At 47.7% G+C, this 144,179-nt stretch overlaps 2 protein-coding genes across 2 annotated transcripts; one reads left to right on the top strand and one right to left on the bottom strand.

Moving 5' to 3' along the window:
* Positions 1-2,788: 2,788 nt before the first annotated feature.
* Positions 2,789-3,640, top strand: LOC119382768 (uncharacterized). Its single transcript, XM_037650616.1, has one exon. It carries the CDS (start codon positions 2,789-2,791, stop codon positions 3,638-3,640), a length of 852 nt encoding a protein of 283 aa, XP_037506544.1.
* Positions 3,641-25,918: 22,278 nt separating this feature from the next.
* LOC119378876 (T-box transcription factor TBX20) lies at positions 25,919-139,417 on the bottom strand. Its single transcript, XM_037647928.2, has 6 exons — positions 139,052-139,417; positions 91,003-91,387; positions 40,043-40,316; positions 33,134-33,298; positions 32,750-32,826; positions 25,919-30,342 (listed from the first exon to the last, which is right to left on the bottom strand). Exons 1-6 carry the CDS (start codon positions 139,227-139,229, stop codon positions 29,778-29,780), a joined length of 1,644 nt encoding a protein of 547 aa, XP_037503856.1. The 5' UTR covers positions 139,230-139,417; the 3' UTR covers positions 25,919-29,777.
* Positions 139,418-144,179: the final 4,762 nt, after the last annotated feature.

Raw genomic sequence — 144,179 nt, 5'->3', positions numbered from 1 at the left:
CTTTCTGCTGCCACGTAATACCTGCAAACTTCTTAATCTCATCTACCCACCTAATTTTCTGTCTCCCCCTCACGCGTTTGCCATCTCTTGGAATCCAGTTAGTTACTCTTAATGACCACCGGTTATCCTGCCGACGTGCTACGTGCCCGGCCCATATCCATTTCTTCTTCTTGATTTCAACTATGATGTCCTTAACCCCCGTTTGTTCCCTGACCCACTCTGCTCTCTTCCTGTCTCTTAAGGTTACACCTATCATTTTCCTTTCCATCGCTCGCTGCGTCGTCCTCAATTTAAGTTGAACCCTCTTTGTAAGTCTCCAGGTTTCTGCTCCGTAGGTAAGTACCGGTAAGATGCAGCTGTTATATACCTTCCCCTTGAGGGATAGTGGTAGATTACCATTCATGATTTGACAATGCTTGCCGAATGAGCCCCAACCCATCCTTATTCTTCTAGTTATTTCACTCTCATGGTTCGGCTCCGCGGTTACTACCTGTCCTAAGTAGACGTACTCCTTTACAACTTCCAGTGTCTCGCCACCTATCGCAAAGCGCTGTTCTCTGCCAAGATTGTTCCACATTACTTTAGTTTTATGCATATTAATTTTCAGACCTACTCTTCTACTTTCCGTGTCCAGTTCAGTAATCATGAGCTGTAATTCGACTCCCGCGTTACTCATCAATGCTATGTCATCAGGTAACAGGTGAGGATCAGGTAACATCAGACCTGTTGAAAGATGGTGGAGAGATTATGTTATAGAGAAACTGGCCACCCTGTATACGAAGTGCCTCTCGACGGGGAGGATACCAGAATCTTGGAAGAATGCCAACATCATCTTGATCCATAAGAAAGGAGACGTCAAGGACCTGAAAAATTACAGGCCCATAAGCTTACTGTCCGTTGTCTACAAGCTATTTACAAAAGTAATTGCTAACTGAATTAATACGACATTAGAGTTCAATCAACCAAGGGACCAGGCAGGATTTCGTACAGGATTCTCAACAATAGACCATATTCATACTATCAATCAGGTGATAGAGAAATGCGCGGAATACAACCAACCCCTATACATAGCCTTCATAGATTACGAGAAGGCATTTGATTCGGTGGAGACATCAGCAGTCATGCAGGCACTGCGGAATCAAGGCATCGACGAAGCCTATATAAACATAATGGAAGAAATCTACAGTGGATCCACAGCCACTATAGTCCTCCATAAAGAAAGCGACAGAATCCCAATAAAGAAGGGCGTACGGCAGGGAGACACGATCTCTCCAATGCTATTCACCGCGTGTTTACAGGAGGGTTTCAGGGCCCTAGATTGGGAAGAGTTAGGGATAAGAGTTAATGGAGAGTATCTCAGTAACCTGCGATTCGCTGATGACATTGCTATCTAACAAGTGAAGTTTAATGAAACAGAAATGAACACGACGAAATTCAACTCATGTGTGCGCAGAAAATTCAGGTGACGTCAAAGAAATGGTTGAGCTTGCGTACCTCGCAATATAGTAGACAAACAGACGGTTCAGATATACAATCATTACCCTTGTTTCTGATAAAGATCGCTTCAGCGAGCTCACGTGCCCTTCTATCTTTATGTGTCAGCATAATAAGAATGTTACTGAAAAACGGTTTGCATACACAAGATCTGCAATGGGCCGAAAGGTGTGACGTAAGCGTTCCCTGTAAACTATGAAGTGCGCGATCTGGTAGTAATAGAATCTTCCGCTACGTTGATGACTACCTTATTCTTTTCCGGAAAGATTGTGCACCTTTTCACCGCATAAATATCTTGAAGATATTTAAGCAAAAGGCGTTTGGGCGGAATTTCACTTGTGAATTAACGAATAACAATTGCTTGCAGTTCTTGGACCTCCGTTTGTTTTTGCAACGTGACCATGTTTGCTGGTCTTTCTCCCCGCGTTCCAAGAAATCACTGCTTGGTTACTATTCCGGTCATTCTAAGATTATTAAGAATGCCATTGCTATGAAGACTTTACTGTCCGCCCTCAAGAAGTCCTGCATACAAAAATGTAAGGATAGCTTTCAGCAGCAGGTTGATCGACTAAAAAACGCTGGGTTTCCTGCGCATGTACCTGTGTCAGCGTCTGAAAGGTTAATCAAGAAGTGTAAATCCCGCCCGGTTGAAACCGCTGAACCAGGCGATAAGTCCAGGAGATATGCTATCATGCCTTGCGTACACCGGCTGTCGCATCGGTTTAAGATAGCTAAAAGTTTTGACGTCGACGTTCTCTTTTCTTCGAACCAAAAAGTTGGAGAAGCTTGTGCTGCGATTGAAAAGAGGGCTAGAGGAACAGTGGGTGTAGGTTGCACGGTGAAACATCGCAATCCCGCCGTTTCCTGCTCCGTTGGTGTGGTCTGTAGGATCCCCCTCTCATGTAGAAAGGTGTATATAGTAGTGATGCAGAACTATCGATGGTACTATCGATACTATCGATAGCTGAATCACTATCGAACTATCGATGGTTCGGTGGCTGTACCGCTAGAGTGTCCACTAACCCGTTTCTATTCGCCATGCAGGTATTCACCGAGACTATCATCCTGATGCTTCTTGGTGGCCCGGACGGCATCGCTTCAAGACGCATGCCAATTCCGTCTACTTCATGGCATCACACAAGCGATAGTCCTGCTGCTATCGCAACGCATCTTGAAGCAACAATTATCAACGCTTCCACTGGGCAGTCTGTATCGGCATCGCCGCCCCTGGTCCTCGGTCCAGCCTGGCAGGCACCATCAGCATCGACAGCCTTCATCACGGTTGCTATTCGCCATGCAGGTTAGTTCACCCCACAGTTTATTCGCTAAAAGAACGAGTAACTACCTCTTAGTACAGCTGCCGAGCCCCCGGTGCTTGTTTTCCTTGGTTGATGAATGTGTTGCTGTTGTGCGTTTCCTGCTGCTGCTCTCGGGTGATATTGAACAAAATCCTGGACCTGACTCAGCAGCGGTACTGGCTGAACTGAAGAAACTATCTTCCGGACAATCTAAACTTCTCTCTGAAGTACAGGATCTAAAATGTCAGCTACTAGCGACCAATGCCACCCTGTCTGAACTCAGTAAGCGCCTCACAAACGTGGAAGCAAATTGCCAGCAAATTGAACCCTTGAGGCAGCAGCTCGGAACAGTGCAAACCGACACCGCTGAAACGGCTAGTCGAGTTTGCAATCTTGAAACCCGCCTTGATGAGGCGGAAAACCGCTCTCGACGTAATAATTTGATCTTTTATGGCATTAGTGATACTAACAAATCTGAATCATTTGCTCAATCTGAAGAATTGGTAATTCGGCTGTGCTCCGAGCAATTGAACTTTTCCTTGGAGCCAAAGGAAATTGAGCGAGCACATCGCCTTGGTCGATACTGTACTGGTCGTAACCGGCCTATTATTGTGAAGCTTTCATTTTTTAAAACCAAGGAAGCCATCTTGTCAAACGGCCGTAGGTTTAAAAACACGCCTTACAGTGTGGGCGAAGATTTTTCCAAGAAAGTGCAGAACGCGCGCAAACACCTTGTCGCTTTTGCGAAAAACAAGGCAGTTCCTTTTTCCCTTCACTACAAAACATTATTGATTGGATCAAAGCGCTATACTTTTGATGAGACGTCCCAATCCGTTAAAGAATCATAGCTAACGCGCGACCATCGCCAGCCGTCCCGACGTACTCTGCCTGCCCTTCAAAAGTCTTTTTCGATCTCTGTTATCTTTACCAATGTTAGAAGTTTCTTTCCCAAACGAGAGCAGGTAGCTGACATCGTATCTTCATCTGAAAGTGACTTCTTGCTTATTTTGACTGAAACGTGGCTCACTAATGAAATCGCTGACAGTGAAGTTATGAGTGAACTGCCGAACTTCGATGTTTTTCGCAAGGACAGGCGGGGTGCCCGAGGCGGTGGCGTTCTTATCGCCGTAAAAAAACAGCTGAAGTGTTCCGCTGTTCACGTGACCACGAACCTGGAAATTTTATGGCTTATCTGTCGAGCTAATCCACAGCTACTACTTATTGGTGTCTGCTATCGCCCCCCCCCCAACAGTAATGCTGACTTCCCCGGTGAGCTCAATAATATATTGGCTTCTTTAACAAAAAAATTCCCGAACGCGTGCATTTTGCTTTTTGGGGATTTCAACTACCCACATATAGACTGGACTGATTATTCTAGCCCAGGTACCATTAATGCAGGAGTTAAAGATTTCCTGGACGTTTGCCTTAATTTCAACCTCTCACAGATAGTGAAGGAGCCCACGCGTGTAACTCATGATACCGCAAACATACTTGACCTGATACTAACCACCGATCCAGACAGCATGTCCTCCATTAGCTATTTACGTGAAATAAGCGACCACAAAGTAATTCACACAGTTTTCTCTTTTTCGCCCGTGAAATATCTTACAGTTCGCAAAACAATCCGCCTGTACGACAAAGGCAATTATACCGCAATTAACAGTGAATTAGAAGCATTCTACCAATCATTCGAATCGGGGTTCGAAAATCGCTCTATAATTGAAAACTGGGGGCTCTTCCAAAACAAGTTGTCTAACCTTGTTGCGCAATATATACCGTCAATCGTACTCCGACCTAATCGCAACCGGCCATGGTTCACAAACACACTAAAAAAACTTGAGAACAAAAAGAAACGTCTGTTTCGCTCCGCCAAACTTCGACCAAGCCCCAACTCCTGGAATAAATATTATGAAGCTGAACGCACCTACTTGGCCGCTATTCGACAACAAAAACATTCATTTTTTCATTCAGACCTACCCCGCATGCTCACTAATAATCCCAAAAAATTCTGGCAGGTAATCAACCCTAAATCATCACCTGGTATCAAAATTTCTAAAGACTGTGAAATATTATCCGACATAGAGTGTGCCAATTTGTTTAATTCTGATTTCGTATCTGTTTTCACTACCGAACCACTCATGCCTCTCCCTGCATATCCTGTTCACGTGATGCCTCCAATGCCTGATATCAATTTTTCACCAGTCGGAATATCTACCCTCATTGACAAACATAAGTTATCCTCATCAGCCGGGGTTGACGAAATCACCTCGAAGCTATTAAAAAATACCAAGTGCATATCTGCCATGTATCTAACCCTGCTGTTCTCACAATCATTATCATCAGGCACCCTCCCAGACGAGTGGAAAAAGAGCAAGGTCGTTCCAGTCTACAAATCAGGTAACCGTGAATCACCATTAAACTATCGCCCCATATCCATCACTAGTATCCCTTGCAAGATCATGGAACATGTCATTTTTTCACACGTTATGAATTTTCTCGACAGCTGTAACTTCTTCCATCTGTCACAGCATGGTTTCCGTAAGAATCTATCATGTGACACGCAACTAGCCTCATTTCTGCATGATCTCCACTCAAACCTTGATCGTAACATTTTAACAGGTGTCATTTTCCTTGACTTTGCGAAGGCATTCGATAAAGTAGCTCATAAAAGATTAATATTAAAACTTTCTCACTTGAACATGCACCCTAACGTCCTAACATGGATAAAGGAGTTTCTTCATAACCGATCACAATCTGTCGTTATTAACAACACTGCTTCTAAATTTCTACCAGTAACATCGGGAGTCCCCCAGGGTTCAGTTTTAGGTCCTCTTATTTTTAATATACATAAACGATCTACCATTGCATGTATCATCTAACATTCGAATGTTTGCAGATGATTGCGTCCTATATCGATCTATCATTAACAATAACGACCACATCTCATTACAGAATGACCTGAATAACGTTAAGAAGTGGTGTGACGAGTGGCTCATGGCCTTAAATCCCCATAAATGTAAAAGCATGTCAATTTCCCGCAGCCGTAATAGGCATACCCTTCCTTTCACAATTGACAACACCCCCATTGACAATGTCGGCTCATTCAAATACTTAGGCATTACTATAACGCATGATCTCAACTGGTGCTCTCATGTGACTAACATCACATCATCTTCAAACAAAACCTTAGGATTTCTCAAACGTAACCTTCGCAGTGCTCCTCAACATGTAAATCTACTCGCATATAAAACATTGGTTCGACCTAAACTCGAATATGCATCACCCATTTGGAATCCTCACCAGAGCTACCTCAGCGAAGCCATAGAATCCGTGCAAAATCGTGCCGTAAGGTATATTCATTCATCATTCTCATACATCAGTGTTTCGTCATTAAAAGCAGATTCTGCTTTGGAATCACTAGCACATCGCCGTCGTATCGCAAGCATATCATTATATCATAAATTCTATTACAGTTCACTTCGCCAAGCACCTTACATTCTACCTCCGATGCGCATTTCACTGCGCACAGGCCATTCGTCAAACGTTGCTCGTCCAAGTGCACGTACTGTCGCTTGCTCGTCATCATTTTTCCATCGCACAGCCAAAGACTGGAACGGCCTTCCCCACCACATCGCTTCCATCGCCACCTCACCTGCCTTCATGGAAGAAATAAGATTTATTCGTGGACAAGTTCTATAATTTTTGTTTGTTAAACCACCCCTTATGTAACACCCCTCCGGGGTCTTTAAGGTAAATAAATGAAATGAAATGAAATGAAAAGATACCATCGTTAGCGCTATCGATAGTACGTACTATCGATAGTTTAAAATCAACAGCGCGAACTAATTGCAGCATAAACTTGGTTTCCCGCGCGCGTGGTACATGAGGTACAGGAGCAGGCTGAAGGGCAAGAAAGTTGACATGCTTGTGTTCTTCACTTGAGTGCTTTGCTGACACATGATCATAAAGTGAAACTGTTCAGCTGTAGCGGGAAGGAAGCCGTTACATGGGGTGGTAATGCGTGGCTTCAAGTTTATATTGGAATTTATGGTTTCAAAGCAAAAAAAAAAAGGATCAAGATCAAAATTTGATAATTGTAAGATCTAACTGGTTGCTTTTAAATATGAATTTATTGATGGACATATGCTGCCATTTTCACTGCGTAAATGATTTATTTCGCCAAAAATTTGCTCATAAATTAAGCGAAGCTGATAGTAGGCTATCGCGAATATTTTGGCAATTTGGCCAGCCAGCAATAGCATCGTTATTCGCACCACTACGGATAGTTTGTCACGTGGTTGTGATGGTGAAGAATGCTACAGCAAGATTGGGAAATACGAAGCGCTTTATTTGGTCGAACTTGTGCCTAGAAAATCAAAACTCAGAATACAAGTGATACACGCTGCGCACTGATAGCGGCGAGAACAGTCGCCGGCCGTCGAGTAATATGATAATCGGTAGAACGCTTAGTCTTTTATACACCAGTCATCAAACCTTCCAGCGTTATCGCTGGTTCTCGTGTAAGCTTTCGAATAAACTTGAATATTCGCATCCGGCACCTAATCTTAAAATGTCAAACAATCGCGAAGCTTCTCAAACATTGCTGCGCGCTCTGCGTCAAACGCTGCTAACAGTCTTTGTGGGTGAAACCCGAATACATCAAAACAAAGCAATAAACACGCGCGGCAGTAATCATCATCATCATCATCAGCCTGTCTACGCCCACTGCAGGGCAAAGGCCTCTCCCATGTTCCGCCAATCAACCCGGTCCTGTGCTTTCTGTTGCCACGTTATACCTACAAACTTCTTAATCTCATCTACCCACCTAATTTTCTGTCTTCCCCTCACGCGTTTGCCCTCTCTTGGAATCCAGTCAGTTACCCTTAATGACCACCGGTTATCCTGCCGACGTGCTACGTGGCCGGCCCACATCCATTTCTTCTTCTTAATTTCAACTATGATATCCTTAACCCCCGTTTGTTCCCTGACCCACTCTGCTCTCTTCCTGTCTCTTAAGGTTACACCTATCATTTTCCGGCAGTAATATCGCTAGTATATTACCGATGGTACTATCGATTTGACTATCGATAGTTTATCGATAGTAGTACTATCGATAGTTTGTTTACACTATCGATAGTTTCAAAGAAACTATCGATAGTCAATTTACCGATAGTTCTGCATCACTAGTATATAGGCCAGTCCGGCAAATGCATCAACGGAAGACTTCGCCAGCATAGTAATACTTTAAAGGGAATGCCGATGTCACACCCTTCGGCCCATTGCAGATCTTGTGTATGCAAACCGTTTTTCAGTAACACTGTTATTATGCTGAAACATAAAGACAAAAGGGCGCGTGAGCTCGCTGCAGCGTTCTTTATCAGAAACGAGTGTAATGATTGTATATCTGAACCGCCTGTTTGTCTACTAGAGTGCGAGGTACGCAAGCTCAACCATTTCTTTGATGTCACCTAAATTTTTTGAGCACGCATGTGTTGGTTTTCGTCGTGTTCATTTTTGTTTCATTAAACTTCGGTTGCTAGATAGCGCTCGTACTGTTAGAGCGTACTAGAACAGGGGAGTGCTCAGAACGAGCTTAGAAAAGTGAAGTCCAAACAGGGTCAATCCGCTTGCAGCGCTGCGATCGGTAGTCTACAATGTGTCGTCGTTTAAAGGGACCGACAACTGATTTTTCTCGACCCAGCTTTTTACGGCGCGACAGGAAGCTTACCCTTCGTAGCGTTTGTAGCTGCAGTGGTTTATCCTAAACGCACGTAGTTATTTTATAGGCAGTATTTTTCGATCTGAAAGGCTCCAAACACGCATGAAGGCTTGCTCCAGCAACGCTGAGAATTGATAGCAATGCCGCTAGCCCTTGTGAAAGCTGTCGTCGTTCTGCTTTCGCAGGAGTTACTGTAGCTATGCTTAACCACCTTTATTTTGAGCTTTCCAGCCATTTTTGAAAATAGCAAGCTGTTACAATGAGATGATGTGGCTTTATACAACTTCTCGGTATTTGTACAGCGTTGTGCGCGCCTGCGACCAAGGTTGCCTGCGCCTGTGTCATGGATGGCTTTTCGCGGCATGGGATCATTACGCCAAGCGAAGGCAGCGCCACTTTGTTGCACACAACTAACGCAGGCCTATATGTACATTTTTATGGAGTAATATCTTTTAATATAAAGAAATGAACAATATTTCAGTACTAACAGAAAAGTAATCGAACGCATACACCAATCAATGGTCACGTGACCGCCTTCATCGGACCGTGTATGATTTTGCCGCCAGAGGCGCCAAAGGTCATTTTTCGCGACTTTCAATGAAGAAATAAAAATATAAATCCGCCTCTCACGAGATAAACTGGGTTGGTTTGAGTCAATGCGACGGACAATCTTTCCATCAGTGCAGTCATCTCATTTCATGTTCTGGGCAGTTGTCGGTCCCTTTAAGAGTTACGCGCGGCTCCGCCAAAGTGGTGCAGGGGTAGAATGCCCGCTTCCCACTCATAAGACCCGCTTTCGAATCGCAGCTGTAGATGGTGGGTTTTTATACTTCGTATCACCTTTTATAGCTGTATTGGTTTTCCATTGTTCCTTAAAGCTAGCTTCAGTTGCTACGTGTTGGTTCAAAAGGTAGCGCAAAATGTGAAGTAAAATAGAAGAAATTTGACAGTGCGCGCAGTTATAAATATTTGCAGCGCCACGGCCCCGGATTGAACAAAAACGTATAGTATGGCCTCCGAGATTTTCGCGAATACGAGACTCGGAATGAGATTTCACATTTCAGCTACGTAGCAATACGAAGCTACAGAAGCTAGTTTTAAGAAACAAAGGAAAACCAACACAGGTATGAAATGTAAAACTAAGAATAAAAACCCACCATCTACAGCTGCGATTCGAACCCGGGCCTTTTGAGTGAGAAGCAGGCATTCTACCCCTGCACCACTTTGGTGGAGCCGCGCGCAACTCTTAAATGACGACACATTGCAGACTACCGACCGCAGCGCCGCAGGTGGATTGACCCTGTTTGGGCTTCACTTTATTTACATTGGTGCTGCGGCCGTTCCGAGCACTCCCCTGTTCTAGTACACTCTAGTTTAGGTCTTCGATCATTTCTTGCAATTCGTCGCAGTCACTGCCGAAGAGCACGATGTCATCTGTGAGCCGCATGTTGCTGAGACACTCCCCGTTAGTCTTTATTCCTATTTCTCCCCGACCCGTTTGTTTATATACGACTTCGAATCATGCAGTGCTTAGAAGTGCATCCATGCAGTTCCGTCGCAGGGGGCGATAGAACGGAAAATGATTGGCGTAGCATTAAGACATTGGAAAACGGCAGAATGGGTCAGAGAACAAGCCGAGGTAACTGATGTTCTAGTCGACATTAACCGAAAGAAACTGACTTGCTCCGACCACGTAGTGCGTATAGGAAAGACAACCGTTGGTCAGTTAGAGCAGCGGAATGGATACCAAGGGATGGGAAACGCGGCCGTAAACGGCAGGGTGATAACATTCGGAAGTTCGCAGGCATAAAATGGAATGAGCTCGTAATGATAGAGTTACCTGTACATCATTGGGAGAGGCCGACCTCTCGGCCTTCTCTGTTTCTATTAGGAGATGTATTCTACCATAACATAATCTGGTTATTATTATTATTATTATTATTATTATTATTATTATTATTATTATTATTATTATTATTATTATTATTATTATTATTAACTCAGTATTGTCTCAATTTCCCTGCTAGAAATGCTGCAATCTGTCTGTGAAAAACACCGCGTATAAGGACTCGGGGTTAATTTTTCCACCTGGTGTTCTTTAATGTGCATCCAAACCAAGGCACACAAGCATTTTTGCATATCAGCGCTACTGGAATATGGCCAATGGAGCCGGAAGCCGAGCCCGCGAGCGCCTGCTCAACAGACAACCGTATATATGTATAGTATATAGCCACCAGGCAACCTCAGGGGGCATAGGCGATTTTCAAGTGGTATAGTGTGCATCAAAATACTTACTATATTACTCCCCTCCCCCATTTTCTATTTTAGAAAGCTCTACTCAACCAGTGCTTGATTATATTTCAACCAAACTATCATTATTTCCCTCGTTGTAATTACACATTTATATACACTTTTTAAAAGGGATTTTCTTCATATCTTTACTAAAGGACCCCTATCTACCGTGCGCGAGATGAAAGGGTACAGTAGGGGAGTGCGAATAGTGTGAATTTTGGCACCGAATCGAATAGTGGTGACACCGAATCGAATATGAATACTAATCGAATACTTTTCAAATATTTTTCGATTAGTAAGACAACCATTTTCAAAACAGTCCTAGAGCTCAAGAAAGGCAAATCTAGAACCACCCGTTTGTAGCACGAAGCCACAAGGAAATCCATACGGATTGCTCAGAAAGGAAAGCTTCTTAGTTGCTGGCGGAAGGGTTCTTAACACTTCCGCCACCTTGCGGGATTCCGCAGAAGTATTTTCTAATAATAAGTCTTAGTACTTCACAACGTTTTATTTGAACCAAATATACACAAACTTTCATCAAGGAACATTACGGTTACTTTTAACTGACTAAAAAATACCGCAACTATGAAAACTGAGGTAAGCTAGTATACGGCAAGAACCAGGGCCTTCGAAATATTTTGTACCTTTAGGTTGATATACAGCGGTGACTACAGTAATCAAAGTGATACTTGGTCACCTGCTTTTAAAAAAAAATTGAAGCTTCACGACTAAGTACTTTTGAAGCGAACATCACGAATACAGCTAAAGATGTAATGAAACGGACATACCTGTTATCACAACATGGGCCTCGGCACCGAAACAATGCAAACAGTGTTGAAAGCTGAAGAGCAATTTACGCAAACACAAAATTTGCGTCTTTTATTCATGAAGCTGAATGCAGCCGTAGAGTAGATTATCTATTCTAGAGGAAGGCAGGAACTGATTAATGCGATGTAGCTTCAGCACCGTGAAAACTGAGCAAGAGTGGAGTTTTCAGAAAAATCTCCATCACCTGGTAATAAATATAGCGTCGGTAGTCCCCTGAAAGCTTGAGCTGCATGCACATTGGTGATTTAGTTATTAAAAGAACAAACATTACCTTTAGCTGTTCCAAAGTGTCGTTCTTTTGGGGTTCCCCCGTCGGTGCTGATTATTCGAAAGCTATTCCAAAGGTATTCGGCACTTCGAATATGTAATATTCGATTTGAGTACCGAATCGAATTGAATACTATTCGTTATTCTAAATTTTCGAATATTCGCACATAGGGTACAGAACTAAACAGAAAAGCATTATTAAACGATAAATAATTCCCAAGGCGTGGAGGAAGTGAAGGGAGAGGGGTGCTTTATTCGTGGGTCCCACTGGGCTTAGCCGACAGCCCGACCTGGCCGATCAGTGATCGCTGGTCGGCCAGGGCAGAACTGGGCAATCGTGCCTTCTCTTGAAGAAGTAAGCAAAAGGCCAGGATAGAGGTTAACCAAGGCACTATGGCAGTGGTTCTCAAATGGGGTTCCGCCTTGGGGGTTCCACGACGCCATCGCCTGCGAAAAAAAAAGTTTTTGGAGGTGAGTTTTGACCTATTCCTAGTTCCAGCTCCTGCTCCAGGAACTGCAGCAACATTCTGAACAAGATCGCCTCGGCTGCCCCAACGCCTCAATTCAAAACTAAGCCTGCTACATCAACCCCCCCCCCCCCCCTCGGTTCGTCACATCAAGGGGTCCGCCACCACTTCGACCAGTCCACAAGGGTTGCCCGACACATCGATGGCTGAGAACCACTGGACTGTGGTCTGGTTTATTACCCTACGCTGGGGATCTCAGAATGAAAAAAAGGAAAAATATACGGCAGTTACGCCGACTTGCGGTCACCGTATTACGCGGTCACATACGCGGACGCAGCAAGTCGGAGACGAGGCTTGGGCATAATGTTGGAGGTTTTATTTCGAGGGCGTTGAAATCAACAGCGCATCGGCAAACAAAAGTTTCACGAGTGAAACAAGCGGTTTCGCGCTTGAACAAAAATCCACGCCGCCACAGGCGGGGGTGATGACAATCCCGGGGACAGGAAATATTGCGGGACACAGGTGGAATCAGAAAACAAAAAAATAAAGGGAAAAGACAGCTGCGACTGCGTATATAGAAAACAGTCGCGCAAACTATACTCGCAAACGCGTGAGGCCAAGTCGAGGGGATGACTGATAACGCGGGTGTTATCACCGGAAACCAGTCGGCTTTAGAGAATAACGAAATGCACTCAGCAGAAGCGATTCCGAAGAGCTGAATCTCTCCTATCAACTGGGACGCCCTTTCTTTTTTCTCTTCACCTCACGCCATCCACAGAGGATAGCGCAGAAGAAGCTAGGAGGCGAGAAACCGAGGTCGCCTCCGCCGCCGTTTTTGAGCAGGACGTTTGCGTGCGCGCTGATAAGTTCCATATTTCATTGCGACACGAGCGCGAAAGCGCGTCGTCTCCCTTGCCCGCCGGGGGTGTCTTACCGGGGGCAGGTGGGGCCTCCCTTCCTTAACGCTCGAACGCGGATTCGTAATCCTCCTCGGTGCCTTCCGCACGGCAGCAGAGGCGCCGAATCTGGCGGTGCAACTCCCGCGGGAGCCATCACACACGCCCGCCCGGGTGTGCAGCAGGCGTCCATGAGTCGTCGTGTAATTCATGCGGCCGCAAAAGGAGCGTCACGAAGCACGCCAAGTTGGCCGCCGGTCACGAGTCGGCCGCCGACGCCTCGGCGCGCTACTGAAATGCGACGGGGGCCATCATGCTTTCGAATTCGATATATAGCCATCAAATTCGAATTCACGATCCGTATGCTGCTCGTGCCGCCGCTGGCTGTCCGGCTGCTGCGCCGGCACCTTCTTGCCGGTGGCGGTTTGCCACGCGCACTGCACACTTCCCGGAATCCTTTGTGTTGCCTTTTTCTTTTCATCTTTTTCTCTCTTTTTTTTTCTTTATCGAGTCAATGTAGCATCGACTTTGCTGCTCGTCGTTCATCGAAAGAGAGCCATCGTGAAACTGCCAGTGGTTTCAAAACACGATATATTTGACTATGTGTGTGTGTGTGTGTGTTTGTGTGTTTGTGTGTGTTCGTGTTTATTAGATAGATAGATAGATAGATAGATAGATAGATAGATAGATAGATAGATAGATAGATAGATAGATAGATAGATAGATAGATAGATAGATAGATAGATAGATAGATAGATAGATAGATAGATAGATAGATAGATAGATAGATAGATAGATAGATAGATAGATAGATAGATAGATAGATAGATAGATAGATAGATAGATAGATAGATAGATAGATAGATAGATAGATAGATAGATAGATAGATAGATAGATAGATAGATAGATAGATAGATAGATAGATAGATAGATAGATAGATAGATTTTCTTTAAAGAGCACTGCAGGCAGGTTTGCCTGGCGGTACACGCATAGCATACCACTCCAGATGAGTGTGATGAAGAACGAAGCGATATACACAGTGAGCGACAGATACAGCACATGTACACAAAATAAAGCATAGCGCTAAACAAACTAACGTATTTCAACGAGACCGGTGGATCTAAGAAAGTTCAAAAGGGCTTTCTTTGCATGAAATGCACAGGCAGTGTCTGTTCATGGTCCAAGATCACATCTTATAACTGAAGAGATGGGTGTCTTTTATGGGTCTCTAGTGACCCCTATGTACACTTATGCGTTGATGTGTGAATTACTCAACGTGACAAAAAAAAAAAAAGAAAAATATACGGAAGCTTCGTACTAGTGGTGCCAAGCCTGAAGGAAGTGCGGAGTTGGGCAGCCTTCTTTGTTTCCCTTCGGTTTTCTCTTTCTTTGCTCCGCTTTTTCTTTCTTTTTCTCTTTTCCAGCTTTTTCTGTCTTTTCTTTCTCTCTTTATTTCTATTTATGTCTATTTTTTTTCCTATTTTTTTTCGTTTCTTTATCTCTCTTCCTATTTCTCGCTTGTTTCCTCTTTTTTTCTATTTTTATACGTGGTTTTGCCTGCGTTACGCCAAGCGACGAAAGCATACGACAGCCCGGGCGCCTAATGTGCTCCGCACTTGATACCATCATCAAGGCGCTCGAAGAACAAGAGGAAGAAGGCTTCTCCTTGGCGTGAGCGCGCGCTAAATATGCTACAGATGGTTGGGCTATACGTGGTTTTGCCAGCGTTACGCCAAGCTACATGAAACGACGACAGCATACGACAGGCCGGGCCCCTAAAGTGCTCCGCACTTAAAAAAGTTACGGTTAAGCAATGCTACTGCGTCACTATGAATTGCTCGTCTTGTATATCCACTACAGGTGGACACCCCGTCCGCCCATTGTCAGTAGCTTCAAGCCTACTCCGCGCGTTATCAGAACTGTTGATGGGGCACGTATTGCATCCTGTAAATGACCCAAGTTCAATTCTGTACCAGCTGCATACAAATTGTCTTTCGAATTGCTGAAATGACAATGGTTCATGATGCCTGCGACAGTGCTCAACAGATATTTTTGCTCACAAATTTTCTTCCGTATATTGTTATTCCGTACGTTCGCGCAGTATTACGTGTTATATGAGGAGTAGCTCATAGTCCAGTTTGACAAGCCATCGCATTTGTTACTCTGTATACGACCGTCTCCGTCACAAGGCGTCGTCAAGGTGCGTTCGAAGACGATTGGCGAAGAAAGTTTTAAGAAAGTTTTCTACGAGAAATAATTGCTCATCAGCAATGACTGCATGAAACATGCAAAAATACCGATCTGCGCAAATTTGTGTTATTGCGCACTTATCATCTGTTTAGGTCCGCCATATCTTCAATTTACGACGATTTTCGAGAATGTCGATTACCATGCTTTTAGGGCACCTTATATTTCCCCCTGTCATCAAAATTAATACGTAACCAACGACTACAGTGTCTGTCATATCCAGTGTTTGCGCATCAAGTCGTTAACTAAACTATACGTTGTCTGCATGAATGCCATATAGAAGGTGTAAATAGGCAGAAGCCGTAAAACGCAATGCAGGACAAACGAACGCGCTTTCTCAATTATCAATAAACCCAACGTCTTCTTCGTCTCTTTGCTTAACCGCGCGGCTTCATTGTCATCGTCGGTGGCACAAACGCGTGGCGATGTAGTTGTGGCCATAATATGCACATGATACGTGGAGTGGAAGGAATTGGCGGCGATTCCCGCCACATATGGTCGAGGAGAACGACACCTCTATGGTTGTTCTTATTTCAAGGCAGCAAACTGTGCTAGCTTGGTTTCCGTCTGACTTTTCTACTGCTAATGCATGGTGCTACTTGTCCTTAGAATAAATTGTCGTCAAAGTCCCACCCCCTGACTTCCGTCTGCAGAGATCTGCAGTTTTAATTGCCGTCTTCGGTTTAATCATCCGTGCGCTTGTGCGAATTTCGCAATGCTATCTTGTCAACTTATTGGCAGACGCAATGATTGATTGTCAATCAAGCAGACAAACTTGAAGTACTTCACCTGGGTTGAAAGACCTATTTAGCCTGTTTGCTTATTGCGATGAGACAGAGAGAGAGAGAGAAAGGTGCGGAGGATTCATTTATTTATTTAATTAATTAATTACCTATTTATTTCGCGAAAGTATATCCCACTTCTTTAGATACCAGTTTTATTCCACGAAACATCATTCATCTGACTTCAGTTCAATTTTTATCAATAAGCAAGTAACTTATTTTATAACCATACAGACAAACTGCCATTTATTTAGCCTTTATTACCAATATAGGTATAGGAAAGAGGGAGAGAAACAAACGAAAGCAAACAAAGGTGACCACCCTGAACCACCAGAGCTTAGAGGGCAAACAATTAACACTAATGACTTTTTAACGGGTTGTTGCAATTACACCGTGATGCAGCACTCTAATATTTAGAGCATATAACCCAGCTTAAAACCGTCGCCTGCTTTTCCGCCGGTGTTAATTGACTCTATGATTAGTCAGACATAACGCGTAGGATGATTGCACACTTCTAACTTACAAAACAACTGATTATTGTAAAGGGCTTTCTTTATAACATTATTGCATGTGCAATAGAAGTGCAAGGAGCAGTATACTGTTGTGCGAAGTGCTTCGTTGTGCCTTTCTTGTTGCCATCATTCATGTTAGCCTCTCTCATACGTGCTTGAATTTCAGTTCTCGCAGTGTGGGCAACGGTTTCAGATAAAGCATCGAGTGGCTGCATCCACGATATCATCCTCAGGACTCATTTTTGCCGGCTCTATATGGTTCCCCACTCATCCCGTAATGGAGAATCATTAACTCCTCTGCGGCGACCACGTTTTCGCGGCTAAAATCCAGGCCCGTTTGAGACAGCTTCGCGGTTGCCCGCGTGTACAGCGGCGAGACAGATTACGCGACTTCTCGGTCGGGGAAACAGGCCGGGCGTCGCTGGGCGCAGACACGAGGAGAGGTGTAGCGCGACGCGTCCGCGGAGACGCTGAGCCACATCAGTCATCCGCTGCCTGATGGGCTCATCAACATGGGCCCTGCAGGCCAATGCTGGCTCCAGCGGAGCCCGTTAGGCCGGCGCGTTAGCGCTCGCACGCTAAGCGCCCCTTGGAGACAGCGCGCCGCCGCCCGCGCTGGCGGCGCTTACGCGGGCGAGCCTGTGCGCTGCTAAATGGCTCCTCGGATGCGACCAGACGCGCCTCCGTGGTGTCACGTCTCGCCGCTGCGCCTCTTCAAACACGGCGAAGAGCGCGGTGTTCCGGTAATGGCGCCGGTACATATCCGCTGGCGCCACAATCTTCGGACGCGCTCGGAAAAGTTCGGCGAAAAGCAGTTGCCCCTTGTATATGATATATAAAAGTTCCTCTCACGGCACGCCCGTCGCTTGGTAGTACGCTGTAGCCGTTAGGAAGCCTTTCCGTCTGTTTATGACGTAGCGCTATCGTGAGGTATACATAAGCTCTCCTTTCATACTGCGAAGCTACTTCTACCTAAGTATACAAATGCATGCCCAAAACGATAATGTGCAATAAATAGTATGCCCCAAAAGGCATCGTGTGAACGCCGCGAGTTTCCACGACACCACTTATACGTGATTAGGGAGGCTCAACGCGCATGAACTACCCAAGGAAACCATTGTCCCACAACCATCATCTTTCCCGATAGAAAGAGTCATAGTCGTGAAATCTTCTTACCCGCCTCCCATGCCCATTTTGGTCTACACCAAGCGAAGGAGGCGATCATGAGAGCACCCAGACGTAGGCGGCTGGATAGATAGATAGATAGATAGATAGATAGATAGATAGATAGATAGATAGATAGATAGATAGATAGATAGATAGATAGATAGATAGATAGATAGATAGATAGATAGATAGATAGATAGATAGATAGATAGATAGATAGATAGATAGATAGATAGATAGATAGATAGATAGATAGATAGATAGATAGATAGATAGATAGATAGATAGATAGATAGATAGATAGATAGATAGATAGATAGATAGATAGATAGATAGATAGATAAAGTTCCAGCGTTCAGCTGCAGCAACGTGAGTAATTCTTGCTCAGCGCCAATGCCATGGGTTGTTCGTTACCTTTCTGCACAAGGAGCGATGGCTATTAAACACCATATTGTTGTTAGCACAGTACCTAACAAGTCCCCTCGAAAGTATATAGGGCGCAGCTTTTGGTTTGAGAGAGAGAGAGAGAGAGAGGTCACTTAGACGAGCCATATACTCCCTGCATAATGTGACGCATGTTGAAAGTGAACGAAATAATGCAAACAAACCTTGGACAAAAAAAAAAAAACTAAGCGGCGATCAGGTCTTTGGCTGTGTTGTCGTCCCAGACATTTATTTTTTCCTCTCTCTCTTAGCCACGATAATTTTAAGGGCGGTTCTGAATTACACGCGGAGGTTGAAATCGAAGTCTTTCTGATCCTCGCTCGTTTGGTCAGAGTGCGTTTGTTTGTCGCAGTGATGAGCGAAAAGACATAGCTTTGAAAAGAACAGCGCCAAAGACGAGACAAGGTGAGTGGCAAACACAGATCCTCTTGTGTGTGTTTTCTAGTGGCCTGTCTAGTCTTTTGCATTCTCTTTTTCGAAGAAATTTCCTTGCCGACAGATAAGGCAGCAAACGGTAACTTGAAATCGCAAATACGTCTACAAAGCTCTACTAAACGGAGCAAATCATTCTTCCACTATGTGAGAACACCTCTAAGCAGCATTTCCCGATTTAACAGGCATAATAAGTTTAAAAAACAACTCGAAGCCATTCCACTCGGTGAATGTGGGTGACCAGCGGAGCTGACGGGCACAAAATCTCCTTTGGCAAGTGTCCAAGGGATGCGTAAGCGTAGTTTTATTGTAAACGCGGCCTGCCTTTGAACGCTGTTTTCGGGCGGCATCGGCATTGCGTTTTCTTTCTAGCGTTCGTCCGCAGCATGAGCCGCCTCTTAAAGGAGTACTGATGCGAATTTAAAAAAAATTTCGTATTGCTGCTCAAAATAGAAACACTGGAGTCGAGAACACTAAAAGTCGTATCGTGGTGCCTGAAGACGCATAAATGATATATATATATATATATATATATATATATATATATATATATATATATATATATATATATATATATCGGGGGCGGTTACGCAGTGACGAGTAAATACAGTCTGACGTCTGACGTAGATCTAAGCCTCGTGCGGACGGCGATTCGTGACGTACTAGCAGAAGTTCTGTCGTCTGCGGTCAGGTGTTCGTGATGCGCACAAGCAACCGCGAGTGAAGAGCGCACATGTCGTTCAGCGACTCCGACAGCGATTTTGGCCGCATACAGGACGCAGAGTTCGCAAACCCAACGAACTGTGTTGACCATGGACGATGGTGTTGACTCGTCGTGATAATGTCCATTGCGGTAGGGCTGGTTTGCAGATGCTGGGCGTCGAAACCTTTAGGATCAATCTAAATACTTTACACGTGTTTCCTAGCCCCGGTGCGTGGAGAGCGTTAACACTCCATGCCAAGGAACCAAAAAATGTCCGTTTTGCGATGCTTCAAAATCGTGTCAGTACTCCTTAAAGGTACACTAAAGAGCAACACGATTTTTCTCATATTAGTAAAGTACTCTTTCACGACACCAAAAACACCACACTTGCTGCGAGAAGACGCTTAGTAAGCGAGAAAACGCGCAAAAGCAAATTGTGGGTGGCGACGCCACCTTGAAGTTTCCGCACCATTCGCCGTGACGTCACCTGTTTTGACGGCGCCTGACTACGTAGTTCCTAATAGGTAAAAATGAAGTACACTGTCCTCTGAGGGGGCCATCGACTCAACATACCAAGTTTGGGGTAATTTTGTTGAGCCAATGGCGCCAAAATACGATAAATACACTTTGAAATCCGTGACGTCACGTGGGGAGATTTCGTCGCGAAATTTGATTTTCTCCTCTATTAATAAACCTATGATGGCGAAATTAACGACATTAGAGTTCTCAGAGCACAATTTATCCATCTAAACCAATTCATTGTTTCTCTTTAGTGTTCCTTTAAGAGCGGATGGCGAACCACCCGTTTGGCATCAATTTTCCGAAGGCCAGAATTCTTCTGATGCGTGCAATTCTCCATGTCGACTGCACATGTTGTTCTACAGAGGGCTTTTATTTCGCCGCTGGTACACCATTTAATGACAACGGGCAGCTACCGCGACAAGCGCGCCTGCCGCAGCGCCCAATGACGAGACGGCAACCGCTGTTGTTTTTGGCCTACACGTTCGGATATACACACGCAGCGATCTGCTGGAAACTACTACGCTGTAAATGTGGAGGGGAGGAATTATTCCAACATAATTCAAAAAGTTATAACCTAAAATTTTCATAACTCTCACAATTATACAGCAAAATATACAAAGGCCGGTAGAGCTATAGCAAGGTTAACTAACCCGCTGGGTAAGCAAGTAGTAACCTCTACTAACCCCGACACGCTAAGCAGTAAAGGCAATGTTTAATACCTCTCGTATATTTCTTAAGGAAACGTTAGCGAAACGTAGTAAACGTGTCAATGGGGCAGTAAATGCTTAAGTTAGTATACCTTTTTTCTGCCTTTTAACAGCGAAGCTGTTTAGCAAATCGTTGCTTGTGAGTCGATCGCAGAAAACTATCATCATCAAGAACGGGTACGTGCCACAGAATTTGGGCAGATCCCACTACTCACCGCTACAGCGTGGCCTGTAATAACCCTCGGGAAGAGTACAGAGAGAGAGAGAGAAAAACAAGAGTGACGGAAAGAAATATATAAAGAAAGAGAAAAATTCTTGCCTAAAAAATTCTTCGCGAGGCGGGATTCGAACCCGTATGCCCTCGATCCGAAGGCGAGCGTCCTAACCACTGGCTATCTAAGCACGCTAGCAAAACTTAGCACAGCCTTGTATAGTATAGTCTAGCAAGGGGGTGGGAAAGAGAAGTGAGCATGCGGAGGAGAGAAAGGAAGAGGCGAGAGAATGAAGCTTAGCACAGAAAGAATGAGAAAGAGAGAAATATAAAGAAATGCGAAAAAAAAAAAGGAGAGACAGAGAACATCAACGAAAGAGAGAGAAAGAAGTAGAGAGAGAGAAAAAGACAGAAAGAAAGAGGAAGCAAGCATCGCGTCGTCTAGCGACCAGATACCGCACCACCTGGCCAAGCCGGGCATGCGCATTAGCCAAGCCGCGCCCACCAACGGAGACATCGCGCGCAGCCTGGCTGCGTACTCCCGAGGAAGCCGCGCATCTCGAAGCTGTGTCGGTCGAGGGGGTATACGGGTGGCGACGAACCCGTGCTTCGCTGCTACTACTTAGTGCAAACTGCCCGAATTTTTTTTTTTTAAGAATGCACTGCCAGAAGGGACACCGGCTTCAATGATCAGCGCGAGCCACATGTTATCTATTGCGCTGATTTTGCTCTTAGTTTTGTCGCTGTGTCTTTATGTATCTAAATACCTGCGAATGAAATTTTGACATCATGCATGATGATACGGGGTCATATCCTTATAGAGCAATTCTCGCACTTATCTGGTGGGAGCTTATACTGTCCGAAACGGAACGAAAAGCCTGAAAACGAAATCACACTTCGGACACACATTCGGTGTGCCACATCGCCGTCACGAGTCTGCAATTTACGAGACCGAACATGATTTCCGATATTCCTTTCGCTCTACACCACCGCGTTACGCCAAGCGTCTGATAAGCATGCAGACGACCAGGAGAGCGCCGGCACCGCGTGGGGTTGTCGATGCATGCGGCCGCGATCGGGCGAAACGAAAACAAATGACATCTGCTGCGCTCTCGGAGCGTTCTCGCCATTACAAATGAGGCTCCCTGTATAAGCTCGACGAACACGGTGTCTTCGCGGTCTTTTTTTTTTTTTTTTTTGCGTGTTGCAGAAGGGGGCCGCCTGACGGCAGAGAGCATCGGCGGCGGGGTGAATAAAATGCTGCGACTGTCCTTCGTCCTGCCTCGGCTTATTTATCTGCCACCGCGTTTAGGAAGCCGGCAACGCTTTCCCAGCCCGGTCGGGGTCGCGCAGGCCACCGAGCGCGGGGCCCCGTGCCGGGGCTGCCCGGGGTCGGTGCCGCGCGTCCGCAAACGGATGGCGGAGGCTCGCAGGGACCGCCAGAAGCGTCGCGGGACCACCGGGCGCTCGGGCGACGGGGCCGATTACTTCTCGTTGAAAGGTGCCGGCCAACCTGACGGACCGGTGCGCGCGCGTTGCGGCTAGCGACCCCAGGAAGCGATGAAGACGCCGGCAGCCGTGCTGACCTTGAGCCGAAGCTGCTGACAGTAACGGATTGTGCTGTTACCAAGACGCCGGCTACCTGCTGCTCGGGCCTGAGCGCCGGGGCGCTCGCGGTGATAAATCGAAACTCCGACTGACCCCGACGGGGACGGCCCAAAAGTAGCGCTCTGGGCAGCGCCGGACCATTTCTCTCCGGTAGGAACGCGGCGGCGGCGGCGGTGGTCCACGGCGACAGGACAACGCCTCCTCCGGGCTCGCTCGACACGACGCCGGAGGGCTTCACGTCGCGAACTGAGGCTGCTCCCTCCGGCTTTTTTTGATTGCGCCGGCAGCGTGCTTTGTCGCTGCGCAATGCGACGGGATTGATGAGGGAAGAAAAACGAAAGTGAAGCGTTCTCGCTCAAGAGTATTCTAGCACTGTGAAGGCAGCCAGCCGTCATCATACCCGGCGACTTGCATGTTTGCCGCGTCGGCTCGTGCCTTCGCAGTAACAGCGGAGCGGAGAAATCTTGCGGTTGCTGAACTGAACTATGACTGGAACATTTCATTTCTTCAATAGTGATAGCTATAATAACCATCACAAACAAGTATTCGTGTATTATCATCGGACGCCTTGTCATTAAGAAAAAGAGAAGGAAACAGTGACACTTAAATAAAAAGCAACAACTACGAGCCTTTATGGTTAAGAACGAAAGTAATGCAAATGCGATAGCCCTACGGGAATGCATGCTTCCTGTGCTAAATGGCTGTATTAAAACAGATTTCACAACGTGTTTATGTGATATAAAGTGCGTTGACACATTATTGCTGAGTCTAGAATATGGCCATTCACTGGCGATCACATGCAAATGTTTCTTTCACTGATGTGCACGTAGAAGCGGGTCAGATTTATTATTCATAACTCGAACAATGGAGCTACACACACTAAGCCACTTACCTTCCCCGTGTAGCGCATAGCGTTCCAGTCTCTGTAACGCCATGGGACGCAGTCGGTAATCTTCCGCAGTTACACGTATACAGCCCCGCCTCACGTCGTCGAGTTGCACAGCATGTTTTTACTATTCCGCCACTTCGCTGCAAATGAAATGTTGCGGGTGTTGTTAAGCGCACCTTGCTCATCACCAAGAAGTCAGAAATCCGAATACCAATTAGAGATAAGGATTTCATGGTAGATCAACCGGTGTCAATACACAAGATAGCCACTTGCGATCTGTTTGCGACTAGAGGTGACAGCAAAGTAAAAGAGGCACTCCTGTGCAATCAGCCCGAGAGGCAAGCCTTGGGATATCCACGACAGGATCTACAATGCCAAGTCTATTGTAGTCAACGCCCTATACGTATATGGACACTTAATAAGAACAGAACGTATCAAATGCCAAGGCCCCTATATTCACGGTATGCTTACGTTGGGGCTGTTCGTATAAGAAAAGTTGCCGATCAATTGTCAATTATTGGACGTATTATTATCAAAGGCGGCTGATCAATGGCAAACAGCTCTTACGGAGCTGTTTTTAGTGTGCAATGAATTCAACTTGATATTATCAGCGCAAGGTCTTCGACGCACTTTGTCCCCTACATTCGAGCGCATGAACATTCTCAATCATGAACACTTTAGGGTAATAGGTGTGAATTTCACTATGCTGAAGTAATGTCCTTCACTATTTTCTTAAAAATAAATAGAGAAAAGGCAGACAGTTTAACGAAGTTGTCTTTTTTGCTACTCTGAAAGGATAAGGAATAAAAAAACTGACGAGAAGTTATGCACGCGTGCGCACGACAGCTTTGATAGCACCTTCAAAGGCAGTCGCACAGTCTGGGCGTGTTTGAGAGCCGCAAAGAAGCCCCATAGTAGAGCGCTCTGAGAGCATGACGTGCCATTATGTTCTGTGAGCGATACGTCGTACAATCGGCATACAGGGAACGCCATTCTTTGTCAAGGAACGTATTTATGGCAGAGGACGTGTTCGACACCCATGCCGCCACCAATGCCAATAAGAAACGTCGGCGTTTCTAAACGCGCCGCCCAATCCAAACCGAAATAACTTGTCTATACGTATAGCAACGATACAGATCTGCCAGGCGCCGCAGAATGCAGCGAACGTCAAATACTCCGATTATTGTGTTTCGTGTGTGAAGAACTATGCTTGAGGTGGAATATTCCCAGACGCTTGTTGAGCGTTAAAGGGAAGCTCTTTGTGAAAAAAAAAAATTACTTTGGAGCGTGTAAGGACAGTTTGGTTCCTACTAAAATTCGAAAAGCGATGTGAGAGTTCTCAAATTGAACGCAAGTAGGACTTTTTGGCAAAAAACACAGGCTGTGGCCGCAGGGCTTCTTGAGATTCTAAGCGGACGCGGTGACGTCATCCTCGGTATGCCGCGTTATCTGCAAGTGCAGCACTGCTGTAGCGTGGCTTCCTCGATTAGCTCCGGCAACGGCACGTCACGAGTTAGTCACGGAGGCCACGGTTGAAGATACGAGAGACGCTTGTGCAGGTTGCGCTCGTATCTTTGTCGTTATTCCAGATATCGTAATCCAGCTGCAGAACGTTTAGCTTCGCTATACTTACTTGAGCCTTCGTCACATAAACAGCGCTCTCGCAGTTCGCATCAGTGAGCGGCGGGAACTTTCCATCGGAGTGCAGCACGGCTCCGCCAAAGGAACAGAAGATGACGTATATCTTTCGGCGCACTCGTGGGGGCGGAGCAAGACAAACTTTTATTTCGCGTATTTTAAAGCTCCTACTGCAACAACCGCGGAAAAAATTACTACATCGTCGATAATAATGTCGGTCCTTGCTAACCACGAAGTTTTATCGGATTCTAAAACCTCTTCAGCTACCTTTTAAAGGGCCCCTAAACCACTCCGGGTTCAAAGACGACAGAGTGGTTCCTTTCTCGCCTTCACTACCCTTCCTACAGACGATATCTCCTCCTCGCCACTTATTTCTTCATAAAACATGTGGACAATGTCAGCACTAAGCGTTGAGCCTAACAGGATTTCGCGCTTTTCGGCTACACGCTCATATCTCCGCTTGCGCATGTCGAAAACGCACAAAACGAAGTGAAATCAGGTGGTCGCTCACGATAGCCATGCGAGACAAGGCAGAACGGGCGTGCGACTGCATGGCAAAGCAGGGCAGGAGACAACTCACAACTGATATCCCTTGTACGTGGACCAATCGAGAGCTTATTTCCTCATGACCTCGCGTGAACAGACTGCTGGCGTGACGAATTGTGCCGGAAAGACGGCAGACACCAGGAGAGAATAACGCGCTTGCTCTTTGTATTTTGAGAGATTGCTTAGGGCCCTTTAAGTGACGCGTTCCTTTTGGGAAAGCAGCAAGGAATGACAGAAGACCACGGTATGCAAGGCGGGACATCCACACTTGTTTTTATTCTTGGTTCTTACACCATAGAATTCACATCTTTCAATCAAAAGGCAAACAACAATTGCGATACTTATGTACAGCATGAATTAGAAGACATGTCATGAAGCGTGATTTGAATTGAGTCATCCTACAGGACAAATCGCACACGTTATACAAACCCCTGTTTTGCAGATATCTTGCTTGACTTCTATAGCGCACTGTGTTCCTCGTGAGGAAAGCGGGCTTGCACGGTTTTTAGGTCCGTTAGTTAACATTTTCTTTGCTTCTTCGTTATGCGTAGTCACGCCACTAGGCCTGTGGCTAAAATGAGTGCAAATGAAAACTATGGAAACGTGATTTTACGCGCCCATTATATAATCGTATCTATTTCAGAGACCGGCTCTGCGATGGTTTCTCTAACGCATTCATCCTACATAGGCCAGGATTACCACAACTTTCTCCTCGTAAAAAACTCTTGGTCACTGACACATGTATTAGTCATCACCTGGTCCACTGTCACAAGTGGCTGATAACCACGCTTATGCGAGCTTTTTCAGGCATTTTCATTTTATTTTTTATTACAGGCGCTCATTCAGTTCGCTGAGAAAAATTAATCTCGCAAAATCGGAGGCTTACTTTCGCCTTCCAGAGTTTGGTGCTTAATTTCAAGGGGAGAGAACGGCCTCATTTCAGTGAACATTGGCGTCGACGCTCATTATATGTACAAAAATTGCTCCAGTTTTCCTCCTCGTGATCACGTCAAAATTCAGTAATGAGACCTCTCATTAAAATTTTTCTTAAGCATACAGGAGCCATTTGGGCTGTGATTGTTGAATTAGTGCTGGCGGATGATAGATTGGGTGAGACAACTGCCAGCGGCCGCTCGACAAAAAAAAAAAAAAAGAAATGGGAAGATAAGTTTTCTTTATCAGCTTCCTTTCGCTATACAACCGCTACCACTTATGTTCCGCCATCGTGTCAACTCGACTTTCTGTCGCATCGAATCGGTTTTCACGATCACCATGCCGCTGTAATCGCGGCCGCGTTATGTATACCAGATGTTTGCCGACTGATGCGGATGCCCGATGATAATGCATATTTTGGCCTTGATTACTGTGGTGCTTGATACATAAATGCGACGGTGTCTGGAATTGCTTCCGTGTGATTGCTTCCTGATGCACGACTATTTGTTTATTATTTGTTACATACCTACAGCGCCAAATCGCGCCATTAGAGCGAAGACGTCAGATAAAAGCCTGACAAGACTGGCCTGGTAATGCGGATGCGGCGAAAGGAAGCACCATACATCGTGCTCGTTAAGCAAACCGACCGTGCAACGTGATGCCCTGTGGATCTGATGCTCCATGTGGATTCCTGTGGATCTGATGCCCTGTGGTGTGACACGGCACCTATATGCTGATGGACGCGCCGAAGCAGACAGTTGTCATGAGCGCTGACCCACCGGAACTGCGTTCGTACATTAACCTTCAATTAAAAGCGAACTAGGTTCACTCTTAAACCCAGCGTCATGTTCAAAAACAAAACGATTCCCCCAACTAACAAATGCATCCTGGCCGTCCATAAATCCGTCCTCAGATGCAGAAGCTCGAATACATTCAGCACCACGCGCCTTTTTTTTTTTTTTTCCTACCAACTAAATGGCTCCTGTTTTTCACACACCTTTATGCAAGACCATGTTCGTTTATTTACAAGCCTAAGCGCACGATGAAACGTATGCGCTAACAGAGAGCACGATGAATAAGTTTTCAAAGACAAGCAATTTCTCTCGTGCGTGCACACCGTACACATAGTCTACAATCGGCCATTGAACTCAGCCTACTGCTCAGAAAATGAGATCATCCTACAAAACAGGGGTCAATGAGACATGCTCTGCAAAAGCCAAATATCACGTTCGGTGGCCCCAGGCTCCCGAAAAGGGGGGCCCTCAGACACAGATAGGGCCACACATTTCTATAATGACACGATTCACTTGCCTACGCACACACGACAATTGCACAGTTTCGCACACTTCGTAGGCGGCGTGAAAGAACAAAAATGCTTTTGGTTCCACATTGTGCGCAGCGAAAAGCCCTTCTCGCGTTAGAAAACATTGTAGGCTTCCCCATAAATGACATCACTTGGACCGCCGTCGCATATCTTCGCTTCGTCACTCAAAAAAAAAATAATAATAATAAAAAGCGTTCGCGCACGGAGACATTCAGTCTTAAAAAAAAAATAGGGGCAAGTAAATAAGTTACAGAAATAAAAGTCTTCATTTATATATATAATATATATATTTCATTCCAAACAGCAGACATTTCTTATGTACACAGTTTTACATTTAAATACCAGTTATCTCCTCGACGAAAAGAACGGGGGGGGGGGGGGGCATTTCAGAGAAACGCCAGGTGCCTAAAGCTTAACGCGGCTGGTGGGTGTCAGGCAGAGTACGCAAGCATACACGCACAAATCACATCGAACAGATCAGCGCTGTGCGCTGTCCGGCCCAGCCACCGCCGGTCCGCTCTGTGGTGGCCGCATATAACCAGGTCGAAAGACAAGAGGCAGCAGCGCGCCGCAGACGTTATACGAGCTCATGGCTTGTCGCCGCCGCTGATAGCGCGCCGTCTCCGGGGGGCAACACACGAGGGCGCAACTCTCCTTCGGTTCGCTGTGCTTACGTGCGCAGCGTTCCGGATGAACCCCTTCCGTTTCTCACTGCGATACGCTTGGACAAGACAGATGCGACTCTCCGAGAGCTTTGTTCTTGCGCACGGTTTTTTTTTTGCGCTTATCACGAGCGAAGTTCGTTTCCCGCTTCCTCTCGAACTCGGTAGCCTTACTCGCTTTCGCTTAGTTGTTTCCCGAGGACCTAATGCCAACTCGCTTAATTAGACCCCGGCAGCAGCCGACCTTGCTTCCAAACGGCCTGCGAGGCCGAGCGTCGCGCTCGCCGGAGACATTTGGGGATATGAGCGGCCACGACGTGTTTGGTGAAACGCCCCGCGTTGGAGCACAAGAGCCGCGTCGTTGTCGGACTGTGACGAGCCGTGAAGGTACCTTCGCAGAAAGAACGCGTTTGATCGTGTATGTACAAGGGCGGGGAGGCGGAGGGCAGCCGAGACCGCCATATCATGTTTGACACTCGCCCAAACCGAGCGAGGGAACTATAGAAACTGAAAACTTTCTTTTTTTGTCTGTCCCACTTTTCGTAAGCATTACGTTTATACATTCCTCCCCTTGGCAGCTCATGTTGGCCAACTACAAAAGGTAAGAATTCTAGTCCGCGAAATAAAAGATTATACGGAATATAATTTGTTCTGCCTCGTGCCTCAAATAAATATAAATAAGACAATTTAAAAGGTATGAGTCATGAATTAATTGTTCTGTCTGCTCTAAGCACAGGAATATTGTTCTCTCAACTCTAAGCCGGCTGAGCGAAGAACGCTGCTGCTGCCTAAAGAACCCGTGTGCGCTAATTCCTGCTTCATTTGAAACAAAATGAAACAAGAAATGATGCCCTCCCAGACGCCTTTACATCAGACGCGCATTTCTTTTGTTCGGTGAACATTGCACAATTCCAAAGAGCACAAATACATTCGTGTCCGAGGACAGTCCACGTTTGTCGTCATAGTCCGAGAGGAAACTGCAGCGGGGGGCACACAAAGCGCGCACGTCGTTTGCCGTTGGTGCAGCGGTAGTCGGAGGTCGCCAGAGGTGGACACGGCGGCAGCGGAGCGCGTCGACGGTCTCCGGAACGACCGCAGCCCTTTCGTCTCTCGGGGCGCTGTCCGTGATCGGCGCACCCGTTCGCACAGTCTATAAATAATGGCCGCAGCCGATAAATAGGCCGTCGTTACGAGCGGAAGCCACCCGGTGGGGAAGTGGGCGCCGCGTCGCTGGCGTCTGGCGTAGTGGCCGGCGATCCCGCGGCCGACGGGCTGTCCTTCTTCGGGTACACGTAGGGCGCATAGCGGTACAGTCCGAGTGAGTGAAGCGTCTCAGTGTGCGACGCCGCGGGCCGCATCATGGGCGGGAACAGCGCGCCGCCCGCAGCCGCCGCCGCAGCGGCCGCGGCTGCTGCTCCGCCGCTCAGCACCGAGGCCAGGTGCGGCGGCAGAGCCGCGCCGGCGGCAGCCGCCGCCCACTGGGACCACAGCTGGGCCGGTATGCCCGCAGGCGGAGGTGCGCGCACGCCCAGGGCGTACAGCGATGGCTGCGCGTACAGTTCCATGCCGGGCGGCTTCCACAGGAGCGACGCTCGCGCCACGGCCGCGGCCGCCGACGGTGGCCCCAGGCCTCCCAGCAGCCCCTTCTCGTGCAGGTAGGCCGCCGTCTCGGGGTCGCCGCCGTTCTCCAGGAAGGTGCGCAGGGGCGTACGCGCGAACGGGTGATCCGTGATCAGCGACTCCATGGTCTCCCTGCGAGCGAAGTTGGCACCGTTATCCTGAGCCAGCTCACTCGAGCACTCTATGGAGCACGAGACTGGCACAACGAGTACCTTATGGACCACGCAGAACACTCGCCATGCAGCTTTTTTTTTAGACCGTAAAGCCAAGAATATTAAATTATCGTCTCCAGCACACTAAATTAACAAAAATGAATTCACGCGGGACTGCCTGACTGAGTGTATTCGCATGGATACTGAGCATGACGTGACTCGCAGAACCACGATATGGACCTACATGTTTGTGTTGGTGAATTACATAAATAACCATGTGCGCAGTCTGAAACAATTAAGCTATTTGCTCTGTCGTGAAAATGTACCTTGAGTAATGAAATGTTTGAGTAACGAAATTCCTCAGTGCCAGCCTCGAAGAAGACAAGACCGCTTGTCGAAACGTCGGCTCGAGCACCCATACCCCCTGTTTACGGATTTTTTCACCGCAAGCTTCCATCTTCTACTTCCTGCCGTTTTTTGAAATGTTTGTGGGGAGCACGAAGCAGAGAACATGAGCGCACACACGGCGTCCGTGGCTAGAACAGTCACCTAGAACTTTTCTATAGGCGCAGTACCTCAAAACGCGTCTCGCTCGATTAGCATGCTTCTTTTAAACGTGGATCTTGCGTGTATTCCAAATCAGTACGCTACCTTCATGGACAAAAATACCAGTTCCATCCGCGTTGCCATAAATACGACTCCCTGTTTTCCTTCACCGTTTCCTTTCAACCAATACTATGTTTGTCTGCCCATTTTATCAGAATTACTGTTCCTGATCATTCGTAGCCGTTTGTTTTCCTTCTTAATACGAAGCAAACGGTATGGCTGCAAACATATTGGCGTATTATTCTGCTTCGCAAACAGTCTTCAACCGTCCAAGAATGGTGTTTTTTGCATCATAAGTTGATTCTTTAGTGTGTACCTAAAGTGTGCATTTGGTTCCTTACTGAGTACCTAAACCTAGCTACTAGGGCTTTTTTGTGCATATCGTCCTCATCGATATGAGGTCGGGATCGAATCCTCGACCTCGAACTCAGCAGCGCGACCCTGAGGAGTGTTTCAGCACACAGAAACGCAAAAACACCGGTTTACGTGTTTGTTTAAGCAACGACACAACATCCGGGACGTCCTTAGACAGCACTATACATGAATACCGCCTGTATCTCACAAGTGGTATCGAAGCGACAGTATAGGCGAGTTCCCATCAACAAAACTGACAATGATGGAACCGGCAGGATCGATTGAAAAATCATCAACACGTGTTTCGACAAGCTGTCGACTAGGTGAGCGCCGAGCAGACCCGCGCCGTGCTCGCGCACCCGGTTCAACGAACGCGCTAGTTGACAAACGGCCAAACGTGCCACGCAGTCCGGGCGGCGAAAGTTTAGGCGCACGGTGCCTTTGGAATTCCTCAGGGGTGAGCGGCGGGAAAAGACGCACCGCCGGTATAGGGTCCCCCCGCGTTTTGCTGTCAGCGGTCGCCAGCGAACGCCGCTATCAAACGGACGGCTCCTCGGCCGCACGTCTATATACGGGGGAGGCGGCCTCGGCAAATGCCGCTTGTAATCTCAACAACTAGCGTTTATCGGACGGCGCATCTACACTACATCTCGGGGAACTTTTAAGTTGTATCCCTGTGTGGAAAGTGGCTCAGCCGTAGCCGCCCCTCTAAAAACACGAAACTGAGAGGAGGCGAGCCCCCGAAGGAGAGGCATATAAATTGGAACAGATGCGGCCTTTGCCCTCTCCCTTTTTATAGGATCACGTGCGTGTCCTTCGAAGGCACGTCAACGCGTAGTTGACGATTCCGCGGCCTGCCCAAGACCGAGGCGGAATACCGTGATTTATTTTACAGCGGCCTTCGAGCACGGCGACACGCAGCGCCCGCGCGCGCACGCGGCGCGGACGGCCGTAGGCAGCGCCCTCGTGCGAGCCACAGCGCAGGGCGAGCAGCGTACAACTGCGCGATCGCCCTCCGGGGGCGCGCTTCACGGCCCTGCGGCACGACCTATCTTTTTTTTTTTTTCCCCGGGCCCATGCGCATGCTTCTGCAGCAGCGCGTTTAGTCGACATTTCGTGCGCTTCACCGACCTGCGCAGCGGGTAGCCCAAAACAACAACGTTGCGGCCAAGGCTCGCAAGGTCTCGTTGGTCATTCCGCTCTCTGTATTTTTAGCTGTCGGCCTATCCGAAACACTGTACAAGCTTGGGACGCAACACGCCTTCGGTCACATCGATTGCACGGCGCTTCCTCTAACTACCCTTTGTATACGTTAGCGAGCACCTTTCAATGGACTCTGTAAGCGTTGAATTTAAGAAGTACACGCAAAGAAAGCAAGTTTTTACTCTCATTACTTTCAATGAAAAGAGTATAAGCGAGAACCTTACCTTTCAAGTTCTGTAAGCCGCGACGAATCTCTGAACCCTTTCGCAAAGGGGTTGCTGTCTATCTTTAATTTCGTTATCTGAAAAAGATAAAAGAAAAAAGTTTGTTTACCAATAGATACGAACAAATCATCTGGTGATGCATGTACAAAAGAGAGTGATGAGAGGTATAAACCATTTATACACCGTTTAAGGATTAATGCAGTCAGCCGCGTCATAATGTAACACATTAACTTCGTTTTACATTTGTCACTTCAGGTAGCCTGTTAGCGTAAATCTAAACTTTACGAGTTAATTGATCCTCTAACGAAACAAATAAATGAAGAGCGACTCTTCTGACAGCTCCACGTGCGGTCGTTGGGGAGAGGGTGCCAAGTGTAGACTCACCAGTTGATTTTGGTACGCCGTGACAGCTGTGAAGACCGTCTCGGGAAACACGTACGTTCGAAACTGTTCAGCTTCGAGATCGTTAACGGGAACATTCGGGGCGTTATGCCGTCGTTTGACCAGATGTATACGGGGTTGATACTTGTGCATGGAGTTCAGGACAATCTGGAAAGATATATATAAAAATAGCACGGTTAGCGCAGGTTATCCATAAGCCGACGCGGCCGCATTCGATGCGGGCAAAATGCAAAAAAAAAAAAAAAAGAAAGAAAAGAAAAAAAGAAAGAAAAACCGTTCGTGTACTTGTAGTTTAGGTGACAGAGAGAGAGCTTTTTATTAAAAGCAGAATGGTCAACCAGCGTGCATTCGCCTACTTGCATGGTGCAAGGAGAGGGGAGAAAAATGCCCGAGTGTGGGCAGAAAGGTAGGTTAAAAAAATAAGAATAAAATGCAGATCTTGTAATAGCTGTTCTAGGCAATGAATTGACAGTAATTAAAACTTGAACAGAATGTAATTAAAACAGTGCCAGATGTCTTTAACGTGCAAAAATAGAGGGCTCTGAGAAGGCAACTTGGCGTGGTGATTTCGGCTGATTTCAACAACCTTGTCCGATAGCAGCTGTAAGCTTTTGTTTTGCTGCTGCTCACTTCACTCGTAATTACTGTTTCTTTTTTTTTTTTTTAATTGGGGCACCGCAAAAGAGCCCGACAAAATTTCACCTTGCGCAAGACGATCTTGAATATCACTGTTATTTCATTGCACAATTTCTTGATGAAAAAAAGCACATGGGTCATACAGTCGCATCCTCTCCTCCCCCTTCCACCCCCCTTTCTTTTCTTTTCACTTGAAGAATTCAGGTCACCGTTAAACAGAGTAGAGGAATCCTATCTTTCTCGTACGTTTAAAAGCAATGTAGCATACTCACTCACTCACTCACTCACTCACTCACTCACTCACTCACTCACTCACTCACTCACTCACTCACTCACTCACTCACTCACTCACTCACTCAATTATAGTTAACAAAGTAGTAAATCAATTCAACGCGGCAGTTGTTTCGTCTCAACTTGTCAGCCTTCTGGCGCTAATAAAGAAACGTCATTACGATTCATGGAAACGTTTCCTTTCCTCTCGGCTTTACGTAACATTATAGGCGGTAATTAGTGTGTCCCGCTGCACCGTACCCCGTCTATGTACTTGCTAAATGCATTTGCCCTTATCATGTACATGTCCATTATACATATACGCGTTCTGACAGAAGGCTGACAACGGTGAAATGTCAGCAAAGACTGTAAGTATATTCCTTTTAACTCGTTTAAACAACTGTCCATTTCGCGCACACCGAACGTGTGCTTCGCTCAGACGTGAAAGGAAAAACGAAAGAAAAAGTAGTGAGAGGAGAACTTGGCGACACACATCCCGGCTATACAGAGTCACGCGTAACGCGGTAGGTAGGTGGCGGCCGAAGTCGGCGTATGACTCACACCCAGGCAACGTGCAGCGGACGCCCTTCACTCGTCAGCGTCTCTAGGGCTACCTGTCGTGCTTTCGCCTCGAGCGCAGCGCAACCTTAATATGCGTGCGTTGTCAGTATGGCAAAATATTAGCCGACCGACAGATTGCCACCCACAGAGACGGGTTTGCGATCTATATATGTCTAGCTAAGGGCTAAACGCGAAAGAAATATCCTATGTACCTCACTATACAGTACCATTTTAACAGCTGAGCTGTTTAATCCGACCATTAGTCGGTGCAGAGCGAACAGAAAACTATCATCATCATGAACCGGCACGCGCTCTCTTCGTCCTCTTCTTCATCTTCTGCTTCGCTCCCAAAACACGTGCGCCGTTTTGTCCGGCGTGGGACGCAATAACTCTGATGGGCGACAGAACGACTACAGAGGGAGAGAAAGAAAGCGATAGAAAGACAGAAATAGAGAGAAAGAGGGGATGAAAGACAGAAAAAGATGGAAAGATATACAAAGAAACAGACATTGAAAAGAGAGAGAAGAAAGAGATGGAAAGAAAGAGGAAGCGAGAAGTAGAGAGAGAGACGGAAGAAGAAAGGGAAAGAAAGATAGAAAGAGCGAGAAAGAGAAAGAAATAGATAGAGCGAAAAAGACAGAAATAAACAGAGCCAAAAAAATAGATAAATAGAAAGAGGAAGAAGAAAAAAGAGAAACAAGGCAGGCCGCCCAGCTACGCACTTCCTTCAGGCTTGGCACCACTAGAGCGAAGCTGCCTTAATTTTTTTACGAATGCTTGCAGACAGCAACTGTGCTATATCGCACCAACCGAGTCAGTCATCAAGGCGCACGCTTCTCACACAGAGACATGTTGACGATCTCAAATTCGAACATTTTGCCGGAGGCAAGTCCTTATACCGCTCCTAATAACGAGGGAGAAATATTTCGCGTGCGAATCGTAGGTTGGAGGACGAAGAGCTACTCCACCAGAGAAGCGGAAGTGTCAAGGTGACCGGCCGTCAGCGAGTCTATCTTTTTTTTTCTTTTTTTCGTGAGAAATGGAAGCCTGCAGAGGTGCTCACAGTGTCACGTACATACAGCGCAGACGTATACACCGCGTCCCCGATAACCAACTGGGCTCTTTAGAAACGTTAAACCTCACGATATTCAACATCTGTGAAAGAGCCTTGTCGACGTGCTGTTTGCGGTTTAGCTTTATCCGCATCATACACATAGTAGAGGAAGGCACGTGATCATGATAATCAAGGGAGTACCGGAGACGTGTTACCTTGGTGTATGTGCCACAGAAATTGGTCAAATGTACTACGGCGGAGAAATATGTGTTATGGGAGCGAAGCAGAAGAGGAAGCAGAACACGGCAATGAAGAAGAGAGCGCGGGCCGGTTCATGATCATGACAGTCTCCTATCTACGACACACGGCCAACCTCGAGCGTAACAGCCCTGCTGTTAAAAAATGGCAATTTCTGCACCTACATACCAGAAAAAAAAACAAAAAGAAAAAAAAGGAAAGAAAAGTTGTTTGTCACATGAAACCTCCTGAAAATGTTTTTAAAACCAAGAACCTTAAGCAAAGTTAAATTCAGCAATGTTCCTGTTCAAACATCTATACCTGCAGTAAGTGGGCGTTATCGCTTACTCGCTGTTTGAATTATTTTATGCCTCTCGTATTTGCGAAATAAATTGTACGGCTGAGTCTGAATTTCGGTGTTGGATACAGGAACAATACAGCGCATTTGTTATGCATAATGTATTCTGACAGAAGTACTGATCATTCTATTTCAATTATTTGCATTTGCAGTTTGTTCATAGGAACTAGACGATGGAGTTTTTGTGTTCAAGAAAATAACAGTTTAGCTCAATACGCAAAAATCATGCGTCAGACAGATGTGACGAAAAGAAGAAAAGCGTGCAAGATTATTATAGAAACATTTCGGCAGTTATAAAATTCTTTTACTGGACGTTGAATTCATTAAATGAATGAAAAAAAAAACACATGTCGAAGTGCGCTTCTCAATGTTTCTTTGATTGCGTATGATAACGTATATGCAGCCAACTTTTGATGTAAGGCTGTTGTTCCTATTCCTCTTCCCCAGCGTGCCAAAGAAACGCTTTTTTTTTGTCATTTCAAAGTGAGAGGCGTCAATCGACGATATTAATTTCAAACAAGTGTTGATCAAATTTCTATTTGATTACCATACCCGTAATTAACTTTTTTTTTTTGCTTTCTCTCACATGTTTCTTTGAATCGGTCAGTGCACTTTTATCGTACGCAATATATACGTTTCCATGTACGGCGGCGTTGTGAGTAAACAAGAAAATAATCGAGAATTTCAGACAGCGTTGCTATATTGCCCCACTGAGGCGACGACGTAAATGACCACATTCGATGCTGCAGAGCACACTCGGTCGCTAATGGAAACATTACAACGGCGCCACTGAATCCATTCGAAAGGCCGTTACACCTTAGGTAACACGTCGCATTAGTTGAGAGCACACGGTACACTGCCCACGTCGGATCCGTACAGCCGTAAGCAGTAGGAATGAAAAGGCTTCAGCGGCTGCAGCAAGTGGCGCTCTTTTCAGCACACAACGCCCTTGCCAAAATTACTTAGCGAGCAAGAAGGAATAATAGGAAATGCATGGCCAACGCGAGCAAGACGTCGGTGCGGTCTGCACGGTTATACAACCTGAGTCCACCGCATTCGGTGCAGCCACGCGTCGCGCCACGGCGGCTGGCATGTCGCGGGAGAAGAACATGCGAGCGGTGTCCGAGCGCGGCATTCCGCGCCTTGGGACCAGGGCGAGCCGCGGTCGACCCCCTTGTGGCACGCGCTCTGTTATGCTGGGTAATTGTTCTCCGAACAGGCTCCCCGCCGAGAGGGCCGGGTGTGCAGTCGACACGGTGCGCGTGTCCCATGACTCGCCAAGAACTGAGCCCAACGCGCGCGCACATCCATTTTCGTCAAAGTCGCCCCCTCGTGACAGCTTGTTGTTCGCCGGTGCGTCGTCTGTATCATCTTCGGATATGTCACAGCGAGGCGGACTCGGGAATATGCATGCTCCGTCACGGCCCCGTTCGTCCCCTCACCCTTGCCAGTTTTCTGGGGCTGTCAGAGAGTCGGCCAGGCGGCGTTTCAATGACCCTGGGATAATAGGTTTCGTGGCAGGCGCTTATAAATATGCAAACCGCGAATTACACAGCGCGGTCTGGTTCGGGCGAGACTTCCTCGCGTGACGCGAGTATTATGTACCGTTTCGCGCGCGCTCGCGCTCGCCCCCAGCTCGCTTCGCAAAACCCCAGGAGTGGACGCTCCGAGTGGAATTCCGCGCGAGCATTTCTGTCCAAAGTCATTACGTGCCGCGATCTGCTTAAGTGCGCCCGCTAATCTGCCCTGCCTAGCGCTCCCCTGTATACGGGCGCCATGCTGGTCCCAGCTACTCGGCCGCGCTGTTGTCGCAGACCGAGCAGGACCCATCAAAGTATACCGATCACCCCCGACTGTCGCTCGGACAACCGTCTCGTGCCCCGCGCACACCTCGCCGAAATTCTACGTCAACCGCGTGCACTTCGGACTGCTCTTCGAAGTGATCTACAGGCATGTGTTTAGGTTGTTTCAAGGCGCTGCACAGGTCATCGCATATACAGTCACAGTCTTGAGTACAGTACACATGTCAGTTGACAGTGTAGTGGAACTTGACCAGGGGTTCAGCTGCACGCTATACCAGTGTGCATGAAGTACTGTATTTATTTTTTTCCCCTTTCGCTCATATGATACTTTTCATTGTCCACCGTGTCTTTATCCATACTTTATCTAGTGTGTGTGTCGTTAAGTATATAAATTGTTTTCTTTTGCTTTAACAGTTCTAATCGATCATACAGCCTCAGACCATACAGACGTAAAATGTAGCAGTAGAGAGCAAATTTTACACCTCCTTGTCACCGCCCATTTAATCTTATCTATATTGAAAGATAACAGTGGTGCCTGTCGGTCGTTTAGGTTTCTTTCGTTTTTCTTTCTTTTTTTAATTAGTTCATGGTTCACTAGGCATAAGCTGAAGCCTCCAATGCTTCTCATCGTGACTAAATCATGTCTGCTCATTCGTATTTTGGACGGAAATTGTCTATATAAGTGAAGTAAGTTGTCGCAAAAAAAAAAAAGCTAATTTAACGCATTTAGATAACAAGCTCAGGTTATGCTGCCTGGACATTTTGTTGTCGATCTGTCTTGCAGTATCCCTTAAAAATTCGCCCATACACCTGACCACGCAGCGCCACACCGACTGGTAAGATTTCTCACTTTCATTTTCGCAAATATCTACAAAGGCTGCGCAGCTGCTTTAATTCTCCACCAGAAACTCGGAACAATACTGATCAAGAAAGAAGTCAGGCAGAGATACACATTCTCTCCAATGCTATTCAAAGCGTGCTTTGAAAAAACAAATATTCGAACTATTAGGCTGAGAAAGACTAGGCGTGTGAATCGACGGCGAATATTTCAGCTACCTATGGTTTACACATGACACTTTCAATGTCGCAGATGACCTCAACTAACAAAGTATAAGGGTAAGCTTGAAGATTAATATGGCAGAAGATAAAAGTAGTGTCCAGAAGTGTGACAATGAAAAAATCGCGGTTGGCAGTCGGCTTCTCGAATCTGAACAAGAGGATACGTTGGCCAAATATTGACAGGGGACCCGGAATCATGAGAAGGCAATTTACAAAAGTATAAAAATTAATTAGAGCACATATATGTTACAGGTATTACCAAATCGTGACCGGCAGCTTACCGCTATCCTTAAAAATAAAGGCACGCAATTATTTGCATTCTACCGGTACTGTACATATAGGGCGAAAACTTGGAGCTTAACAAAGCAATTTCAGAAGTTAACGGCCGCTCAGCGAACTCTGGCACGAAAAACTGTTATAGGAGCAACACTGAGAGGCACGAAGACAGCGGTGTAGATTCAAGAGCAGACTGGGGTATCCGATGCGTTTACTGACATTACGAGGAAAAAAGTGAGCTCAGCAGACGATGTATGCGTATAGGGTCTATTATGACATGGGACAAATTGGGTACAGAAGCAAAGGCAGAGAATAAGGTGTTGAGATTAAATTATGGAGTTTGCAGGCTTAATATGGAATCAGCTCGCACAAAACGAAAGTATTTGGAGATCTTTTGGAGGGGCCTTCGCCCTGCAGTGAACATAAATACGATGATGATGATGATTTAACCGATACATAAATCATTTAGAGGTAGCAGCATTAAAATGTAAAGAGGTCAATACACAGAACGCGACAGACGGCAAGGAGAGGACTGTATACAGTGGAAGCGTGCCCGATGCCCTTCATCACGCCTATACACGCGTGTATGACAGTATAGGCATTCACTGCAGCAGCGAAAGAGAGAAAAAGCCACTCACGTGTCCCTGCTTGTCCATCTCGTTGTTTGTGAGCTTGACCTTCTCGAAGGAGACGACCTGCTTCCGCAGCTGGTCCCCCGTGAAGGGACAGTCCGGATGCGCGTAGAGGCGCGCCGGCGACGGAGGGTCCGCCTTGCCGGCCACCAGCCACGAGGACCGGTGGTACGCGTACCGGTACCGCTTGTTGTCCACAGGAACGATGTCCAGGAGCACAATGTACCGAGCGTCGGGCTGCACCCCGGAGAAGGAAACTCGTACGGTAGGGAACATCCTCCTGCGGCATTAGATAAATTGCGCATACATTGTATATATAGAGGGTACTCGAAGGTGATCAACCTAGCTATAGTAACAAAGTTTCTGAATACGGGATCGGTGCTCGCCGCTTGTGTCTGAAGGCGAGCGGGTTCATGATTGTGTTGCGCCGAGTATTACACTGGATCTTTTTTTTTATATATAACTCGGCGCAACGAGATCGAGAACGTGCATCAACCTCTTTCATTCCTTTACCGAGCGGATACGCAACCTCTCGACTCCAGACTGAATGAGTAAACTGCGAGGAAATCGAACTATTGCGCGCGGTTTCCAATTGTTTCGAAAATTCGGGAAATCAGCATTACACTGCACGCGCTCCACCATAACGGACGTGATGGGGGACATGAATTAACGTGTTCACGTTGAATCAGTTAGCTCAGCTGTATCGCGATTGGCGCAGTGCGACGAAGTTCGCAGGATATATTCTGGTGAAAAGGCGCGGTTATTTAGTACTGAGTTTTGCGTACGTTTGAGACTGTTAGAAAGAAGCCGAAAAATCAGTAGGTTATAAGGTTTCGCGGTTGTTCAAGAAAATGGTTCCTTGCTGTCATGCTTGAATTTCGCATACGTGGTAAACAAGTCGAGGCACCCACCGCACGCTTTCCATCTGATATCTTATACCATCTCCATTTATTTTCTCTTTTTGTTTACTTTATTCACGAAGTAAACATATCATCATGGTCGACCCCGTATTAATTCGTATAATGTAGACGCATGCCGCCCATCCGAAGGGCTACGCGAATGCCCATGTGATACATCGTATCGATATGTTCACTAATCACTCGTCAGCCGGCTATTAAGCTTCAAAACGTTCGAGAAGCAGATATTTATTGTTGTTCTCCCACTTAATTGTCAAAGGCGCACCAAGAAACCAGAAACGAAAGAAATAAAAACAAAATCCTGATGGTCTATATACTTCGAAAACAGCGGCACACTCGTCCTAAAAAAGAGCGTGCGTCAATAGAGACGAGGTACATCGAACGCCACCGCGAGCAATTCACACGCCCACATTCACACACATTCACTTCACGCACGTTCGAACACGCACGTTCGCGAAGCTCAGGCATTGAAGTCTGGGCTTTGCGAGTGTGCGTGACTACTAGCCGCATTTGCGGCAGATTAATGGACGCCGCGTTAACCTCTAAAGACGTAGCTCTTTCTGGAGCGGAGGCGCGAAATTACAGGGATAATAAGGATACCACCATCCAGACCGCTCATGGCTACACACGCAACACGCTTCGCGGGAGCTGTTCGGGCCGCTGCGCATTAAGCGCCGAGTGGTGTCAAAGATAATAATGATAGACCTGTATATGCATACACAGCTACTCAAAATGCTGCCATACAGGAAGGCCAGGCTTGGTAAAGTACTCGCACACTATGTAGGTATACCAGAAAACGAAGGACCACACGTGAAACGTATACATACACAACAGGGGCGTAGCCAGGGGGGGGGGGGGGGTTGGGGGGGGGTTTCAACCCCCTCCCGAATTTTTTCAGTTTTTCTTGCGTATATATACACGCACACATACAAACGCACGCACGAAGATACATAGTGTGGTTGGACCCCCCCCCCCCCTCCCCGAAAAAAGTTTCTGGCTACGCCCCTGATACACAAATACCCACCCGGACCGAACGCGTACTTTTTTTATCGCACTTCGCCGTGGGCCGCTGCAGTGTTCTTGTTTCTACGTGCATAGCACCGCGCCCTTGAAATTATGTTGCATTCGTGTTCGGTGTTCCCGCTAATGCAGTCGAAAGCATGAGCCTAACTGCAACATGCGAATAAAAGGTTTTTTTTTTTCCTTTTTTTTTACGAATTTCATCAAACGACGAAATTCTCCACGCATAACTGAGACAGAATGAAGGTATGGAAGAAAGCGTCCAACGTATTTCATGTTATGGCTATAAATCCGCGTTAGAGAATAACGGAATAAAATGATCAAAACAAAAAGAAAAGAGAAAGGAAACCGACGCGGGTGCACGGTAGAAAGCGCTGAACGCCGGCGCGATCGGTCGCACAGTCCCGCCGCTACCATTAACAAGTATAACGGCGTCCTTGAAGCAAGCGGAGTCGTTACCATTATGGAAACCAAGAGCCTCTATTTAGATCGCTTGTTAAGAATGGTGAAGAGCGCGTCTGTATCGCTGTGCAGGGAAATGACAGCCGAAATATTGAGATGGTCTCATTGCAACCGAATGCCCAACCACATTCGGGCACAACGGCAGGCGGGAAAAGTGACGAAAGCAGTGAGCGCGACACTGTGGCTTTGTTTGTGACCGTCGAGGAGACCGAACCCTCGGTTCGAACCAGTGGGCGAACAAGCTGCCTTACAGAGCGCCCCGAAACGTGTGGCAAGCGCAATCGCGCGTGGTCCGGCGACGGAAAGAGAAGTGGACACAAAGCTTCCTCGCGTGCGTCCATCAGTGAAGGGAGGAGTGCCGCCCGCGCGCGTCTTCTCCTCGAAACGCGACCGAATTGAGACCAGCGTTATCGATCGCGCCGCCTCGAACATTTGAAGAGGGTCGTTACAAGAACGCACGCGCAGCGTGACGCAATCGGCAACGCTTCGAACGGAGGATCTGTCCGCGAGGAATGCTGTCTGCTCCCACGGGCAGCCCAGCGAACTGGTCCCGGGAATGCCCCCTCCTCTCCATCTCCGAGGCGGCGGCGGCCAACCTGGAGCTGTCGTGCGCGCGCCCTACACCTGAGAATGCGAGATGCCAGATAAACTGCTGACTCAGAGCGATGCTTATCGGCCGCTTGTGGTTCCGAAGGACCGCCGGTCGGCTTCGGGCGCGACGGCCACCTCCCCCGACATGGCGATGGTGACACCTGACAGCGCCCTGACAAGGGACTCGCTCGCACGACGAGGCCCCCGTGCTGACCTCCCCCAAACTCGAAGGGCGGCCGGGCGCGTCCGCTGGGGGTCTGTTCGCACCTCGCCGCAAACGTGCGCTTCTTCCCCTCGGCTGCTTTGCACGACTCTGCCAATTGCTGCTACACACAAGCGAGCAAGCGCTCTCGCTTCGGGCCGCGTCAAAGTTGTGTGTGCCGACGACGACTCTCTCGCAGTCTACACACATACAAGCACATGCACGCGTTTCTGCTTGCAAATGCGTGTGGCTTGGCTACCCAACTGTGTGCCAATCCAACGGTAAGAAAACGAAGTATACGTTCTTTAGTTGGGCCCATACGTGGCCAATATTGCGACACACCCTACGCTGGTATTTGAAGACGCAGCAATGCTTCGGCAGAAGCCGCTGTATGGAACACCGGATAGAAAAAAAAGAAAGAAAAAAGGGCGAGACGTATAGTATCGTTTTCTACAGCGCTCCCGCGCGTAGTACGCATTCTTTATCGTGGCTCTTGCCGCTCGCGTACTCAGGCGTATTTTATTTCCCGCGCGCGGTGAGCGTTAGCGTCGTGCGTGCGCTCTCCGGGGTGGTCTTCAGACAGCAGGGCCCGCCTGGCGGCTCCCTCTTTTAGAACTCGATCCCCAAGATCTGCAGAGAGTTTCCATTCTCTGTGTGTTTTCTTGCCATGGCTTCCCCATAATACACATGTATATTAACCGCCGCCTTCGCTCCTCTCCTGCAGGGAGATTTTTTTTAGCCTGCGCTGCGGAAAACGGCGCTCCGCCCTCCAGTGGGCGCGTCCGCCCCCGTCTTGCGTGGTGTTACGCTCAACGCAGCGCGGAGAAACCGCCACAAGGCCGTTCTGTGGTTGCGCTCCTTGTATTCGCACTCGCTCTCCATTAATGGCAGCGTATGAGTTACGCACACGAGGAATGTCGTATATATATTTGCGCATCTTGTACAAATTAGTCAGTGGCGTATCGCTGATCAACTATTGGCTTCTCGTGCGTGTCGCTGCCGTCTTGACAGACAACCCTCGAACCAAAACAAGGTTTGTACACAGCTTGAGCGCGTCTGTAAAAGGGCCACGAAAGAAAAGCCCTGTAGTTACACAGGTGAACACGTCATCCTATCTTTCGTCTTTTCTTTTTCCTTCAGGGGGGCGTGCATAGGTTCCACTATACGTGGCTGCATATCGCACCGAGAAATCAGCGAACAAAGTAAGAATTCGAATATCAATCGATTTGTGCGTATGCGTCACAGTGCGTGCACGTCGGAACCGGATTGTATATATACAGCCGCGTTTTGCTCCGCTTACGCTTACGCGTCTACTCACCGGACCTGTTCCTGTTCGCTGAATGAATAGCAGCGCTGAAATGACTCTTTATTGATCTGTTGTCCCATACACCATACACACAAATCGCCGACTGGAAGATAATTTCAACTTTATTATTACTATTCTCGCTTTCCCGCCAGCACAGAAGGGAGCAGGCGTTCCTCCTTCAGGGCAAGTCGAGGGTCCGACTGACGCGCGACCGCTCTCGGCTGTGTTATGAATCCGCTGAGAAAAGCGAGGCGCTCTCTCGCCGAGCAAAAGTGCACGCGAAACGGCCCAGAAGCGAGCTGCCGAGGGGAGGCGGCCCGTCCATCGGCTCACCGACATACAGGAACGGCTACACACAATGATCGGCCACGCAGCTTTAAGAGGGGAAAAAAAAATTGTGCCGCCAGGACTTTTCTCACGCCTTCGAGGCATCCAGGGGAGACCTGTTAGGAGATATGGTCGGGTTGTCATTGGCTTCGCGATGACAGAAAGAGATTGCGGCTTCCCGGGAGCCGCATTTACATTAATGAAGGGCGCTCGCGCGCGCGCGCGCTCGCGAAAGGCCACGATCGCTATCGACGACGCGGTTTCGACATGCGCATGTTCCCGACAAATGGGTGCGCATCCTGCGCAGACGTCGCCGCCAGGGGTCTCCTCCCACGTGGAGGCAGGTAAAATAAATAAAAAAACGCGCGTTCCACTTGGCGGCGTTGACGCGAACAGCGCGTCGAGCGCGGCAGCCTCTTGTTATCAGGATGGTTGCGTAAACAATACGCTCCTACTCGGCACCTCTGTATGGAGATGCGTGTTTCGGCTGATTCTGGCGAAGCCTTATACGAACTCTGTGCCAGCTCTTACGAAACGCACCGGTATACGACGATTATTTCCTTTTCCCAAGTGTGTATACCGGAGACGATACGAGAGAGACATGATATCCGCCTTTTTTTTTTTTCGTATACACTCCGTAAACGCTGCGCAATGGATCCACGTTCGTACGTAATAAGTAGCAAGAAAGGCCATTCAGTGTCGAAAGCGGCTCAGCGCCGCGCTTAGAAGTGTGCTCTCTCAAGATACGGTCTCCCATTGGTCATTAAGTATGCACAAATTCTACAGAAACAAACAAAGAAGATAGTTGAATTTCAGCAGCAAAAAAAAAGAAGCAATAATAATAATAATAATAATAATAATAATAATAATAAATAATAATAATAATAATAATAATAATAATAATAATAAAAATAAAAATTAAGAAAAGGCTTTCATTTTATTTTTGCGTTCAGATGTCTAGATGTTGTTGCCTTCATATGGAGCTCACTCTACTCCACTAGAACATATATAGAGGCTCCCTCGGTTCTTATAAGCGCCTGAAGAATCGTGCTGCATGTCTCCAGAAGTTTCCTCAAATATTCGCACCTGCCATATGCATGCTTACAGCTTACCAACGGATTCAGCTTTCAAAGAGATGAGATCAGCATGTGCAGCGATGTCGTCTACGGTATGCCACAAGGTAAATTTTTAAGTACGTTCGTACTCACACGATGAACTTTTGTGCGGAAGTGCGAGTTCGTTATTATTATTATTATTATTATTATTATTATTATTATTATTATTATTATTATTATTATTATTATTATTATTATTATTATTATTATTATTATTATTGGCGCAAAAACACAGAAATGAGGGGGAAAAAAGGAGAGGAAAGTCCACCGCAACTTTAAATCAATAGTACATTCAGTTTCATATTTTTTCTCTCAGTCCCAAATCAAAAGTCTTAGATATATATTTGCTTTTTTCACTTGCATGTAGATACTTCTAGAGTTGTAATCTATATAATGTATAATGTTGTAATCTATATAATGTCTTTTTATGCAGTGTATATGTCTTATATTTTTGTTTCTGGATGACAATCGCATTATCATGTTTATCTTTTCTACACAGTGTAATAATTTCGTTTTTCAATCTGTGGTTCGTATATGTATTAAAATCACAACTGCAATGTGTACGCCCTGTTGTGGGGCACTGCCCGTGAGGTGCCATATCGCCATGTTTACCACGGTGCTGCTACCGCTCCGACTTTTTACTTTATATTTATTTTCTGCTTTCTTTTTGTATGGGGCTGTGAACTAGTCAAGCTGTTTAACACAGCTTTTTTTCACAGTCCTTTCTTTCTGTACGACAGAATGGAAAATAAACTTTGACTTTGACTTTGACTTAACTCGTCACATCAAACGCAGAGTACGAGCGTATCAGACGAGAATCCTGCCCATTGGTTAACAGTAGTGAAGAATGGCTGCAATACTTGCATCTTATTTATTAGGCCGTCATATTTGTGCCGTCAAGCTAAGAAAAAAAAATTGGAATCTGAGGTTCTATAAGCCTCATATCCAGGACCTTTCGGAACCAGAAAGTCATTAAGTGCAGCTCGAATAAGAGGATTAAATGATTCAAGTGCACGTCAACAGAAGCAGCAGTCGCTTCTCTAGCGAGACAACGCGGATCACACGGTGCGCGAGCATCGTGAGTCGAGAGCGCGGTCAGGCCAATTACTGTCGGCTGGAATATGAGAAGCATCTCGCTAGCTGTCATCGCGCAAGTCGACAGGGACGAACTTGCACAAACAGTCGTTCGCCAAGTGTCGACTCGCAGCTGCACGCAAGAACCGTGCTTTCCCACAGTTACCCGGCACAAGTCCCTTCGTCTCGAACTTCACAAGCGCCGCGCATGACGCCCGACGCAACATATGGCGCGGGCGTTCAGGGCGCGCACGATGCGCGCCCGAGGTGCTGCTCCGCGGCCCGTGTCGCGAAGTCGTGTGCGCTTGCCGGGCAGCAGAGCCGCGAGGCCCCATTGTGCGTCCTCCGCCCAGGGGCGGTCCGTGATCGTCGGCCACCCGAGCGGCTCCGTGTCGTCGACGGATCAGTTTCGTTTCCGTTTGGCCCAGGCGGGTCGCTTTAGCCGCGGCTTCCCTTTGTGTTCGACGGCCCGCGCGCACGCTGTGGCCAGTTGACGCCGCAGTCCGGTATAAATCAGCGAGCCTTTCTTCCTTTCTCCCATTTTTTTTTTTACTTTTTTCACACCCACAAAAGCCACGAGCGCCGCTGCAGCCGACCGCCACCGAGATCGTATTACACGCAGGTTACCAGACAAACCGATGCTCTCTCTTTCTCAAGTCAACAGGAACATCACGGCGACTCGCAGCTTGCCATTTCTCATTTGCAAACGTTTATACTGTTCAACAGGGCGTGAATGCAATCGTCAACTGTTACCACGCGAGAGGGAAAGGGATTGCGTCCCGCCCCTCCTCCGCCCCATCCAGGACATTCCAGACCGCAACGGACGCCACAATAGCAGCTTAATGAACCGACACCGTTTTTGAGGCTAGAGTGCTGCCCTTCGGGGCGCGCTGGTTGACATTGTGGACGTTCACACCTCCCCGCAGCGCTTTGTTGGGTGCCTCCAAGTGGGGGTCCTTTGTCGCACACGCGGGACAAGCGGGCGGACTGATGAAGCACGCTCACCCCCTCCTCTCGAGGCATATGGCCCGGCCATTGTGGTCACGCTCTCCCTCTCGGAGCCCTGTGTGCCGACGCTGCTCGGGACGCTAGGGCGCGGAACCGGCTAATAACCGGCAACAACGACGCCGACTGCGCAGGAGACGCCTCGCGGGCCGACTACAAGGTGCCCCGCAGTCGATGCAGCGACAACGACGTATCGACGCAAGAAGACCACAAGGGCCGCGGAAGTCTCCCCTGGAGAAGGACTCCAATGTTGCCACTTGTTATTTCGCGCTCGCTCCGGCAGCTCAACGCTCTTTCCCGTTCGACCCTTATTTATTTACGCGTTCGAGGGATCTCTATCCACAGCCCTCCTCTCTCCCTTTCCTTTTCCCTCTCCCAGCCAGACTCTTCTTTGGCTAACATCCACGTGTTCTCTTTCTTCCATTCTTAAGCGCTGCCTAAAACAACGACAAGCAGATATATAGCGACGGTAGCATCAGCCATCTCCGGAGCAGCATCGGCGTTTCATGAGGGAAAAAAGCTGCTCTTGCTGATGTGAATTCCCTTCTTGCAGGCGCGGTGAAAAAAGAAAAACAGAGGAGGAGGAGGGAAGTACGCCTGCTTCCAATTTGTCGTCCGAACCGGAGCTCAACCGTCGGTCGTGATGGTCGAGCGAGGCGCAGCCAGCCGCTATTTACCGCCTTTCAGCGTGGTGAAACTGATTTAGCCCGGCGCCTACAGCGCCTATTTCTGTGCGCGCAGCCCTTGGGCTCCTCGCAACGACGGGCAATCCATCAAAGCGGCTCGTGCGTTGACAGAAACAGACACGCCACGACGAAAACGTCGACCCGCAGCGAAAATCACGCCTGCTGCTCGAGAACCGAACAAATACAAAAAAGGCTGGCTAATGAAAAAAAAAAAAAAAAAGAGGCGAGAGTCGCGAGTGTGTACAAAGAGGCGAATAGGAGGCGAGCATTACCATCGTAAGTTTTGTTTTCCTATTTTCACCTGACAGAGGAAATTTATTGTGTACGTTCGTGTGCGAACCCGTGCGCGTGCGAGTGTGTGGTAAAACGAAGGAACGAAGGAAGCCCGGAAGTACAGTTTGTTACTTCATGACTTTCAAGTTTACAACATCGTCAGTTTTTCAAAGCTTTGTTTTGTACTGTGCTTTCGGAGGGCTGACACATTTTTACATTTAATCACAGAAGCACAGCATAGTTCTTGCCGCGAGAGAAAACACACAATAAGTAATCGAATGTGTCAGCACACTTGTCACTGAATCATACACTTGTTTTGGCGTATAATATTGCGAGAAACAGCAACATTATATATAAAGCACAGTTGAAGAAGAAGACAGCAAACGTTCGAAACACAATGTTACTAACGTTTTAGCAGGCCTTTATCACAACTTGACAAAGGCAGACCCACCTGCCGGTACGTTAGTGAAGTTGCGGTTCGCATTCTGCAAGTTTGTCGCCTACTTCGTCAACTGCATATTCCACCGGATCCATGGAACTTCATCCTTGCCTATACATATACATACGAAAAGTACGAACTCATGAATTAATAAATTACGCAAACCATACGACGACAGAGCATGAGCGAAGTCCTTTCTTGCCTCGTTATTTATTTATTTATTTCGCAGCCTATTACACCTCAACAAGCAAGCTAAAGGTGCAGAGGCAGTGTTGCGGATCGATGATATAGGATCGAGACAAAAAAATTATGCCCCGCTGAGCGCGATTAATCTTGCTGTCTTTTTTAAAAAAAAGAAAAAAAAAAGCGACGACCTTCTGGCGGTCTCGCGTACAGCCAACCGAAATATATTGAGCCAATAAATACGAGCGTAACACGGGCGTTAAACGCTCGCGGGTGTGAATTAGACAGTGACGGTTCCCCGGAGCGTAATGAGCGTGGTTTATTTCCATTTTCTGCCGGGACCCTATCTGGGCATTTCCGCACCCCGTTCGCCGGACGCCGCGCACATACAGTAGCAGCAGCTGCCGGAGCCTTCGAAAAAACAGGTTACGTTCTGCAACTCTGCCGACCGTTGGGGCCACGCTAATGAGAGTGGCTGTACCACGCTTTGCTTATATCTTAGTGACTTAAAGAAGAAAAAAGACAGCAAGCAAGAAAAATATGCAATACGCAAAGGAAAACTGTTATTTCTCGCTCTCTTGCTCTTGTCGTTTTCTTTTTATTTCTACGCAACGCCAGAAAGTCAACTACACGGTCGACCAAGCACATGGGAAAAATTTTGATCACGTATGTAACTTAATAATGTGACGAAAGCAGTTTCGTGTCCTATTGCAATCTCTTCTATATTTACGTGACTCGTTGTCGAATCCGCGGCTCTTGAGCTCAGCGAGATAGCTTCGCACACGTGTGAGCCCTGTCGAATATAAGTTGCTGCGCATTAAGGCGGCAACGCTGCAGCCGCGAGGCCCGAATTATCGAAACTTGTAGTTCGTACAAGTACTTTTTCCATTGGCTGGCCGTCTTTCCTAACATGCTTTTTTACCACGACGAATGGCTTTTATTTTTCTCTTATGAACTATGAACTTCCTTGCCAATAAAAAGAAGTTGAGGGAGGGGGAGGGGGGGGGGGGCAATACGTATAGTGCTGGTTGCAGGTGCCGCACTCAATGCGGGGTGGGGGAGTGCGTTCATCGCGCGGCTTAAACACACAAGTCTATGACGGGCAGTATTTCCCGTTTCAATTATTAACTGCTTCACATTCAAGAAAAGGCTCATACTTTATGGCACCTTTTAGTGCTGATATAATAATCTGCGGGAGCTCGCAGGCATATTGTTTTTCTGTATTTCTTTCTTTTGGATTAGGAGTTCACTAAAAGCCACGCAGCATGTTTGTCGATATGTTAATACGCAGCCACACATACGTGAAGGCCAAGCATTCGCATTCAGCATCGCTGTATCGATTCAGTAAGAACGTAATAGTACTTAAATACGGTGTTCAAACCGTGTGATCCAACGTACATGGAAGCTATACGCAGTGGAGACACCATGTTGGAGGATATCGTAATAATTTTGAACACCTGAGGTTCCTTTAAAATGCGCCCAGAGCGCGGTATGTACAACGAGAATCTTCCATTCCGCATCCACCCCCACACCCTATCAACACAGCGCTTCTAATCACAGTTCTAGAACAATCAGTAGTATAGCAAATGTATCATTAAGCCCATTCACTGTCATCACGTCATTCGCTGTGGTTCACAGCATCTTGTTTCTTTTGCCGCCGCTACAGGAATGTTTCGGTACAAAGCGCGTATACTAATGTATACAGCTTCCTCCTTTTATTTTGGAAGTGATTGCAGGAAGCTTTTCCGCAAGCGCCGTCGCAAAAGCGTTCGGTCTGCTCAGTAGTCCATAATTACCGTCACTGAAAAACTAAAACCGAGCCGAAGATTCGCTCTTCCGCTCGCTTCCTGTGCTGTGGTCTCCACGTGGAGATCCCCCCACTCGCGTGATCCTTCATAACGAGTCCCGACGGCAGCGCCGCCCTCCCAATCGTGGTGCTCGCGTCAAGCACGGACGGATTCGATAATGCTCTCATGTTAAGAGCGGTGATCAATTGTATAATTGATCAATTGGGTAATAGACCCAACCAGGCAGACTTCTGCCGAATGTATACCTTTAATTTCGCCGTTGATGTTATTTAGACATTGAGCACCTCAGCGGCCGTGCGGACAGCCCGAACTATGAGCACTGCCGAGTGTATGAGACAGGAGAAATCCGTTTTGCGACTACTCCCTGTACGTTTCACAACGGAGGACGCTGGCTTCTACGATGGCAGACATCGGAATGCAAACACTAAGAGTGGTATTGTCCGCAATGACCGACCAGACAACACCAACAACTGCTAACAAGGGCAGTTGTAGATTTTTTTTTTCGAGAGTACTGGACTAGATGCCAAACTTTATAGAAGCCACTGTGTTAGGTGGTTATCGCATCACTTCTTCCTGTTCCCCATCATCATACACTCCACTCTTTTTTCCTCCTTTCCGTTCTTCCCTGTGCAGAGTAGCGGACCAGAGCGTACTAGCTCAGCCCGACCTCTATGCCTTCTTCTACTCTCTCTCTGAGCCACACGGTTCCTCCTATTTATTTTTTGCTCATTACCGAGAGACCACAGCAGGAGTTTCCACACGCAGTCATTCCCTCAATTGCTTGTCCTTCACGATGCTGTCTGTGTATATTTCGTGTGCTGTGCAAATGGATCTTTCCTTCTCGCTAGCCACGTTACGTAGATTACGCAAACAGGGCATGTAACTTAGCGTAACGTGCGCTGCATCAACGCGCACCATAACAAGCACTTAAACTTTCGGCGTGGAAGCGTCGCCGCCAAGTGGCAATAAAGAATGACCACAATCAATGCGCTATAAACTTTGTCAAGGTGTGTATATATATCTTTTTTTTTTTTTTTTACGGTGTACTACTCATAGTTGGCGAAAATGCAGGGGGAAGGGAAAAAAAGGTTTAAATGTGGCGGCACGCAGTTACATAATGCAGCTTCATGGCTGAAGACCGTTTCCTCATGGCAATGTTCCTGCTTGAGTAACACTACTGGCGTCTGAAAAAAAAAAAAAGCAAAGGAGGAGAAAAAGAACGCACGCAGATGTCCGCGAGGGCTTAGTCGCGGAGGCACAATGATAACGCCGCCTGCCAACTAGCCTGAGAAGTGGGTTTAACATATAAAGTGCACATGTGAACTTGTCCAACGCCACATCCTGCTCCGTAACAGCGCGCTGTTGGGACTCGAGATTATAAGGGGAGATTATCTCGAATACGGCGATGTATACGTTTCGCCGCCACCTGTTTGTGCGCGAAAAGGGACGTGTAAAACGCTCACACGGCAAGTCGTCCGCGGAGAGGAAACGGGGAACGCGCAGGGCATGGAAAAACGGGCTCCGTGGGCTCTCGTGCAAGAGCGCTGGCTGTTACAGCCGGCCGAAGGCTTGGTGGTCAGCGCCACCGCGCCGCGGCGGCCGGCAACAGGTGTGACGTGCGGCGCATACTGGCGGGGCCCGCGCTCTCTCTCGCCGCCCGACAAGCGTCAAGGAGGCGCCCCGGCGCATCAGCACACTCATCTCGTTGGGGCAAGCGACGGAGTCAAGCGACTCGTTCGCCCCCCGCCGCTCGCGCTGTCTCCCGAACAGCTGCGCGAGGCTGCGCTTTCACGGGGTCGTGTTGTTTTCGCTATCTGTAATTAGGTTCAACGGTGCAGCAGCGACGGCGCAAGAAGAAATCATCGTCACGCGGCCACCGGAGGACTGGTCGCCCTGTCAGTGCCATTGAATGATAGAAAGGGGGCCATCAGGGCTTCGTAGCGCGCGAATTTCCTTCGGAGTGTATATATAGATATTTGTATACGCCCGAACGAAGGCGTGAATACGTATCCACACCCCCGCCTCGACCCGCCCCGTTCGCGTGGCTGAGGTTAATGAAACGAATGATTTACCGCGCCGATAAATTTATTGCGACGCAGCCAGTTTAAAAGGAGACTCGTCCCCAGTGTGTGTGTATACAGGCGGCTACATTTTCTCGTTCTCGGTACAACGAGTGAAACTGCGCGATGAGAGTCGGGGCGCGTTCGCAGTTACGTAAAAAATATACATATAAATGAAGTAAAAGAAGCCTTTGATTTCTCGAGTGTCGTCGAAATTCCCAAGGCGTGTGCCGCTTCTGCAAGCACACAACTCAGCTCTATACAGTAGGGCCTGCGTCACCGCCTCGGTTATTTCGAATCACTATACGCGTTGTCTATGACGTAATCGTAAGAGAGAGAGAGGAGGGGGGAGAGAATGACAAAATATGCACATGCACACAAAAGCTTGCTTGCGCCACTGGTTTCGAAGACGTTGACGTTCCTGAAGCTGTGTACACGGTGACCTTTCACTTGACGACGCATGTGTGCACAAAGCGCCGGGTATTGACGACGTATAAGTAAAGCCTCCTAGAGCATTGGACGGTTGAGTCCTTGGCGCTTTGCCTCGACCGGCTACCATACAGAGCTATAGGAAGCACTGAATTGCGTTTCTCTATATAAACCACGTCGCGCTTAAGTTGGTTTCAAGGCGGAGCTTCCGCAGGCTCCGGCTGTAATACTTTACGAGAGCAGACACGTCATGCAAGTAACGGCTATATCGTCGGCTGAATGCGGCCGCTTAATGATGCGTGCAAAGGGTGTAGGCTGTCTATGCGCTCACTCGATCCTTCTTTGCGTTCGGTTGGTGACGCTAGCCGCTTTGCATAAGCACCATCGCGACACTTCCACTGGCAAAGGCTTTGCATCACGTGACACTTTGCATCAGTGTCACGTGATGCAAAGCCTTTTCATTGCGAAGCGTATGCGTACGAGTGCACTTATACAAAGGGGAGAGGGCATAGCTGCAGGCTGGTTCTTACAGTGCTATATACGCCACCCTGTCTGGGCAGCAGCGCAATTACCACCGAGAGCGCGTCGGTCGCATGATCGATTGATCTAACGCATATATATATATATATATATATATATACATATATATATATATATATATATATATATATATATATATATATATATATATATATATATATATATATATATATATATATCACTCCACTTTCAGAGGGACCACGCATTTTATTGCTGACTTTAAATATATTCTCAACTTCTCCCATCCTACGGCAAAATTAAATCCATAGATTCATATACAGATACAGATTCGCGTTTCGAGGAAGCCCTTTACAACGATTCCTGTCTCCGAGTACACTTCTCCAATGCACACGACGGAGAGCTTGCATATATACAGGAGCACAGCGCGATTAATGCCTCGGCAATCGCATTCATTGAGCGACCGCGTCTCGATAAACAGTTCCACGGGTAAATGACCTGGCCGGGGCCCGTCCCTGAATAAAAAGCACAGTACACTGCGATCTGTTACTTTTCACTTTATTCATCATAATGATTGCAACTGGATCGTACTTGTCAGACATCTTAGGTGAGTATAATGGCCCACCATGTACTACCCTATAGTTATTTTAAGTAAGAAGGTGTTTTCAGTAGTATTCAAACGCAAGAGCACAGATCCTGCTACAGTTTACGCATATCGTTTATGAGATAAATAGCAGAGCTGACGTTTCATCTCATTTTTCTTGTTTGGAACAGCGACGGCCCCTTGAGACGTAGTTCCGTACAGTGATGTATACGTTATCACATTTTATAAATGAGTGCACTCTTGGCCCTCTTGAAATGTATGTTCGCAATTCGGTGTTTGTGAGCGCATTGTTTCTTCATATGAATGGCTGCATAAGTGATAATAAACCTGTAAAAGTTAGGGCACGCGGCCATATGCGCTGCAAAGCGCACCGTGAATGTTCAGCTTCTGAAACATTTTTCGGGAAAGAACATGCGTCAACGAGTATGCTTTTCTTATCTTTTTTTTCATTGTGAGACCACGCTAGTATCTTGGGAAATATTTCTCGAAAATCGCACTTGTTATCGTTGAGCATGCACCGACTACCATATCAGTGCATTAAATTCTTTCTTCAAACTTGACTTTTGTCGAAGCGATCACACATTTTTTTTTTTTTTTGGGGGGGGGGGGGGAAGGAGGCGAACAATTCTTGCAGATCTTGCAGGGAATCTTGCAGATTCTTGGAATGAGCGCGAGAAATAATATAGGGCAGTATCGTTTAATGAGAGGGCATGTAGTCATTTAACCACCTAAGCGGATAGCCGAAGGAAGAGGTTTCCTGTATATTTCGCCGATATTCGAAAAGATAAGCTCAGCAAAGACGTTCGTTTGCGCCAGAAATACGCTATATACCGCAACCTGTATAAGCATGTGCAATGGAAACGCCACGATAACAATGCACTAAACGAAGCACACATGCACTCGTCAAGAGTCGTGCAGGGGCACAGTCGTTCGTACTGTGACTGTCTATTTTGCTTTACCTGACAATTGCATTTATTTCGCATTACTCTACGATGAGCACACACACACACACACACACATATATATATATATATATATATATATATATATATATATATATATATTCTGACGTTTTCAGGGTTATATTTGCTTATCTTTAAACTTACGCTTACGACCATGCCTCTATTCAGATAACACAACGCGCTGCACCGCGAACAGAGACATCAAACGTATACCTACGCAACTTCCACGGCCGCCAGACAGGTCGAGCAGTTTAATCTGATAGCTACTTGGTGTTGATCGCTTAACTACTGCCGCTTGTTTATAAAGCGTGCAAAATGCGCGGAGAAAGCGAGCTTGAAAAGCGATGTATACGAGAGGCGACCGTGCACCGCACGCACAGCGAACTCGAGACACGTCTTTGGAGGGGGGCGAAAACAAAGAAAACAAAGCGGCGTGTGATTGCCCCTTCTTTTCTGGCGCATCGCGATCGTATACACTGCGCTGCTGCGGAAGGTAGGCAGTGCGCCGATCGTGAGCGAGCGATGCAGAGGACCACGTACACAACACAACGCAATGGGTGCGCTTTATCGGCGGCAACGGGGAGAGAGCGGGCGTCGCACGCGCGCGGAACCCATCGTCCCTGATTGTGTCGAAAACGCAAGGACGCACGCCGACAAGCATCCCGCCGCCGCCGCCAGCGCTGCGTGTGTGCACGCGACATGACCACCGATCCGGGTTAGCAGTGACACAGATGACGGTCGACGCTATTAGAATTGCAAGAAAGACGCGAGCGCCGCGAGCTTTCCCAGATGTCAACTGGTCGGTAGCGGCGAGACAATGGCGATACGTTTGACGCAGCCTTGGCAGGACACGCCTGCGCGCGGTCTGTCCTACTTTTAATGTCCCCACCGGGCGGTGACTTTTTCCGCCACGACTGGCCGGCTAGGGGCCCTTTACGACGGCCGCGTTGACGTCACGCGCCTTTCTGACGCCCCGGCGAGGAGCTCCGAGCTCTGGAGAGCGCAGAAACTTGGCGACCAGCAGAGGTGGGGGAGAGCCGCGCCGATAACCACATGTAATTGGTGCGCCGCCAGCAGCGCTTTCTGAGCAGTCCGTGGGCTGACAGAATCTTCTTATAAGACTGGTAGTATGTACGAAACGGCGCGATCGTGGGATCGCTATCATCGCTTGCGTATGTATGTATACATATATACTTGCAGGAAGTGACACAGAAAACAGGAAGTCGTACAGAGGAGACAACAAACTTCGAGAGGGATAGAAGCGTTAGTGCGCAACGCGAGTACCGGCCGGGCAATGCCATTTTCGCTGTTACTGTGTGCTATTTGTGGACACGTTCTCATTACTTAACGGCTTGTCTCGTTCAGAATAAAGGCTAGCAAAAGAAACTGCGCCGACAAGCCTATTACTTTCCGCGCGCGGTATAAAGCTAGTCTAGATTTCCTATGCTGTTCACGGAGATCATTTCCTTGTTACTGACTGCAGCGCGATGTCGCCACGCTGCAGTTCGTACTGAGCGCCAACGCCGTTTGCATGGTACAGTGGTTTAGTGCAGAGGGACGTGCGTGGGAAATTGAATAACCTCGGTCTCTTTCTTCTTGTTGAGTATGTCTGTTAAGCACATGACAATACGCAGCACACTGCACATGTATCTGCTGCACTCGCTCGCGTAGAAGCCAAGTGGTGGAACGGCTGTACAAAAAAAAAAAGAATAAAAAAAAAGATATGTATGCCACTCGCTATAAGGCAGCATTGAGTGTGAAGTTCATTTTACGCCAACGCTGAAATGTGCGGTATGGTTAGCATGCCATTCTCAGTTTTTCACCTGCGTTCCAATTTCTATCCACAATAATAACAACAACAAAATAAATACAAGAAGGAAATAGCAAGTGTGAGACCAGATATGCATGCACGTATGCGCCTGCTGAGTGTATTGGCGGGCAGTTACACCGTGTTTTTACGACCGTGTTTTCGAGCATGTTAGGAGACCTCGCGCTATCGCGCTGTGTTTCGCGCCTGTAGAACACAAGCGATCGTTATGTTAGCGCCGAAGTTTCTTCTCCGCGGGCGAGGTGAGCCGATCAGCTGCTCGTCGCCCACGTATGTGGCGAAAAATACGAGCGGAATAAAAAAGGCGAAAGACGCGACTCGTGTATACAGAGGAGGCCAGCGTGTATAGATGGAGAGCCCTGCCAAATGACTTAATATGCGCCGCCGACACGCGCGAACGCTCAGGGAGCACGATGAGAACACCTGGCAGGAAACCAAGCGGACGCTTCGCGGTGGTGATAATTATTAATAACCACGATCATTCCCCCGCCTGCGATCCGCAGCGCGGATCCCCATTGGCATGTCCTGGTATACGCGTTGGGTCCCCTAATTAAAGCCCTAACCACTACGTAACACAGCGGAGCCGTTTTGCGCATGCGCTGTGAGAAGGAAAAAAAGGAGGAAATTATAAAGAGAGAAAGGGAGCTTTGTTCGCGCTGTTGAGGCTGTCGTTCCGCGCATTTTTTCTTGCACCTTTCTCTCTTTTTCGTGTGTGTGTGTCTCGGTGTTTATACAATGAACGCGGGTATATATTATTTACCTACAACGGCGTTCTCGCCCCCTGCAGCACCTGTCTCCTAATTCGGTGCCTTCGACAGCGCGGCGAGGATAACGAATCAACACGGCAGATGAATTGGCCACGTGGGTCCCATTCTAATCGGCCGCAGCTGTATAGAAAGCAACCGTTTTCGTGCTTGTTACACGGGTAGGTTATTTGCATTCCGGCTTGCGGATGATGGCAGGAGCGAAGGAAGCCCCAAGAAGAAACATCGAACTAACGTGAAAAACTGTCAGCAGAAATAGAAGTAATAAGGTCGTCCGACGAAAACGGGGCTTTATAAATGAGTTCCGGCAAATGCTTGGTCGCTGTACACCCTACGAATAGGAAATCTAAAAACATAATGCTATTTTTCGCAAACGGTTGCGGCTTCGATATCACGACCGTAGCGTTCAGAACATGACGGCGCTGTCTGTCCCCATTTTAAATGTGGACGATTAGCGCTGAAAAAGTCGCACAAGGGGAGCAACCTCCATCGTAAGTAAAATGACGGTGGAACAGGGGATGCATTTTTTTTATTGAAATGATGAAATAGGAGAGGTTGGTGCCATTATAGTGGCACCGGCTACTCCTTCTCGCTTAGAAGACAAAATATGTAGTAACAAAATTAATAAGGGCACAAAATGCAATACAGTAGAACACATAGGAAAATACGCACAACCGAACATCACATGGCAGTTCATATACGTCTAATAGGTTCATATGTACACAAGTGTTGTATGACAAGTTCAAATGGGAAAAGTCAGTTCACATGTATACATTCAAACTCAAATATTCTGTATTGCTTGACATACACAGGAAAACACACTGACACAAATGATGACACATAAAATCAAACGCACTATCTCAAACATAACACAATTCCTTCAGTATCACGTGAAAGTCGACATCGTGTGCAGTAGGTAAATATTTCCATAAAATATTAGATTCTTCAAGAAACTTCTTGAAGGCGACAAGCGCTCTTTTCTGTAAACTTGCCATTGGCCATGGACCTAGTATTTTCTGCAATGTGAAAGGCCTTCTATCTAAAAGTAGCAGACTTGCTCGTAATATTTTTCGCTGTGATTCATATTTGATGCATTGTTAAACTGTAAACATGTCAGACTGGCGGTGGTAAAAATTAACCCATTGTCATCCACCATACAGGGCGTCCTTCATAACCCACTGTGAGATTTCCAAAACGATAATAACAACAATTTAATTTAACCTATCGGTGCCCCATCAATAATATTGCTATATACGAGTGCTCTGTTGCCTTTTTCGTTGTTGTTGTCGATGAACGATATATAAAATGTTTACCCTTGTTATCATGTCTTCCTTCTCGCGCAGGACGCTCTTGTTATTGTAAATTTCATGTTATCGATTCGACAGGGGAACGGATTGCCCAATCAAATATTATAGCGAAGCTTAAAGAGACACACTGACACGCACGATGGCCAGCGAAAAAAAATTTCCCTGCTTCTCTGCTTAAAGCTTTCTCCTAAAACAGAAATCACTTTATTTATGTGTCCCTTTTCCAGTTCCGTTTTTTACGTATGCCGGCAATAAAACCTACACGCTAGTTGTATACTTTCGATCGGAACTCGATTTCGAGAGACGCGAGAGCTTTATGAAGACTTCTCCTTGGGAGTTCTTTAATTTTATTTGTTAGTTCGCAACAATGTTACGCTCCTCGGGCGGAGCGTTTTACGGCAATTCTTGCGAGTCTCGATCGGCCCGTAGCCAACGCCACCCTTCTCGCCCTTTGTTCGCCCCCTCCGCGCTTAACCTTATACCTGAACAAAACAAGGACAGTGGGGAGAGCAGATGAACACGAATGCTCGTCTTTTCCTCTTTCTTCGACCTCCTCCGCATCTACGGCAGTCGCGATAAGCATCGCCAACTAGTCGAGTGGTTTACGTTCTCAGCTTTACGGCCGCGATAAAATTAACGCACTGTTTCTCGGAGGTTCTTTTCGCGCAGGCACGGAGATTAGCGGCCGACCATTTGTTAACCTCGCTGCGAGTGACGATAGAGGAAAAGTTCTCATTATAATGTTGCACAGAGCGTCAGATTAGAACGGCCGAAGTCTTAAGAGCTGCAGAAAGATGTCGCTGGTTGCGAATGTGTTTGTGTGTGCTTTGGAAAATGCGCCGCAAACAGACGCATGCTAGCAAAGGGATTTTCGGAACGCATATAGCAGGGACACACTAACTGTGTATATAACGAGCGTTTTTAAAGTCTGGGTGATTTAGAACTTGTTCCCTGATCTCGAATGGTAAAAGCGGTTAATGTGCCATAATTATCTCAATACTGAGAAAAGGCAAGTAGGCCTAATAATTCCGTTTTATTGCGATAGCAATTATATGGACAGTATCGGCTGAATTTTGCCGTCGCCGTCGCCGCCGTCATGCACCGTATATATATATATATATATATCAAAGTCCCAAAGAAAAGTAATTCAGAAAAATGCTTCCGAAGCGCGGAATCGAACCAGCGATCTCTCGTTCCGCAGCGAGTGGCGCTATATAACCACTACGCCAGAAAGCGCAGATCCTTCAGGTAGCTAACGGCAAGCGTTATATACACCTTTACCGCTGACAGAACTCGGAGACGGCAGGCGCTTATAATAGTTTCTTCATTACCAGCGAGATGGCGCAAGGAGCGCGACGGGCGCATTTAAAAGTCGTCGGCGAGCTCGCTCGCTTCTTGTTATATTTGCGCAGGGAGAACCTTGCCCTTCCGCTGTCTGCTCCCGCGGTTTTCTCATGGTGAGGGGAAAAAAGGATGTTTCGAGCTTTCACCGTGATGTACGCGCTCATGTTACGGAGCGTACGAAAGTCACTCGAGCTCAAGGGACGCCGCTAAACGAACAAACAGAAGATGAGCGCGAACTATCAAGTGTCACAGCTCGACACTTGAAGCACGCTAGTTTCCTTCGCTGCTTCGGCCGCCTTTGCAACAGGAGCGCTGTTCAAACTGAGAGTATCCATTTGCGAGCCTCACTTCGTATAGCATTAGTTCCTTGCTATCGCATTCATTGCTTCGCCCTTGCGGCGAAACTGTGACTTTTTGCGGAAAACGTTCGCGAACGACGAAACAATAATGAGAAGCAGGACATTGCTGACTATACCAATACGAGTGTTTATTTTGCGTGAATATATTGCGTGCACAACGAGAAACGAGGTGTATTGCACGAGTCGCGAAAGCTGGCAGAGTTGGAACACGTTCATGATAAATCAGAGCAACAGCTACTCAAAGACGGCAAAAAATAATTGGAACACGATTTACTGACGGCAAGTTCTCCTGTACATATTTTTTTCATTCATTTCCTTAACTTTACTCCTCACATAAGAATTAACTTCGCTCCTTTTTAATACCACCCGAAACTTGGCATTGGGTGCGGGCACGCGCCATTACCAATGGATAAGGAAACAAAGCGAGCCCCGCCGTAGTGGGGTACTTCCGATTAATTTTGACCGTTCTTTAACATCCACCTATACCTACACAGGTGTTCAGCTAAGCTACATATGTGGCTAGCCTGTGTCTGAGTGTGTGCAAAAACACCTCACAGATATGCGCCACAGAAACTGGGCAAACCTCACTACTCACAAATGGTCCAATACAAATGAAGTTAACACACGGGCGGCAAACACCAATTAAGATGGAGCGCGAAACGCCAAGCGCATGCCGCGAGCCGGACACTTAAGACGCATGCCGCAAAACGGAGAGTGCAATAAAAAGACGCATGGCGCTCAGTTGGAAAACCTCTGTGTCGCGTTCTAAACAGCGTCGCTGGTCATCCACCTTCAGAGAGTGGAATGGTTCCTCAATTCCTTGCATTTGGCCCCAATCTAAATGCCTCCGCAGCGACCGGGAATCGAACCCGCGTGCTTGGGAGGTTTACTGCAAACACGTCGCCAATACTTACACCGCGCGGTTTGCGCCACAGTAGGAAAATGTGCAAAAAAATGTGACAAACGAACATCAACAACCCTATCAGCATGCAGTAGTCAAGAAGACTATACAGCAAAGAGGAGGAGGAGGAAGGAAATGAAGGAAAGGCAGGGAGGTTAACCAGACGCGCGTCCGGTTTGCTACCCTACGCTGGGGGGAAGGGATGAAGGGATTAAAAGAAAGAAAGAAGAGGGAAGAAGGCACTGTCAGGGTACATATGCACCTGTCCATTGAATGCCTACAAGCGGTCGTTTAAGCCGGTCGATTTTAAAAACAGCAGTAATGCTCGCGTCGCTTTGCTGGCCTGCGATGCGTAGGGCCACGATCCGAGGATCTTCTCTTCGGAAAACGGTCTGTCGTCTAACTTGTTCAGCGCATCGCGCAGAACGTTTCGTTCGTTCACAAAACGTCCACAGAAACACAGTAGATGTTCTATCGTTTCGTTGCTATTGCACGAGTCACATTTTGAGGTGTCTGCCATTCCTATGCGAAAAGAGTCATCATCATCATCATCATCATCAGCCTGTCTACGCCCACTGCAGGGCAAAGGCCTCTCCCATGTTCCGCCAATCAACCCGGTCCTGTGCTTTCTGTTGCCACGTTATACCTGCAAACTTCTTAATCTCATCTATCCACCTAATTTTCTGTCTTCCCCTCACGCGTTTGCCCTCTCTTGGAATCCAGTCAGTTACCCTTAATGACCACCGGTTATCCTGCCGACGTGCTACGTGGCCGGCCCATATCCATTTCTTCTTCTTAATTTCAACTATGATATCCTTAACCCCCGTTTGTTCCCTGACCCACTCTGATCTCTTCCTGTCTCTTAAGGTTACACCTATCATTTTCCTTTCCATCGCTCGCTGCGTCGTCCTCAATTTAAGTTGAACCCTCTTTGTAAGTCTCCAGGTTTCTGCTCCGTAGGTAAGTACCGGTAAGATGCAGCTGTTATATACCTTCCTCTTGAGAGATAGTGGTAGACTACCATTCATGATTTGATAATGCTTGCCGAATGAGCCCCAACCGATCCTTATTCTTCTAGTTATTTCACTCTCATGGTTCGGCTCCGCGGTTACTAGCTGTCCTAAGTAGACGTACTCCTTTACAACTTCCAGCGTCTCGCCACCTATCGCGAAAAGAGTACGCCTTCGTGAAAGCTACTCCTAACCACAGGCGGCACAGTAAAGTTGCATCACGGCGGGAGAGGTGCGATGGAACTTAGAGCTTCCTCGATGGGTCTAGTTCATGCAGGCGACGGTTCCAGACACTGGGGTCACTCAACCAAGTTTGCTTCATGGAGTCAGCGAATGAGCGTAGACCCTTTGCAGCGTCTGTCCTCGACAAGGGTATTGGGGTTGTCTGGGCATCCTCGTGAGCGGACCGAGCAGCATCATCAGCGAGGTTGTTACCCACAATACCACAATGTCCCGGCAGCCATTGGAACACAACGTCATGTCCCTTCGATAAAGCTTGGTGAAGAGCTTCTCTCATTTCGTTCACTAACTGCTCGTGCACCCTTCGTCGTAATGCTGATTGCAGACTCTGAAGGGATGCCTTAGAGTCGCAAAAGACAGCCCACTTTTGAGGCTGGGCTTCCGCGATATAAAGGATAGCAGCACGTAAGGCGGCAAGCTCCGCTGCTGTTGATGTCGTCCCGTGTGACACCCTGAACTTGACAGTCACTTGGCAGGCCGGAATAACAACAGCACCTGTGGAGCTGTCGGCTAAGACTGATCCATCGGTATAAATGTGTGTCCTTTGGCCATACTCCTCGTTGAGTAGTGACAATGTCGCCTGTCGTAGAGCCACTGTCGAATGACGGCTCTTCTTCGTTATTCCCGGAATTGTGAGGCGTACCTGTGGTTGTTGTAGGCACCACGGAGGCCACAGTGGTCTTGCTGCTGGAGTAAAGCCCGACGGAAGGCATTCTCTATGAGTCGACACAATCTTTGAAAAACTTGAAGAGAAGACTAATTTCCATAGTTCACATAATGCGCTTCCTCTGCGGGAAAACTTGGGGCACATCGATACGTTCCATGATGCAGCTTTACAGAGCACTGTTTCTGGGATTTTTACGTTACAGCTTGCCGATGCTGGCCAATACATGCAAGACGAACATCCGCACCCTCCAAAGTTTGCAAGGCCAGGCACTACGCACGTGCTTAGGATTACCACGCTGCACCTCCACGCACGGGACAATTACGATCGCAAGATAGCATCCGATTCCAACATACGTCACTACTGACAATTTAAGAGCTCACATTAGACATCTCTGCCGAGTTCCCGGTCACCATATTGCTGCGTTGCCACTTCAGATACAGCAAAAACGTGTGAATAAAATCCGGCTCAAAAAGTTAATTCAATCTTACGTTAAAGGTATGCAGGGATGACGCGCATTTATGCGTGTATTTATAGATATGAAACGTGTAAGTTATTTCGCGGGCACGTTGACCTGAGTGCATCATTACAATAACAGGTAGTACGCAACGACAGGTGCGCCACTTAGCTAGCCGAATACGAAGCTTGATGTGCCCTCCAACGAAGCGTCCGGTCGGGCCAACATATATTTGACCTCGAGAAAGTGCAACCTTATAGACAATGCCTTATACACAGGGCGTAATCCTGGACTTACGCGTGATCGAACAAGCAGCCTCCTGAAACGCAGCCGCGCACCTCCGCCATTCTCCGTATACACGCACATACGTTTTCAAGTTGGTTTTTTGAAAATAACATAAAGGTCACGTACCTTCAGCCAATCGTATTGACACGGTGCGAAATAGTATATGTATAGATACGGAACGACTACAAATTTGCATCTTTTACGTCTTTGGGGGACTTCCTCCGGGGCACTTCCTTCCAGTAATCTTGAACTTTGTTCCAGGAAACGCAGTGAGGTACATATATATAGAAAAAAACTGCAGATACGTGCAAGACCAGCAGCCCACAAACGCTCCATCTGTGCTTTCAAACTCGATTGACTAGGGCACAGATGACCAAATCAGAACTCGGGGATGACAGTATCAAGCCGCTCTTTGCAATCTTGGAATGTACGGAAGGGGTCTGTCAAAGTGGGCTTTGAAGATATGGTTGCGTATACCTCCAAAAAAACATGCTTCTCACGAAAAATAATCGCCAGCATAGAGGAACGCACGAGAAACCAAGGCCCTATAAGGTCTGACTAAATGTCACAGTAACTCCAGCCCAAGAAAATGTTTCTTAGCACTGGAGGCACTATACGTATACATATATATACATAGACCCAATACAGACACCGGAATTCACAAAATATAGATCCCCCCCCCCCTCTCCCCCCTTTATCTTCCCAAGCAACAAACGCAAAGCAAAAGCTCACAGGGCCCCCGACTCGAAGGCAAAGGCCATCTTCTTCTTTTAACACGAAAGTGTTTTATGCCGGGGTCCACCAAGATTTCAGTGGCGTATTTCCGTCACGGAAATGACGTGAAAAAAAATGCACACGATCAGATGGCAAAGAGAAAACGATCCGTCACCGGGAGTCGAATCTACGACCTCTCGGTCCGCGACAACAGATGCCAGGAGCTCTATCCATGCGTCACGGTCACACAGGCTGAATGCTTTACAAATGCGCCTTTTATATCTCACTCTTTTACCTCGCGGTGCTCTTGGTCGTCGGGGTGGCGTCGGCGTCTGGGAGCGGTAAAATGAAGTAATGCATCATGATCGTGGCCTCCGCGATTAACTCCTGCAACGCGTCGTTGCTACGCGTCTGTCCCATTCGGCGCGTTTCCAATATGAGAAGTGCAATTTTGTGAACGACTTAACACACCGCGATGTGGCGACCTTATACCCTGGGCCTCGCTCATAGCAACCATCCATATTAAAAATAGCTCTGCGACGCGCGCCTGCCTTGGCCATGCCTCGCCTGGCTGTAACACCGCGTTCCCCGCTTACGCTCGCCGCGAGCAAAATCGCGGCCAGGCTAGAAGGGAGACACGACGCGCGTTGCGTTGTCCAGCCGTGGTGTTCTGTCACCGCCGCCGTGGCACTATTTACTCTTTAACATGCCGCGGCATGGCGACCTTAGTCGACTCTCTTCTGGCTGTCACACCGCTTTCTCTGATTACGCTCTCACCATTAACTACTTCAGCTACCACAAAGGTTTGTCAAATCGTTGATCACGGACGTTGATCACGGACGTTGATCGTCGAGATGGAGACGTGCCACCAAGCGTCCACTTGGGTGCATCCACGTGAAACGGTGCTATAGCTGCCAAACACCAATAGACATTGAGCAAGCCCTCTTAAATCAATGTACACAGTAAACATTCAACTACTTCTGTAAGGACACGTTTTACTTTCGTGTTATACCGATTCCTCAAACCATGTTTTTTTCTTCTAAGTCGATGTATTGAACCTCCCGCGCCCCTTCCGAAAGCATAACTTTCTTCAACTAACGTGTTTTTACAATGCCTCCAGGACCGGAGGCATTGTATGCTTTCTGCACCTCACCTTGTTTTGCACTGCCTCCGGGATCGGCCCACGTTTGATCAAGCAGTGATGTCATGTGATGACGTCACCATGTGACGTCACGCTATGCGACGTCACAGTGACGTCATGGTGATGTCACAAATTTTGGCGATCTGTGGCGTCATCATGTGATGATGATTTTTGCATCACTCGTGTTGACGCCACCGATGTGGGACGCCGGTCAATGTTCGCGTTTGATGAGGCATCTAAGGCTTTCGCCTTAATACAAAAAAAAAAACGCTCCGGAAATTATTCCACAGCAATGCCACAAGCATTCCTGAATTGGCCTTCTTCATAGTCACCGGTTGTCGTTACTCCAACGCACTTCATGGAACGGTCGTGAGGAATAGAATACAAGATATCGTGAACTTCTACGGAAAGGCTCTGCACGTAGATCCCGCGGGTTTGAAACCCTTAAAAAACGAGTCGAGGTGCTCGGTGTAAATTGCCCCCCCCCCCCCAGAGAAAAAAAAGGAAAGGGGGGAGGGGGGGTTCGAAATGGCTAGAGTTCTTTAGATGATTTTGCAAATAACTGAGTTTTTAATCGAATCTCTACACATTCAATGTCAACTTTTTGAAACAAAAGTCTTGAATATATAGCAAGTAAGTGAGAAGATGAGAAGGCATAGCACTGCTTCGTTCTCTTCTTACCTGCGCTATTCAATACATAGCGCTTACGATGAATTGCGAGCAAGGCCAAAGTAGTCTACTATATGCAACTTTCTGAGTATATATATGCTTAATCCACACTAGTTTGTTGGAGCGGTCTTCACTATATATAGGTGTAAGTTATATTTTCGAGCATAGGCAGCGCTCCGGTTCGTTTCTTCTTTCTCGTCTTTATGCTTGCGCTGATTGATCAAGATAGCAGGTGCTCAAAGTTTCCAAAGCTCGCACGTGCGCATCCTATATATACCGTATAACGCATGCAGTAACACGTTCAATCGCCAAGTCACGGAGATAGCTGATCTGCTTGTCCATCGAGGCAACTGAAGGGGGAGCTATTACAACACTTGAACGCCCTTTGCAATACACGGGGAACGCCTCGCAGATTACACGAGGGCGCGAGTCGCGGTGTACCTGGAGCCTGGTGATAAACGCCCGCACCCGCATTTGAGTGTTTTACTGTTGTGACACACGTGCGGTTTGTAGAAGTATTGATTGAGTGCCTGCTTTTTTGTCTATATATATATATATATATATATATACATATCTCTCTCTCTCTCTCTCTCTCTCTCTCTCTCTCTATATATATATATATATATATATATATATATATATATATATATATATATATATATATATATATATATATATATTCACGCGATAGTTCGCACGACAATAAATGCACCTGTTGGCAACCAGCGCTGTCCATGAACAGTTTAATGTGCATTATAATTTACACAGGATTTAGGACCAGATTATACATGGCGTACCTTAAAGTTCAACTTTGGCAGTAGCAGAACTGATTGTGCCGTTTAGCGTATGTACATTTGAACACATACTTTGCACTTCGTATGCCATGCAATTACGCCCAAGATGCTCCTAAACGCTGATGCCTCATTCTCACCTTTCTTTTGAGCTCATTCTCAGAGGAGTGTCTTTAAAAGCGCTGTTTAAATACATGATCCACTTAGTAATTATTGATGCTATAGCTGGCGAGCAGACTTGCAGTATATGTGTACACGTTGCTATGTATATATAGTGCACAGGGTATGATGCAATTAATTTCGATTATGCGTTTACGAAGCGCTGTCATCCCGAGGCCCAAGCGAACTTCCTATTGCTTTTGCATCGACGGGCTTCAAAGGCGCATTCAGCAATACGATCAGTGCATATACCAGGGCAGGCTGTCAGAGATTGCGTTACACTGCTGACTAAAGCGCGGCACACACTTCCAATGTCGATTACACGGCAATCTTGCACAGGGAACACGACCAAATAGTGACAGCGAGAAAGCAGAGGCGACGCATACATGCGCAAGTTTCCATATGCTGGTAACCATGGTTTGCGAGGTCTGTACCGGGCTATACCGGCAGAGAGGTCTGACGCTCGAACCCCGCAGCACATGGACACAGCAAAGAGAGCCGCCTATACGTTGGCGCTGGTTTAAACACAAACATTATTCGCTGTAACGCCTCGCCTCTGTCTACGCATCGCATCTTGCATTACTTTGAGTCCTTCCATAGAGATCGCATATGCTTCGTATATTGTTCATATTATCTCACACCTCATCATCAGCAGCAAGCCCTGCATATAACAAGCATGACGTCATCTGATGCCATTACGCTATTTCTCTCTCTCTCTATCTTTCTCAGTGGCGTGCGCTTGCTGAATCCCGCTGCCGTATTTTCAAGCCCCCATGATGACCGCATACGACGATCGCCTATCGCTAATGGCTGACCGTACTGAAACCTGGAACGGCCGCTTTGTAACTTTACGATAACTTCTTGTGTAGATAGTACCTGTTGTGTAACAATAAAACGTAGTCAAGTACCTTTCTTTCCTTTTTATGCACCGCTTTCCACAGCGGCCACTTTCATGTACACGTGCCCCTTTTGCTGTATACACTCCTATGTGACGAAGCCATGGCAAACTGTGCCGCATATAAAGGCGTGTAATGCGAAAACAAGTCTAGTTGCGTTGCCTGTCGGGATAAGCTTCGTCTGGACAGAAGAAGCCCAAACGATGTCTCGCATCCCGAAACTCTCGTTCGGAACCCTGAAGCGTGCGTGCGTCCGTAATAAGAAGAGCTCGTCCGGTTTTTATCTCCTGTACCTGTGTCTCTCACGCACTGGTTCCTGTACTGCCGCTCTGCACGTGACTAGTTACACGTTGTTTCTCCCTGACAGATTCCTCCATGTTTTGCGAGCGTTAAGAGAGCAACGAGGGGAGCCCGCTCAGATTCGCAACGTGCCCCTTCACGGAATGCCTTTTTTTTTTTTTTTTTGTAGCGTAGACACATTTCAGCGCTACCATCAACTTCCCTCAATTCCATAAAACTCTCGGCGGGTCTGACGTTTTCCCATTGAACGTGAGGTCCTGCATTGCATTGTGCAGCCGGGAAGGTCCACAAAGAGAGATAAAAAAAGAAAGAAAGAAAGCTGAAGGAAAACACCCTCGCGCACTACGATATTGTTGGCCGTTGAAAACCGCAAGCGGATTAGTGTAATCCGACACTCTCCACAATAGAGGCACTTATGTTCAGGGCACTGATTTGGAGCCTTAAAATCAATCAATCAATCAATCAATCAATCAATCAATCAATCAATCAATCAATCAATCAATCAATCAATCAATCAATCAATCAATCAATCACTTTCCTGGGATTGGCGTGTGCACGAATGAGTCGCTCTTCAAGATAAATAAATAAATAGAAACTGTTCAGTCCACCACTTTTTCCCACGCAGACTTTCGTGTGACAGCCATTGTTGTATTTACCGTAGCAGATGCCATCAACCTTTTCAAAAAGCCTCTACAGTGCACACATATGTATGGTTTCAACGTGCCTCCGACGCAAGGACCAAAAGATGCACTAGGAAGGGAGGGGGTTATATATATATATATATATATATATATATATATATATATATATATATATATATATATATATATATATATATATATATATATATATATATATATATAATGCCACTTTTATGGGTTTTTAATTTATTGTCCTGCAGGCAGTAACACGACCGAGCTAGGGGAATGCTGCTTTTAAATAGAGACGTTCTTGCGTTCACACGTATACAAAGCCATTCAGAGAGCGAAAGTAAAGCCTCTTGCCGGGAATAAAAAAATTATCTCACACAATGTACACGTCAGCACCAGAAAAATAAAGAAATGCAGGCTGAAAATATGTAGCCACTTTTGGCAGCAGTATTTCATTAAACGAAAGCGGGAAGAAAAAGAAAGAGCACGAAAGTCTCGCTGTCGAACGCAGCTCTGAGGGATTAATATTTTCGAGCTGATATTAAGTTTGTATTGATGCGGTGTCAAAGCTCGGCCTTGTCCTTTTCTCGTTGGGCGGGAGAAGGAAGGACTTTTAAGTTTTATAGCGAAGTAAAAATATTCCGGCCATAAAATCTTCATCAAAGTAGTTCCCCGCCTGAGTCCTCAGCGCCCTCCATCATGTCGCCCATCCTCGGTAAACAAATGCGAAGAATAAAAAAAAAACAAGGAAAACAAGAAAACTACTGCCGAGAATCCATGCGGCGATCAGACCGGTTTTGTGGTCGCTGCGGCGAAGACACATAAAATACTGCCGAACGAATGTTCCCGGGGAATCGTTGTAGTAGTGTCTTTGTTGGCTCGCTAGAGGTTCACGCGGTGGCCATAAAACAGACTGCCACCGATGCGATATGGCGCATCGCGAACAACGCTGGGGCCCCCTCGGCATATTAGATGAATTCCTGCCGCAGATAGCGCTTATCTTCGAATGTATCATCAGCGCTGATTGCATCTGGAGTTGAAGATCGCGTCACTGTTCTACCATGTTGTAAAGTCGAACCCCCGAACAGCTCTGAGAGCAGGCGGTGACACAAAGAAGTGCCGACATAAATAAGCTGCGTCTAAAAGGAAACGAAACGTAAACGTCTCATCCGAAGAATATCGAGCGTTCGCTCCGCGCCTGTATACGGGGCTGCTTGCATACCGGACCACAAGGCAGACACTTTAAAACGCGTATCTTACTGATCGAAATAAACAAAAAACAAATGGCAAGCTCCGTGCGTTCCGACGTTTAGTACGAAGTGTCAGTAAACACGTGAGGATAAAGGCAGATTATTTTGGACTTAACGTGGCCGCGTTGAAGTCACGTGGTGCCAAAATGACGAAGGAAAGAAAGCTTTTTAATAGATGGAAAACAACATTTAAAAAAAAAAAGCTTCGAAAACGACATATTCAAAAACTATGATACAAACACGTTAACTACCACACCTACGAGTGCGTTTGCCTTTCAAACATGACAATTTTCTCCAAGTGTGCCGATAATGCGCTGCAGAGTGTGACCTCATGAAGTTGGGTGGCGTGAATTTTCTCGACTGACAAGACTAATAGCGGCGGCAAAGTTTACGAAACCTACTTAATGAACGTCGGTAATAGCTCGCAACGGCGGACATCCAAATCGCAAAGCGCCGGAGTATATAGTCGTGTGCTCGGTATTCATTGATATGCCTCCCTGCTTACAACACGCTGATCGTCTGTAAGGCTTTCGGCTCAATTACGACCGGGGCGTATAGAAAAGCCATCCCATCTGAGCAAATAGCTTCACGCGATGAATACTATGCGTTGACGAGATGTATACTCTTTGACTTCAACGGCCCGGAGCTGCTCCACGCGAAGGTGATCAAATGCACGCGTGTTCCGAACACACTTGTTCGCGTATATGGCAGCTGCACTCGAGAAAAGTAATGTATACAGCGTGATCCTACCGCAAGGATTGCCAGTGTTGAATCGGGGCTGTCATCCGGTCGCGCTGTGCCTTTGATGCCGACGTATATGAGCATGTAGGCATCGTGTTTGTTCGGCGGAAAGTATGCACGCGGAAATGATATCGGCCGGGCTTGAGCTCGTTGGAGACGCGGTTTAATCCGGGCTCCCGTCAGCGCAAGGCCGCGGCGGCGAGTCCTGGCAACACTCGCGGCACCACCACCGCCATCGCCCTGACCGTCACTTGTTTATCGCGGAACGCTCGTATAATTATGATTAACTCTGCGGCGCAAGCTGCAGCAAAGAAAACGCCCCTGACAAATTACCGCAGCAGAGGAGGCCTCAGTTCGCTCTTGTTGCTTGGCGGTGGCGATCACCATTAGTTTCTTGGTCTTAATCGCGCAGCACGTGGCGCCAGGATGCGAGGGCGGAGGGATGAGCAGCCGCGTGGTTGCAGCAGCAAATCAAGCAGTCGCATCGCTTCCTCTCGGGCCGTACACACAACAGGAGTCGCGGGAGACGGTAACCGCTGCCGCATTACTTATTCATCGGCCGAGGCGACTTGTTTTCTTCGCACTCGTCCCTCGCATGCCCCCGGCACCGGCAATTAGCATAAGAGGGGGGCCTGAATTCGGCAACGCCGCCTGGACCGGGTCGGAAAACCAGCCGCGCCGCTGCGCGCGCCAAAACGGGGCCCGCCACTTTGTTTTTGCCTCCCCCGAGTTTATCTTTTGCCGGCGCGGCATTAAAAGCTAATCGCGAGCTCTAATGCTGGCGCACAACACGCGCCATGCTGTCTCTCTGTTTGGTCTGCACCGAGAAGAGCCGCGCCTGGCGGCAGCAGCAATAGCAGTAAGGCGCCAAGCGTTCTTCATTCTTGCCACGCGCGCTTCTGAGAGGGCGTGAAATAAGCGCTCCGACGTCGCTAACGCGCACGGAGGCGCCCCCTTGGTCGCGGGAGCACGCATTCGTGCTAAGGCGGGACGTGGCGAAGCGCATGCCTCGGGCATGGCCTACCTCCGACTAACGTCACCTTAAATTATATGCGCGCACGGAAGTGCCACTACCACATTTTTAGCTCGACAGACGCAGAGGCCCCATTTGCGTTCTGGCTCTATTCTTCCTTATTTCTTATGTAGATATTTCAGCATTTCGGTTGAACTCACGCATTTGGGAGGAGCTGTGTCGCTAAGGTGCCCGTATAATGGAGCTGAATACTGCATTTTCAACGAGCAAAACAATAGAAATCGGACACAAGAGTAATGAGAACCCAGAGGTTAGCATCTGGACGCAAATTATATAAGTCGTCGTCCATGAAGCCGACTGCTGAACAGACCCTAAGAGTACGTTTCTGGTGTTTGTTCTGGTTCTTTTTGTCATATATTACATTCAAATAGAGTTAGCACGTAGCAAGATCGACGTACAGTCGTGAGCAATGGAGCACCAAATTTGCGCTTGATCAACTAGTATACTTAATGTACCCAAATGAATGTGTCGTATTGAATTGCACGAGATATCTTTCCGCTTGAGCATTTAGTGTTATTGAGATTGTCGCGCTTGTCAAGTGCGTTTAGCCGCTATGACCCTTTAAGAGGTAATATCAGTGTTCCCTCACATATATTGCTGACGACTGTACGTACGAGAGCATTTATCAACGCCGATTTCTCCCAATGCGTCACTGTGTCAACGTAAAATGTGAAACGTGATGCATACGTATGTACATACGCTTGACGTTTCACATGTCAAATGAGGAACTTGTAAAAGAGAGACAGCTGAAAGTTGACAAGAACAGCACGACGCTGCAAATGTTGAAGAAGCATTTCACGGTCAATTGCTTTGTGAATCGAGAAAACTAATTCGTAGGCTGCTTATAGGAATGAGACATTGAAAATTATTGAGTTGGAATTAGTTATAGCTCCGTTCTCTCAGTAACTTGCGTTCTTTAGCAGCAGATGCGGCTTTCGTGCAGCATAACTGTTCGGAACAGTCACCACTTGCATATGGCTAGCTTCCTGCTAGTAGGCGCCAATAAGTGTGGTTTTTCTCTTGCATTGGAGCCGAAATGAAACATTAAAAACTCTTGAAGGTGAAACTTTCAAATAGCATAACAAGGATTATTCGATTCGCGGCTGAAATTTCTATATTTGCACACGCATATAGTATAACTTGAAAAGAAGAAACATGTGTCCCGCCACTGCAAAGCAACACTGGTGGCGTGTACTTCACTGCGCTGAATGTCACTGCGCTGAATGTAATTACTGGTTGAACAGCAACAGAAAAAATAATTTCATACAATTATATCTATTGTATTAGTTATTCTTTTTCTTTTCAATTAAAAAAATAAAATGAATATATTGTCTTCAAGAAAATAACGTAAAGTAATTATACAGCAAAGGACATCCACTTTTGGATCATTTGCGCCTGTTTGAACGCTCCACGTACGCGCAGTGCCCAAGTAGTTGGGAATGGGGTGCCTTGTGATAAGCGCTATAGTTTTCCATCCGTAAGGCGAATGTCGGAAATATCGCTCTTTCAGTGAGGTTTTCGCATGACCGATCAAGTCAAATAAAGTATTTGATGCTCTTTTAAACATTTCGCTTCGAATAATCGTGCTGGGATGATGGCCGCACAAGCCCGTGGTGCAAACACCTCTCGAATGGTCACTGGGGGGGGAGGGGGGGTCGTCAATTGATGTTTTCGAAGAAGCAACGTATACAACAACAACAACACGCGAGTGCCGCTATAGCTATCACTTTATGGGTAACGGTTCTCTCTCTCTGCACTGCTTCGCGAAGGTTCTCGATATCACAGGTGTGTCAGAGGATAGACAGCTTCCTGCAACGACTCGCACAAGTTGTCTACGCAAGATGATCCTTCTTAGCCACATATGCGGTTACTATACTCTCACGGTTCCTCTCTAACTTTCCTTCCCCTTCCCCCCCTTCCCCAGTACAGGGTAGCCTACCGCGCTCAGCCCTGGTTAACCTCCCCGCCTTTCTTTTATTCTTATTCTCTCTCTCTCTCTCTCACTGTTCCGGCTAATGAACAAGGGAGCGCAATCGAGAACGTTGCAAACACTACATGTAAGCGAACTGGAATTTCGCGGTGTAAAATATATTCTGATGCAAAACTTCTCACATAAAGGCAGCACCGATGGTAATAGCGACTGGACTGAATGTCAGGGCGCCAGCGCGGTTTTTCGTTCAACGCAAGGATCCAAAGTTTGGCAAAGATCGGTCACATGGCATTATACTGGGAACAAATAGTTTTAAATATGGCGAATTTCTGAATGTGTGCGTAGATGGCGGCAGCACGTGTGTCGCTAATACCCAATCGCAGCAGTCAGCCGAGCTCTCTACCACTGCGCCGTCCTAATCGCAGCAGGTAGCGCGCGAAATGGCTGTTGGAAAAACGACATATCGGTTAAAGATGATGAAGAAGGGCGGAAAAAGCGTCGAAGGAAACTTACTCAAGCACTCATTACACAAAGACGTCTTTGCTACAAGCTTAAGCGCAGCTGATAAAGGGTCTTCGCCCGATCGAACACCAGCAGCACAGCGAGAGCCATTGTGTCTTGGAGAGCAGACGAGTTCTGCAAGAGCCCCTCGCCTTTCCTGCTCTGTGTTCTCAACCACTTCACGAAACCACGACGCGATAACCTCTTGAAGCGTCCGAGTTGCTTTCGACTGGCGAGCCGTTAGAAAGAAGGATGAGTCTTTTCGAAGGCGTCGGCGTGTTCTCAGAAAGGGCGCCCTAAAAGGCGACAGGTCCTGGACGAAGCCGGTAGCGCCGCCTCGAGCAGAGGTGGGGTGCCTTCGACGAGAGGCCGCAGCCGGAAGCCGTTAAAGGGCCTCGTATAAAGAAAGCGGCCCGCGCGCCGATCTAATCACGCGGTCTCCGGCGTGACCAGCGCGCGACGCGCGCATCCGTCCGGATCAGCGGCGGCGGCAGCGGGCGGACGTGATTCGGGGAGACGTCTTGTAGCCGCCGCCAGCGGGCTCCTCGAGCGGTCATAAACGACTCGGTGCATTAGGGAGCCGTTAATCGGCGGCCACGACCGGGGCCCGTAGCCGGACTCGCTCCGTTTACGCGGCCCGCCGTCTTGAACCAACGCAGGCCTACTGCGCGCGGGCAGCCGCCGCCGATACACAGTGAAACACATCACACGTCCCCCGGGCGCAACGAAACAAAAAGCCGTCGATCTGTTAAGTTTTAGGCGCCAGCGCTTCGGAACCGCTTGAAAGGATCATTTATTTCGAAGGCCTCCGAAGCCGCACGGCCGCCATGCGCCGCTGCGTGCAGAAAAGCATAAACAGAGGCCACGGCTGCCTTTTCTTTTCCCGAGATTGCATTGTTAATCTCTCTATATAACATTTCCCGCTCGGTCGTCCCTTTGTGGTGGCGGCGGCACCCACCCGCGCGTTGCAGGCGGCAGCGAAATTTTTGCACGCGCGTTCGCGACTGAAAAATACGTACTAGCGCTTCGCATCGTATATACTTTGGCAAGTGTGGCACAAAAGACACAAAACATGGCGCGTAGCGATCCCTTTATGTTGCCAGGAGTGAATTTGAGGAGCTGCACATAGATAAACAAAGCTTGCTACGCAGGGGCAGGCGCCGCTTTGAAAAATGACGCCGCGGGGATGCCTTTCCCTTCGCCTCCCGCGCCGCAGCAAAATGCAGCGCTTCTTGCTGCTTCGCAAACACGAGGGAATGTCGGGACGCGCCGCACGCTGCCTCCTAGTGCGGACTGGCAAACAAGACCCGCCCTGTAATCAGATTCCACTGCCAGACCATCACTCGCGTCCAACTACCTGTGTTTGCTCGTTATGGTCTCCCTTCTTTTTCGTGCGCATACACACGTCGCTAATTTGTAAAGATGCGCGCAGCCAAGCATCAGGTTGGAACTGAAGTTTGCGAGCCTGTGCGCAGTCATGGCGCGTTCACTAATGCACTCGTTAACCTGCACGAACCCACTGTCGCGCTTTCAGCCGCATGGTCTCGATGAAGCCTTAAAGTTGCACATTAGACTTCGCCGCTTATCTACCCACAGCCATGCTTGCCAACTGAATTAGTATGGCCAAGTTCTGTACTGTGCCCCACTTTACTTGCGCCGTGACGTCAGACAAATTCATTATTAAATGACAGTGCAAGGTGGCTCCGCGCTCTTCTCTGCTAACTATACATGGTATACAGGTTTGCAACCAGCTCGTTATCCAATAAGGCCGTGCGACGCGAATAGTACACCTTCATAAGTGATGTGTTGCATGTAAGTTAGTGTTAACGTATATAAATAAGCATGGTTAACGTATATAAGCACCTGTTCCACAAAGAAAATAAAGATCTCGCTGGAAGAGAATCGTCAGCCACGCGGCTTGGTATAACTTCAATTTCGGCACCATATATAGTGCGGGTTGGTCTGCTGCCAAAACAATGGTTCTGGCGGTGGCTATACACGTATTCGTATGCGTGAGCGCCAGAGCGAGATAGCGAGGAAGATGGAGACTGAGAGAGCGTGCTTAAGGGCTGTGTCAGCAATCAAGGATACCTTTGTCGCGGATCGTAACAAACAATCGCTTACCGAACGTTTGCAAAGTGAAAGCGGAGCAGCTCAAAAGGTGCTATTTTTACAGTGATATCTGCTATGGATTATTCGATGTCAGCTGATGCCAGTCGTAGGAATCCCAGAATGCTTCGCGAGAATATTATAAAGAAAGCAACTTACTTAATAAGCACTGATGGACTAGTTGGGGAGGCATGATACTGATAAAGCAGCGCATAAAAGACACATTGTCGCACACATAAAGAAGAGGCAAACCAGCGCTCGTGTTTGCGTCTTATGTGCGTGTGTGAATGTGTCTTTTGTGCGCTGCTTCATCGATAAAGAGAGGAAGCCGCAATGCCCAACGATGGTTCTAACTCCGGACGCATATATATATATATATATATATATATAGATTGCCAGTCGAAGATACGTCTCAGCCACTCCGCCAATGTTGCAGCAAAGAATACTGCGCCTGGAGAATACGATGTCTGGCCACCTCCTGAACGTTCGCTAAAATGATTGGCTGACGCCACGCTCTACACCTAGACTAGCCCCTATAGGTGAAAAAATATAATCCAAGCCATGTGGAGGAAAAAGCAAAAATCGGGTCAAGAACGAAGAACTCTTGTCTACCCACTTCACCACCTGGCGGCGCCACCTCAACAGTACTAGGACGAGTCGGACTATCGAGTCGTCGTCGAACAAAGTTTTATTCTGCCATAAAAAAAAAAAAAGAAATTCTTTGCGCGTACACGCTAATGTTTGCTCCAACCGATGACGCACGAAGCTGTGCAAGATGGCCTGCTGTCACATCACTTCACGCTTCGCTGTCTTTCTTTCTTTCTTTCTTTCTTTCTTTCTTTCTTCTTTCTTTCTTTCTTTCTTTCTTTCTTTCTTTCTTTCTTTCTTTCTTTCCTTATTTATTTATTTATTCTCAATTTTAGAATTTCTGTGTTTTGTGTGCTAGACCAAACACGTGGCAGTGTGACGTTCATATGCTCAGGTATACAGCGGACTGCTGCTTGTGATGAGAGATTCAAGGTAAATCAATTGTTTTCTTTTAAAAAAGCGTATGTTTCGTTATCAAATTATGGCTATCAGTAATGTGGTGAAGAGTTAACAGAGACACCTTTAAGGCTTTCGTGAGAACAAAAAATCACGACTGCGGCTGAAACTTCCGCAAAGCCTCTTTCAATTTGACGTGCCCGGCAACGACAGCGGAACCGCGCGTAGCGGTGCTTATTTACAATTTACAACAGGCCGCGTCACGTTGCGTACCATAATAGATGACACCGCGTTTGAGCGACACCGCTTATATTACATATCCTAACAAGAATCCATTCGTCAACAATTTGCTTGAGCAATAGCGCAAAATGTGGAAGGAGAATTTGGTATGGAGTAAAGAAGTGCGAACTGCGCCACCGGTCGACATGGCGCGAAAGTGCACGCTCGCCGCGTGTAGACGGCCGCAGCGCGGCGCCAGCGTCCCCGCGCAAGCACCGTGCACGCCAGTAAAGCGCAGGCGCAGCTTCCTCTCAATTCCGGGGTCAATTAAAAGCTTTACGCTTCGCGCTGCCTGTCTTGGTCTTGAGAGAGTGTGCGTTTTAACACCTGCGGAGGTGCATGCAGGAAGCCAGTAAATATTTCAAAAAGCTCCAGCCCAACCACCATAATTGGCCATAGCGAGAGGGTCGTAAAGTAAATGCGCCTCTCTTGTGAGCTCAAACAATAGACGCCAGGCGGTTAGGCGCGCTCACGCTTTAGTGTTATTATACTTTTTATGGCTCTTTGAAGAGCACGAGATTAAAACAAGCAGCGCGCTCGGGGCGCGTATAACGCGCTCGCGTTGCCGAGGGGAGACGGAGTCCGACGCCAGTCCCACGCCGAGGTGCAAATTGAAATAAGGAGTGAACGAAGAACCGTGGCCATAATGCGTTGAGTATTCAACTAGTAAAGAAGTATTGGGATGCGTACACGGCGCAGAAGTATTTGGACGGCGATACAGTGGGTGTCGCGATAAAGCAGAAAGACGCGTTTGTTACGGTGACCTACAGGGAACGTATGCGGCGCGAGATGCTTGTGTGATAGCCTATACAAAAGCGGTCAGACAATGAGCCACCATCATTCGCAAGGCTCATTCTGCACCTCGCCCAACCATTTGTCGTGTTGCCGATTGTTAAAGGGGCATCGCGCAATCGACATGTTTCCTCCAATGTGCGCGCACGAACTATCCCCACTGCCGCGCACCCTTTCGGGCCTCGCGCGCATCCGAGAGCGGTGGCGAGTGTTTGGCGCTCATTCGGCTGCGTGTATTACGCCTGTTCGCACCCTGGGGGCTTCATCGCAACGTGTGTTCAAGATGGCGCCCTCGCTATCGCCTACGTCACGGATTGCTGCTGGCGGCGGTGCCGCGTGCACGCGGCGGCAAACCTTTTTTTTTTCTGTCTGCCGCAAAAAAACACCTGTGTTCGCGTCCGTGTATCTTCACACTGCGGTGGCCCCGATCACTTTGGGCACCTGCAAAATCCTCCCGACGGCGAAAGCTGTTGCGCCTGGCTTAGCGCGAACCGCCAATCGCGATTGCTGCCACCATATCGGGCGCCCAGCACTGAACGTTCTCCAAGCGCTGTAAGCGTGCGGTACATTTGGCTTCGGTGCATGTTTAGTGTCTGTTATCGTCTGTTATATATATATATATATATATATATATATATATATATATATATATATATATATATATATATATATATATATATATATACGGTGGTCTAGTGGTTATGGCGCTCGACTGGGGACCCGAAGGTCGCGGGATCGAATCCCGCCTCCGGCGGCTGCATTGAAAATGTTCGAGGCCCGTGTACTCAGATTATGGTGCGCGTTAAAGAACCCCAGGTGGTCGAAATTTCCGGAGCCCTCCACTACAGCGTCCCTCATAATCATATCGTGGTTTTGGGACGTTAAACCCCCAGATATTATTATTATATATAGAGATATCTTCAAGGCCGCTGCTTTCCGGAAGCGTCGAACTCAGCGAGCATCAACAGCGAGAGCAGAACGCCTTATGCAGAACGGGTCTCCTCGGGCCTAAAAAGGCATATTTATAGGTGCTATATCTTCACCAGCTGATATCTGTTGGCGTCATTGCACCAGCTTCAATATCAACATAAAACAGGTGGTGTGGCTTTGATCGTCCCCGTGGCACCCGGCATGGTGACTCGGCGAGTGTTCCGCTGGTTGAACTCGAGGTAGCTGGTTCGATACATGACTTTTATTCGGTGCACCAACAAGAGCAGTCGGATACAACTTTATAATTCCGCGGCATTTCCTCCTTAAAGGTGCATGTACACAAGCATGCACCAATGGGCACGCAATACAGACTGACGTCATGAGGCGTACGGCCGGTGACCGTCTTCGGAGAACATTGCCGAGTGCATGAGCGGGACTATTTCTTTAGTCGCGGAGGCGATCGGCTGCCGCGCTTCGGTCGTCTGGGCGGGGCCTCTCCGGACTTTTGAAGTTGTATCCGACTATAGAGAGATAAAGACATATGGAGCCAGATTTCAGCGCAAACAGACGAACACTACCTTCCGTGCACTCCCAGAGTTTGTGACTTGAGATAGGAGGGATGGCTGCGATGAAAGGGGGGATATACAGAAAAGAAACGAAAAACAGACGAGGAGAACGGGGGCTCAACCACAAGTATATGCGACAGTCTGCATACTGCAAGGATGCGTCTTAAAGGAATTCAGAAGGTCGAAATCATGGGTGCTAAATACGGTATTATTAACGTTAACGTCGATCACTCAGTAGGAACAAGGTCTGCACCTACAGCAAAGCGCGGAATGTCGTTTGAATATGTGCAAAATGTGCGCATCAACCGCTCATCACACATGAGACACAATGGAATATGAAATTGAAATCTGTATACAGTTTTCTTACTATGGACATTTCTAGGAGAAGAAAAATTATATGCTTTCGTTTTCGCTACGCTGAAATGCGCATGCTCGACGGGACGCTACGATGTAGGGAACGCTGCTGTTCTCGTTGTTCATCGCTGTCTTTCGTAAACGATACTCACAAGTGTTAGTTTCAGGTCTGCTGCAATAGCGTCTAAAACGAATATTCCTGAATCGAGCATTGTCGTGTTTCCTACGGAATTAGCGTCACAAGAATTCGAAGAAATAAAGACAATTTTTCTTAATGTTTCACGTTTTAATAGTTGTTTAATTTATACACAGCTAGCATTTAGACATCGCGATATTTTCTTCTCTGTTCCAATGTAATAATTATTAAAGCATAAAATTTAAGAAATACCCTCACAGATATTTGTGCTGCTATATGCATGACTGGTCGACTCTCAGAAAGCAGCCCTTTCCTATACCGTGCTAAAACAAAAGCCTTCTCGCATTCAATTGACGCGATCGAGAATATAAACAAAAAGAAAAAGCATCTCAGCTCGCCCAATAAATCATAAAAAATGGCATGTATGTAAACCGTAACCGCGCTCTCATTTAATTACCCGAATCCGTTCGTGCGTGACCGTTTTGCCAAATAATTGCTCGTATATGCCAAATGGAACTGCCAATACGCGTCCGCGCTTTGTCTGGATGGACGTATAAGCGTTACCTTCGCGTGAGTGCCAGTGTTTGCGCATGTGCGTACTCAACAACCGGTGAACTACCATTTGGAGTGGGCAGGCCTCGCACGTGGCCATTATCAACGGACTCGCATTTCCTGTTTTAGAAGTCGTAAACCTTTTTTCGTGCCGTGCAAACGTTTGCTCAAGGAACGAGAACAATCATATATATGAGGCGAATCGTGACTCCACCACAAACGCACCGTACGCAGGGCTCATTTGTTCTCTGAAGACAAGCTGCATGCGCAATAACCCTGCATTTAAATGAAGAAAGAACAGTCCCTTCATTATGCTCCTGTGGCCAAACCACCGCTGAGGCGTAGCTGTGCGTCATATACTGGAGCCGATCCCTCCTCTTTCGTTACCTCTTTTAACACGTGCACACGGAAGCACCCGTAATTAACGCACGCACCCATGACCACCGTAGCTTAACTACAAGTCGAATTGGATAAAAACCAGCGGGAAACACGAACCACAGAGAAGTGATACGACGGGACAGGCTGGAACAGGCTGTTTCCCACTGGTTTTTATCCAATTCGACATGTACCAACCAGCCCAGTACATCGCCTTGAAGCTTAACTACAGAACCAAGTGAAATCGAATCGTCGGTTTTTTTATCCCAAACCAACGCAATGAAGATGTGAGGTGCCATATAGTGTGGGGTCTCCGGATTAATTTAGGCCATGTGGGCAGGCCCGTAGCCAGGAATTTTTTTCGGGGTGTGTGTGTGTGTGTGTGTGGGGGGGGGGGGGGGGCACTTGCTGAAAGCTCTGGCTATTTGAAAAAAAAAAACGCCTATTTTCATTATTTATTTTCGGTAACACACCATATATCATAAAAATTTCGGGGGGGGGGGGGGGGGGGGGGGGCTGGCTACGGGCCTGCATGTGGGGCTCTTTAACGTGCCCCTACATAACGAACCTTGTTCATTTCGTCCCGATCGCAATGGCGAGGGAATCGAACCCGCGACCGCATGCTCAGCAAGCGAACGCCATAGTCAATGAGAGGCATCTGTAAAACTGGTAATGCCGTTCTGTCATTTCTGACATAAGGTTCAACGGGCGTGATGTATACACGGGAAATACGCGCAAGCGCTCGAACACGCAGGAGTTATTTGCTGCGGTTGTTCCTATCACTTTTCTCTCTATTTTCCTACTATTCTTTTATTCCCTCCTTATCCCCACCCCTACAAGGCACTGCGCCGTGTCGCCTATAGGCAGACAGAAATTAGGTGCCTTTTTCCTTTCCTGAATAACCACTGAAGAAGAAGAAGAATGCCCGAACTCATGTACTTGTACAACGCAGTGCCTCAAGATGAGCGCGACGCGCTGTGATCTTGTTCTCTGCGTTTTGAGACCTATTCTGCTCCCGTCGGAACATTCCCCCTCACTCGCGCAGCCCTGCATTCTCGGCAACCAACCGGCCCGCTGCGGTCAGTAGTTCCACGCACACTGCCCAGCGTGGACAAACATCGTCGCACGGTTTCAGGGTTCCGCGTCGCTGCCACGCATATGCAGCTGCCGCCGCACGCTGTGTCCAGTGCCACGTTGTCCCTGGTCTCCCTCGGCCTGTCAGCCACTGTGCGCGCCGCGCGGTTTGAGGAATTGGTATGCGGTAGCGCCACCGCTGCGCCCAACCGAGCCAGTCGACACCGCTGCGGTCTCCTCTCCGACAACCACGGGCACCAAGCAAACGCACAAAACACATCGGCCTACTCCTGCGAGCCGCATAATCTCTAATGCGAGAAACACGGCGCATGTGCCTACAACAATTCAGTCTTGCGCCCACAGAGCAGCAACATACGCAAAAACAACGCCACGTAAAGAATCACAGACGCGGCCAAGAAAAAAAAAAGCGCATAAATCATTTTCATGTCCCCCCTTGCTTTCTAAGGCTTCCTTCCGTCCTCCTTCGAAGGTTGGTTTTCTTTTTTTCGTTATTACTTCAGCGCCGCGGGCAGGCCCGGTGCAGGGGCTGCCCTTCGCCGCGGGGCGGCGCTCAAGCGACCCCGGGCGGCATTGCCGAGAGTCATATATTAGAATCATTGTCCCCGGCAGACAGACTTTCGATTGATATCGCGGTTTTTCATGATTTAGGCCTCGTGACCGCATCGCGCTGCGTGTTTCCTGATCGCGCTTGTTTCTCGGCGCTCGCCTCTTCTATAGCTTGCGGGTTCTTTAGAATCCCCACCTCTCTATGTGCCGCCTTACCTTTTTTTTATTCCTTTCCCGCCGTTCCTCTCTGACTGCTAAATTCCCGGCCTGCATTTAGCAGCTGGGCGGACTTGATTCCAACCAGGAGTGGCCGTCTTCGCACTGGATCTATAACTTAGACTGGGCACTATGTAGCTTGTCTGAAGCTCTGAGGAGGCAAAGCACGAACCCATCGGCTGCTCCCGCCATACGCGAGGGGCACGATCATTCGTATACCGATTTGTCTTCGCGCGGACAAAAAAAAAATCGTTATGCGCATGCGCTTTGATGAGCGAACCGCTCATTCCTGGCTTGCGGTTATAATGGGCACCGTTCTTCAAAAATAGGCGCAATACTGGATTTTCACCTTTTTCTGTCACGCATTCAACCTCCACACGTCCCCATACATTTACTTGCCTTAGATGAATTGTCGTAATAAAAAAATGTTGCGAAAGCTATATATTGGAATTTTGAATACGCGCCAAGCACGTGAAGCTCAAAGTTGAACGCAGACAGCAAGAATCAATTGCTAGGCTGGATTTTTAACACGCAGATAATCCTGAAAGGCTTTGTGTCAGGCAACTTGCACTTGGCGAACACCACCAGTTTGGCACGAAACGGCTCGATTTTATTACTGAATTAAACGTTTCTTTTATTACGCACATACCGGCCGCCAACGTTGCCTGTCTATGATCTATATAACAGTAACGCGTGGCAAACAAAATAAGGGTATTTGAAAAGTGACCTGCTCCCAACTTAAGGAAGCAACGACTATAGGTAAAACTTTTTTTTTTTAAATTAATCATGCACCTAAGGCCCAAGGAACTTAAGAGGTGTCTGGTATGTCGGAGGCTGATACGTGCAGAACGTACAAAAAAGGAAAAAGATCGACTCGATTGTCAACGGAAGGACGTCCTGCCTAATCTCATCATAAATCGAATAATGTGCGCAAAATAAATCTTCCTTTAATCGCCCGAAGGTTTAAATGTATTAAAAAAAATGGCTGTCTATCTGCATATAGTGAATCATAAAATAAACTGAAATTGCGAAAACCAGCATCGTCCTTTCTGCAGAGAAATTAGTCATTGAGGTTAGAAACGTAGGACTCGGGCAGACGCAATAGCTACAGAAACAACCACAGCAAGATAACACTAAAGTTTAGTTTCAGGGTATCGCAAGAGATGGCGCTTGTTAGACGCTACAGGTAGCAATAGGTGCCTCAGCGGCGTGCCAGAGTACGCGCTCTGCCCGTGTAACGAGTGGCAGCACTTCCTGCTGTCGTAAATGAGCAGAAGCGCAGCTGTTTCCTTTCACAGCACATTAATTCCAACGTGGGTTTGTCTCTCGCTGCTTTAAAAAAAATAGACAAGTGCAGTGCAAAAGGCGACATAAAAGCCGCTGTAGCGCGAAAGGAACCATTTGCACCTCCACGAACTGCAACTGGAGGCAGTAAAGAGTCTCGGGTCGTTTTCCGCTGGTCGAACACGAGCGCGCAAGACGCGTTATCCGGGTGCATACCGTCCACGTGGCGTGGCACCGGCGCCACAGCGAGCTCATCTTTGAGACATCACCGCAGGCTGCGGGGGAGGCGGTCGTTTTCTCACTATATTCTCAGACCACGAAAAAAAAAAAATCGTCATTGGCTAACAGCGTGCGTGGGCTTAGAGGCTGCTTTCGAATGCCGAGACGATACTTTGAAGCTGCGCAAAGTATACCGCGACCCTGATACCGTACACACCTGACTGAGTACGCTGTTGTATCAATTTGTCATGCTCCTGTCACGGGCACAGAATGCAATCAGTTTAGCGCTCACGCACTGGTCGTGTTTGTACATGCCATAGTTAGGAGAAAGTGGATCCCAAGGCTTCTTTTCCATACTAACTTCGTGTGCGACAGTGGCTGCCACAGCTCGACGTAAAGATGAAGCTATATGCCAACTAAGTGAATTTCAAGCTCTGCTTACTCTGCTAACCGGACTGTTAACCTGATTAACCTGTCTTCCTTTCTCCTCTTGTTTTCTCTCTATCCCTTTTGATTACAAGGGAGCGTAAAAAAAAATAGCCGGGTAAAAAAAATGGTGCACGGCCATGTTCCCATCTGTGTTGAAATCGCACATGTACAACAGTGCTCAGGAATTGAAATGCTATAGTCGGCCTGCGTGACGGCTAGTGCTTTTTTGAGCCATCGGTGAATGCTGGGTTATCGCCAGGGGGTCGTATGCTGTCACAACGCGGGTGCAAGGCTTTTTCTTTCATTAGATGCCGTAATGAGTTACGTGGGTGTCCACAGCGTTCAACGGTGGCGCAAGAAAGCATCAGGCGCCGTGCGGGCGGACTGTCGAGCTTTAGAATGCTGAACACTGTGCATGTCAGTGGTCATATTCAGTCATCCGCAATAGTTCACCTCGTCTCGTGTTTTGGCAAGAAGCCAGAGCGCGTCGTGACTCCTCACTGGCTTTCTGCGCAGAATAACATCGCATGAAAAAAATGGCGAAAAATAAGTTAATTAGTGTTTTACCGCTACTACATTTAGCAGATGGTGTCTAATTCTTTTCGGTATATTGCGTTATTCTTTAGGTTGAATCATAAAGTCTTATAGTTGTACATATAATTTCGTACTGATTCCTGCCGTATGTACTGTTACGTTGTACATTTGCGAAATTCACAATGCGTTTCATTGTTTTGAGCATTCCGTACGCTTGTCAAGGCTAAGCTGCTTCCTCGCCACACTGTCATGTGGGGGTTTGATCAGGCCGCTGCGTGCGGCTTTTACCCTTACGTCCGCTCTCTTTCTGCATTCTGTGAAGAGATAAATAGATATTTCAGTTAATTTCATTGTCGTCGGGCAGCAGCTGAAGCGCCACCATGCAGGTGGCTGCGAACGCTTCACCGAAGTGGTCGGTATAAACAGCATTTGTTTCCTTTTTACTCATTGACGCTGTTACACTTGCACCCAGCAACAAATTTTCATTTATCGTTACTCTCTGGCTTCAATTTTTTTTTCCGACTGGGCAGAACTACAGTGACGAGAGTTGGTATATATATATTTTTTTTTTGCGATTAAATGAAGGCAAAGTAACTCGTAGCCCCTCTCCCCACTTAGCGGTGTTTCTGCCGGGCCATATTTTTGCCGGGAAGCGGCTCCCGCACAAGACTTTTCCTGAATCCACGCAGGTTCCCGAAAGTTATAAGCGCCAAGCGTAAGGTAGACTGTAGAAAAACCTTTAAAAAACCCGCACTGCCGGGCGCAAACTCTCGCGTCTCTATGCGATTTCCAGAGAGGACGATGGCACACCAGTTAATCTGGCTGCGGCCATCACGGTCGTCTGCAGGGCCGCACACAGCGCAGTCCCTTCGCCCAACGACGCCACTAATTACATCCATTACAAGCCAGGCCAGTCGAGGGCACTCCCTAATTAGTCGCGTGAAGCCGAAGTGCGTCCCAAAACACGGCTACAGCAGCGAGGGATTTTCCCGTTCCCTGCGCTCCCGTCCGAAAACCGCTCACTCAGGGCCACTCTTGGCAAACACGCGCGAGCAGTGCGCGCGATGCGAGGCGTTGGCTGGACCTGGCTTTCATTGCGTCGTTGCTTGGGCCGGCTCTCGCGAGCTGGACGCGTGAACGCGTTATGTTGGCGGCGAACGTCGCCATGAGTTGGGACCTGAAGGAGAGGGGAATGCCTTCCCCGAGTGATTCTGTAATTAATGGCGCACCCAACAACGCCGACGCCGTAATTGCGTACGCACAACTGAGCTCCGAGCACAGCGGTGCAAGACTCTACGGCTGAATTCGTCCACCGCCGCAGCTATACAAGTCTACTTGCTGGTGATAAGGAGAAGGTGAAAGATGAGCATTATTAGCGCATCACGCTTTTCGAGTGAATTAGGGCTCACCAGATATCGCGATCCGATGGGATGCTGTCTCTTCTACTACCGAGTGAAATCCTCCACTATCCGTGGAGGATTTCCCGAAGTTAGATTTCTTTTTCTTTGTTCCGTCACATCTTTGCGGACCATATCCCTGCATTGATGATTTATTTGTGCGCGCAGTTTAATTGCTTACATCGCTGTATATATTAACGATGGACACTTGTTTCTATGTCTTCTCCTCAGAACACGTGTGAGTTCCTCGTTTGTGTTAACGGATAATGAAGAGTTCACGAATCACCAGAGAAGACGTTATGAGAGTCAAAGCCCTACTTCATGAAATTAAGCTACATAACGAGCGTGCTTTCTCTATGCATGAATCGTAGCGTTCATCTTTGGCGATATCTGTACAAGACTGAAACTTGCGCTGTTGGTTGCACTTCATGACTTAACGGTGGCGAATCCGTACACAAACAAAGAAGAGTAGCGCTGAGCATTCGTGGTCATTCTCTTATTTTTTTTGCGTGTGCATGCGCTGCCGTTCAGTCATAAGATATCAGTATAATTTGCTCGGAACGAGTACTACCAGGGTATCAAGAATCAAGGGGTCACGCGGCTTCCCCATATATAAAGGTGGCGAACGGCGCGCTGTTTAGCTGCCAATGATCGTTCTTGTTCGAGAATCGCCGTCCTGTATAGGGGCACCGTTTTTACCGTCGTGGCGTTAAATCAAGCTATTCAACTGGGCCACCCTTTATCGGGCCTAGGTCTCCGCGTTCCCGCTGCAGCGCGAGAAACCCGAGTGTGTAATATGTCCGTGTCACGGAGGATCCATGTACGCGGATACGTGCCCGCCGCAAGACCTGCCCCCGTATCGCCCGTCGGCGCCGCGGCGGCGGCAACAGCAACAGAAGCGGCGATGGCGGCGGCGAACGCCTAAGTAATGTTTTTCGTCACGCGCAAGTTCCGTTTTCGATAACAGATAGACGCGCACATTTATGTTCTCCTTGTTCGGCGCAGCTAACGCATATAACTGGCTTTCCACGGCGGCACCGGGTGTCGCTTCCTTCAAAGCCAGCGTATATGCACAGTGCAACCCTGTCGACGCAGGAATTTCGCAGGTCACAGGCGCATAAATCCGTTCGGGATGCTGGCTTCACCCGCATGGTGACCCTCAAGCAACGGTGCCTCTTTTTCCGGTTCTGCACACCGTTACTCCTGCAAGCGCATCTGTGGCACTGTGATCAGCAATTTTTTTCAATAACGTGAGCTCAAAGAATAATTTGGCGCTTTCAAGTGGCACCGGCTTCTCCTTGCTGCCCCAATGTATGCACGAAAAGAACAACAAAAAAGAAAAAAAAGGAAGAAGAAAACCCTCGCAAGGTATGCAACATCCGACACATGTATCAAAATTTTGCAGGGTACGCGAGCTTGGAAAAAAAAAAAAAGAAAAGAAAAAATGCTATATGTTTCGCAGAATATCGGCAAATAGCCTGTAATTCAGAATTACAGTTAGCACTACAGCAAATTTGAAACCAACACAGTGCTCCATTAATTGAGTTGTCGCATGCCCAAATAGAGAATAAATCGAGCTTATTGCGCGTGCCACATGCCGCAATTTATTGTCCTCGACTTTGCATACAGTATACGTCGAGCTGCGCACAAATTGACCAATACGCAAGCAGTGCCATCATAGATACAGAATTTCCGCGAACATTCTTAACTCAAAGACATGGTAAACAGCGTCGTGACTCACTCAGAAAGGGCGCCGCAAGAGATGGAACGTCCTTCTGTAATACCCTCTGCCCCAACACGTGCACACGTTATTTTGCTTTGAGACAACGCGAAGTCAACGTCTGAGCGCTTAACGCCGAATGCGACGAGCAATTTTCGTTGCGCCCGAGACAGAGATACCGCTATGGCCGGTATCGTGATAAAGCAGCAGAAAGCGCAAATTCAACTACGAAACTCGACGATAGCAAGCACACTCTTTACAAGACACGACTGCCTCACGTGATAGTGAAAACAAATCAGAAACAAATCCGGGCACCTCAGACATTTGCGAACTTTGTTTCAGCGACAACTTCTCAAGAGAGATGTTCATGTCGACGCATGCTCTTTTGCTTTACTCTCTCCTTTATCTCTCTCTCTCTTCCCTTCTTCATTTCGCCAGCGGCGGGTAGCCAACCAGACCTCTAGTTAACATCCCTGCCTTCTGTCTTTCCTTTTTCTTCCCTTCCTCTGTTTTAAGTATCTAATTGGAGCTGGATCAGGAAATGTATGGCTCACCTTCCGGACTTCGTGATGATCATCTCGGTGCCGAGATCGTGAAACTTGTCCCAGAGGTCCTTGTTCTCGAGGTGGCAGTCTACGTGCACAAGTTCCTCCGAATTGCAGCGCGGCTTGAGACCGGCCGCGTAGGGATTGTTCGATGTCTTGGACGAAGAGGAGCCGCCGCCTCCGCTGGTGCCCGCGCCGGAGTCTCTTGACGACGCGCCGTCCTCGCCCTGGGTGGACACCGCCGGCGACACCGTGCTGCGACAGGGAGACGGTGACCGCGACTCGCACGGGCTCAGCGGGGCGTCGCTGGAAGGCGCTGGAGAAGAGGCCGTCGCCAGCCGGCATTCGCCCGCGCTTCCCGGGGACGCCTCCTCGGGCTCCTCCAGCAGCCGTTCTGCAACAACATGAAGAGCATATACGATCAGCTGGAGACGCATACGAAACGGGCGAAATCGCCAGCAAAGCCCATATTCTGACGCATAACCCCTTCCTCCATTTCCGCGTTCTAAAACATAAGTAATTAAATTCATGAAATATATGATCAAACGAGGCACGCTGTAGTGGGAGACACGACATTAAGTTAGACCATCTAGGGTTCTTTAACGTGCACCAACTTTATGTAGACGGGTGTTCTTGCATTCAGCCCCCATCGAACTCCGGCAGCCATGCACGGCCCTGAATTGAGCCCGCATCCTCGCGCTTATAGCATCGCACCGCCACCCTGGCGGAAACTGCATATACTGTTATAAATTGTTCACACTTGTGTTTTTAATGTGCTCTTCAAAAAGCTTTTGAGCATGACTGATCGTTTACCTGCCATCGTGCTACAAAACATGCAGAAGTCCTTGCGTCTTGTACTTTTTTTGTCAAAACTTACAGTCGAACAGCGCCTCTACAACGAAATGTCCTCAATAAAGAAATATTCTGAAAAACCGCAGCACTTCGTTATGAAAGCGTTTGACTGTACTCTTTTTTTTCTACTGTTTTTCTTATTCATAGGCATGTTTTGGTAGTGTTTTATCATCTTCTTCCATCCTTCTTTCTTTTGCTATCCCTTTTTGCTAAGCATTCGGGACAGCCGGCGCTTTAGTGGTGAAGCATTTCCCATATAGTTCCCAGCTCAATGTTGTAGAAGGGAGCGGAGATTAACGTGCTACTATTCACATGGAGGGGGCTGAAATTGCGCAGACAGAAATATTAGGCAACGCCAAGTGCCACAGATAGACCAAAATGAAAAAAAAAGGGCGCCCGCGGAACCGACGAAAATGTAACGCGATACCGAAAGACACTCTTTATCTCCGCGCTCTTCTGAAGCGACAGCGCGTGGCTGACGTAGCGGAGAGGCAAGTCTTCTTCATTGGTGCACCGAATCGCAGAGTCAACGGAGCACTATTCTTGCCCATGGCGGGCGAAATGGCGCGCCAGATCGAGTGAGTCAACGCGCGGCGTATACTTTCGCCGACGCGCGCTGGAATAAACGGGCGGCGTGCCACGGGACCGCCCGAGCAGCGCGAGCCAGCGGCGGCAGTCGGGGGCAACATAGCAGTCACACTTCCCGCTGCGCCAGTGCACGCAGCATCTTCGGGGAAGGAGCAAAAAAATGCGGCGCCCCCGGGAAAGAAGCTAGGCGGAACGGAGGCCTCCCCTTCCGACATGCGGCCTAGGTGTGCGCCGGAGGACGACCCTGGCTGCCAGCGAGGCGCGCAACCACATCTGGTGACCTACCGCAGCCACGCCGGGCAACAGGAGACGCTGTGTCGCTTCTCGACCGTGGCGACAAACTCGCCATCGACTCCGGCTTGGGCGCCAGACCTCCCAGATGGTGGTGCTCGCTGCCGCCGCTCTTCCCGGCAACGATGGATAACCCCGAGCTGTCGCTCTTTCCGCTATCGGAAATCCGCAGCATCGTCGCCCTCTCTTCCACCAATTTTTTTTTTCTTTTTTCTTCCGGCCCTTATGCCTCGACGTCCCCCTTCTCTCGCCACCGTCGAGAGAGCAGCGTGCTGAGAGGACGGTGAACGACCCGCCGCCGACGGTCAGCGCCTGCGCAGCCTCGTCTCGTGGCACTTGGCGCGATGTCCACATATAAGGTACTATACCGCGCGCATGCTGCTCATCATGCATCGGAGACCCCCGTCGCGCGCCTCCAACGACAGCTATCGGAAAGGGCCTCTTGTGTGCACGCCGCCCGCAGGCACGCTCGGTCTCGGCAATACGAAGGCGGCAACAGGGGCGCGTGTTACGCTGTGTCGTAATGTGATGTGCTGCGACATGTAGCATCACACAAATGGGATTGACGGTGAACAGGCCTTCCCTTTCTCTTCGAATGTATGGCTACGCAGCGCGACGGCTTCTCATTTTGCTCCTTGCGTGTGCAGTGGCATTCACCGAAACCTTCACGTCGGGCGAACAGATCAGGTGTACCTTAAAGCATCTGTTTGAGAAAAGGCGAGAAACTGGCTCGCGAGCGGAACCCTCTGCTCAACTTGTAATTACCTCCCTTTGTATATTTTTTATTTCTGTTTTTCATTAACTTGTGGAAAATATGAATTGCGGTACAGCTGTATCGCTTGTTATCTTTACCACTAATTACGATCACAGTGGCGGCTTTGAAGGCAAGTGCAACAAACCTGCAGATTCTGAAATAACGTGCGTCAGTGAGCACTAACGTCGCCACAGTTCACAAGTGCTTTATTTTGGTAAAAACGGAAAAGATAATACTACACTTAGTACCGAATACTTGTGGTGATATTACAAATAGCCTTAAAATCGCCTCAACGACGGGAATCTCGCGAAACAAGTTCTTACACTTGAATTGTCTTCAAGAGGAGATACCAGCCAACCGTGATGCAGGGCATATACTGTTGCGAAGCCATGGCTACCGGCTGGCCAATGACAAACAAGGGCATACGAACAGAAGGCTATGCACATTTGACCCGCAGGGTCTGTATACTGACATCATCGCGTATTCTAAACGTCACACGTATGGTGATGAAAAAAGTAAGAAAAAAAAAAAGAATGATAAACTGAAGCTCCGTCGCCAGCGCTTCGCATCACGCGAGGAGGGTTGGTTGCTGGTTGCACGCGAACTTTATAGTAAGCGTTCTCTATGCAGCGCCAGTGAGGGTGCAATTAAATAAAAGCTCGTTCGACAACACAATCAGTCGGTGAGCATTAATGCAGTCGATAAGACACCGGGGGAAGAAAAGAAATAGCAAAAAAAGCGCGCAAGACGAAAGCAGCGCACATGGCGGCAGCGCAATTACCTCGCTTTGACATCTGTACCGCGGGACCATGCACATGAACGAAGTCGGCGACGTTTCGCAGTCGGTTCCGTCGCGACGCGTACATATAAACTGCCAGCGGCACGGGAACAACCGAAGGACGGTCTTTTTGAAGAACTGTTCCCGGGCACGATATCCGATAAAACAGGTCTCATCCTATTATAGAGGGGGGCCTCGGCGCGTACCAGTCTGTCAGCTTGTTCCTCGCCGGCTCGGTATATTTACAGCGCGTATCGTCGGCGCGCCCGGTCGCGGAGGACGCGTCGGATATGCCTATCAGGGCGTGTGCCCAGCGGCAGGCGAGGGGAATGCGAGATGAGCCGCGCTATCTTGGCGCGGACACGACACAAAGGCCGACCCGAAACATTTTCAAGTGCGCTCCCACATGGCTTGGCACACTTTGCACTAAATGGATACCCCCGAGATGAGTCCATCTTTATTCCATTCACTCGCGCCCCGGGCGTGATGGAAATGGCCGAGACACGACCAGCTGTGCACCATGAGTCCGCCGCATGCATAACGGGCGGCATTCTTGCGCGCCGCGTAGGACCCTTGATTCAGCAGGCGAAGACGCGCCTCTATGAAAATAGGAAGAAGTCCCATCATCCACAACTGTGGGTGCAGTACAGAAATTTCCGCCACTGCCTTCCGGAGGAGCCCTTCAAAACGGGCAGCCACGAAACAAACATCATCACTTGTTTTACTTTCACGATGCCGCAAGATATCGCGGAGTGTTCCTGCAGAACACAACCGCCAGCAACCTTTCATTAAGGAGAAATATTATAATGCTGCCTGTACTGCAGCATCCTAAAGGCAAAACAAGTCATATAGACCGGGCCGTGTATAACAATTTGAGCATCGTGGGCTACAGTGCTACTCTGTGCTGCATCAGGGATGGTTCTGCGTGCACCCGTATTCACGAAAGCAGCTTGCTCTTACGAGTGACTTCCAGCAAGTCGTGGTGCTGGACATATTTGACGCATGAGAAAAGTCGGCTGGATAATGGCAATGCGACTTACGAATCGCAAGTTTTGGGTTGTCTAATTTGGGATTAGGCGATCTCTAATACGAGGGAGGATAGAATCAAGGGGGCTCATCAAAAGGACTTCGCGAACCACGTATAAACATCCCTGCAATATTGTGTGCGCATGCGGACTGATCCCACCGAAGCGTTTGTCATCAGCATGATGAGCACCGGAAACGGGAAATAACAGGTCAGGGCCCATTCACAGGAGGCTCTTGCGCTTGAATTGCAAGGGAATTATTAATAAGAGAAAATTTGATGATGTCCTTATGCAGGACACATTATTAAGAAAGGGAAAATAGACAACCACCCATTTGTAGCACGAAGCCACAAGGAAATCCATACGGATTTCCTTGGTAGAGCGACCGCCCCGGATAGGCGTTGCTCCCGGGTTCGATCCCCGTACCAGGACGAATTTTTCGGCGACTAAGAGGCTTTCTTTCTGAGAAATCCGTTTGGATTTCCTTGCGGCTTCGTGCTACAAATGGGTGGTTGTCTATTTTCCCTTTCTTAACCCTTCCGCCACCTTGCGGGATTCCGCAGAACTGATTTTCAATTCAGGACATATTATTATCGAAGGTACCAGGGCACTGACATAATGCACTCACGAACAAAAATGCTTTGTGAATTCGGGCTTAGAACGCCTTTTACACATTTAATATAATAGCAATGCGACATGCGTTTGCTCTGTATTTGGCTTCTAAGCATGACGAGTATAGTCTTAAATGTACGTTTTTTGAGTTATCTGTCAAAATGCGGCTGCATGAGGCTGTAAGCGCAACAACGCACTGGAGTAGTTTGGGAATTATTTGCGAAGAACAACCGCGTGCTTACATTTAGAACCCCGGGTGGTTGAAATTAATCCGGAATCTCGCACCACGACGTGCCTCATAATTATGTCGTGTATTTTACAAGGAAATCCCTAGCAATTGGGAAGTATTGGCAATTTGACTTGTGCTGAAAGCACACGAGCTCTGACCAACTGAAGCGATGTGTGTTGCTGACCGCGAAAACATCGCACGTGTACGATTGCAGAGATGCAAAGCGGTGGACGAAGTTAACCTTTTGTTTTTATTCAGTTTCCTTGTCATGTAACGTCACGCCTGATTGACACACCATTATCGTGTATATATATATATATATATATATATATATATATATATATATATATATATATATATATATATATATATATATATATATATATATATATATATATATATATATATATATATATATATATATATATATATATATATATCACCGAATACGTCTCCCTGCGTGCTTTTTATTTCTCAGAGGCTTGCTCCTCATCACGCAACCTTGAGCGTGGTATGCTTACTAATCTTTTATTATAAAGCCTCTCACTTTGAAAGCACATCTGAGCGTTCGACACGTTTACTATAGAATATACATGCACGAGGCACAAGCGAACGGGACAGTATCAACTTTTACAACAGCATAAGCATGTTGCTGCATTACGGAACGTTCGATAATCTGGGGCAGGCCAGGCGCTGGGCAGGCTTATCAAAATTCTTATACAAGATAGCCGTTAGTATCGTTTCGGAAAAACTACCCTTCATTTGCATTTCTTCATCGAGTAGCATCGTAAATTAATAAATACGATGCGATACAATTTCCTCCTCTGACAGTTTGAATTGCCGTTCACACATTTCTGTTACGTTCACCACTTGGCCACGAGGTTGTGTGAGTGAGCACGAGTATAGAGGTTCCATTCCCAGCGGTGGCTGACGAGTTCCAAAAGGCCAGCATGCGACGACGCTCGTTTATTCAGAATTAGATGCACGTAATGAAAAAAAAAAACGAAACTTGATGAACAAAGTGTTCAAAATCTATCAAGAGCAACATGGCCTCCACTGTTATAGCATTGTGCAAAGATTGTTAACACTGGCGCTGCGACCGTTCTGTTATGTATAGGTGGGAACGATGGCAAGCACGAGGATTTGTCCATCTTCGTGCTTTGCTTTAGGCGTCCTTGCGGCAGTGAATCAGTGATATGAGCAACTTGGTTCATTTACAACACGGTTAAAACGCAGCGCTACTGCGACGAAGACAGTTAAGGCTCTCGGTGTACTCCTGTCTCTCTTCTTCCGCAGGTCGCGTTGCATTTTTAGCAAGCTTTTGCGGAATTATTTTTGACGCTTTAATTTATTTTTAACACACTTTGGCGGGGTAGCCGGTTTGGATTCATGATACAATTTGATCATGATGCACCATTGAAAGTTAGCGCTGACCCGTTGCATTTTCTTCACGAAGGTAAACTAAGCGAACACTTTTAGAATGTTGCTGCCTATGCGTGTAGAAGAATGCAGCGTCTGTCAACTGCCAGGCGGTAATTTTATTTCATTTCGGCACGGCTATCGTAAAAGCCGCCTGTAAGAACCGTATCTCCGAGGAACGGGGGTACTTCTGGCGGTACATTTTTTTTTTGTCATATTCATCTGGGAGAGGGGCAGCAACACGACGTCACAAGTTGTTAACGCTCTGGAAGATTTTCGCACCTGCACACTCTCATCGTTTTCGCAGAACTCATAAGACGTGCCATGTTCTTCAGAGCACTGCTGTAGATAGAACGCGCCCTGACAGACCACGCATACGGGTTCTTCTGGCGGCTTTATTCTTTCGTCCCTCGATCGCTTGTCAACTGTTCATAACCGCCCAAATAGGGGAAGAAAGATTGCTTTTTGTTTTCTTTTGTACGTGTCTGTGTGCTCCGGCAACTTTTGCGAAGAGTGAATTCATAATTAATTACCGTTCCCGATTTCGCGGCCGATTCGTGCGCCCGCACGGCTTGGCACAAGCCCGTGCACGCGCGCCTCTGCAAGAAGAACGATGTGCGCGCGAAAAGCCACCCAAGTTGGTCGTTTATTTCTATAACCCCTTTTTGGCTCATCGCACGCGTTAACAAAAAAGGAGCAAAGGACACTCGACGGGCGATCGCTATAAAACCCGCTGTAGAGTATAGGCCTCGGTCATTAACCCGTTCGTTTCTTTAATTATTTCCTCCTTGTCCCATTTCGGTAATGCTTCGGGGATGATAAAGTGCCGAATCGATGTAAACCGGCGCACTCGGCTCGTCCAAAAAATAAATAAATAACAATAAAAACCTCCTCTCGAGTCGAGGAGGGGGAGACTGGGCTTTTCCTTCGGGATTTTTATTTATTATTTTTTTTCGGACGCCAGCCCGTTTAACGCGCTGAACCGTTTGTCCGGCACACAGCGCCGCGGCTCGCATCGACCCGGCCGCCGTGAAAACGGAAGACAAAAGGCGGCACCCGCACGCGCGCGCTAGGCGCTGTGTTTTTACGGCCCCATTCAGTGTCTAGGGCCGCGCCTTTCTGTAAGACACTCGGCTGAAGGGAGCGGGGGAGGGGGAAGCGAGTAAAAAGAGAGAGAGAGGGAAGAAGTGAACGGCTTCTTTACCGGGCACAGAATGCATCTGCAATATGAGCGCGAGAGACACGCGCCTTTTTATGACTTCTATTTGGAAAACAATAGAAGACTTCCAGAGGCACAAAATTTCCGAGCCCATTTATTTATGCCTCTTTGTCCTTTTTCCTGTTTCTTTCTTTCTCGCGGCAACAGAACGCTCGCAATTCGCGCACGGACCGCCGCCGTCTAGACGCGAATCGCCGGCGCCGGGTCGCCACCTCGAGGCATAGCCTGGTTGCCAACCGCCCCCGCGAGGGAACGCTACATAAAGAAAAAAAGAAAAAAAAAAAAGAGGACGAGAAAGATATTAGAAGGGGGCAAGAGTTTTACGTAAGAGGAGCAACTCCGGTGGCGTGACCCTCATGGCAGCGTTAAGGGGATACGGCCGGGAGGAGCCGGTGCATCTTTAGGAGCGCGACCGCGGGCGTTTTCCCCATTAACGTCAATTCTCGTTCGCTTAACGCGGCGGCCTCCCTTGGCTCTGTCAATCCCGCGCTCGGAAGACAACAGGACGTGGTATACGGCTGCGAACACTTGTTTGACAGGAATGCGCCGACAGCGTTTTTTCCATCGCCTTTTGTTTTCTCCTGCGTTTTAATAGCGTAGCCGAACAATAACGCTTGCCGCGGCCATTGTTTCTATCGCCATATTTCCAGGTTCTGTCAAGAACAACGCTCTTGTGCTGGTGAGAGTACGAAAGAAGAAAACGACAAGGAAAGGTGGAAAGAAGCTGCTCTTAGTGGAAAGAAAGGCTCGGTCACAAGAGAGAACAACGACCTTCCCGAGCGGGATTTCTTTTTTTTTCTCCCAGAAGTGCAGAGACGGCGCCCAAGGTGACTATACCATACGGCTCTGCGGTGGAGCAAATACGCGATCCGCACAGGTAACGACCGCTCCGAGACGCGATACACGGCCCGTCTTAGAAGCGTACACTACAGCGTAGAGATGGTGGAGGCACCGTCTGGATACAGAGCTTGCCCACAGCCGACGAACGCACGCACGTACAGACGTAAAGAAGGGGGGCGGAGAGGGCTTGCGTGCCAGCAACAAAGCCGGACCAGCAGCCGCCTTCGGGCGCGTGCAAAAGAGCGCCGCGTACACCACACGCGCACGCGCTCGCACGCCGAAGCGGCGGCGGCCAAAGGAGCTCGCCCGCGCGGCCGGCTCCTTTGCGGGTTAGTTCTACCCCCCAAAACCCCCCTCCTCAACTTCAACCACGAGGAATACAGGTCGCAGCCCCGGGTCGTGTGGGAGGTCTCGCGAGGCAGTCATCCGACACTGGCGCGTAAACAAACGCCACGCTCCCAGTTCGGAAGTCCGTGTAATGCAGTCTTGCGCATCTGGCAGCTCGTCAAATGAGCGTCTGATGGGCGCGATAGCGCGGAGCCGCTGCTGCTGCTGCCTGCGAGAACGCGAGGAAGTTACGCTGCTGCTGCCTCCGACGACGACGGCCGCGACATTGTTTTTTTGCCCGGCGCGCGCGGGGCGGCCTCGCGCGAGACAGAGACGCGGCTTTGTGCTCGCGTGGCTGCAGAGGCTGCCGAGACACGCGGTGGTGCAAGCCGCTTGCGCGCTCAAGTGCGCCGCTTGCTGGCTCGCACAGCCTGGCGGGCAGGGAGCTGTCATCCGCCGATTCCGTCATCCCTCAACTCTCTCCTGTATCGCCACAGCTTCCTTGCCAGCGCGTCACTTTCCAAAAGCCGAGAAGACCGGTATAGTCGGCCAAATTGTGCGAGCGTACTACGCTCAACGTCCACTTCCACAATCCCCGCCAAAAATTCCTGCAACGTGATTGCCGATATGCAAATAAACTTGGTTTCAGCTTCGTTCGCCCCAGTTGCGCTGCCAGCAGTGTCAGTGTGAATCTGTGCAAGTAGCGAGAGAAATGGGGCACGGTGTACCGTTTCTCAATTGCAATCAGCGTTGCGAACAGTATTAAAGATATTGTTCTACTGTTCTTTGTTTTTTATCCAACAGCGGAAGGGGCGAGTATTTAAGAGAGCAAGCAAGCGTGAAAAACCGCATATAACAGGGTCGACGGACGCAGAGCAAATGAGGCGAGTCCGGTTGGACGTTCTACGTAGCGAGGTACCATTTGGCGCACTCACACGTCGTTATTATTCTTATTATTACTACTGACGTTGTTGTAGTTGTGTGCGTTTACTGTAGAGGGCGGGATATTGTACCCGACAGGGTGGGTGAGAGAAATTTAGTGAAGGAGCGAAACGATCACACCAGTCAACGCGGCGAACGTTCGCACAACGACATAAACTATAATAGTCGGAAAGCTAAAAAAAATAATAATAAAGCGACAGCTGTCTGTGTCGAATGCGGCGTTATCGGCTTCACGAGTGTGTTCATAAAATACGACTCGTGCCCGAGTGTTCATTTCGCTTTCGGTTAATGATCGTCTATCTATATATAGCTGTTCATCCGGACGCCTACATTATAGAACGAGCGGATCAATACGACAGACTATATAGGGATCAGTGGGCAAGCGCGTAAGTAAAAATCCAGCGACACAAAACAATGTACCAACGATTCGAGTCCACGCATGCGCGGGATTCGAGCTCGTCGAAGTCGCGGTGTTTTAAAACCGTTTTCTCTGGGTTCATTTGCTTCGATGAAACTCCTGCAATCAGCGTCATCTCATTTTTCAATTTCAGACATATCGTTTCGGCCACTTTTTTTTTCCGTGGTATTGAAACTGACCGTAGCAATCAATTACTCACGTCATTCTTCGGTGACATTACGGTGTTCTTTTATTATTTCTCTTTTCCCTCGTGATAACTTGTTTCTCGAACCGCGAAAAAATTCCTGCGACAGATGCAGAAAGGTATTCAGACGCGGCGTCGTTCTAAAGAGCAACGCGAAGTCGACGTTTGGCAGGACTGTAATATAAGCTAAAGGGAAATAAATAATAAATAAATAAATAAATGAAGAATGCTATTGTTTCCCATGAACCAAGTTTGCAGCTTGTTATTATCGTCTCCGCGTTTCAATTTGCAGTATTTTGCGGTGAACATATCCGACAGCTGACAAGGCCCATGACAACAGTGTATCGCTGGCTGTCTTCCAACGTATGCAGCCAGGTTCATTATTTTCCTCGGCTCGCTCATTTCGCTGAACGCATCTCATCCCAGCAGGAGCGCAGATTGGCTCGGCGCCTGTTCGCCTGACCAGTGCGTTGTGACCAGTGACATCTGCGAGGACAACGCGACGTGTGCCTAGAGTTGACAAGTGGCGCTTCTGAGGATTTTTTGCCTTTGTCTTTTTTGCCTTCTGTTTCACTTCGTCTTTTTCTTTTTTTCAACTCGGCCCGTCCAGGCACCTGTGCAGCGTTCACGCATGCATCAACGTTTTTCAGGCGCTCATCAGCGCTGAGTCCTGTTCGCAATTATTTTCTGCGCCGTGACCGAATCGCTGAAACACGCGGCGCTATGGCTCGGTGCACGTATACATGACGCGTGCCTTGTGCCTGAACACGAGCGAGGACACTGCGCACGGGTTAGAGGCACGCGAGCGTTATTACACGCGTACTGCGACGCAGCTTAATATGCGCATTTTCTTGGTCATCCGCTACACCTTCCTTCCTTTTTTCGGAAATACGAACACGCGGACTTTCGTACAACATTGCGCGCTCTTCTTGCATTAAAATGTACCTCACGGAGGCACTCGTGTAGTGGATTGTGCCAAGTATTAATCTTCTTTTACTTATAGGTGAAATTAACTACATAGTTTTCTGGCGCTAGGCGTGAGATGAGAAGCGTTAAAGTGAAAGCTATAAAATTGCGATGAGATCACGTATTGTTCTCGCGTAGTCAAAAGACGCACGATGTGCAGCTTTGCAGGCGCAGAGTGAGATCATTAGTCAGAACACGATGACGTATACGTGTTTCGGGACTAGTTATCAAACGCACGTCGCCTGAAACTACGGGGACACGAATGCATATATTGATGAGTAATAGTTTTCCGTGTTTTTTTTTTTTTTTTCAATTTAAGAAACGCTTCATCGTGCGGCGCAACTGTATGCCTTTGTACCTCAAGTGTTGCCCCAGGTCTCGATTCTGTTTTGGTCATAGTTCCAATGTTGGTGCGTTCACTGAGCCAACTTTCCCTTAAATCGTATTGAGAAATCCAACCTCCATGATTTTGGTTATTGCACGGTCGAATGATTCGCATTAACAAAGACAATGAACTTGCCACAAGGACGCAAGTATTGCGAAGTTGTCTGTCTGACGAATATGTTATCTTTTTTCTCTTTACCTTCTTGGACATTTGGGCCAGCCCATCAAAAGCTTCGCGCATGTTCGCCAAACGAAGTGTGCGTAAGTACTTGAACAGGTTGTGGCGGCTATACGGAATACGGGACTTCCGTTTCCGACCATGAGGTCGCGCAGCAACAACCCGTCGCCGAGTTTTGGCCATCGCAAGCGAAGTGTAAAAACGACCGGTTTGCTAAGCTTTCAATGCAACGCGACACGAAAGGCACCGTGAAGGAAAAAAAAATCAAACCAGGGGTCAGCCGAGCAATTCATCCGTGTGATCCTCAGATGTCCGAGTAAAACATGACAGATGAGCGGCCGTGAACAGAAAACTGCTCATTTTCGCGACCTGCTGTGTCTTCGTTCTTCACGCCACTCATTTATTCGTCTCCACCGTGTTTTTTAACCTCGTACCTCGGTAAATTACTTTGACGTCAGTTTGACCTGTTGAGCATTTCCGTAACTAAATTCCTTCTCTTTCCCCTCTTAACAAAACGTGGCACCTGGGTGATCGTGCTCTACGCGATAGAATGCAGAGGTCGCGCACAGTGGATAACCAATTAACATACCGCTTACAGACCAGGCCTGTCACGATGCAGCCGCCAAGCTTTCGAGCTGCTCGAGGACAAAAAAAGAAACAAAGGGCCCCAGAGGTTCACCTTTAAACGGACGCGTGTCAAGCTGTTGACATTGTTTACCAGCTCTTTCATTTCGCGTCACATTAAGAGACGCGATCCTGGAGCACCGTTTCTGAGGCTGTTGTTATAGTTGCGATCACTGCTGCGAGAATGTCTCGCCACCGCGCTGTGTGTACGAAATATAACATGGCGGCTAACCAGAAGCGCCGCCACCCGGCAGATGGTCGGGGAACTTGAGACGGTCGTTTCGAGGGAGAAGACGGACGCCCTTCGGGCCTGTCATCAATACCAGCAGTCCTAGCGCTTCAAGCGCACCGTACTCTCACACCGCTGCTCGGCTTTACCCAAAGGCGGCCAAAAACTGACTGATTCATAGCCGCTGCGCTGCTCGGAACATTTACCTCGACTCGAAGTATGCATGCATACGCAGTCCAAGCGAAACGAAGTTCGGGCCGCGGCGGGGCCCTTTTAAGGTGCCGAACTCAGGGTCCGCTGACTGACTTGTTCGTGCTACGCGACGCTCGTTGAAACAGAGGCCGCCGACAGCCGCTGAAGTTTTTCACCGCTTTTAAATCACAAATTACGCTTTCGGAGAACGCAAAAATTTGCTCTCCGTGAGCCGCGTGTTTCCAACGGAAATGGCGCTACCCAGGAATACGCCGGAGGAGCGATTTGGCATTGTTTCCTTCTAACTTTTTCTTTTTGTTCGTTTTATTTGCTACCGCTTCTTTTCCGGTAATCAATCTAGTGCCCAGAGAGCGCGCACCAGCGCTGCAATAACGCCGTCGTCACTGCATAGGTAGGGTATTGCACGTCGTTGCACTCGTGAAGCAAAGCGCCTCATCCTGCGGTATTATATATCTGTCGACCCTTTCGCCGCCGACAAGCAGTTATAAGTACGCATTTACTCTGCGATCGTAGGCCGCCGCCCAACGATGTGAAAAAGTTCAAGCAACTTAAGGGGATGTAAGCACTTTTGATGCATATGTGACACTAAAGTTAGCACGATGACATATACTTCAAAATATATCTTACCAATATAGCCGTGCACTTATACAGGAAAGTTAGCATGCAACACATGAACACTGTGAGCTTCCTTTCGGTAAAGACATCACTATCAGAAGTGAACCAGTCAACCAAATTATTATTATTATTATTATTATTATTATTATTATTATTATTATTATTATTATTATTATTATTATTATTATTATTATTATTATTATTATATACGCAAAAAACTGCATACAACACGTATATCTGTACAATCTCTATCTATATATCTCTACAACCATTACTATATATATGCGAGATGCGTTCTTTCATTTCGCCGCGGCACCGTCGAAAAAGACAGGCCAATCTTTCGCCCATCTTCAACGAGCGTATATGCGTTCGTGTTAACCGCGAGGATAATAACAAACAGCCGCCAAGTCGGCAACACCGAGCGAGGGGCCGCAGCTAACGACTCAGACATGGACCACCCACACCACAGTGAGCTCCCTCGCCTCGTGGTTTCTCGTTTCGGCAGCGCGACATGTTGAAGATTCGCGCGAGCGAGCGTGTGCGCAGCGTCACGTGCCCCCTTCTCCTTCTTTTTGCCCCCACCTTCTCTTCGCGCGCCTTTGTTTTAAAGGCTGGGCCGGCTGCTTAATGGCGTTCACCCAGCAGAGTCTTCCTCGGCGGTCCAACGGGAGCAATACTGTGCCGCTCGGGTTTCGCCTTCCGGGCGACGCATTCTTGCGGGAACAGGGAAGTCGCCTTGTGTTCGCTGACCGTCCGGGCCCGGGCGTCGAGGGCGCCGGGACCGTCTTCTTTCTGCGTCTGGGCCCTGGCAGCACTCGCAACGCCATTCCGCTTGAGAACAGCTGCTTTTCAGCGCACCCTTAACGACTCGAGCCGCTGAGTGAGTAGTGGCAGCACGGAGGTTCGCGAGCTGGCGTTATCCAAGGGAGACGCGAGCGGGCGTCGCACCAAACACTGCAGCTGCATGAGTCCTGTGGTGTAGCGGTAGGCGGAGAACATGCTGTGCTTCAGGTTTCAGTCGCCCCGTTGGCGATCCAGGGAAGGGGGCTACGTGCAAAGTCAATTGCAACGTCTCCTTCCTCATGCTCCCGAAAGGCTGCTACGCCCGCTCATCAGCGCACTTTCGCTGGAGTAATGTGCGAGTGGATTCAACACCCAGGGCAATGCAATATCTGAGAATTAGTCTATGGGCTACAATTAGGAAAAATAAATTATAAGAGCGGGGAGGAGTGGCGGGAGGGGCGTAGTCGCGTACTTTAAACAAAAGTGAATACGAACGGTTTTAGGTCACGAAATGTTTACGGTATCTCACAGGACAATCATTTTAAACGGCTACTGTAAATATATAGATACAATAAATGACTGACTGTGATCTTTTTGCGTATACAATGATGAGGCTCATTTTAAACGAAGCTTTGTTCTCCTATTCAACTTCTCACGGTTTGGCATTAGAGTGTGTTTCGCACCAAGTTATCAAATGTGATGCGAGGATACTTTGTAATCGAATGCTGTGAGCTGGCGCAGTGGTCCCGGCAGCTGCAAACGATATGTGTCGTCGTATAAGGGCTTTAAAATGCTTTGAAAGGCACGTTAAACCACAGACCACGGACCGATGACGGCAGTAACCATTTTGGAATATCGTCTTGAGAGATCATCGCGGATGAGCGCGACGAAGGCATTGCTCAAATTCTTGAAGACAACAGACTTGCACCGGCGGTTATAGACCAATGGCGATATTCTGACTGTGAGGAGTGTGACAGTGTGTGTGTGTGTGTGTGTATGCGTGCTCCCCCTCTCTGTTTCTCTCTACCTTTATCTTTCGAACTCCCCAGTGTAGGGTAGCATACCAGTTTTTCTAGACATGGTTAACATCCCCGCATCTCCTCTCTCTCTCCTGTTCCTTCCTTCCTTGAAAGGCGGCCCAATTTTGGAAGAATCGAAGGCGTGCCGGAGATTAGTTGCGATAATGTCAGTTGAGTCATAATGCAGCTCCGGTTTACAGCACGAAAAAACAAAAAAAAAATAATAAAGAAAAGGGGAAACGTCAGGCGTGCTCGGAACACGCAGCACAGTCGAGGCGTAATAGCCTTATAATCATATCGTGGTTCAGGAATGTAAAACCCCAGATATTATTATTGTAATAACAGTCGATACGCACAGACTGCTGGGCCTATAGCATGCGCACTACGTGTATCTCCTTCTTCTTCATTTTGCTGCTAGCTGTGAGCGCGAGCCAACGCGGCACACGCTGTTAACGATGAAATGACATTAAAGTCACTCAGCAGGTGTCGACCAAACTCATAGCTCTTTCTCCAGGATTCGCATCGCCGTTCCTCCCACAATAACTGAGAGGTGTAGAAGTACAGCACGAAGAACTGTGTGACGTCATGCAGCGTAGAGGAGTTGCGAGCGGAAACGTTTGCTAATGACGCTTTAGCTTTATACGTTCCAAAATGGTGTATTATGCTATAGTTCCTTGCGACCTCAAACAAACATTTGCCAACCACTCGAATGTGAAGCGCAGCTTATCACGACTTTTAAAGAAACAGATATGTTTCTGCATGCAATAGCGTATGGAATAATGAGCAGCCGTATCTATATAGGCGCACACTGCAGGCTAATCCTTTATTTCTGGGTCCTTTCTTGTCTGTCAAGCACGAGATTACCGCAGGAATGTAACCCATCAACAGAGATTTTATGAATACTTCCCGCTAATCCAATTGCTTGCGTTGGCTGCATACACGCTCCGAAATATATGCGTGCACTGAAGAACGTTCAAACATTTAAGCGCTCGTTTGAAGATTGTTCATGCATGTATTCTTATGGCTCTGGTCTAGCGTTTGATAAAGAACCGCGTTGCAATCTGAGCGTCAATTTCGTCTTTTTTATGGTCACAGACAAGATTTATAATAACTGTAAAATAGTTACACCTTCATAAATTGGAACGAGTTCACTCCCCAAGTCGTTTAGAACAATTGATTTATATGCTCGAAAGCAGAGGCGGCCGCTTTTATGTTTATTTCCTTTCGCCATGTTCTATACGCACTGTGTTCATTTTCTTCGTGCCATCGAGTCCAACTTGCCCGCGACAAACTTTGTTTCAGACATGCGCTTGTCACAGTGCATGTCACGACGCTCCCAGCTATTCAGTGAAGTCTTCGTTAAACCTTATGGACGGCGTAATTATCAGTCAATTTGCATAAGCCACAAGCTTAATGAGTGTCTCACACAAAGGCACCCTTGATAAAACGCAAACCGAAATTTCACTTATATTGGTTCTCTGAGCAGCTTTATATATAGGGCCAGACTCGCCCGCTGCTATAGTGTACTTATATATTCTACGGTCCACTACTTTTTTTCCTTCCCATTAAAAAAAATTACCATGTTCGTAACGCAATTTAATATTTCAACGCGATATTGTCGTTGCTATGTGTTTGTAAAGTTTGCCATGCGTGCGAAGCTTGCCGAGTTTGGCCTGTGCAAACCGAAGGGTTGTAAGTACGATAGGAAACATGCAAAACGAAACACGCAGTGCTCGTTGTGCGTGTGTCCGTGTGGCGTCGTTATGTTTTCGTGCCCCTAACACCGCGAGCACAGCGAGAGACCGCAACATGCGGCCATGGTTGAGGTCAGCGGCGGCAGTGAGCTACGCGAAGAACCCATTAGAATAATAAAGTGCGCGCTATGTGCGCGCCGCGGCGGCCCCGTAACGAAGCGGGGCCCACGCAGGTGAATACCTGCACGCAATAGCGGCGGCGGCGGCAAGAAAAAGGCCTCTGTTTGCAGAGCGCACGCGCGCCGCGCAGCTCCGCCGAAAGGAGGCGTCGCGACGTAGCGCTTCATTAGCGCTCAGCGGGATGCAGCCGCGCAAGCCGAGCTGTCTTCTTTGTGGCCCAAAAGCGGACCTCGCCAAAAGCGGCCGCCAACCGTTTGTTCTTGCGAATTTCATTTGGGCCCGGCTTTCTCTTTGGTCCGCGCGGCCGAAAAAAAAAAAAAAAAAAAAACGAAACGTGAGTAGAAGAAAGGGAGCCGCGAAAACCGCGAGGTGGCGGCGCTGGCACGTGCGCCGTACTTGCAAAAACACCAGTGCCGCCAAGTGGCGCGCCGGGGATATATATACTACACGTCTCGCGAACCGATGCCGCGCCCACGTGGTGAAACTGACGCGAAGGGGGCGAGGCAGGGCACCCCCGCAGCCCCACTACAGTACCCGCGGCAGCGGCGTATATGGCCGTTTGCATGCGTATAACGGAGACGAAAATGACACGCCATTCGCCGAGAGCAACAGCGCCACCTCGAAACTCTTCCGGTTTCTTTTTTTTTTAAATTATTATTTTTACTGCTCAAACTTGCCGAACCGCTCTATAACTGCGCGCACAAACGACCAAAATATGTGCGCACTGACTACGGCATAAACGGCGCAACGTGGTATACAGTGTGAATGTGTTTTCACGCCCTCGCACGGTCATATCTTATGTAGTGCATAAATTTAGCCCATTTACGGAGTGACTGCCACTCGCTTCTGCAAAGGCAAAAATGAATTACTACTTCCTTCCGGCGATATGCGTTTCACCATGTGCATAGCATAAATCGCCCCTAGAGACAACAAAAAACGTAGCACACGAAGTATAACAAACAAACGTCCATGCACGCATGTATGCAGAGGTGTCTGAAAACTGTGGCGATAGCGAAACAATACAGATACAGCTCACGAGAATCTGCTCACGAGTAGCCAACAGACAGGAATAGCACTGCAGTACACAAATCCTCCGAAGCTGCGTTAAAAAAAAGAAAAAGTCTTGCTCTTTTATGATCATGATTGGCAATGTTGTGCACGCTTACCATATTGCGTGACTGTATAGGAAACAACGCCATATTCCTCAAAGTTCTTCTTCCACCCCTAGTTTTGCAACGCAGAAATGTTTACAATTTGTTGTAGTTGAACATAGTGACTCAATTAAGATATTGTCACTAGAACTCTAGTTATAGTTGAATAATTGAGCAGTGACCCCCGTGAGAAGCGATCATCCGTTTCTTCAGGTTCATTTTTTGGCTTATAATATTTTTGCTTATTTCGGAATTACTTACAGCTTTTTCACCGGAGTTGATTTTACTTACATGCACAACGTCAGAAGCGTTTCAAAACTAAAAATAAGCGAGGCGACTAAAACACAGCGTCTGATACTTTCCGACGCCAAAGATGACATAAAAGAATGGAACGTTCAGACACGCACAATATGCGCACTTGCTACTGCAGAATCCTCACGACATTTGTTCAGAATGGAGCTTGAAATGCAACGCCCAAAGTTGATCGCAGCAGTGTTGTCGTATAAATAGCAAGACAAGGTTATCTTTCCACATGCGATAGGGGTTTTGATTTTACTATAAGTGACGTCTCTTGACCGTTTTCGCGTTGTTTTCTTGCATTTTTATTTTATGCCCACGCAAGCGTTTCGTATAAGGTTCCTGTAATAGACGATTAACCACTGTTGGTAAAAGTAAACAAGCTGCATTGCAATGTATATACACCATGTAGAAACGTTAGAACTAAATAAAGTTCAGCACGATAATGTTAATGTGAGTGAGTTTCCAGTGCATCTAAAAGGTATCCTTGAACCATACTCAAACCGAAAATCAGCGCCTACGTATTGATACGACTGCGAGTGTTGAAACGTGCATGAGGTAAAAGAAATATAAGCGTATAGCGGAGGCAAGGGTGGCACTTCGTAAGTGTTGTTTGAAATACAGCCGCCTGCGATAACATTATATATCCTACATCGCTACTGATTTGCATCTTCCCTTGAGAATAACATAAAAGTAAGGCCCTTCTTTCTTTTTCTTTTTTATTGGAGAGGAGTTAAAACAAGCCCACACTTTCTATACACTATATAGAGCTGAGTTGGTGTGACGGAGGCAGCCGGCCGCTGGTAAACAATTGTTACGAGCGAGAAATATGGACAATTTGGTCCAAGATGTGCAAAATAAGCGAGGACCGGAGAAAGACGAAAATAAATAAATTAATTAATGAATAAACAAACCCCCCAAAACTATGAATATACATATGGATATGTGTGTCATGTGCAAGGGCGAGGATAGGAGGTTTTCTTTCTCCATCCAAATGTCATGACCGTTAGCAGTGCACAGTTACTGCAATATCCGCTACGCCACAGACTCCCCATACTGAAATTGCTTACGTCGCCCGCCTAATGCGCCATGTCGATGGATGGACAAATGCGGTCGACTCGCGCGCGCAGGGTTGGGCCGGCTCAAGATGTTCGCACCGGCTTGGGTGAGGGCGCCGGGCGAGTGCTGGGTCCCAGCTGCCCCTGTGGTGTGGGCCTCCCCCAGGCGCCCGCGCTGAGTTGGTGCAGTTGACACAAATTTCCCTTATCGGACGTTGGCGTCGGCAGCTGCGTATTGGCCAACCGTAGGCCCCCTCCAGCGGGGCCTTAGCAGCCGCTGCAGCCAATGGCATTTATCCCGCGAGATTAAGGCGGCAAGGAGGCATCTGCTCATGGAGGAGTGGGGGAGAGGGCCCCAGCCGAATTGAATCGTCAACAAGAGCAGGCAGCGATATCGATGTCGGCTCCCGCGCTCCGTTTCATCCACGCTGAATGCAGGCCTTCCCCGACCCCCATCCCCGCGCTCAGTTATATGGTGGTAGTGGAGGGGAGGAGGACGCGCGTTTTCGATCGCAATCCCCCCCCCCCCCTCTCTCTCTTCTTCGTGGGCAGTACCGACAGTTGGGCGACAGGCGGCGCTTATTGAGCTGGTCTCTGTGTACACGAGCCGCTAGAAATAGCGAGTCCCGCACAGAAAATGACGCCCAGAGCGAGATGGAGCGAGCCCTTTAGCGACTGCTGTAGGGAAACGCCTATCAGACAACGACATCGTACATGCGTCGCAACGACTCTTCGGCGCTCCCTCTACGTGGTCCTGACGCCCGCCGGATCCGCTCAGACGGACGGCCATATGAGCTAAACATTGCAAGAGGATCAGGCGCAAGGGATCGATGAAGACGTTGTATCGAGACGGGCTTAATCTTCCGCCTCTGCGTCGCCACGTCATTGCGACGAATGTGACCTTTTAGACTGTCGCCCAGTCTGAAGTTGTCGAGGAGAACGTGCACGGGGGATCTATATAAGATGATCTGCCCTGGCAAGAATCGCACTTTGGAACGCCCGCTATGGCAACGCGTAACCACGGGCGCCGTCAGCGAATTCGACGGCGTCTTGGACGAACCTCCAAAGGGGCTATTCCGAGCTGCGCCCATTGAGCATGGGGGATTTGGGAGACCCTGCGCTCGGGGTTACAGCACGGCGGTACGCGGCGGCGATCCGCCTCCGGAGGTGACGGCTGCTGGTACACGGAGCAGATGTTGCGCCGCCGAGGTGTGTGCTCTCCGGCAGCCGCCGCTCCGTGCTCCCGGGACACGGCTCGTTAGCTCAGGATTATTGGCTCGCGACGGCAGCTCCGCGCAAGTGTGCTCCGAGGCGGCAGAGCCGCTCGCCGGCCGGCCGATGCCTCGCGCCGGGCGTTGCAAATTAATTAGCGCGCAGTGAGCGGGGGCGTGCGATCCATCGCCAGGTCATCGATAGCGCCGCTTAAACGGCTGCATCTATGAGAAAACCCAGTGCATCACCCCGTCTGCGGCCACGCGGTGGAGCCCACTAGCGGAGGCGCAATACAACACTGCAGATATTCACGTTTTCGGCAAAGAAGGGCGATGCTTGGTTACACAAGGGTCTATATGTGATACGCCTTCACATAAAGGATTTCAGTTGTTCCGCTATTCTGCTGAAAGTGGAACAACTGTGAAGCATATGCTGCTGAGCATCAGCGCCAGTTATATCGAATGCTGCGTTCTTTTTGGGTCTCTCGTTGATTTACTTTTCATCGTTTCGTTAGTTTGGACTGCTTATACTCGAAAATCGCCATCACTCCATGCAAGCTATTGAGAGACAGTACGCTCCAAAATGATGCTGGAAAAATACAAATACACGTGGCCTGGCTGAACACATTTCTGTTAATGAGGTTTGACAGTGTAGCTGACCGACCGCAGCTTTATAATAATAAGAAAAAATATCTCTTGAGCCACGGGTATTCGTGACATCCACCTCATGACCTGAAAACGATATAGTCATAAATACGGCGTGTATTTGAAAGCTACAAAATGTTTGCCCTCTTCATCATGAAAAAAAAAAAAAAAGGTGCTGCAAAGCGAATGTTTCTTCAGCACAAACATATATGTACCGTATAAAGTAGCGACCGATGCTTTATGGCACACTGGGTGAGTTTGTGTGCGTTTATTATTATACTGAACGCGCTCTTCAACGACTGATACTTACTGATATACTGATAGTCGACTGATATACTGATAGTCGCTCTTCAACGACTTGTCTTCAAAAAAGTAATTGTGTTTCGTGCGCGGTGTAAAACAAGGACAGGCTCTGACTGGCTTTGTTTCGACTAGCCCGTGGATACGCAGAGAAAATCATCTCATATCATTACGTATTCACTCGTGTTGTTTATTATATACAGACTATACAACGTCACCGTGTGGCCTTGTATAGTCTGTATACAACGTCACAATGTGACGTTGCATAGTCATATTTTACACATGAATTTATGATACGCCCCAGGCAGTGGCCAATCTATAATACTGTATCTGCTCTTATGGATGCTCGAACGTGGCCCACATGTTGACTCGAAGGCGCGGGTTCGACACCGGCCGCTGCGGTCACATTTCGATGGAGGCGAAATGCCAGAGGCCCGTGTACTGTGCGATGTCAGCGCACGCTAAAGAATCCCAGGTAGTCGGAATTATCCGGAGTCCCCCATTACAGCGTCTCTCATGGCTTGAGTCGCTTTGGGACTCAGGATATGAGTCCAGAAACCCCACAAACCAACGTGGCCCACAGCATATGAGTTTCTTGTCCTCTTTATTTATTTACTCAAATATTCACAGCGCCCAAATGGGCATTATTTTAGGCATCGTTGATGACTTGTGTTCTACTGTTACAATATGATCGAACAACTTGCCCAGTAAATCGAGAGGGAACACCCTGTTACATATACCTTACATACGGTACCACGCAGAATAAAGAAAACAAGGGGCAAAAGAACTCGGCTTGCTATCCGCAACTGTTGGCGGTGGCGTTGTGAAGTCGTGGATTTAATACTCGGGCACGGCGGCCACGTTTCGATGCGATGTGACCAAGCAACAACCGTGTACTTATATTTAGGTTCATATTGCAGCAAAAAGGAGAGTAGGGCTAGTTGGTCGGGGCACGTTAAAAAAACTTCAGGTGTTCAAAACTAATCCGGACTCTGCATGGCCACTATGTCATGCCTCATAGTCGTGGTTTTTGACACGTAAAACCGCAAAAGCCGAATTTACAAAGATCTTCCTTCGTTAAAGGTTGTAGTGTGCACACAGGGTGTACTGCCACGAATTTCAAAATTTTTCGGATTGTTGCTCTAAATAAAAATACTGGTGTCGAGAAACCTAAAACGAGTATTGTGGTGTATGGGAATGCTCGTATATATTTTAATTGCCGCTACCTTAAAGAGACACTTTCGGTTTCGATATCGAGGGGGCGGCTTCTCAGTGACGTTTCACAGCAGTTTGACGTCACGGGGATACAGAAACTCGCGACGTACAAGCGGCAAATCCGTCATCTGCTCGTGGTGCACATAAACAACGATGAGTGAATTGTCGTCCAGTGACCCTGACAGTGATTTCTACGATTTAGGCTGCATGCAGGACGCAGAACTCGCAAACTCGGGGGAACTGTCTTGACTCGTCGGGATAATGTTCATTGCAGTGGGGCTGGCTTGCAGATGCTTAGCGACGAAAACTTCGAAGTCAAATTAAAATGTTTTATACGTGCTCTCCGACTCCGGTGTGTGGTCAGCGATGACACTGCATACCAAGTAAACGTAAAATGTGCCTTTTGCGATGTCTCAAAATTGTGTCACTACTCCTTTAAGTGCTCCTTGCCTGTTCGCTAGTGTCCAGCATCAGAGTTGACTAGAACTTTCTCGTGCGAAGGAGATTGAGGACAGAAAGGCCCTGGGAGGAGCAGGGCAGGAAAAGTGAAGAATATTATCGTGGTATGTGCATGTGAGAACGCAATGTGAACTTCGCTACTTGGCTGAACATCTCGAATCAGGAAACGGCGCGGTAAAAACGAAGACGAAGCAGAGGAATGAACAACGCACCACACGAAGCACTTCGTGTGGTGTGTTGTTTTTCGTTCTTACCGCGCCGTTTCCTGATTCGAGAACGTAATGGTTGTGATCGTCCGCAGAATTCTCTATTCTTCATTTAAGAGCTTTCTCTCTCTCTTTCTCGAGCGAACAAACAGAGTGTTAACTTTTTAGCTGACCGTTTATTCGTTTTTTTTTATTCCTATATAGGTGTAATTTCTTGTTACTCGGCAATATTCGCTAATAATAAATTTCGATAACATCTGCACCTCCGTACAGATATACCCCATACTATTTTATTTCACGTTTTTCGGCGGCCTCGATAATTAAAGCAACGAAGGCGCTGTTAAAATTTTTAAGGACAACAGTCTTGCCCGAGCGGCTGTAGACCTACACCGTATACAGCACAAGAGTGCCGGACTGTGACGTTTGTGTGTGTGCTCACCCTCTCTTCTAACTTTCAATCTCCCCATCCCTTTTTCCCGTGCAGGATAGCACACCCGTTTTTCTGAACTGGCTAACATCCCTGACTTTCCTCTCTCTCTCTCTCTTGTTTTTCTTCCTTTTCAGCGGCCTCAAGTTACAAACATACAGGGGTATGCGAACAAGTCTATTGATTTCAACGTGCGAGCGAACTTTCGAATGATGAGTGGGATTTATGAAGGAAAGACGATGGGACTTTTAAGGGCTCGTTTCTTAGTTAGACACAGTATTAATGAAAACTAACAGGCAATAATGCCAAAGAAACTATGGGGGGGTGTTATTCGTTGTAATTAGGATAAAGTGTGAAGAAAGTAAAGTGGACGAAAATATAACTTGCCGCCGGCAGGGACCGAACCTGCGACCTTCGAATAACGCGTCCGATGCTCTACCACTGAGCTACGGCGGCGGTCATCCTCCCGTCCACCTTATGGGGTATATATGTGCATTTAAACCTAGGAGTGTATAGTCAGCGCCAGTCGCAGCCATGGCAGCGACTGGCGGGATTTATGTACGCCAGGGCTATGACACAAACTACGACCACACGTTGACTGCAACCATTTTCTTCAACAACTCTGTGTTCGTGCGTAATGTAGACGCAAGAAATCTAAGCTATAATTCGTGCTGCTCAGTGCTTTCCAAATAGTCGTTCCGCTCGTTCAGACAAACATTTCCAAGACGTGTACAACTTTCTCCTTTTTTGTTCTTTATGTTTTTATCGTAACGCGATCTCGATACCGCAGTAACGTAACATGATGCGTCGTGACGTGGCATGAAAAATGTGTCACTGTCGTAAATACTTAAGGGTCCACCTGACGAAGCATCCGTCGGAGGCTGCATAGAAGTGGCGACATTTGAATCTGCGATGACGCGCGGCGCGCGCCGTCGACACCGGAGCGCATGCGCAGGCCCCCCCCCCCCTCGCGCGCCCTAACGAGGTCCAGCCGGGACGGAACACGACACAACTCGCGCGGCAGTCTGTGGCGGCAGTAGCAACAGCCACGCGGCACCCGAGCCGTCGACAGCCGCTCTGTCCGCGCGGAACCGCGGCCGAATGAAATTTGGCGACGCGGCGCATGTAAATAAGCCGGTGGCATCAAAGAGCGGCGCCGAAAGCGCCGCACAAAGGAAGGCACCCTTGCTGGATTACGGGGGCCGCGGTCTGTTAGGATGGTAATACGCCGAGAGTGACTGCGAAAGGCAGGCGCTTCTCGCGAAGGTGCGCGGCAGCGCTCATGCGTTCGATGTGTAATCTGAGATTAGATCGACTGGCGTTAAGCAGGTTCGATACACGCTGATGGATGGGAAGACTTACCAGCCGCCCCTATACCACACAGCCGCGCCGTTCCCTAAACGCACGACGAAGCGCCGCGATGGACGCGACAAATCAGCGCGCCTAGCCAGACGCTCGGGGAGAGCGCGCACGGAAGCCACCGTCTTGGAAGAGGCGCGGCGAAGAAAGAACTCCTTTCGGCAACGATCGCGAGCGGCTTTGTTCACGCGCGTGTGGTTCGAGAAAAAACAAAAACGCTAGAACGCACAGCCATCGGTGCACCCCCTCAAAACGTCGAGGGAGAGCCCGAAATGTAGTCTTGCTGCTGCTTTCTTATTTTCGTACATCTTTCCACGTAACGGTCGTTATAAGCAATCGCGAAAGTCGTTTGTCCTGACATGCACGCCTAAGTATAAGATCGCCTGTTCACTCTTCAAGTATGTGAAAAGCGTGAATAAAAGCGCAGCCGATAACCCGATAACTCTTCGCCGACTATTTTACAGGTCCTGCATGGTTCTTTAAACATTCTCCTCTTGAATAGCAGTTCGTGTCAAGGAGCTTGTAAACGACATGTCCAGCATAAAATACGTCCAGCACAAAATACAGGATTATAGTGAATGACGCACTCTTGGTCATATTAGGGTGTTTTCGAATAGGGGCCCAATCGTTCTGGGGCCCCAAAGAAATAGGGTCGAGGCCACTGCGCATGCGCGAGACCGAAACAGCGTTTGGCTTTTGCGTTGGGGACGCTATTTCACGAATTTAGCGGGAGCCCCAAAGGCTTTGCGTCGAACACACATGACGGCACCCACTGGAGCGACGGCTCTTGGCCAAGACTTGGGTGTTCTAGATTAGGAGGAGTGTCCAAAGCGCCGCAGACCCTATTCGAAAACTCTCCTGCCTGACCCAAAGCGAGCAAACGCAAAGCGCTTTGGGGCCCCAAACTTTCGGGGCCCCTATTCGAAAACAACCTATTACTAATACGTATGACCACGTTTTACTGCGCGCGGCGCCAAAAGTATACACGTTCAGTTTTTATATAGCTTTGCACCGTGGGTTATCATGCACGGATCCGAAGGCTAGCACCTGATCTCGCCAGAATCTACAGATAACTGTTCCAGAAGCGCGGTTCATATAAAAGAATAATCGGAATGCATTTCTCTGAGCTGGTGTTTATTCTTTCTGCATTCAGGTTCATAACATCAGCACAGGAGGTGTAAAAATGACGTTGCTGATGGCGATTTTTCGAGCCTATACTTTTTCCACTAAAGAATGTAGACACATGCGTGTCACGTGCAGTGTACATATAGGAAACCCTCAAAAACACGCAAAAGGTTTAGAGCAACGAATCACATCTTATAGCGTTTCAATGAATAACAGGAGACCGCAAGTCCGTAAGCAAAAGCGCAGGCCATTGACACTGCTGCAGACAGGCGCACGAAAACGGTGCATTTTCTCTTCTAAAATGCCCATACACACTACTGAGAAAGACGTCCTGTTGACTTGGCAGGAGCACCTGGCAGCGATTGGAAATATCGAATCATTCTAAAGTGACCGTTAAAGTATGATGTCGATTCCAACTGGAGAAGAGAAATGTTGTAAATGGGTTACGTTTTCTCGTGATACGTCATATGTTTCTTCACATTTCAGCGCTTAGTAAAACATGTTGTTGGGCTATAGTTGGTTTATGTTGACCAAAAGGTCGTAAGGACGCAACCCATGGCGAAGGAAAAACAGGAGGACAGGAAAGACGCTGTCCTCCTGCTTTTTTCTTCACCTTCGGTTGCGTCCTTATACCTTTCGATCACATTTCAGCGGGTTGCCAGTCAGTAGAATGTACTTCTTATATAGATCACGCTGACGGCTATTTTCGCCACCAATTTCTCGAATACCCACGCAGGTAAGTTCATTCAGTCTTGTTAATCGGCAGCCATCCGTCCTTAAATAAAAAAAAAAAAACTTTTGTTCGTGGCTAATAGAGGTGTTAAAAGAGAGAGAGTTCTTCGCGTAAGAAAATAACATAATTTGAAAACTCAGGTTTGCATTAAATCACCGTGTCCGTGTCGACTGCTGTAAATCGCTTTTGTCTGCATAATTATCGAGGTAAACTATGTAAGCAATACTTACATATACCTATGTAAGCTCGTCTGCGAAACTGTGCATACGTGTTCTCGGGCTCTTTTTTCAATACTTTCCTTACACTCGAATACACAGGTGTGGCTGCGCCTCCTTTTTCGTTCTATATTGTGACTTCCTTTCTTTTTGTACTTGCGGTACATAGCATGTAGTATATCCGTTCATGGTTCGAGGCAGTGTTCACTTTCAGTGCTTCCTGTGGTTTTCCCATTCGCTTGCTCGATGCCGAGAAGCAGCAAGCTGGCGTTTTCTAAACGTGCCTGTGTCTTCGTTAATTTTTTTTTTTGCATAAAAAATTAATAACGCTTAAACTTTGCGAAAGGATCACACATTAACTGCCTCTTTCACTTGACAAGGAATAGATTGGCAAAATGGCACTATATGTGTGCATGCAGCGTCGCTAGTCGCTAAGCGGCTCTGAAAACTGGGGACATGTGTGTATCAGTACAAATGAGCTTCGCAACTTTATAGAAAGCGACTGAATTATACTGCTCATAACCACAAACAGTGGACAGACATATAAGTGCACTGTTCTAGTTGTACGTAAGGATATTTGTTGTGACCAAGTCCTCGTGTCTATTTTCACAAACCAATTTGTTTTTCATGAATATCCCTCAGGACTTCTCGGCAAATCGTTGGCTGTTTAAGAACTCCCATTAAGCGAAAGAGGCGGATCAAGAAGTGTAGAATAATTTTTACATAGTTACATACATATTTATTGCGATTCGTCGCGATCGCGACAGAGGGACGGACGGACGGACACACAGGTTTCCCGTTGAGTCAGCATAGAAATGCTTACACATTATAAAGAGAACACGGCGGTATCTGTTGTCACTTCAACATGGTACAGTCAATCGGTGTAATCCCGGCCGCGGCGGCTGCATTTTCGATGGAGGCGAAAATGTTTGAGGCCCGTGTACTTAGATTTAGGTGCACGTTAAAGAACCCCAGGCGGTCGAAATTTCCGGAGCCCTCCACTACGGCGTCTCTCATAATCATATCGTGGTTTTGGGACGTTAAACCTCAGATATTATTATTATTATTATTATTATTATTATTATTATTATTATTATTATTATTATTATTATTATTATTATTATTATTATTATTATTATTATTATTAGTCAATCGTTGTGGAAAATCGGACGACGAAAGTTGCAAACATCTGCAACTTCATCGCAGCACCATCACAGCGCCGCAGTAAACGCATTTTTGTCAACGGTGCGCACGAATGCGTAGCTCACTGTCTGAAGACTCTCGCTGATTGCATCCCGGTTGTTTACAAAGAACAATGCTAACTTAGTTCGGACCCGTCCCGAGTCACCGGAGCACGTGTCCCAACACACGACAATCGAGATACGAACATTTGAATCAACCTTAACCTGTGCGCAGAGAGAGCACCGAGCAGTATGTATAGCCTTATACTTCATCGAGGTGACTGAGGATCAAGTGAGCGGGAGTCTCAGGCCAACGCTCCGCTGGCTGTTCCTCGCTTACGAGTCGTGCTTCCCAGGGCCTTTCGAGGTCGTTTGCACCTAACAGGGGTGAACCTTAATTTTGGTTGCCGCGATTTAAGGTGCACGTTATGTGGACAATGCGTTGGCCGCTCCCCGCGCCATGGACATATGTCCGGGTGCAATGGTGAGTGAATCTGTATGGCTCAATATGTGTAACCTTGGGAATCGGCGATGGCCATGCGTGAATGTCTCTTACGTAACATTTTTGTTTATAAGGGCTGCGATCTGTGAGTACAGTCGCCTCCGAATTTACGAAGCTTTTTGTCTACCACGATATTCGTGGTAGATAACGCTGTCGGTCGGTCGTTGTCTTCCTCGCCGCCAGTTCATGGATTTGGACACGGCAATATGTCAGCGCTAGTTGTTATGGCCACGGTTCTTAAGCAGCAGCGATTCGTTATGGATAATTACCGGACAACAGTGACCGCTAGTATATTATTTACAAAAGCGAACGACCAATGGCAAACCATCCTTCATCGACTGAAAAGTTTTGCGAATTCGCGCCCCTTTATAAAGTTTATTTTTCATTCGTTCCCTTTCCTGCGGCTTCAGACTATCGTGCATAAATGGATACAGCTGCTGGCACGTGACGCGCCTTCCTTCCTTTCTTTGCGTCTATTCCACATCACTCCTGCTGTGAACGCAGCTACCCTGTTTTAACCGACGTTTTCCTACTCATCTTTTAAACTAAGCTGTCTGCGTAAAAGCGTGAACGAGACAAAGTAAAAAGGACGCACTCATATTTTATCTCCCGATATTTATAGAGCCACGTGAAAATGTTCGTGACAGCAAACTTTAGTACGTGCGCAACGAGGACGTGGTGATCACTTTTTTTTTCGTCATTTATTGCTGAATTGAAGAAGGCCGGTAGGGGGTGCAGGTGTCTGACACTTCAGCATATATGCAACATTACACAAAGAAACGAAGAATGCCAGACAGACCAGGGGACAAGCGACAAAGCGTGGTGCAACTCGGTTCTGCTGACTTTAACGAACGACCAAGCCCAGCTCGTCCCGACGTCGACCTTTCTGGCGAGCGTGCTTTTAACAGCGCAACAAGAAGTCTTCTTCCTCCTCTCCCTATTTAAATGGGGCTGGCTTCTGCGCCTTTCCCTTCCCAGTGGCTCCCCCGACGACGCTGATTGGCCGCGGGCCCACGGAGCGCAGGCACGTCTCCGCGGAATGTGCTTGCTCGCCGGCGCGCGCAGGACAGCCCGGTATGCGCCGGACGGAAAAAGATCCGAGGGTGGCGACGACGCGCGCAGACTTCACTCGACACTAGCGTGTTCTCCGGCGACGCATAGCTGCTCACCCGTCAAAAAAGGCGGCCTATTCCTAGGCGCATGCGTCAGGAAGCACCACGCGGCGAACAAAGCCACTGCAGATGCATGCGGTTTTTCTCTGCCCCTTTGGAAAAGCTCATCTCCCGATGCCTTCTCGTCGCGGACGCGCAACTTTCAACTTCGCATATACGCCAGCCGCGGCACCCCGCGGGCCGTATAAATAACCACGCGGACCGAAATTGGATTCTTGTCGAATGAGCGCACAACCGTTTTCACAGATGACGCCCTTGCGCGCACCCCCCCCCCCTTTTTTTTCCGCGTGTGACAAACTTTTTGGCTGTCATTCCCTCAACCACGCCGCACGTCGTTGGCACTGACGGCTGGCCCGTCTCGACGCTGACAATGCGCACGCTTTTCCTGACGCTTTCAATTAATTGCGGCCCGTATACTGACGCCCGGACAAACACTAAACGATGTGTCACCAGCCAGCAGTGAGACGCAGCCGCCACCCACATGGAGCGGAGGTGGAACGAGACGGGTGATGTGCGAACCTCTCTGTCCGCACTGTCTCGTTCCTCATTTTCTCAATCATGTCCAAGCGGGGTGAGATCGAGCGACGGTGCTTCAACGATCGTTTGCCGTCTGTCTAATATTACATCCTGTGTACTCGGAACACGTGAGAGTCAGGGATCGGCCCAATAGTTCGTGCGTCGACTCATGTTTTTCTGCAAGCACTGTATTCGCGACTCCTCCGCACAGCAAGCCACTGACGTAGACTAAATGTTTCAGTTATGCGCAGCAACAACACAAACACTAAAGACGAGTGGAGAAATAACTGCAGGTACTCCGCAATGTTACATCCATGTATAGTCAAAGCGCGTATAGGGTATCGCGTGTACGGTATACGTGCGAAATACGACTGCACACACGTCACATCCTCAGTTATATACGCAATGCGCAGTTTCGTTTTCTGCATTTGCTTGCTTGCAACAGGGACAATGACTGGTGCCGCTGGGCGGAAATGAAACGGTTGCGCAGGGCGCACCGAAGCGGGAAGTGTGAATATGGAAAAGCCATAGCAGCGGACACGAACACCTCATAATTGCCGCCGCTACATGCGGCTGATCAACGCTGAACAGCATGCGTCGCATAATGAAGGCGCAGGGAGTACAATAGCGACGCCTGCCCATACAACCAAGCAGCGCGTTACGCGCGGTTTGACTCCTATGCGCGTATAAACCTCGCTGAAGTAAATACCTTCCACAGGAGCGTAAAGAAAACCACAGGGAGAACACGCTGTATAGGCTCGCCCTTTCTCTGTATACGGAGTCGCGTACAACACTTTCGCAATGGCAGAAAACTACGACGACCGAAAGGTTCGTAATTGCGCTCGAAGAACTGGCGGACGCATTGTATGCACTCAAAAGTGGTCACGACTCGCGCGCGCTTTCATTGGCAGTATCCCGGGCTCAGTGAGATATCGAATCGACTGAAGCTGGGAGCGATTCATCTCTTGGTGTTAGCAGACATAATTTGACCTTCCTCGTCGCATGTTCAGCGCGCTCACACTAAAGTGTTCTGTCATACAGTATCCGCTATATAGCATATATATGTATAGTTACGCTATACTCTATCATCTACGAATGGTGCACCATCAGCGTATGTACATCCCGGCATATTCGAACGTAGTTGGCATCTGTCTAAGCACCATAGCGATTGTTGTAGAGCAGCAGAAGCAAGCTGAAACTTTTCACAGAGCGGCGCTTACAAACGCGAGCGAATGAATTTGGTGCAGCCTCATCTCGGCAACTTCGATGCGACGTATACACGTGTGCCGTGACTGTCTGTCGGCACGCCATCCTGCAAAGCGGATGCCATCCTGAGACGGGCACGGCTGGTGGCGAACCGTGACCGCCATGTGTGGTGCGCGCCTTTAAAGGGGAACGAGCCGGCACGACCGCACACGCGCAAGACGCTCTTCCCGCCCTTCAGTGAACGCCCCCTCGTCTTGTCCCGAGCGGGAAAAGGCGCGCAGGGACACGCGTCTCGCTTCGCACTTTCCCGCTCAAATGAGCACAGCGTCGTGCTGTACTCCTTCGCCCTGAGCAGTGCATGCCCCCTCTGCACGAACGCCCCCTTGCCAGAAGAGTGTAACTAAACAGTGTAAAGAGGCCCGTTCTGGTGAATTCATGGATACGTCACGCTTAACGCCCTCGAAATGGGTCGGAATACGCGGACATACTGCTCAGAATAAATGTTCGAAAAGCATCATCCGTGTACGGAAGACACGAGGAGCAACCGCAGTTAAGATTACAATTGCACATGGAACTGCACAAGCATGGCTGAAATGTGAAATGTAATGAGTGCCTTACCTCGGTCCATAGTGCCAAATTCAACCCGTTCCTATTTGGGGGAGCGGTGAACAGGGAGCCGTCACGACATTAATGTCGCTACCGCGTTCGCGTTGAGCATACATAGCCTATCGAAGTTCTATGGCGTTATGGTCACGCCACAGCAGGTATGCTGCTTTTGAAGTTCAGTGGCCATCTTCGGACAATTCTTACTTGCACAAAGGACATATAAGCGGTTTATGTCTATAACGCAAGCGACGGCGTAAGACAGAAAAGAGGTCGATTTCCCTTCGCACCATATACTCCGAGTTCTATCCGGATGAGAGCCCCGCCGTGAGGACACGTTCTCGTATAAGACGTGGCCTTCATGCCAGAAAACGCCCGGCGCCAATGGCCGCCGATGGCCACCAATAGAAGGTCGACAGGAGAATAAGATGGCGAAAAGTTGCACACGCGGAGGGCTGGGGGGCGCCGAGAGCGAAGGCACAGAATGGTAAACTAGACACGAGGGGAGAGAAATAAAGAAAGAACGAAAACCGGGTGCACTGGCGAAAGCCCGGCTTTGAAAAGCATGGCAACAGGGAGGCGGAGATTGGACGCAATTAATTGGGCGTCCCTTGAGGCGCGATAACGGCGCTCATCTGGCCTCCGCGCCAGCCCACCCGCGTTTTCTCGAGGAGCCCCTCGTTGTGCGGACAGCGGCCTGCTGCCTTTGCGCGCACGCACCAGGCGTTCCCGCGGCCCGCTGCGTTGGGGGTGAAACGAACGCCTCTCCATTGACCCCGCCGGGCCGGAAGACATAACTCCTACGCGATTCGCTCGGAAATCGGGACATGCATTATATGCCAGGCCCCACCATGTTACGCGTCTACGGCGCAAACCTCCAGTCGGCTAGGGGAAGGTTTCGACCAACGGAAGTCTTGAGGAATACACTCTTGTTTTCCTGGCACGTCCACACTCCACTCCTTCCATCAGGCGTTCTGGTTTTCCTTCGGCTTGTCGCCAGAAACAGCGAACAGAAGCGGCTACACAGTCAGAGTTGCTTAATGAACAGTCGACCGCCAAGTGGGCGGGCTGCTCACACGCTTGAAGACAGTGCTGCAGAAGATACACCACGGGGTATGCATTGCTGATGCAGTTGTAGCAGTCACGGAAATCGACTGCGCTCTTTGTTACAACTAACCCTGCCCGAGGATAGTCGTACGCGCAGTAACGTTGGCAACTTACTGTGTGAGTGTAAGACTATCTTTGATTATTTCTCAGGCCACGGAGTTCAATCTGCATTGTGCCTCTCTGAAAGGCGTTTCACGAAACAAGATGCAGATCAACTGGACCCATTCGTGCCAACAGTTCTCTCTCAGGTGGTGATTTGTTTAAGAATACTTTGTGCACTGCAGTACGTTCCCTCTATGTCCAAAGGCATAACGGAGATTATGTGAAACGCTATGGCGTCAAAATCTAGAATCAATTGTTGTGTGCGCGAAATGCGGCAACGCATGCTGCATTTCAGCCATAAAAGTAGAAGTCATGACTCGGACATGCACTGGACGAAACCTCCGAAAGCAAGAACAATAGCCACAGATCCGCGAGTCTTGGATTCTCTCAACTCATTTACTGACAGTAATTATGAGGACCTGACCAAACTAATACTTCTATAGATGATCTAACGCCTCCTTTAAAAAGCCCATCCACTGGACAGTCGAAAACGCTAAGAAATCTTCGGTACAAGCGGAAGAACTCGTGAAAGCTCTTGCATAACACAAAAATTCTTCCCACTATCTAAAAAAGGCCGTTGTTGGCATGCAAGGGCAGACAGGCACACGCTGTCGGCACGCAGCATGATACTTTAGGAACAAGTACGCGCAAAACACGCCTAAGCGAGCCCACCTCGATCCGCTCTTTACAGAGGCGTTTATAACTGCTGCGATTTGCTTAGCGAAGCCGAGTATCTCGCAGAAGGCAGGCGCAGCGCATTGAAAAACATGGAGCTACGGGCGCCGCGTGCGCCGACTCCTCAGGTCTCGACAAACCCATGTACTATCGGCGTCTAATGAAACCCGAACAGCGGCAAGCATTCGTTGATATAGTGCGCGCCGTCAAATTATCACCATGGACAGGCGCGCATATGCGCAGTGCTACCAAACGAGATGCGCGCGCATGTTCACGGTGATGACTGGACGGCGCGCACTATACACCATGCAGTGCGAATGCTTGCCGCTGTTCGGGTTTCATTTGAAGCCGATTGTACATATAGGGCCAGGTGCTGTGGTATATATTGGGTGTCGAGATGAAGAAACTTTGGACTTCTGTCAGTGCCCAATCCAAGTGCATGTTATCTGCTCACCTTAGCGAATCAGCAGCAGTTATACTCTATAGGGGTTCAAACGCTCGGCTTGAAAAACAGACGATCGCATGCTTCGATCCCAAGTATACTGCCTTACTTTTTTTTCTTTTTTTGTTTTTTACGCCCCGTTGTGCAGTGCGTAGAGCGAAGCGTGACTAACGAACCCGATCGTCCCGATTACTATAAATAGCTCGCAACTCAGGTTTGTAGTAAACTATTAGACCAGTATCTGGAATGAATACGATGGTGTGATACAAATTCCAAATAAGGGCCATAAATGACGAAGCCTCGGTATGGGAGCCGACGTTTCAGCAAGGGTATTCGTCTTCGCAAACGCAACAGCGAAGACGCAAGTCGTCTTGTCGAAACATTGTCTGCAACCTCAAACTTTCTTTGGTTGGTGATCACTTCCAAGTGTCAATGCGAACACCTTGGATTGATTGTTTGAAGCTCTAAAATATTCCATTTGGAATATATAATGCAAACTGCACCAAGTTTCTGGAAGAAGCGTATCGTATCCTACAGCACTGTGTCGTCATGCACCGACGTCACTTCGCAAACACGTTGGAGGAATAAATAAAATAACTGTTAGGGTTTGACGTCCCAAAACCACGATATTATTGTGAGGGACGCCGTAGGGGAGGGCTCCGGAAATTTCGACCACCTGGGGTTCTTTAACGTGCACCTAAATCTAAGTACACGAGCCTCGAGCATTTTCGCCTCCATCGAAAATGCGGCCGCCGCGTCCGGAATTCGATCCCTCGACCTTCGGGTCAGCAGTCGAGCACCATAACCACTAGACCACCGTGGCAGGTAAACGAGTGTCAGGGGCTTCTATGTAAGAAAATGGTAAAAATAAATATACAAAAGGTAATTTACTAAGCGTTGCTCTTTATATTTTGCTGTCTTTTGCATCATGTGATGTTCGGACGATTCTCGCATCACAGATATTGTATCGCCTTTCCGTTACGCTTCGCAACCAAATGTATCGCAATATCAGTGGAATTTCTTAGCCAGTAAACAAGGGAGCCATACTGCCTTCATGCACAAGCGGGAAGTAGATTTGAAATTAATGAAATAATTACCTGAAGATGTATTATCTTCCTCACGTGTTGCGAAAGCTCTGCAGTGTGCCCTATGGACAAAACATAACTGTATGTTAAATGTAGTTTGTCCTATTTTCCTGCCATTTCTGTATATTTATAACGGGGCAGAAAAAAGAAGTAAGACTTGGTTAATCGAAATAGCGAAAAGTTCTTTATATGAATCGTTCGTAAGTGCAAGTATCGGCTACTTCTGCTGCTGGACATACCATTAGCGCATCTTATAGTGTGTAATGCTTTGCATGTGGCGCTAAGCGAATTAATGTCGGTTTAGGCTATTAGGGACCGACAGGTGCATGGCAGGGCTGCCAACGCAAGAGCATTGGTGCTTTGTACCATTATGAAACGCAGCACCCTAAACTGCGTTCAAATAACGATTCCTGCAATAATTCAAAATTGAAACTCGTCTGCTTCCTGAACCGTAGTTCTCTTTGTGAAGAATGCCAACCGTGACATACTTGAGGTTTCGGGTCGAGTTCGAGGAATATTATGAGAGCGTTGAACACAAATTTGGTGCTCGCCCTTTCGCATAAGGGGCACCGTACATTCTCTCTTTGTTGCCACAGATTTGGCATTTGGACTTTAGCGAACGTAAAAAAGCACGTTCGCAGAAGAGATTACTTCATGACGGGCATGGCGGGGCGTATGGCTCCGCCCTCGTGCTTCAAGGACGAGCCTGACAGAGCCTGACACCAGAAAATACATGACGCAACCGCATTGAGTAAAATGACAGTCGTTTCGTGACTTCTTGCTTATGTCAAAAGCCACTCATAAGAAAGAAGGAATGAAAGAAAGAAAGGAGGAAAGAAAGAAAGAAATTAAGAAAACCGCTATCTTCACTTTCGTGTACACTTTCAAATATGCTTACGTATTGGTTCGAAAGCTTGCGCTCTGTCATGAACACCAATAATTTACGATAGAAAAGGCGTCCGGGCAAGTGTACCATGGAGAGAATACACCGTCATAACTCCGTGAGATCGAGAATTGTCGATCATTATTGTCCATGTTAAATCCCAACCAAATATACAAAGACGAAGATGCTTTACACAGCAGGGGAGGAAATTATATTTTGTGCAAGTTTCGAGTTCAGTGGAATTTTTGTAAGAGCGTAAAAAGCGACTTCGCGTTGTTGAAGAGGAGGACAGTAGGAAGAACCAATAAAGAAACCCGTACGTGTCTACGTTGTAATCGTGTGAATGTGACATGCGCACAAGTGAGACTGTCATTAACGGTACTCAAAGTACTTACGTACCACCGCGGCATTTTTGAATGACGAGGGAGGTATTGATATGATTTAATGATGCTGCAGCTCATTTAGCTTGCCATATTCCTTACTGGCAGCAAGTTATATGACATGTAACTTTAAGTAGGGTGTTATAAGTATAGATAACCGCGCCGGTGATAGGTCAGGATTTCTTAGGCTTGAAGGTTCAATAGTTGTGTACAGCTCTTTAACCTACGTAGGCGTGATTTCAATCGAAATAGAGGACGGTAGCATGACGATACCTGCCCGCAATTCGTCTTTGGAGAAACGAAAGGAAGAAAAAAGCTGAATAGCGCAAACGAACAAGTGTACACATAGATGTTATGAGGCGGAGCAGCATTTCCGCTATTTGAGGCTAACGATGGAAACAATACAAATGGTGCTCCCCGTGTTCGCATCGGCATGTAGTATACCTCTATTGAATTCGTATACAGCGTGCACTTATGCATGCGTTCGCAGAAGTTTCGGTTAATGTACTTCCGGTTATTCAACCGTGCAGTTTAACATTGGTGCTGGCGACACGACCGTAAATTTTTCTGACCTGCCTGTATACGTCTCGTATCCCATTCTCCCAAGAAAACTAATGTGATAACCATTCTCTGTTCTACAGTCCCCTTGTGTCCAGCCAGTTTAAGTTTTCTCAGTGAACATTATACGAAACGGTCGCGAGCCCAATACGACAAGCACATGGTTTTGACTCAAGTATACATGTAGATAAAGACTGCATGCCGTTGTCACGCTGACTGTTTACGTGTGCAAAACAAAACACTGAGCACTATCAACCATAAGAACGTATAACAATCCGCGTTCCCGCATGCGATGCAGAAAGGGTTACACGTTTCTTGAAGCATTTTCTTCTTTAAGAAGGGCCCCATCCGCAATGAGCCACTTTTTTTTTTTTTTCAATAAATGTTGTTTCTCTTTGTCTGTGACTGTATGTAATATTTGAGCTGCACAGACAACGTAGGGTCCATAGGCGATACGCCTATATGCACCTTACCTCCCTCTTAATTTACATGTCTCGCAGAATTGCTGTGATGCAGCGTTATGTCCTTCATTGCAAACACTGGCCGTTTCTGTCACCCACCTTAAATGCCACCCTTTAATCATACAGTCAAGCCGCTCGACGGGACTATCGATTACAGTTCATAATCTCATGTGTACCCAAATTCATCCTGACTGCATTTCGTGTACCTATGAGAACCGCCCTTACGTTCTATATGGCACGTCTTATGGACCTGTTTTGTGAGATGTCTTTTCTGTAGCCATGGAAGATGACTCTGTTCGGTGGTGTGTTTTATTAGCGATCTGTCCTGGACACTTTCAGTGCATTTAGGTCAGCCCACGGCCTGATACTTTCGTTCGTGCTAATTTTTCTGTTGTGTAGGGCCAACTCGATATTACATTTCTCACACATTATTTCTTCAATGTGAGAGGATTTGCCCGAGCCGCCTCAAAGGCGCTTACCCAACCGAAACAATATGTAAAGGTTCCAAGTCCCTTTAGGCAACGCTAAGAAAGAGCACAAGCGAAAGCCTATATATGCTCTCATCTCAGGACGAAGCACTCATTAAATTGCTTTGACGTTCTCACTCGAATGCATTGTTATCCTGCTCCTAACGTGGCGTTCCACTGCCTCCGGCATCGGCATACCTTTCACCAAGCAACGACGTCATGTGACGTAATTTTCAGACCGTTGGTGTTGTCAACGCCGGATATTTCGACTCGCGAGAGTCGAAATATACATCGCATATAAGGCTTTCGCCTTAACTTAAAGAAAACCCGCCCGATAAAAACGCTTGACGCGCAGGCGGCCTGTTGATATTGCAGATGTTTACTAAGAAGTATGGCAACGTGCATTATCACCTACGTTTTGTGTGTGCGTTTGTGTGCCTTTCGTTTACATTAAAGAACAACCGTTGAAAACACGAAGAACTATAGCGCGTTATTCTCTCCTGGAGTTTTCCGTCTTCTCGGCGCCCTTGGTGACACCAGCAGGGTGATACGAGTTCTCGATTTTTCTATATAAGAGGGATATCAGCTGTGAATTGTCTGTTAAGCACGCTAGCCATCCAATCGCACGCCCGTTCAGCCTTGTGTCGCGTTGCTGTCGTGCGCGATCAACTGATTTCACTTCGATTAGTGCGTGCTCGACTGTGCAAGCGGAAACAACGGCGTGTAGCCGAAAAGCACGGAATCCCGATACGCTCGACGCTTGGTATACTGACATTGGCCCCGTGTCTTCCAAAGAAATAAGTGGCCAGGAGGAGATTACGCCTGTGGGGAAAAGAAGAAAGAGACCGTTCTTTCGCCTTCGAACTCGGAATGGCGCTCTTTTGAAATCTTGTTGCCTTTCGAAACTTCAACGTAGTTCACGACACCATAACTAAACAAGAAAGGAAAAATAAAAAAAAAACACTGGAACAGCGTAAACTAGAGTATTTCTCTTGGCATGCCTCCTCCACTCATCTTGACAGGGAAATGCTTCTCGACTCTTTATTACGGCTTTGTATCGATATGACAAATGTAAAAGACATGCCGAATGGCCTTACATGACGTGACTGTACGCCGAACTCGGTCAAACACCGTCAAGCCGAATATTTCTGGCAGGGGCGTAGCAAGAGATGTTCTTTTGTGGAAGGGGGGGGGGGGTGTCTGACACATTTATGAATGTTTCTGTGTGTTTGTATGCACACACACGCACACACTATATATATATATATATATATATATATATATATATATATATATATATATATATATATATATATATATATATATTTCGCGGTTGGGGAAGGGGGGTTGAACCGCCCAAACCACCCATCTTATCTGGCTACTCCAATGATTTGTTGTACAGAGTGCGACTTCTTGCATTTCTTGGCTCCCTTCAAACGACCCTCTTGCAGCACTGTATGGGTACACAGTCCAGGAGAGCACTCTTTTGAAAGCTTCAAGAATGGCGGTGTCATTACGCCGCAAAACTTCATCGACGTATGACGGTTCTTTTCGCGCGCTTGACTAGAAACCACATAACTCTGTGAAGAGGCGTTACATTAATTAGAGACATAGACATGAAATATGTGTTCCAAGATTAGTTACTCTTAAAGGGAAAAGCAAAATTACTTTAAGAGTCTGCCGCCCAGCGCTTGTGCCCAGGAGCGGTTGAACATGCATGCATGTGTGACTGCTACGATTTGTTTTTTTCCGTGCCAGCAGCGCGGTCAAGATAATGAGGCATGATTTTCGTGGTAGTTCAAGATACAGATGCAAAATACATAATGATTCTAAAGGCATGAATCGTTATGATGGAGGAATCAGGTAAACGAATGGTGGAGAAAGGATTGAAGCACAAAGCTTCATTAACTCATACGTCAATCGTGACGGAATATAGCCCATATGATATAACTTCAAGTCAAGCACTGTATATATGCATAAAAGCCAGGCATTTCATAATTCAGTCATCGTATATATCGAGGTCCGCTAACGGCAAAAATATTTGATGTGTATTTCCCTTGACAAGAGCTTACATTAAAGTTAGTTTCATAAATTCTCATGGACAGCATATAGTAATGATTGTAACAAAGTACATCGATACCGCGGCATTTCAGAGCAAGGTTTAGGGGGGAAAAAATATGGCTAACTGAAACATGCCGCTTCTGTGTAGGCGTAGCTATAAGTTTATGCCAAAGAAATCGACCTACAGCGTTTAGTGTATTTTGTGCGATTATATATGTAGGAGCCATGAGCTTCGATGTCAGCAGCTATAGCGATCGCAGTCATATACGCGTTCCGACCAATACAAATGTATAACCCTATCGATCGTGCGCACCTCACTACGGAAGCAACCTGCTCGGGCACATTAGTGTGTGCATTAGAAGAGCCTTTAGAAGCAGGCAGAACGGTTATTCATAAACTTTTTTTCAGTACAGCGTGCATGACATAAGGAATTTTGGAAAACTGTTGCCGGCACTGAACGCAATTATTGCTTTTCTTGAATATGTGTAAAGATGCTCGCGCTGTAAAACGAACCTACAATTAGCTCGCGAAAAATCCCTTATAACATTGTCAGTGGCAAGATTGCCTAAATTATTCAGCTACAGAACTGTTTCAATTCGACTACAGAACTGCAGTGTCATTGTGGTCGCTGTGCATATACGGGTGGCAATCTGAGAGACGACGTTTAATCGCCTCTCTCGTAAAATGTGACGCCTCACATTTTCTTTTCACATCCCATTTGCCAAATAAGACGGCAGCTCCCGCTTTGTGTCGAACGCTTTATGCACGCATGTAGCCTTCTTTGCATGCATTGACTCGGTGCCTTCCGCGTCTGCAATACAAACTATATATGCGTGTGGTTCCACCAACACAATTTTAGCAGGGCGATATACGCAGGGCTTTGAGCGCTTTCTTCAGCAAGGCCGCACAAGGTAGCGCTTAACGTCACATAGCGAAGCTCACGATGCTGCTTCGCCGGCGACGACACTGTACGAGAACGCCAATTAACCATACGCTACACAATAAGGTGCTTCGGCTAACTACGACTTAATAATAAGGTGTTACAAATTATTGCCATGAAAATTTCCATTATGTCGAGGAGCCGTTGCTCGTTAAATGCATCGCCAAATTCGCGTTGCCCTCCATGTCGTCGTGCAAAGGCCAATTGTTATACACGCAACGATAGATACAATGGAACAGGATCGGAAGACAATACATCCGGATCATGAATCTTTTGGCACCTTCAAATCTAGAAGACAATCACTGGCTAAAAAAAAAATAAAGCTGTATCTTGGAGTTGCGCTCCGTTTAGACAAAGAAAGATCGAGAAGTTCACATATGTAATGGAAGTTTATGGTAATCTGTCTACATCAACGCGGAAGCTGTTGCGGAGCGCAATCTCAAGTCATGGAAAGCTTGAGGAACATGCAGCACACTATGCGAGTTTAATGCACTAAATTTCTCGGGCCCATGGAGCATAAGTTCGGAGGATATCTTCAGCGGAGTATGTAAGCACTCTTTGTCAACTACATCATTGCGCCTATATGCTACTCCTTACACATTGCGTCAGTGTACATATAACTCGTGCGCAGCGCGTATCTTTATAGACGCGCACGTGATTTCTTTTATCTCCCGTGAATAAGTGTTCTTGTCGAGGCTGCAATGGCGATCGGCCGACTCATGACTATAAAAGGCGCTGAATTAGATCGTATAGCTTAAGTGTAGTCAAAGGTGCGTGATCTTGAAATATTAAATAGCTTTATGAAATTTCTTAATGGTCTTGAGTCTAAGGAAATAACTGTTTACAACTTTAAAAACTTCCTCCAACGCTCCTAAATATGTATATCAAGCGAACGATGTGCACAATGGCCGCAGCATATCTTGCTGAATCAGGGGCGTAGACAGAAATTTTTTTCGGGGGGGGGGGGGGGGTTCAACCATACTTTATGTATGTTCGTGCGTGCGTTTGTATGTGCGCGTGTATATATACGCAAGCAAAACTGAAAAATTTCGGGGGGGTTTGAACCCCCCCCAACCCCCCCCCCCCTGGCTACGCCCCTGTGCTGAACGTTCAAGATTTTGCTGTTTTATACTTGGTGCTGTACGGCGCGTTCACATCAAGTTTACAAGGCCTTATAGGAGTGTATAAATGAAAACTAAGGTGGGAAATGGTAATAAGGAGATGTCAATTGTTAAGTGGGTTTTTTGTTTTGGTTGCACAGGCCGCTGTAGTGGATATAAAAAAAAGGTACAATAAGAAAGTGTTGAATTAGTTTGTCCCTTTATACGATTTGTTTGCGTGGCTTTTTGAATAACAAAACTGAAGTCTCTCCAGAGCACATCCAACTACACTAGCCTCCGTCGTCGAAGTAGAAACAGCAGAGAACATTTATTTATTGAAAATAAAGCGAAACGAAGGAAAAGCAACAACAACATCGGCGTTCGTTTCGGGCATGCAGGGCAGCGCCCCTGCATAATCGCTGGCCGGCGGCCGGCGCTCTTCCCCCCGCCTTCTCGACACCGACGTCAGCGACGACGCACTCTCCACGACCAATCAGCAGCGTGTTTATCTCCTCGCGGCAGCAGTTTATTGCTTTTTTTTTCCTTCTTATCGGGCAAGCTGTCCACGGCTGCCATTCGGAGGCGCCATAGCCATGGACTGACAGTGAAATTCACTTATAAGCAGACGTGTTCCTTCGCCTTTTTGAGAGCGAAACCTTCCTTTTTTATATGTATGTATGTATGTATGTATGTATGTATGTATGTATGTATGTATGTATGTATGTATGTATGTATGTATGTATGTATGTATGTATGTATGTATGTATGTATGTATGTATGTATGTACACGATGTATTTCATTTTTGTTATTTTAGAGCCGCAGCTAATCGAGTAATTAAGGCGCCAATTAAAAGCTGCGAATCTCCGTCCCCACGGGCGAGGTGATGATGCTTCTCTCAAGTGCCTGTGCAAGTGGAACTCGTGCAGATATCCTTATTTTGACATTTCTCTTATAGTTCGCGCGGTTGCATAGGCCTATATCCTTATTACAATCGTTTTGACCACTCTTTTGTTGCGTGTGGTAATCTTGATATTAGTGCTGTTGTCGATTTAAAAAAAAATAACTTTTCTGGGTGATTGTTGATATTCACAATGATAGTTCACAAGCCAATTTTGATATAAACATTTCAGCGTATACTGGCCTACTGAAGCGTAGAAATTTGGGGATCTAAGAGTAGAAACTTGAGGCCGTAACTTCCTAGCGCTACCATGTAAAGCAGTCATAGGTTGCTCGCATTAGTAGACATGCGTTAGTAATAGCGCAATGTTGCAAGAAAGCTAACTCGAGCATTGAGCGTCTGACATGCGTAAAAGGTGGTCAGACGTCTTTGATAGTGGATACAATCGCGCCTTCAGTAGTTGCTGCAATAAAAAATGTTTCTTCAGAATACTGAGTGTATGCGTGTGAGTAAACATCCCAAGGTCTGAGAGCTATACATTTCCAGCAGCTATTTAAAACTAATTACACTTTCAGCTTGTCGAGTATATTATCCCGGGAAATACTGTGCAAGCCCCAGTGCTGACTATAGTGTTCATTTTATAAATGTATAAGCTAAGACATACACAATAGCTGTCTGTCTACGTGAATGTTATCAAAGCGACTCACTTGGAATATTGACACATATATTTGCCAAACGTATGTGACAAAGGTCGATCGACTAGACGTGGGACTTCGTTATAAAGCCTTTGTCAGCGGTAAAGACAAAGCGTCAGAAAGGAAATGACAAATAAGAGGCGCGGAAGTTTAACTAAGATAAATATCCAGTTGGCAGCCCTGCACTGCAAGGGACAGAGGAGATTAAATGAGCTAAAAAATGATGTAACGTAAGCCTGCATCAGATACTTGAGCAGAAAGTAATCACCTGCGTGCTCATTCGCCTACCCACGCCCTCATGTTGTACACAGATGAATTAAACACAGACGGTCTTGAGTAAACACAGCCTATCCCCAGTTTGCATGTTCTCATATAGTCATGCTCCACGAAAAGTGCCACTGCACTTGCAGGTATAAACGTGGCTCTCCTGAAAGAGGGAATACAAAGCCACCTTTCCACTATTAAAGGCTACTCCTGACAGTATATAGTGAATGATACTGAACTTATCCATACGCGACATTAAAAGCACTAATAACGTCTGATGCAGCGCAGCAAACGCAATTTACAAAGTTTACGCACAAAAGATTCCTTGGTTAAAGAAAGCTTAGACGTAGACAACACAAACCTGATTAGAGGACGTGAGTATATGATCCAAACTACCTTCTTTTATGCAATTTAAGCAAGTGCGAAGTCAGCTCAGCCTCGATACGACTCGCAAAAACTCAAAGCTGCATTTAAACAAAGCTTGAACACCGAGGATATACGTTGGTCGCCGCCTTGTGCCGTACTTTGAAAACGTTCACATTATTCCATCGCAGCGATAGTGAAGCCAGTGGTTACATTTTAACGACAACACAGATCATAACTGAACAATTTGTTGTTAAAATTGTTTTAGTTGACGTTTTAAGGTGTGGACAGATGTGCGAAAACATGCGCGTCTGTTTCTGTACACAGCTATTTGACAGGGAATTAGAGCTGTATACAAATCTGATGTTGTTTACAGCACGTACGTTTGCCCTATTATTAATGTAGTACACAGTGTACTGCAAGCATGGAATTCATGAAATTTCTACAGAGATGTCCCTTCGAGTGCTGTTTAGTGTAAATATTCTCCATGCCACACAAAGTGCTTTTATTTACGCCAGCCAGCGAATGCACATATTTTCATGAGGCTGCATGCATGTCAATTGTCCCTGCCGTGTTATGATCTTTGTGCAAATTACGGATGCAACATGCTGGGGAAATAGTGCCAAAGAAGTGTGTACCATTACGATGACAAAATGCACATACTGTCCGCACATTCATTGCAAAGTAACTCCTGTATACATGAAATGCACCAGCCATTTTATCCTGCCCTGCTGTCGAAAAAAGTACCTTCGAAACAGCCACAACTTTTAAAGGATGCTTAACCATTATGCACGAAGTTTATACCAACGGATGTGCTGCCAATAAACAGCAACCACAAGCGATGTTCATGGCGTGTGTTCATGTCATGTGGTGTAAACAACCTCGTTATTTCCTCGCCATTGAGGAAATGCATGCAAGAGCAGGGATATAGTAGATCGTTTGCAGTACTTTCCAAGTTAAGAATACGACAGACGGTCATGAGCTCACAAAAATCGGCATGCAGCTATAATAATGTAAACGGAGCAGTGAGTATCACGAAAAGATTAGCAACCAACGAAAAATATCCACGCTATACGTCATGGCCTGCACTAAATGGTGAAATTCAAAAAGCGTATCTGTGAGCTATTGTTAGTTATGCAACACAGCACTATTGCCTGCTCGTGCACTGTCAGCAGTTTACTACACACAGCGTGAATAGTACACTATACTGTAGTACCGTAAGCTATTTAAGCTTAAACGTGGTCACCGCAGTTCCTTTCCCCGGGCAAATGAAATGTAATCAGTTTCGAGCGCATAACTTTGCTTAATTTGCACCTGCAGTAAACAAAATAATGTTGATGCAAAGGAATTTCACGTCAGACTACGTGATGCACCTAATGCAACCACGAGAGATTACCGGTCCCTATAGTTATCACATTTGACACCATCCAACCACACTGTATACAAGTTCGAATCTGAAATTTCAGCTGTCCTGAAACTGCTAGTAAAGCCCCGTTTGCACAAGTTCACCCGATACATTCATTTAAAGATTTTCTTTCTCCGTATACACACTGATTACTGCAGATGGGAGTGAGACCACTATGGAGTGCAACAAGACGTGTCGTGTTACTGAACACCTTTCTCTGTATACTGCCTATGCCAGTGCCCTCCAGGGTGCAATTGGAGAGGCCTGCGTGGAGGAGGAAAGGGACCCACTACTGTTTCAAAGGTGGCGCTCCCGAGCCCGAAACCTACAGCGTCTCGCACATCCTGTGACCACGTGCGTGCAGGGCCCGACCACCCACACCGCGTGCACGCAGCACAGCCAGGAAGGCGGCCTTGGACGGCTTTGAGCACGCCGAACGACCATACGTCCGCTTTCTAGATTGTGGGCCGAGCATATATCATCATGAAGCATCAATTTTGTACCGCTGTCATCACTGACAGCGGATGTAAAAGCTGTACACTGCAGCTCTATGGCCTGACACGTCATTAGCTAGTTCCCCTTGACCTCGTACGAACAATGCTGAATCGCTCGACAACGTGAAAGAGTTGCAACCTGACAACACTGCAGTGCATTGTTATTAACTGCGAACGTACTTTTGCGCGTGTCTCAGCTGGATCATAGACGTCACGGGCAACAATAACGTGTGCACGCGAGCGATCAGGTGCATGCTACACGCACTGCAGCTGCTGCTATCGTAAGCACAAACCTCCAAATCACGTCAGCACCCACGAATTCGCCATTCACTCGCGTTCCTTGGACACTGCGTGCATAGGCTCATGACACAAAACACAGCGAAAACGACGTCGTCCAGCACATGTCACAGAGCATCAGTGGCGCTGCTCTCGCACATCCTCATCACGGTGTCTACGCATGAGCATCGCTCGTTCGGTGATGTCAGTGCAAGTGTTCGCGCGGCTGTGTGCGCGACACCTGCCCGCACGGGGTGTGCAAACAGTGCGACCTGCGTGCAACCACGTACGTAGAGCGCGCCCGGGCGAGCCTCGCTTCGAAGCCGCCGGGACGGCACGCAACCGCGGCAGCCGGCGCACGGTGGCGGCCGTTTTCAAAGGTCTGCCAGAGCGGCGAACCCGTGAAAGCGGCCGTCGAGCAACAGCAAGCAGCAGCGAGAGACAGGCGACCACTCACCGGAGCTGGCGGCTGCTGAGGGCCACGAGGCGCTGGCCGGCTGGCCGGGCGACTCTCGCGCCATGATCGCGGCGATCGAGAAGTCGGTGGCGCGCAGTCCGCTGCTGGCCGTCGATGGCGGAGGTTTGACGGCCTCCTCTTGCATCATCACCACGTCGCGCTCAACAGACAACAGCATCGGGCTCAACTCGGGTCCGCCGCCGTCAGGCCCACACGCGCGTCGGGCCCGCTGGCCGGTTGCCGCAATTAATTAGAGCGTGCCGCCGGTGCGTTCGCGCTGGCCGCTACAGAAACGGGCTCTGCTGCCGACAGCCGGCCGAGGGCGCCGCGGCCGCCGCCAGCTGCACGGCCCGCCGCCCGGCACGCCCCGCGGGGAGGCGGGCGCCAGAGATCCAATGGCGGCGCTGCGCCGCTGTCAGCGACACCTGGACGGCCGCGGGAAAAGCGCCTGGCCGCGCGGACCAGCCGAGCAGAGGACGGCCCACGGCGGCTCGCATGGGAGGGGCGTCGGTCGCGCGGATCCTCAAGCGCTTCGGCCCCCTCTTTCACCCCCCTTGAGAGCTCACAGCGGCGGCTCATTTTGCGGGCCCGTCGAAGGCGCTAAACCATCCTTGTCAACGTCGACTCTGACCAACGCTCTGACTCGGCAGGCATCCGGCGAGCCCGCTGCTCCTCCCTTATTTGCCACACGGACCGCTCACAATGCTACTCGTTATGCCTGAGAATGCAAAAAAGAAGGGCGCAAAATCGCATCGGGATAAATTTTGGCCACGAGACAAGTTTGTATGAGGAGCAGCAAAAAGCTGAGGACGCACAGATGCTCGAACATTTGTGTGGGGGCCTCCCCTCTACCGCGGCCCTTTCTTGCCGGCTTTCTTTCGTCTGCCCTGTGATTTTTCTTGCCTGGATAGTGCGATGATGTAGTACTTACTGTTGAAATTAAAATAGGTGAATTTTCTTCTAATCACTATTGATTTGGCCAGCAATGCGGGCATCAACTAAGGTTGTGTGAAAACATAGGACCAACAAGAAGACTGGAAGACATCCTCAGCTATTATTTCACACAGAACATCACCTGTTCGTTCGGTGCTTTCCGCTCAGTAGTGCCACGCAAAGAAGCCCAGATCAAGCATCGTGAAGTAAAGTTAGCGAAGGCTGCGTGCCTATTACAGAGAGCCCCATTAAAAATGCAAGGGAGAAAAGAGGCTAAACAACAACAAAAAAAAGGAAAGAATTATTCCCCATTTGCTCTTCGCATCCACACCTGGCTTTCAACTGCACATTTATCAGAAAATTTCCATAGAGTGTTTCTCCTTGATCCTTTTGCGTTCGGCTACAGAGGTTCATGAATAGCGCATATTCCCATCCTTCCATCTCTTCGCAGAGAAACAAGCCAGAAATAGAGTCAACGCAAGCAGATTTTTCTTGCGTTTGCAATAATAATATAGGTACAAGTAAATGACACCGTTAAAAAGCAGGAAACGAAATAAATAAATAAATAAATAAATAAATAAATAAATAAATAAATAAATAAATAAATAAATAAATAAATAAATAAATCGTTCACTTCCGAATTATTCCACTGGGCGAAATCTTCGCGCGATTTCATCAAGAAGACTCGATGGTTATTGGTGATGCGGTGATAGGTTTCCATCATGGCGATGATTAGGGATTTTCGCTGAAGAGAGAGTGTGGTTTGGTGGAGAGGGGAAAGAGCACTTTAAAAGGAGCGCGCATTAGGCAGAAGTAAGGGGAACAGGCAAAATGACTGGAAGTAGGCGATGACATTTTTCATTTCTATTGTACTTTGCAACTCGCTCGGCTTCAACGCAACCACCCCTGTAAACAAGAATAGGGAACCAGGGTCCCCTTGACAGCACTCTCTGTATCTATCCGCGCCACATGCTGTAAAGACAAATAGAGAAGTGATTGAACATTGAACATTGTTTATTTTGCAGGAAAAAAAATACAAAATTTCCCTGCGGGAGGCAAAGACTAAAGGCTAAATAGCCTGACGAGGTCTTGACCTCCTGATACAGTTATTGATGCAGTTATTGATGCAGTTATTCATTTATTTGATGACACTGGAAAGGCCCGGTCAAACATTATTACTTTAAACCTTCGATATTAAATCTCATGGAAACTCGGCATCGTCAGTATGAAATAGCTCAGCTGCACGCGGAGTTTATTTATTACCTGCATCATACTTGTAGCAAACACACCTAATGCACAGACTTTTTTTTATTCCTGCTGCCCCTCTCTTTTACCGAAACTCCGACAGCAGCAGCAACAGTTTCCGGGATCGAGCGTGCATGAAGTGACTAAATCAGACTCGCATCTGAACAGGAGGACATCATTCTTGCCGTAGCTCAACGTGTTCTCGCTTTTTGATTTTCAAAAGCCGTGTGAGACTTCTAGCCATTATTATGTGGAGAACATTCTTTGGTCAGGATTTCTTTATTTATTTTGCAAAGTCATTGAATATCCAAATATGACAAAAAGGGATGTTACGGATCGAGTTTATAATTGTACGCATCAATGAATTAAAAAAAATGGTAGCAGTTTCCCGTGAACTTCATTTGATTAAGACCTCTAGAGTGAACAAAATTTACGTGTTATACACCACATGCCCACTAATTTGTAAGCGGTTCAAACTGGAGAGAAGTAGTATACAAAGGAAGGTGTAGACCTTTGGAAGTGACCAACAGATGGTCAAACAAAATATGCGCTGTAGCCAACGCTTCGGCGAGAGTACTCGCCTTCAATACATTCACTGGGCTAGTTGGTTGGTGTAAAATGGCGAACACGGGAATGCGCTTAAGAAGCGTGGACGAAAGGTGAAGGCGAGATACACATGGCGCATGTGTGGTGCCTTCGCCTTTCAAGCGTACATACTTCTATCTTCGTCAACATGTCTTCATCAGGGTGAAGTGGGAGTTTCACGGAAGCCGCGTCGACAGTGTGGTATTCAACAGTGTGCTAGCGCGTTATATTTGTCTGCGTTAGACGTACGATCGAAGAGACATAAGATACAGAATGCCTATGCCTGCCGCAAATCACAGAACTGCATGGGAACTCTTGCTTAATAATTTTATTCCATTGACCTCCGGAATTTTTCGCAAGGGAAATTGGGGCTTTAAGTGAAGATGCTGCATACAACAGCTAGCAGAATCTAGATTTCTCTTTTATGTGCAATGATTCTTATTCAAATCGATTTGATGACTATTTATTGAGCGCATTTCTGTGTTCCACGTGTATCTGGATGAAAAAAATTGAAATTGATGCAACGCCGAAGCTTCCTTTTTCTTCTTTCTTTTTTATTTTCTTGTCTACGCTAGTTGGCACTCTACAGCATCGGAACACGTCACGCAAGCAAAAACATGGCACCGTGAGGAATATATCATGTTTATTACAAGAAATACCAATGTCCTGCACCACCCTCGCCTCCCCCCCCCCTTTCCTGTTGTTCTTTCTTTGCCTCCCTGATAAAAGTGTATTATGCTCTCTGAAAACGATTAAAACAAGAAAGGTGTGTCTAAAGCAATTTTGTAATCTCCATATCGAACGTGCCGTAATATTTTGATGTGCAGCCGTACGTTTCTAACAAAAAATTATTCCGTACGCCTGCGCATCCCTTAGTCAGGTGAGATGAATGCCTGCCCGAAGTTGACTCAAGCATATGGCAAGGCAGTCGAATATAAATAAAGCAAAGCTACCTGTCTGATACTGAGAGACGGCTGCATGTATCTCTGTGTCACTGCATTATTATGGCGCGAAAACCCCGCGAAACTATTAGAAGGTAGTTTTATGCGCCGGGTTTGTTGAACTCCTCAAGACTTCTTGTTGGTTTGGTTACTTCAGTGTACTTAAGTAATGACGTGAGCGCAAGAAAACAAACATGGACAAGGTAAACAACAGCTCTTGCGCTTAACTAACGAATATATATTCCGGCAAGAAGTCCGAAAACCATTCATGGTCTGCACATGTAAAACTCGGCAAGCTTATCGTAAGAGGTAAAAAAACAGAAAAAAATTGCAAAATCTGTTTTTCGATCAACCTGTTCTCGACTGTTCCTATGTATACGTTAACTGATGTGCAACTATATAACGCAATCGCCGCCGGCATGCAGACTTAACAAAAAAGCTCACGCCCTCAGGCTGTACGCGTCCGTGCATCGCTGGGCACTTTGACATCGTCCGAAAGTGGGATGCTTATCCGCTCAAAGCACCACTGCATTGCATGGGCGGGCAGCGTAAGCACTGAGGTGAAGCGTGCGTAGCAGGAACACGAGCCAGGTTTTCTCATACGTAGTGTGCAAGGAAAGCAAACTCCATTCGCGCAAATGCGGTCGCATGCAGCCGAACTATAAGTGCACCCGTATATGCAGGAAGTATACGCGCTACCGAGTAGCCGTAATCTTGTGCAAAAGGACGTGTGCGAATATTCAAGAAGGTGCGCGTTCTTTCACCTAAGGAAAATAAAAGAACAGCTTTTTCTCTATTCATATCGAAGCGTGCATGAGCTGACGAATAGAGGTCATCAAATGCGTGGGATATTTTGAGATAATAATATGATGGCCAATGTTTCCTCGGGTAACATTTCCTAATATTTGGCGGCTCCTCTTCAAGTTCTTTGGCGAAGAGCATCGCAGAGTTTTTGTATATGCTGTGCGTACGCGACGAACGAAGGGGAGCCCATTTCACTTTACTATATATACGTCTTGTCATAGAACGAGCTGCCGTCGAGTGGAATGACATCGCTGAACATCGAACGCAGCTGCGCTAATTTAAACAAGCAAGGACGTGTTTCTTGGTCGGACTTCCGTTTTCTCAGCGACGAGCAAAAACTACACCACTTTCGTTTGACATCCCTGATTTTCGTTCTGCGCCTTGGGACGTAAGCTCGCATATATACAAGCGCTTCAACAAGACTTTGTGTCGTTACTCCCTCATCATGATTTGCTTCTCTTGTTGTGTGCAGCGAGACGCAAAGCCACGAGAAGGATGCATCCTCCGCTTTCACTGCACGCATCTCTCTATTACACACGGCAGCCCTTCTATATAGATGTTAACGACGAAGACATAAGTAAAAAGGAGCAGTCGTCAGAACCGTGCGATGAGTCGATGGT

Source organism: Rhipicephalus sanguineus, chromosome 1 (genome assembly GCF_013339695.2).
Source record: "Rhipicephalus sanguineus isolate Rsan-2018 chromosome 1, BIME_Rsan_1.4, whole genome shotgun sequence".
In the NCBI taxonomy this organism is placed as follows: domain Eukaryota; kingdom Metazoa; phylum Arthropoda; class Arachnida; order Ixodida; family Ixodidae; genus Rhipicephalus; species Rhipicephalus sanguineus.
Note: the sequence above shows the minus strand (reverse complement) of the source record. Positions and strands in the feature narration are given on the sequence as shown.

Excerpts from the sequence above, each read along its gene's own strand:
- LOC119378876 (XM_037647928.2), bottom strand. The coding sequence starts at position 139,229 with ATGCTGTTGTCTGTTGAGCGCGACGTGGTGATGATGCAAGAGGAGGCC. Across the intron at positions 91,388-139,051 it reads CTCAGCAGCCGCCAGCTCCG|AACGGCTGCTGGAGGAGCCC; the intron begins GTGAGTGGTCGC and ends ATGTTGTTGCAG. Across the intron at positions 32,827-33,133 it reads CGGCGTACCAAAATCAACTG|ATAACGAAATTAAAGATAGA; the intron begins GTGAGTCTACAC and ends TATCTTTTTCAG.
- LOC119382768 (XM_037650616.1), top strand. The coding sequence starts at position 2,789 with ATGCAGGTTAGTTCACCCCACAGTTTATTCGCTAAAAGAACGAGTAAC.